At 36.4% G+C, this 144,179-nt stretch overlaps 1 protein-coding gene and 1 long non-coding RNA gene across 2 annotated transcripts; one reads left to right on the top strand and one right to left on the bottom strand.

Annotated features, from left to right (window-relative positions):
• The first annotated feature begins 33,809 nt into the window (after positions 1-33,809).
• LOC308339325 (E3 ubiquitin ligase TRAF3IP2-like) lies at positions 33,810-35,492 on the top strand. The gene has a single exon (XM_080797870.1). It carries the CDS (start codon positions 33,813-33,815, stop codon positions 35,484-35,486), a length of 1,674 nt encoding a protein of 557 aa, XP_080653996.1. The 5' UTR covers positions 33,810-33,812; the 3' UTR covers positions 35,487-35,492.
• Positions 35,493-59,908: 24,416 nt separating this feature from the next.
• On the bottom strand, positions 59,909-136,960 carry LOC308340553. Its single transcript, XR_013966621.1, has 6 exons — positions 135,263-136,960; positions 121,729-121,891; positions 111,591-111,773; positions 111,097-111,139; positions 108,125-108,264; positions 59,909-60,502 (listed from the first exon to the last, which is right to left on the bottom strand). It is a non-coding gene; the product is annotated as an uncharacterized lncRNA (long non-coding RNA).
• Between the last annotated feature and the right edge of the window lie 7,219 nt (positions 136,961-144,179).

The raw sequence follows: 144,179 nt of genomic DNA, 5'->3' as shown, positions 1-144,179 counted from the left end.
AGTATCCCCTAGACTTGTCCCATGTTTCTGTCCTCTTGGGCATGTGGTGTTTCCCCTCTTCCTGGGACATCACTCTGTCCTTCAACCTACTTATAGTTCTCTACCTTAGGTCCATCTTACATGAATGTATTCCAGAGCCTTTTTTTATCTACTCAAATAAATGTGATGTCTCTTTGATCTCTAAACTCCACAGCTGAATCTCTGTTTCATCTCTGAACTCCACACATTTGCTCCTCACCTGTGCAGGTATCATTTAACACCTTGTATTTTATTTGTGAACTTATCTTATCCTTTCTTGTTAAGATAAAGACTCAGGAATTGATCTTATATCTGCAACTTTCAACGTGCCTTTCACAGCAAAGTCTGTCAAAAAATATTTGTAGGATTAAATTTAATACAGAGGAAATTTTGAGGAATACAATTTCCACTTCAGTTCTCAGTCTTGGTCCTGCTTCTCTGCTCAGCTGTTTCTGACCAAAGACTTTCTTCCATGGTTTCAGATTTACCATTGTTCAGGTAAACTGTACATTGAAGAGGCCTTCGTTGAAAAGAAATCTTCAATTAGAAACATTCTGTCATTCATTTTGCTTTTAAATAAGGCCAAAAGAATTTTGCATTTAAACCGAACCTACTACAGGGCACCTGGGTGGTGCAGTCCATTAAGCGGCCAACTCTTGGTTTCGGCTCAGGTCATGATCCCAGGGTCTTGAGATCAAGTCCTCTGTTGGGGTCACACTCAGTGTGGAGTCTGCTTGAGATTCTCTTTCTCTCTGCCCTTCCTGCTCATGTTTGCTTTCTGTCTCTCTAAAATAATAAATCTTAAAAAGCAAACAAACCCAAACCCAACCTACTGTAGCCTTTGGAATGGCTCCTTAATTGACCATTAAGCATGTGCATGTACACGCATGTATAAACTCCTCAGTGAATTGAGAAACATTCCACCAAACAAAGCGTGCTTTCTCCATTCACCAAGGGGATAAGCATCTTTTGAATGAATCAAGACCTTCTTCACCAACTCTTTTCCTCTGAAGGAGATCCTCTTACTTCAAAGAAGATGGGGCATATAAAACTCATGCTCAGAACACACATACACACACAAACCAGGTTTCACTTCCTTTTTCTTTTCAAATTCATAGATACTATGGAAATTGGTAAGATGAATCCAAGGAGAAAAAATCTGATTTTTTGAATTTTGTGTATATGTCATGATAAAGAGGAATGTGGTAGAGAAGTGAACACATTTTGAAACAGTGGACCGTAAATGCTTTTGTTGACATCATTTGGCAGTAGGGTTTGCTGGGAGTATATGAGTATGTATTAAACAGTGTGGGGAGTATCCAGTGAGGGAAACAGGATAAAATGCAAAGTCCCAGCTTTTTAGATTTGTGCCTACTGAGGGTCTCTGTAACAGTGTGGCAAGGCTTCAGGCTTGAAGCACTTAGCCATTGCATTTGGGTTTTAAAAGATCCCACACCATAAATTCTGGTTGCAATTAGAGCTAGTAAAAAGAAAAATACCCTAAGATTTATTAATATGTAAATCTAATAATTTGAAAAATTGAATGATCTCAGGTTAAGGTTTCTGAATTCACGAAATCTAATTTTGGCCAAAATGACATCACACTTTCACAGTTCTGCATAAGTTGACAATAAATTACATAATATTTCTTTAAAATTAATGTAGAGAAAGAGTGTTTAAGGAGAGCATAAAGTAAGAACGCAAATGTGGCTACAGTGCATCTTACCAATGATCCACATAATCTGAACTCTCATCCCCAAAGTAGCCAATATCATGTGTTAGTAGGAAAAACAAATCCAATAACAGAGGAGATCACATCTTTATAAATGGGGCAGAATGGCTCCTTTAAAAATGTTCTCTTTTATCTCTGTCAAACTTGAGTGTTTTATCTCAATACTAGTACAAGCAGAATAACCAGTCATTCTTATCTCTGTCATTGAGAAGGATAGTGTTGATAGGTGGAAATGTTTCTTGGAATTGCTCAATGGCCAAATGGGTAGACACAGCTGGAATCAATTGTGAAATGGGATGCATGGCTAATCAGTTTACAATATGGACACAAGATTTGACTGCTATGACCCTGCTTACAAGCACTTAAAACAATCTCAAATAATCTGAAATAATTGATTTGTTTTGAAACCTAGATATACAGATCTTTTGCCTGACTAAAATAATAAATTGGTATAGTTAGCAGGCTGCATTAATCAGTTTATGTCCTTTTAATACCACAAACACCAAGGGGCACTCCATGTTCTTTTATCATGCTGAAATTTGGTTCAGACCCAGATTCTTCAATTTCAGTTCTCACGTGAAGGGCAGATTTGTAAAGAAGAGCATGGCTCTCTCAAAGTTAAGAATTGTTTCAATATATTTTGTTTTACTTTAATAATCTTTTGTGAATGTGTCATGTACAAATATGTAAATATTTTCATGTAGCTATTTATATTTAGTCCTATTACAGTTCAGCCTTTGTGTAAAGAAGTAAGCAAGCCTCTTGCTTTTCAAAGACCTTGTCAGAGCTCCCAAAGCGTCACCTGGTTTGAATATGCAAAGTTTGGCAAATGCAAGTGAGTTGTCTATGTGGGAAATGAGCATTGGCTTTGGAGTAAGAAAAGTTGGGGTTGATTGTTAGCTCCTCTGATGAGTTGGCTGAATAGAGCTAGTAATTTGAATTCTGAGCCTCATTTTCTTTTGAAACTTGAAATTAGTAGTCTCTACCATACCTTCATTCGTTCATTCTCTCATTTTTCCTATATTTATTAGATGCTTTCTAGGTGTTAGGCACTTTAGTAGATTTTAATGATACAAAGAATGAATAATAACAAGTCACAGCAGTCCAGGGACTTACTTATAAGTTAGAGGTGTGTTGTAAAGTACTTAAGGCACCATTGTGAGGGCTATCATAATTGGTATAGGACTAAAGTGCCAGGAAATTGAAGATGAAGTGAATTTATTTCTCTGCTTTGGGGGAAGGTTTAAAAAGAGATAACATGTAATATAACCCCAAAGCAAAATGAAGATGAACAGGCATGGACATATGAAAAAGATGGCTTATTTAGAGAATTGTGGAATACATTGTGAGATTGTTATAGAATATGGGGGATGGAGTGAGAGGAAACATTCCTTTGGCATGGAAATCTAACTGTAGTATCTATTGGCCCCACATCACTTTCATGGTTATCTATCCTTTCAAAGAAATCTAGTGGATTATTCGAGCATTTTTTTTTCTCTTTGAAAACATGTTCTACCTGTGTGTGTGCATGTGTGTGTGCACGCGCGTGTGTGTTCACTGCAGTGTTCAGTAGTGCTTTTTATTATGAGTTCTTTTTATTATGAGTTTATTCAAATTTCCAGATGTGGGGGGAAATCTCACCAATCTGTTTTCCAGAGTTTTCCTTGGAAAGTAAGTATCTTAGGGTAGGGAGTTGTACCGGCCATCTATCATTCTTTTGTAACATGGTGACCTAGACTGCATAGATATGTTGGTTAATGTTCTGTGATTTCAACACTTCGTTCTCATAAAATTCTTAGGTGGTTACCTTTCAGCCCCATCCTGTGAACATTCTTGTGGCAAAAAATTGTTCATAGCTGTGTAACCCAAGAAAGTTGTGTGAAATGTGAAATTTTATTATCTAGGTCTTAAAGGATAAATAGAAAGTGAGTGGACATTCCAGGCAGAGGAAGCTTCATGAGTAAAGTAAAGAGGCAAACTCAAGGAATAAGAAGGAGGATAGAGGAAATACAAAGTCATTGAATGGGACATGAAGATTGCCTACTTGGATCTGGACTTTATTCAGTAGATACTTTGGACTAACCAAAGATTTTACAGCATAAAAATGTGACTATAGTTGTTCTCTAGGAAAATGAATTGTAAATCAGAGGGTAGAGAAGATTGGGGATACGGAATGCAGCTAGTGACTACTTAGAGAATAAACACTTGGTAAAAAAGGAATTGTGATTATGATATTGAAAACAAAGAGAACAAATTAGAGATAAATTGTGGAAGTAGAATCAATCACCAAAGAACTGATGAGGAAAAGAGGCTAAAATGATACAAAGTTTTGGAACTGAAGTGATGCTAGTTCCATTAATAGGAAGTGAGGGCACAGGGGGAGGGGGAAGAGACTTTCAGGGAGAATGCAATGAATTAATTAGCTACAGATATGTAATTTTTTAAAAAGATTTTATTTATTTATTTGACAGACAGAGATCACAAGTAGGCAGAGAGGCAGAGAGAGAGAGAGAGAGAGAGAGAAGCAGGCTCCCCGCGGAGCAGAGAGCCCAATGTGGGCTCGATCCCAGGACCCCAGGATCATGACTTGAGCTGAAGGCAGAGGCTTTAACCCACTGAGCCACCCAGGTGCCCCCAGATATGTAATATTAATGGAGATAATAGACTACTAAAATTAGATACATTGGGTCAGAGGAAATAAAACCTTTTCAGTTGTTTAACATCTGTTTCTTTCCTGGTTTTTGACTATAATAGACTAAAATGAAGGGTGAATTATGATTACAATTCTATCCTCCCAAGTTACTGGGAATTGAGTACAATCTTGTTCTAATCTAATCATAAAACATCCTCCTCAGTGTAGCTTCTTCATGCTAATATGTGTTCCCTCACCTAGGTCTTTAACTCAGCGGTCTCAATTAGATTGTCAGCAAACAGAGAATCTCTGTCTCTCCCCTTTTCTTCTGTATGACAGCTGGAAAAGGTTATTGGTTCTGAACCCAGATAGCTTCTGTGTAAGTCTTTCTAAACTCCCATAATTAATCTTTTGCAGACTGACAATAATTCTACTGTCTTCATTTTGCAGACACAAACTCATTTGGCTTTGCAATACTTCAGATAACCTATTACTGTGTAAAAAAAAGAATGGAGATACTCCTTCAGGTTTTTCCAGTTCTACTATATGCTGTCAGGTCAATATTCTGAACACAACTAAGCCGAGACAGATGGTGCCCATTTCCTCAGTGACAGAATCATCCAGCAATGTCAAAGGCATTTACATCCTTGAGAGAGGGAGGGATGCTTTATGACTAAAAGTTTCCCACCACGTATATTTCAGAATACAGAAATTAAACTTCAATAAAAATTCATGTCCAATTATGTTAAAGTATAATTACATGAATCATTTAGAAATAAACTCAGTTACTTTGTTTTATTATCAATTCTCCAAGGACCTTTCTGGAAGGACATTAGTGTGCCTGACTAGAAGGTGTCTGTAATAACGATTATGTAAAATTCAAAATTGGACACAGTGTCCTCTAATGAATCCTTATGTATTTTAAACCACTATAGTAAAATTAAAAAAGGAAAACTGAAATATTGTTTGGGAAAATGGTCACAATTTGGATAACGTAAAATGTGTTTTATGTTTCCTTAATCACTTTTCTTATCTTTTATTTTATATATTACTGCAGTGGGTTTATCTGTATCAGTTCTATAAACAGGACCTTAAATTATCTGCTTAAGTAACATAAGTTTGATACTAGAGGCATTTTAAACTTTTTCCTATCCTATTTCCTTCTCTACTGTAAAGGTAACTAGTATTAATTTTATAAACTATAATTTAAAACTCCTGAAGATTATAGTGACCTGAATTTTAGTCCCAATTCTGGCATTAACTATTTACAGAATCTTTGCCAATTGTCTTATTTTCTCTGAATCTTTGATTCCACATATACGAAGGGCAAGGATTATTTAGCTAAGATCTCTTCCATTTTTGAAATTCTTTTTAAAAATTTTTAATTTAATTTTATTTTTTCAGTGTTCCAAGATTCATTGTTTATGCACCAAACCCAGTGCTCCATGCAATATGTGCCCTCCTTAATATTCACCACCAGGCTCACCCAATCCCCCCACCCCTCTCCTCTCCAAAACTCTCAGTTTGTTTCTCAGAGTCCACAGTCTCTCATGCTTCATCTCCCCCTCTGATTTCCCCAATTCACTTTTCCTTTCCTTCTCCTAATGTCCTCCATGTTATTCCTTGTGCTCCACAAGTAAGTGAAACCATATTATAATTGACTTTCTCTGCTTGACTTATTTCTATTGGTGAGTGATTTGCTCAGGTGAAAACAGTAGATGGATAATGATATAAATATAAAGCATAGTTTAATGAGATACAAAAATTTACTTTTCATTAAAGTTACATTTTTTGATCTAAAATTATGAAGTAAAAAAACCTGTAAATTTGGAAATGATAGTATTTTTATCTTGAAAATATCAATCCTAGGAACACATCTTCATATTCTATTATTTCTGCTTCCAGGATTTTCTACCCATGGGGATTATAGCCTTTGAAAACATCTACTTCACTGGTTGAACTATAATTATGTCAAAGGAAATACATATTCATTGCTTTTATTTATTCAGTTACTCTTAGTTGGTTGAGTTCACCCTCATAAGTATGTTTGAAATATTTAGGGGCATATTTAGGAGTAAATACTTAGGGGTAACAAGGAACAAAGTAGGAGCTCTTATGCAACTAATGGATTGTTGAACACTACATCAAAAACTAATGATGTACTATATGCTGGCTAATTGAACATAAACAAACAAACAAACAAACAATGCCCAGATACCTAAGGAGTAAGCTGAAAGTGAGCTTTTGGTTTACAGTATATTTATATTCCACTGTGTTGAAATGGGTCAACACTTTTCTCCATTCACTCCAGATCCTGCCCTGGGTCTGTCTCGTGGTCTGACATTGTGAAAACTCACCTGATTGACAGGGGTTTGGATAGTGGTGACATCATAAAATCTGTCAAAGGCAAAACTCAGAAAGATGAATTTGAGTTACATCATGAATGTCTTTATTATATAAAATCAGAGGTCATTGAAAATAAAATATTTCTGAAAAATTTTTATGTCATAAATGTATAATTGCTTGATTTTCTTTTTACTTATTTATTTATTTTTAAAGATTTTATTTATTTAGTGAGAGAGAAAGAGAGCACAAGCAGGGGGAGCAGCAGAGGCAGAGGGAGAAGCAGGCTCCCTGCCGAGCAGTGAGCCTGATGGGGGGCTTGATCTCAGGATCCTGGGATCATGACCTGAATCGGAGGCAGATGCTTAACTGACTGCACCACCCAGGCATCCCTCTTTTTTTTCATTTTAATGTATAATTTACATACAGTAAAATCCACGATTTTTAGTGTATAATTCTGTGACTTTTCACAAACTTTGCACAGTTGTATAAGCACAACTCAAGTCAAGATAATTCCGTCACCATACTTCCCAGTTTCAACATTCTCCTTTGTAGTCAGTCTACTGCCTCCGACAGTCACAGATCTATTTTCTCTCCCTGTAGTTTTGCCTTTGCCAAACCATATAATATGCAGCCTTTTGTGCCTGGATTCTTTCACTTAGCATAGTGTACCTAGCAACATCCATGTTATTGCATTTATCAGTTGTACCTTCCTTTTTATTGCTGAGTAGTACTCCATCCTGTGAATGTGACCTACTTTGTCTACCCATTTCTTAGTGAAAGGCATTTTGACTGTTTATAGTTTAGGGGGTTATTAGCATAGCCAATATAAACATTAGCATCCACATTTTTATGTGATCATAGGTTTTCATTTTTGTTGTTACATACCAAAGAAAGAGATTTCTGAGTGATGTGGTAGTTTTATAGGATACTATTTTGAATATCTACCACCAGTTCTGGTTATTCTGCATCTTTGTCAGCAATTGGTACTGCCATTTTTTAAAAGGCATTCTATAGGTATGTAGTGGTATATAAATGTGGTTTTAATTTGCATTTCCCAAATGTCTAATTGTGTTGAATATCTTATGTCTTCATTTGCCACTTGTATATCTTCTTAGGTGATATGTCTGTGCAAATATGTTGTATATGGTGTGTGATACAGATTGAAGTTTTATTTACTGAACAGGAATATTTAATTTTTCTAGCACTATATGTTGAAAGGACTATCTTTTCCCTGTCAATGTGTTTTACATCTTTGTCAAAATTAGTTGACCATGTCAGAGGTTTTTTTTTTTTTTTTAATTTTTAAATTAAAAAAATTTTTTTTAATTATTTCTTTTTTTTTTTAAGATTTTATTTATTTATTTGACAGAGAGAGAGATCACAAGGAAGCAGAGAGAGAGGAGGAAGCAGGCTCCTTGCTGAGCAGAGAGCCCAATGCGGGACTTGATCCCAGGACCCTTAGATCATGACCTGAGCCGAAGGCAGAGGCTTAACCCGTGAGCCACCCAGGTACCCCTAATTTTTAAAAATTTTTAAATTTTAAAAAAAAATTCTGGATACTTTATTCAGTTCCATGGATCCATATATCTGTCCTTTCCAGTATACTACACTATAATGATTTATGTATGACAGGTCTGAAAAATCAAGTAGTGTGAGTACATTGTGAGTACAAGATGGTTTTGGGTATTCTAATTCCTTTGCCTTTTTATATAAACTTTAGAATCAACTGGCATATTTCTTTCAAAAAAGAAATACTTGCTGGGATGTTGATGGAATTGCTTTGACTCTAGAGATCAGTTATTTAAAATAGCTTCATTGAGATACATTGCACATACCATACCATTTGCCTATTTAAAGTATATAATTCAGTAATATTCAGAGTTAGACAACTATTACCATAATAAATTTTAGAACTTTTTAGCACTCTATAATCTTAGCAGCCCCCCTAATCTCTCATTTCTCAATTCTAGACAACCACTAATCTACCCTTTAAAGATTTGCCTATTCTGGACATTTCATATAAATGGAACAATATAATACGTGGTCCTTTGTTACTGGCTTCTTTCACTTAGCATGTTTTCATGGTTTATCCATGTCATGGAATGTATTAATGTACTTCATTTTTTATTGTTGAAATACTCAACTTTAAGGCTATACAATATTTTATTAATTAGTTGGTAGACTTTTAGGTTGCTTCCACTTTTTAGTTGTTACAAAAAATGTTGCTGTGAAAATCATATACAAGTTTTACATGGACATATATTTTCATTTCTCCTGGATATGTACCTAGGAGATAAAATGCTGCTACTTGATAACTCTATGTTTAACCATTTGAGAAACCACCAGATTTTTCCCCAAAGCAGCTACTTCATTTTACAATCCCATCAATGTCTGAGAGTTTCCAATTTCTTTACATTCTTACCAACTCTTGTTATCTTCCATTTTTTTTTTTTTAACTATAGCTATCTTAGTGGTTGTGTAGTGGTATCTCATTGTGGTTTTAATTTGCATTTCCCTGATGGCTAATGATGTTAAACATCTTTTCATGTACTTAATTGACCATTTGTGTATTTTCATTGGAGAGATGTCTATTCAGATCCTTTTTCCAGTTTTTAATGGGTTATTTTTCTTTTTATTGTTATAATAATTCTTTATATATTCCAGATACAAGCTTTTTATCAAATATATGATTTGTGAAATCTTTCTGCAAACCTTTGGGGTTTCTTTTGCACTTTACTGATAGTCTTTCGAACACAAAAGTTTTTCATTTTGATGACATGCAATTTCTTTTTACTTTTTTCACTTGTGCTTTTGTTAACATATCTAAGGAAGCATTGCATAATCTAAGGTCATAAACATGCACAGCTATGTTCTCTTGTAAGAATTTTACAGTTTTGGCTCATAAACTTAGTCTTTGATACATTTTGAGTAATTACTTGGTAATACAGTGCAAGGTAGATCAAACTTCATTTTTTGAGGGGTGTTCAGTTGTTCCAGCATCATTTGTTGAAGACATCTTTCCCTATTAAATTGTTTTGGCACTTGTGTTGAAACCAATTGATCATAAATATAAGGGTTTAATTCTGGACTCTCAAATTTTTTCCATTTATCCATAAGTCTATATGCCAATACCACATAGTCTTGGTTAGGTTTATAATAGGTTTTGAAATTGGTGAGTATGCATACTCTAACTTTGATCTATTTCAAAAGTTTTGGCTATTCTAGGTCCCTTTGATTCACATATGGATTTTACAGTTAGCTTGTCAGTTTCTGCAAGGAAATTAGCTGGGATTTTTATAAGGATTGCATTGAAACTGTAGAATGGTTGGGGGAGCACTACTATTTTAACAATATCAGGTCTTCTGATCCATAAAGGTAGACTATATTTGCATATATTTAAGTTTTCTTTAATTTTTTAAAGTTTATTGTAGTTTTAGAATGTTAACTTTATTCTTTTTGTTAAATTGATTTCTAAATATTTTACTCTTTTTATGGGCTTGTAAGCAGAATTGTTTTCTTAACTTCATATTCAAAATGTTCATCGATGGTGTATGGAAATACAATTATTTTTGTATATGTGTCTTCTGCAAACTTGTTGATCTTGTTTATTAGCTGTAATAGGTTCTGTGTATGTGTTTGTATGTGTGTTCCTTAGAATCCTGTATCTATGAGATATTTAATTCCAATCTGGATGGCTTTTTTTTTCTTGTCAAATACAATGTTGAGTAGAAGTTGTGAAATCAGACATCTTTGTCTTTTTTCTGACCTGAGAGGAGAAGCATTTACTCTTTCACTATCAAATATGATATTAGCTGTGAGGCTTTTTAATCAGATTAAATTAAAATTTTTTATAGATTCCCTTTTTGAAGTTGAGGAAGTTTCCTTCTATTTCTATGTTGTTTAGTACTTTTATCATGAAAGGGTATTTAATTTTATCAGGTGTAATTTCTCATCTATTGAAAGAGTCAAGTGGGTTTTTTACCCTTTATTCTAGTCATATAGCATATTAAATTAATTGATTTTTAGATATTGAAGCAGTCCTGCATTCCTTGGATAATTCCACCATATATATTGATTTATTTTATTTGCCTACATTTTGTTGAGGGTTTTTGTCTGAAGTTTTCTTGTGATGTCTTTCTCTAATTTTGTTAACAAGATAATACAGATCTTGAATGAGTTGGCAAGTGTTTTGTCTTGTTTTGGGGAGAGGCTCATGAAGAATTGGTATAAATTTTTTAAAGTTTTAGTAGAATTCACTGGTGAAACCATCTTGACCTACTAGCATTTTCTTTGTACATAATTTTAAAGTTACTGACCCAACATCATTACTAGTATCATTACTAATTCTATAACTATTCAGATTTTCTGTTTTGGCTTGAGTCAGTTTTGTAGTTTCTTTTTTTTTTTTTTAAGATTTTATTTATTTTTATTTGACAGACAGAGATCACAAGTAGGCAGAGAGGAAGGCAGAGAGAGGAGGAAGCAGGCTCCCTGCTGAGCAGAGAGCCCGATGCGGGGCTCCATCCCAGGACCCTGGGATCATGACCTGAGCTGAAGGCAGAGGCTTTAACCCACTGAGCCACCCGGGCGCCCCAGTTTTGTAGTTTCTAACTGTAAAGAATTTTTCCTATTTCATCTAAATTATTTAATTTGTTGCCATACAGTTGCCTTTAGTATTCCCTTATAAAACTTACTTCTGTAAGGTTAGTAATAATGTCCCTTCTTTCATTTTTGATTTTAAAAATTTGAGTCTTCCCTGGTTTCTTTTTTCTTGTCTTCCCCTGATCAGTCTGGCCAAAATTTTCTCAATTTTATTGATATTTTCAAAGAACTAAGTTTGGGATCTTTCTTCTTTTTTGATGTAGGTATTTGCATTATAAATTTTCCTCTGAACACTTCTTTAGTTGTATCCCATAAGTTTTTGTGGGTTATATTTTCATTTGTATTCATTTTGAACTATTTTCTATTTTTCCTTGTGATTTATTCCTTGACCCATTGGTTATTTAATACTATGGTGTTTATTTTGTATGTGTTTATAAATATGTATAAATGACTTTTGAGAGAATTGACATCTTAAAAATATTGAGTTTTTTCATCCATTAAGATGGTATATTTCCCACTTATTTATGTCTCCTCTGATTTCTTCCACCAGTATTTTATAGTTTTCAATGGGCAAATCTTGCACATAATTTGTAAGATTTATATCAAAGTATTTAATATTTTGGAAGCTGTTGTAAATCATGTTTTTTATTTCAATTTTCAGTTGCTCATTGATAGTTATAAACTTATGATTGATTTTTGAACACTTAACCTATATTCTGCAACTCTGCTTTGTCTTTTTAAAAAATATATTCTTTTTTTTCCCATTTCATTCTTTTTTTTTATTTTGGAAGATTTGATTTATTTATTTGACAGAGATCATAAGTAGGCAGAGAGGCAGGCAGAGAGAGAAGGGGAGCAGAGAGCCCGATGTGGGGCTTGATCCCAGGACCCTGACATCATGACCTGAGCTGAAGGCAGAAGCTTAACCCACTGAGCCACCCAGGTGCCCTAAAAATATGTTCTTTAAAATTTTCTATTTAGACATCATGTCATATGTAAAAGAGGTATTTTTATTCATTCCTTTCAATTACCAGTGACTTTTCTTACTTTTCTTTCCTTGCAATTTGGACTAGAGGTTGTAAAAATGGATATCTTTGCGTTGCTATCTTAGGGGAAATATAGTTTTTCTCCTTTAAGTATAATGTTGATTATGCATTTTTCTAGGTATCTTTTATCAGCTTGATAATGTTTTTATCTACTTCTAATTTTCAGACTTTTTTTAAAATCATGAACAGATGGTGAATTTTATCAGGGACTTCTGCATTTATTGAGATGATCATATGGTTTTCCTCTTCAGTCTATAGATATGGTGGATTTATTGTTTGATTTTTAGATGTTGAACCAGTCTTGGATTTTTGAGATAATATTTCATTTGGTCATGATATATTATCCTTTTTATATATTGTTGGATTAGATTTGCTATTATTTTTACAGTTTTTTGTGTCTATATTTATGAAATATATTGACCTATAGTTTACTTTTCTTGTTACATCTTTTCTAGTTTTGATGTCGATAATATTAACTTCATAGAATGAGTATTAATTTTCTGAAAGAATTTGCATAGAATTGGTATAATCTCTTTTTTAGCTTTTTGGTAGAATTTGTCAGTGAATCCATTAAAGCCTAGTTTTCTTTGTGGAGAAATTTTAAACTACAATTTCAATTTCCTTACTATATGTAGGGTTTTTCAATTTAACATTTCTTCTTTAGTGATGTTTGACTATTTGTGTCCTCAAAGGGATTTATTAAACTCACTTAGATTTTCAGATTTATTGACACAAAATTTTCACTATTCACATAATCCCATTAATAGCCTAGAATCTGTAGAGATGTTTCCTTTCTTATTCTTGCTATTGGTAATTTGTGTCTTCTCTATTTTTTTCCTTGTCAGTCTGACTAGAGGTTTATCAGTTTGATAGGTCTTGTCAAAGACTTTTGGGGGCTTTAAAAGCATGCTTGAGGTTTAGGAGGGAGAAGGGATTGGACTTGCTGCAAATCTGCATAATTTCATGCTTAAAATATTAATGATCTGTGAGGGGAATGCCCCGTAAGAGAAGCTTCTGTTCACATTTTATCTATCTTGAGTCAATGACTTTTGCTTTCAAATTTAATATGGAAGAAAAATGCATCACCTGTGATCAAAGGCAAAGAGAGATCTATCTTCTTAAAAAAAAATAGTGTGATACTATGATTTCCTTGAGAAGATAATTTGCTGAAAACAACAATAATGAAACAAACCACCTAAGGCCTTTGTAAATCTAACTGCAAATAATAGCTCCAAGAGAGAAAGGTTGATTGTATTATTTTAGAACTCCTCAAAATCAAATGTGTTTTTAGTACTTAGAGAACCCTAGTCTTGTGATAACTGTCTGTTCTCTAAAAATATTATCGTACAAACCATAATTTTTTTAAAGATTTTATTTATTTATTTGACAGACAGAGATCACAAGTAGGCAGAGAGGCAGGCAGAGAGAGAGGAGGAAGCAGGCTCCCTGCTGAGCCGGGGTTCCATCCCAGGACCCTGGGATGATGACCTGAGCTGACGGCAGAGGCTTTAACCCACGGAGTCACCCAGGTGCCCCAGAAGCCATAATTTAATACAGGAGAGCTTACAATTGGAGTATAATAGAAGAAATACTATAATCAGACTTGTAAAACACACAGAGATTAATTAATTTTTTTATAGATTTTATTTATTCATTTGACAGAAAGAGAGATCACAACCAGGCAGAGAGGAAGACAGAGAGCGGGGAGCAGGCTCCCCACTGAGCAGAGAGTCAGATTCGATGCGAGACTCCATCCCAGGACCTTGAGATCATGACCTGAGCTGAAGGCAGAGAGAGGCTTAACCCACTGAGCCACCCAGGCGCCCATAATTATTTTAAAAGGGAGATAAACAGAGTCCCTTTTCTCTCAGGACAGTATAGAATCTCCAGCATCATCTTTGCTCAATCCCGAATTGAAGGAGATATCTTTTCTGATTCTTGTCCAGAGGGTTGGGGAAGATACCATGTAGATGAAGAGTTGGGGTAGAAAATAGTACTTAGAATCCTCTATACTCTCCAGATGCAATAATGTAGTTACTTTTCCCTCAAAATAAACCCATGTCACATTAAAAGTAAATAGTTCCATTTGCTTTACGGTCCTGAAGGTGCCATACTGGAAGAGGACTACAAGCTAAGTTTGGGGTCAATTCAGACAATTCAGTTTTCTAGTAGGATAATCATAGTTTTAGCATTTGGATCTGCTGACTATGGCTTAGGCTCTAAAGGAGATGCAGATTGTAACTTTGAGGGGAGGGAGGGCCATAAAAGAAACTGTCAAAGAGCCCAATACTTCCAGGAGCAGCTCTCTGTTTATTGGTGTCACTGTCCCTTTCTTATTTTTAGTCTAGTGTTCTTTCCCTTGATTCTGGGTGAGTCTGAGCCTAAAAGGAATGTGATGCTTCCTGACTTCCAAGTCTTGGTCATAAAAAACTAATACAGTTTTCCCTTGGCTTTTTCTCTTGGGATACATGGAGCCCTGTGATTATATGAAGTACATCTACCTTGAAGCAACCATCCCAGAGAGATCTTTTAGAAAGATTATATAGACATAGAGAGAAGTGTCCAAGGAAACCAACTCTTCCTGTCCCCAACTGTTTGAATCCTCTTACCATCAATCATCAGATACATGAATGAATGAGCCTTCAGATAGTGATAGTTCCCAGACTTCTAGTCTTCTGGTAGAGGCCTGGACATATTGAAACAGAGGTAAGTTGTCCCTACTCTGCTTCATCCTAAATCTTAACTCACAAAATCCATAAGTATAATAAGTGGTTTGAACTTGAGATAGATAAAGTAAGTTGTCAGTGGGAAGAGGACTAAAAAGACACACAGAGAGAAATCAGTGGCAGAAGCTATGAAACATCATCTAACAAGCAAGAGTATGTGTACCACTCAGAGCAGAGGATGAGGTGGTTAGTTGGTAGTGACAAAAGACAGAGAAATATTAAATAACTACAGCAGGAGGAAGTAAATGGCTAAAAGTGAGAGTTCTGGAGCTAGACTCCATGTTCAAGTCTTGGCTCTGCAAACTTGGGAAGTTGCTTCAATTTTCTGTGTTTTAATTTCCTTCTCTTATGTACAGATTAAGGTAAAGCAGTTAGAACAACATCAACTCCATAGCTCAATGTCACTATAGATACTGATGCAGCTCTTTTGCTAGGGGTGTAAATAGTTAACCAAGTAGAAAACACTAACCTGGAAAACTGATGTATGTCCAGTTCCTCGGAGTGTTTAGGGACTTTTGAAGCCCAGTTTCTGTGACTCCTGGGTTTCCATGAGGCCCCACAGGATGTCCGAGATTCCTGTCTTCCTTGAAGCACTATTATTTAATAGGGTTGTTCTTTGTAACCAGAGAAGTTTTCACTGATAGCAAGGCTCTCAGTGTATTTGTAGTGAAGTGTATGTGTACGTGTCTGTGGATAGACAGAGCTCCATATTTATATGACTGTCTACCTTTTCTTTTTTTTGTAAAGCTCTGTGAATTTGAGATTACTTTCAATTTTTAAAATATGTTGTTTAATACCACTTTGATCCTTAAACTCTAAGTTCTCTAAGGGCAATGGCTATGTTTTGTTCACTGCTGCCTTGCCAGAAGCTAGCTATAGGAAGAGCTGTCTGGCAGATCTGAAGTCTATCCTGAAGAGTTGGAATTCCTGGGATCTTTGATTCAGGACCTTCTAGAACAGTCCTGGGATGAGGTTATTAAAAAAAAGTTGAAAATAGCAAAAGTGAGCATTTTTAAGGATCATCACCCTAGTAGGGTGGTATTTATGCATTGTCTGGGGCTCTGAAGCTTGTTGCTCTGCTGGGCTATTTTACTATGTCCCTAGTTCTCGAGAGCTGCTCATTCACAGATGATTTCTCATGCTTTCTCTTGTACTTTTTACTCTAGGCATCTTTATTTCAGTCACCATCCACCTTGTAACCACCTTGTGCAGGTTAGGACATAGAAACATACTTAATGCATGCTTGTGAACTGCCCAACTATCAAGAATGATTTTTTAAAATGAAATGACAGAGTGCTGTAGAGATAGCAGCTGAGGTAGGATAAACTCATCATTCATTTCCTTTTTTCTTTGCCCATTTTCATATGGTTGCAAAACTTTCACAAATAGGAGAAAGTATCATCTGGATTTTCTTAAGTGATCTGCTTTCTTCAGGAGAATAATACCCCCATTTACCCAATAGAGAAAAGTACTAAATATCTACAAAGGAAGCACCAGAATTGGCGTGTATCTAAGATTCACTCATGGAAATCAGCTAAAGTGCTCTTTGTTGGCTCCCAGGCTCTTCTGTGGGTGGCAAAGTCATAGCCTGGCTACTTCTACTGCCTAGACATTACTCATGAATGGTAGATGGGAACAGTCATACTCTTTAGCATTTTGTTATCACAATCTGCATATTTCTATTGTGTCAAAGGAGATATTGAAGTGTGAATAAATGTGCACCTGATCTTCATCACAGGAAACCCTCTAAGTAGAATCCTGGCTTCTCTTATCAGGAGAAGGAGCTAAGGAGAATGAAGAACAGCTTGTGCTGTGACCTTGAGCAAGTCCTTTGACTTACCTGTGCCTGTTTCCTCTTCTGTTGCGTAGTTGAGTTTTGTATGGTGCCTTATTTTTAGATATTTTTAATAAAAACTTTCAAGCACAGAGAAAAGTAGAAGAAATGGTGCAATGAACATTCATATGCACAACATGTGGATTGAACAATTGCTAATACTTTGCATAATTTGCTTCATCAATACATGAATATCTATTTATGATTTTGCCAGATCATTTTAAAGTGAATTATAGATGGACATTTATATATAGGACATTTCATCCTTAAATACTTCAGCTCGTTATATTCAAAAATAAAGAATATTCTCCTCTGTAATTATAATGGTTTCAGAGTCCTAAGTCTAGGTGTCTTGGACTTGGTTATAGGCTGAGATATATGAGAGGACAGACAGAGACAGATATACCATGAAGCTCTTACACTATAACTTCCAGTCCTCTCAATTATACAGGCTCTTTTCAAAGTCATTTACTTAAACTTGCCAAGGAAAACTATCTTAGCCATAATTGGTTAAGACCATTATTTCTTTTCAGTGTGGCTTCTCCTCCCTTACAATATCCCCTACCCTTTGCCCCCTAAACACACACACACACACACACCCACACACACACACACGCACACACCAGGTAGGATTGGAATGACAATGAGCATTTTCAAGATTGCACTTAAAACATATGAGATAATTAGTTTTGCTTGCAATGACTGCTGTCTCAAAGTGAAGTTATTGCTAGCTCTCCAAGGATACAAGGGACTTCTAATCCCTTACTGTTACTATCCATGTCCAGATCTTAAAACAACATGAACTACAGTGCCTGGTATAGAAAGTATATGGGGAGTGAGGGAAACAATGGGTCAAAAATCAATGGAGCCACAGCTAATCTGGGAAAAGTCATCCAATCAACAATATGAGCAAACTGGGAAGCTGAGGATTTGATTCTTATGCATGCCTAATCAAAAAGAAAGTTCTTTTCTTTCAGGAATATATTGGCTAGTATAGCATATAGTTAAATATGCAGTATATGTACTATGTGGAAGAACTGTACAGAATAGAATTTATCAGAAACCCTAATGATGTACTACACAGTGTTAATAACTCTGAGTGCAATATTGCATGTTTTATGTACCTAAATATATCACCTCATGTTTTAGAGAATCTCATTCATCTTTACCCAAGGAAATCTGGCAGGTTCAGAGGAAGTATCATGGAAAATTGTTATAGGTACTGTAAAATGACAAATATATAGATATTAAGTAAATATGGCAAAATGTTAATACTTGTCCAGGTAGTGGGTATATGATGATTATTATGCTATTGTTCTATACTGAAAAGTTTTATAATGAAACAGCCATCCTATAAAATCTACTTAGTTTACAGGAGAGGAAATTGATATACATATATCAGTAAGTTGATGTATATGATAGAAAAAGAATTTGATAACACGATTATACTGCTCAAAACTGTGGAGCAGCATTTTAAAAATGCATCTTGGTTTGGCTTGCCATGTATGACTTAATTTCAGTTATATATTTTTTATTTTTCATCACTGTTAATCAGATCAACATTCAAATATAACTGGTATGAAGTATGTTGATAGAAGCCAAAAAAAAAAAAAAAAGTGAAAAGGTAAAGAGACTGGCAGAAACATTGAAATGTCAAATACTCCCTTAGCAAGTCACAATAGAATTTAAAAGCTCAATGTTAAATTCATTAAAATACTTTCTAATCCATAAAAGAGAACTTTTCAATCATGCAAAAGCAAGACTAAATTACCCTTCTGTTCTCTTTATGACACTGTAAAGGTATTATCATGTGGAGAAGCAATCAAGGAGTATATGGCCAAAAAATTTAAGAAATTTTTCAAAAAAAATTTTTGATATTTGTACCACTTACTAGCTTTTGAACTTTGTAATTTTTTCTGACTTTTTTCTCATTTAAAATAATATATACCTTTGTACAAAGTTTTGAATTTATAATTTTGTCATCTTAAAGAGGGCTGCAAAATTTTACCTTGCCCCAGGTCCCAGGATTGGTCTCTTGTCATCACTCAGGTTTTTACACATTGTTCAAATAAAAAAATTATGTTTTTTTTTTTAAATTTTTCCCAACCTGACTTTTTCTAGTAGCAAACTATAATGCTAAAATTAGTGGAATATTCACAATTCAAACATTTAAAATATTAACAAAGAAATTGAAGTTAAAAAAGATGGCAATTTGTCCCAAGTCGGATAAGTATGTAGGGACCAGACAACATAATGGTTAGGATTCAGGGCTCCTGATTCTTGGGTCTGTTCTTCTTCTTCTAGGCAGAGCGACAGGGAGAGGGAGAGAGAGAAGCAGGCTCTCTGCTTAGTAGGGAGCCCAGTGTGGGGCTCGATCCCAGGACTCTGAGATCATGACCTGAGCCAAAGGAAGAGGCTTAACCCACTGAGCCATCCAGGTGCCCCGGGTCTGTTCTTCTCATCATGCTACTGTCATCTCTTTTTGTTAAAGAAACATGGTATAAAACTTGAAGCTCAAAATATGGCACTGATGGGATAATTTTGTAAAGTTCTGTCTGTTGATTTACTCAGCCACTAATGTATACATCAAATATTCAGTGAACACTGGGGATTCACCCAATGTGAGCCCAAAGATGGCCCCTTACCTTAAGCAGCTGAACTTAAGGAAGCTCATAGGAGCAGAATTATATAGACTGGTACAGGGAAATGTTGCATATAGGCAGTAATTGTACACATTGGATATCTGACAGGAAAGAAATATCTTCTGACTCATATTTTTTGTGCCCCCACAGATTCCTTGGAGAGAGAGGAGGGCTGGTCCTGGTTCCATCAGCTACCACAGAAACTCTCTTACCAAGCTTATTCCCCCCCCACCCCAACCCACCTTTCTCACTAAAGGGAGGTAAAGAATGTTAGGAATTTCTTTATTCCTGAATCTTCCTCTGTATTAGGGTTTTCCACCAGAGAAACAGAACCAATAGGGAGATATCTATATATAGATATAGATACAGATACAGATATCTATATCTATATATAGATATCTCCCTCCAATAAGGATATAATTATATATATATAATATATGTATAAAATACTTATATTTATATAAATAATAAAGAATTGGCTAATACAATTATGGAGACTGAGAAGTCCCAAGATCTATAGTACAAAGGCCTGAGAACCAGGAGAGCTAATGGTGTAAATTCCAATCCAAGTCCAAAGGCAGAAGACTGATACCCCAGCTTGAAGACCATCAGGCAGAGAGAGAGTGAATTCACCCCTACTTAACCATTTGTTCTATTCAGACCTTCAACAGTTTGGATGAAGCCCATATACACACTGGAAAGGGCAACCTACTTGACTCAATCTATAGTTTCACGTATTAATCTCATCATAAATATCCTCATAAACACACAAAGAAATAATGTTTAACCAAATAGCTGTGCACCTTGTAACTCAGTAAAGTTGACACATAACATTAACCATAATATTCACCTTCCTCCTCTCTTCCTCCCACCCCCATCTCCTCCTTCATTACTATTTTGTCTGTTCCCCAGAAGCAGATCCTCAGATAAAAATTTGTAGAAAAGTGGTTTACTAAGAAATGCCCCCAAGAAAAAGTAGAAGTGGAACAGGTAGGATTGGGAAGGAGAGGAGGACAAGGGAAGATTCAATTTTAAGCTGAGTTCCAGGGAGATTAACTTTGTTGCAGTCCCATTAGGAAGCTCTGGAGGCCTGCGGACCACCTCTCAGACTGCACCAGCCCAGGTCTTGGGAACTGGTATATTTATACCACACAGGGTCTGTCAGTGGCTACAGGCTGTACCTGGAGGACATAAATCTCCAGGTTCTTTCTGTTCTCTGTCCAGGTAGGAAAAGTGGGCTCTTAGCCTGAAGGTGGTGGTTGATGAGGTGTCACGGGTATGGCTTCTGGAAGTTAAAACACCATATCCTGAAAAATCTAAAGGGAACTAAGGGAGTTTGGCCAAGCACAGACGTGAGCCACAATTTTTACTGACCTCTCAGCAATGATTACAGTAATTTCAATGTCATCAAGGACTCCAGCATGGGATACTGTACTGTGTTTCCCACACAGAGTATTATTCAATCTTCATGTCAAATGTATGGTCAGTATAATGTCCATTCTACAGGTGGGAAGACTGAGGCTCAGAGTGAGTTAGTGGCCTGCAGGAAAAACATAGCCTGGATATAATCCTCCCTTCACCCAGATGCTACCTGTCCTTTGCTTCATGTCCTTGCCTACCACCCCGAACTATCTGGTGAAAATATTACTATTTGGCATGTAAGAAAATGAATAGAATGCCAGCATTTCCATTCGCAGTAGAGAAAATCTGTCTAATTATTTGCAGTTATACTCTCATGTATTTTGTAAACGGCCCAGGATGTAATTCTGCATTAATTCAAAGCAACAATTCCTAGTTCTGATGAAGAATAATGTACATCTAATCTGGAAAACAAAAATATCTGCAATTTCCCTGAAAGTTTATTTTTTAAAGCTACTTAAAAAATGTAATACTCGACTGATGGCAGTTTTTTACACCCGTATTTACATTCTGGGTTTCAGAAATTCGCTGAATATAAAAGAAGTTTTTAGACTACAGAATGTAGTGTTATTTTTCAGTAACAAGACATAGCATTTCCAAATTTAGTCATTCATTCCTAAATGTAAAGAACAAGTGGTAAAAAAAAAAAAAATTACATGTGTAAGCCATACATGCTGGGAACTTTCTGCATTGGTGAGTCATGTAACTATCTCCTGAAGGCTCTCAAAGGGACAGCTGTGTGTTTTTTAAACAAAAATAAATAGGTTTGTATACACCATTACTCCAGAGTTAGCAATTACTTTGAGTTCTTCATTAAAAATGCGTATCAGTGAAGATATAATTAGGCAGATTTAGAAAGCTTTATGTTTTCTGTAGTTACTATTTTGCAAAAGGAATTTTATCAAAACAATTTATCCCTCTCCAATGTTAATTTTGAAAGTGACTTAGCAAGGGCTATAGTTCAGCCAATTTACAACATTGCCTTAGAATTGATCTCGGGTTGTTTTGCTTCATGAGTGATTTCCTCACTCATCATACAATTGATATTTTTCAGTTACTGGAATTTCTCAAAGAACTGAATAATTGAAAATTGTTTTAAGCTACATCTCCCAAATTAGAGTTTTCTAATTATAAATGGAAAGAGAAACTAGAAGATTGATAAATTTGCATAATTGCAAAATATTGAATGTTAAAAAGTTACTCTGAGAATTCTTTCTTATCAATTTTCACCTTGTATTTTAACACGTATCTGGCTTCTTTAATTGTTGTGTCTAGCATTACTTTACATAGAGCATTACACTTCAAGGAATGCTTTCGCATGTGTGGGTATATTTAAAATTACCATATAATGGTGTGGAGATGAATTCTTGTAGTAATTAGGAGAAAGACAGCTTGAAGCACCTAAATTATGTGGTTACAACTAACCCTATTCTAATCACCCTCATTTTGAAAAACAGCTAAAAGAGGTTATCACCTTTGTTTTGTAAATGTGTTTCTTTTTATTAAAAAAGAAAGTAGTGCTTAAAAATCTCAATGCAGACTAGTAGAAGAGCAAGCCATTTCAGTATAAGTCTCTTAACTTTCTGGCATACTCCTGTTTGTTGTTGTTGTTGTTGTTTTTGGACACTTGGTGATGGTTATTATTTTCCCATAGTGGTATCATATGCATGTGACTTCTCTGAGTGCAGGAACCACCCCCCCCCCAAACACACACAAACAGGACCCACACAGTTCTTTCTGTCCAGTGTCTTGTCCAATCCAAGGGAATCTCTCTTTTCTTCACCCCTGGGGATGCTCCCCTTCCAATCACCCAGCAGGATGTCTTCAGGGAGTGAATGAAAGAATCTCTAGACAAGGAATTTAAAAGCCTGTTTACCAGCTAGAAATCTGAGGACAGTAGGAAGGGAATATATGTGGAAAAAATTCAGTAAGTTATTTAGGATATACTGCTATCTTTTGTCTCCACCCACAGTTTTTTACTATGAGCTCTTTACTTTATGGATGTAGCACATCAGTACCAGACCCTCAACCCATTTTCCCTCTTCCTTATTTTTCTGAGAGTCAGTTGGCTGAAGTTCAAGGGGGTAAAGCTCTGGCTAATCCCCAAAACCAAGCAGGAGGCCATGGTACTTTATGTATGCAAATGTGGGGCATGTGGGAGGACCACAGTGAGCAGAAGATCATGGTAATACTGTAGGAACACTTTATATCTTCCTCACCACCTTGCTAAATAAAGAGAAACTAGTTTTAGACAAAGGTATGTAAATTCTTCTTTTTTTTTTCTAATTAATGGATTTTTCCTCACCTTGATACCATGTCATTTTTACTGAGTTTTTTTTTTTAAAGATTTTATTTATTTATTTGACAGAGATCAAAAGTAGGCAGAGAGGCAGGCAGAGAGAGAAGAAGGGAAGCAGGCTCCCCACTGAGCAGAGAGCCCGATGTGGGGCTTGATCCCAGAACCCTGGGATCATGACCCAAGCTGAAGGCAGAGGCGTTAACCCACTGAGCCACCCAGGTGCCCCTTTACTGAGTTTTAAGAACAGTAAACTGATTTCTAAAATCTTACCTTGAAGAAAAGGGATCGAGATTTCAAAACTTTCGCAATTGGAAACATTCAGGTAGAAAAACTATCATAATGAGCAAAAGGGGTAAGAAGGTGAAACATGTGCAAAGCAGATGTTATACTCAATTTCATGCCAGAACAAATTAAAAATCAGAGTCTTGGGGGGGAGGAGTCAAGATGGCGGAGAAGTAGCAGGCTGAGACGACATCGGGTAGCAGGAGATCAGCTAGATAGCTTATCTAACCATTGTGAACACCTACAAATCCAACGGGAAATCGAAGAGAAGAAGAGCAACAAATCTAGAAACAGAAAATCTATCACTTTCTGAAAGGTAGGACCTGCGGAGAAGTGAATCCAAAGCGACGGGAAGATAGACCCTGGGGGGAGGGGCCGGCTCCCGGCAAGCGGCGGAGCAACGGAGCACAAAATCGGGACTTTTAAAAGTCGGCTCCACTGTGAGACATCGCTCCAGAGGCTAAACCGGGGGGAAACCCAGGCGGGGTCAGCATAACCCCAGGTCCCGCGGGGTCACAGAAGGACTGGGGGTGTCTGAGTGCCACAGAGCTCGCAGGTATTAGAGCGGGGAAGCCGGCTACAGCGACAAAGCCAAGGAAGTGAGCTCTCAACCTGGGGTTACCTTGTGCCGGTGGCAGGCTGGGTAGGCTCGGAGCGCAGCCGGAGGCCATGGAGACGGAAGCGACCGGGCACTTTTCTCCAGGTTCCAGCAATTGACTGCTTTCCTCAAGGCGGAACTGCAGGCCAGGGAGGCGGGGCAGTTGGGCACTTTTCTCTAAGGGCGCACTGAGGAGCGGAACCCCAAGCTCTCGGCTCCTCTGCGCAGGAGATTGGGAGGTCGCCATCTTCATTCCCGCCCTCCAGAACTCTACGGAAAGCGCTCAGGGAACAAAAGCTCCCGAAAGCAAACCCGAGTGGATTACTTAGCCCGGCCCCTGGCAAAGGCAGTGCAATTCCGCCTGCGGCAAAGACACTTGAAAATCACTACAACAGGCCCCTCCCCCAGAAGATCAACAAGAAACCCAGCCAAGACCAACTTTGCTCACCAAGAACAGCAGAATTCCACAGCAGGAGAAAGCAAATCTTATCTGGACAAAATGACAAGGCGGAAAAACTCACCTCAAAAAAAAGAACAAGAGGCCGTACCGAAGGCTGGAGACCTAATCAATACCGACATTGGTAACATGACAGATTTAGAGTTCAGAATGACAGTTCTCAAGGTTCTAGCCGGGCTCGAAAAAGGCATAGAAGATATTAGAGAAACCCTCTCCAGAGAGATAAAAGCCCTTTCTGGAGAAATAAAAGAACTAAAATCTAACCAAGTTGAAATCAAAAAAGCTATTAATGAGGTGCAATCAAAAATGGAAGCTCTCACTGCTAGGATAAATGAGGCAGAAGAAAGAATTAGTGACATAGAAGACCAAATGACAGAGAATAAAGAAGCTGAGCAAAAGAGAGACAAATACTGGACCACGAGGAGAGAATTCGAGAGATAAGCGACACCATAAGACGACACAACATTAGAATAATTGGGATTCCAGAAGAAGAAGAAAAAGAGAGGGGAGCAGAAGGTATATTGGAGACAATTATTGGAGAGAATTTCCCTAATATGGCAAAGGGAACAAACATCAAAATCCAGGAGATGCTAAGAACGCCCCTCAAAATCAATAAAAATAGGTCCACACCTCGTCACCTGATAGTAAAATTTACAAGTCTTAGCGACAAAGAGAAAATCCTGAAAGCAGCCCGGGAAAAGAAGTCTGTAACATACAAGGGTAAAAACATTAGATTGGCAGCGGACCTATCCACAGAGACCTGGCAGGCCAGAAAGAACTGGCATGATATATTCAGAGCACTAAACGAGAAAAACATGCAGCCAAGAATACTATATCCGGCTAGGCTATCATTGAAAATAGAAGGAGAGATAAAGAGCTTCCAGGACAAACAAAAGCTGAAAGAATTTGCATACACCAAACCAGCTCTACAGGAAATATTGAAAGGGGTCCTCTAAGCAAAGAGAGACCCTAAAAGTAGTAGATCAGAAAGAAACAGAGACAATATACAGTAACAGTCACCTTACAGGCAATACAATGGCACTAAATTCATATCTCTCAATAGTTACCCTGAATGTTAATGGGCTAAATGCCCCAGTCAAAAGACACAGGGTATCAGAATGGATAAAAAAACAAAACCCATCCATATGCTGCCTACAAGAAACTCATTTTAGACCCGAAGACACCTCCAGATTTAAAGTGAGGGGGTGGAAAACAATGTACCATGCTAATGGACATCAGAAGAAAGCTGGGGTAGCAATCCTTATATCAGATCAATTAGATTTTAAGCCAAAGACTATAATAAGAGATGAGGAAGGGCACTATATCATACTCAAAGGGTCTGTTCAACAAGAAGATCTAACAATCTTAAATATCTATGCCCCTAACATGGGAGCAGCCAACTATATAAACCAATTAATAACAAAATCAAAGAAATACATCAACAGTAATACAGTAATAGCAGGGGACTTTAACACTCCCTTCACTGAAATGGACAGATCGTCTAAGCAAAAGATCAACAAGGAAATAAAGGCCTTAAATGACACACTGGACCAGATGGACATCACAGATCTATTCAGAACATTCCATCCCAAAGCAACAGAATATACATTCTTCTCTAGTGCACATGGAACATTCTCCAGAATAGACCACATCCTGGGTCATAAATCAGGTCTCAATCGGTACCAAAAGATCGAGATCATTCCCTGCATATTTTCAGACCACAATGCTCTGAAGCTAGAACTCAATCACAAGAGGAAATTTGGAAAGAACACAAATACATGGAGACTAAACAGCATCCTTCTAAAAAATGAATGGGTCAACCAGGAAATTAAAGAAGAATTGAAAAAAATCATGGAAACAAATGATAATGAAAACACAACGGTTCAAAATCTATGGGACACAACAAAGGCAGTCCTGAGAGGAAAATATATAGCGGTTCAAGCCTTTCTCAAGAAACAAGAAAGGTCTCAAATACACAACCTAACCCTACACCTAAAGGAGCTGGAGAGAGAACAACAAAGAAAGCCTAAACCCAGCAGGAGAAGAGAAATCATAAAGATCAGAGCAGAAATCAATGAAATAGAAACTAAAAAAAAAATAGAGCAAATCAACAAAACTAGGAGCTGGTTCTTTGAAAGAATTAATAAGATTGACAAACCGCTGGCCAAACTTATCAAAAAGAAAAGAGAAAGGAGGCAAATAAATAAAACCATGAATGAAAGAGGAGAGATCACAACCAACACCAAAGAAATACAAACAATTATAAGAACATACTACGAGCAACTCTACGCCAACAGATTTGACAATCTGGAAGAAATGGATACATTTCTAGAGACATATAAACTACCACAACTGAACCAGGAAGAAATAGATAACCTGAACAGACCCATAACCAGTAAGGAGATTGAAACAGTCATCAAAAATCTCCAAACAAACAAAAGTCCAGGACCAGACGGCTTCCCAGGGGAATTCTACCAAACATTTAAAGAAGAATTAACTCCTATTCTCCTGAAACTGTTCCAAAAAATAGAAATGGAAGGAAAACTTCCAAACTCATTCTATGAGGCCAGCATCACCTTGATCCCAAAACCAGACAAGGATCCCACCAAAAAAGAGAATTACAGACCCATATCCTTGATGAACACAGATGCGAAAATTCTCACCAAAATACTGGCCAGTAGGATCCAACAGTACGTTAAAAGGATTATTCACCACGACGAAGTGGGATTTATTCCAGGGCTGCAAGGTTGGTTCAACATCCGCAAATCCATCAATGTGATACAATACATTAATAAAAGAAAGAGTAAGAACCCTATGATACTCTCAATAGATGCTGAAAAAGCATTTGACAAAGTGTAGCATCCCTTCCTGATTAAAACTCTTCAATGTATAAGGATAGAAGGCACATACCTCAATATTATCAAAGCCATCTATGAAAAACCCACCGCAAATATCATTCTCAATGGAGAAGAACTGAAAGCTTTTCCACTAAGGTCAGGAACACGGCAGGGATGTCCGTTATCACCACTGCTGTTCAATATAGTACTAGAAGTCCTAGCCTCAGCAATCAGACAACAAAAAGAAATTAAAGGCATCCAAATTGGCAAAGAAGAAGTCAAACTATCACTCTTTGCAGATGATATGATACTATATGTGGAAAACCCAAAAGGCTCCACTCCAAAACTGCTAGAACTTAAACAGGAATTCAGTAAAGTGTCAGGATATAAAGTCAATGCACAGAAATCAGTCGCATTTCTTTACACTAACAACAAGACAGAAGAGAGAAATTGAGGAGTCAGTCCCATTTACAATCGCACCCAAAACCATAAGATACCTAGGAATAAATCTAACGAAAGAGGCAAAGAATCTATACTCAGAAAACTATAAAATACTCATGAAAGAAATTGAGGAAGACACAAAGAAATGGAAAAATATTCCATGCTCATGGATTGGAAGAACAAATATTGTGAAAATGTCTATTCTACCTAAAGCAATCTACACATTTAATGCAATCCCTATCAAAATCCCATCCATTTTTTTTAAAGAAATAGAACAAATTATCCTAAAATTTATATGGAACCAGAAAAGACCTCGAATAGCCAAAGGAATATTGAAAAAGAAAGCCAAAGTCGGTGGCATCACAATTCCAGACTTCAAGCTCTATTACAAAGCTGTCATCATCAAGACAGTATGGTACTGGCACAAAAACAGACATATAGATCAATGGAATAGAATAGAGAGCCCAGAAATAGACCCTCAACTCTATGGTCAACTAATCTTCGACAAAGCAGGAAAGAATATCCAATGGAAAAAAGACAGCCTCTTCAACAAATGGTGCTGGGAAAATTGGACAGCCACATGCAGAAAAATGAAATTGGACTATTTCCTTACACCACACATGAAAATAGACTCAAAATGGATGAAGGACCTCAATGTGAGGAAGGAATCTATCAAAATCCTTGAGGAGACTGCAGGCAGCAACCTCTTTGACTTCAACCGCAGCAGCTTCTTCCTAGGAACATCGCCAAAGGCGACAGAAGCAAGGGCAAAAATGAACTATTGGGATTTCATCAAGATCAAAAGCTTTTGCACAGCAAAGGAAACAGTTAACAAAACCAAAAGACAACTGACAGAATGGGAGAAGATATTTGCAAACGACATATCAGATAAAGGGCTAGTATCCAAAATCTATAAAGAGCTTATCAAACTCAATACCCAAAGAACAAATAATCCAGTCAAGAAATGGGCAGAGGACATGAACAGACATTTCTGCAAAGAAGACATCCAGATGGCCAACAGACACATGAAAAAATGCTCCACATCACTCGGCATCAGGGAAATACAGATCAAAACCACAATGAGATACCACCTCACACCAGTCAGAATGGCTAAAATTAACAAGTCAAGAAATGACAGATGCTGGCGAGGATGCGGAGAGAGGGGACCCCTCCTACACTGTTGGTGGGAATGCAAGCTGGTGCAACCACTCTGGAAAACAGTGTGGAGGTTCCTCAAAAAACTGAAAATAGAGCTACCCTATGACCCAGCAATTGCACTACTGGGTATATATCCTAAAGATACAAACGTGGTGCTCCGAAGGTTCACGTGCACCCGAATGTTTATAGCAGCAATGTCCACAATAGCCAAACTGTGGAAAGAGCCTAGATGTCCATCAACAGATGAATGGATAAAGAAGAGGTGGTATATATACACAATGGAATACTATGCAGCCATCAAAAGACATGAAATCTTGCCATTTGCGACGACGTGGATGGAACTAGAGGGTATCATGCTTAGCGAAATAAGTCATATGATCTCTTTGATATGAGCAAGTGGAGATGCAATGAGGGGGGGTTAGGGGGAGGTAGGAAAAGAAAAAATGAAAAGATGGGATTGGGAGGGAGACAAACCATAAAAGACTCAATCTCAAAAAACAGACTGAGGGTTGCTGGGGGGAGGGGGGATGGGAGAGGTTGGTGGGGAAATGGACATTGGGGAGGGTATGGGCTATGATGAGTGCTGTGAAATGTGTAAACCTGGCGATTCACAGACCTGTTCCCCTGGGGATAAAAATATATGTTTATTAAAAAAAAAAATAAAAAAATAATATAAATAAAAAAATAAAAATAAAAATCAGAGTCTTGCTTTGTGATTTAGATGATAGACAATCTATACAGATGTGTGTCAGCTGAAAAAAAATTCTCCATGCAAACTGGACTTTCTTTAAAGGGTGGGAACCAACTTTCCTAATGTAAGTGGGGTTAATTACAGGAATTAAAGCAGGAATTTCTTCCTGTGTCAAGATTGTCTCCAGTGTCCAAACCTTGATATTCAATTAGCATGACATGGGAATGAAAGGACTGTGGATCAAATGGAAAAGTATGATTAGAAAATTTGAAAACATTTTCATAAAGAATAAAATATCCATTACTGTTTGGCAACTTAAGATATATAAAAATACATGCATTGGGCATCAGTGAAGTGCAAAACATGTTGTTAGAACGCCAGATGGGTGGTCCAACAGTTAACAAAAATATAAGACACAATTTGGATGGAGAGAGACAGCCTGAAACCCCAAAACAGTTTCAAAATGACAGTCACTGCCTAGGGTAGATGCTCAAAGGTCTTTAAAAAGTGTGGTGTAAGGGGCGCCTCGGTGGCTCAGCAGGTTAAGCCTCTGCCTTCAGCTCAGGTCATGATCTCAGGATCCTGGGATCGGATTGAGCCCCACATCGGGCTCTCTGCTCGGCAGGGAGCCTGCTTCCTCCTCTCTCTCTCTGCCTGCCTCTCTGCCTACTTGTGATCTCTCTCTGTCAAATAAATAAATAAAAATCTTAAAAAAAAAAAAAAAGTGTGGTGTAAGCATCCCCACCCTAAGGGGATTTTGTTGTAGCAAGATACCTTTAGATTATATCTTAGAGATTTTTATCTATATCTTTAGATTATATCTTTAGATTATATCTTACATTAATACCTTAGAGATTTCAAGTATTTTTTTTAAAGATTTTATTTATTTATTTGACAGACAGAAATCACATGTTGGCAGAGAGGCAGGCAGAGGCGGGGAGGGGAAGCAGGCTCCTTGCTGAGCAGAGAGCCCAATGCTGGGCTGGATCCCAGAACCCTGAGATCATGACCTGAGCTGAAGGCAGAGGCTTAACCCACTGAGCCACCCAGGCACCCCTGCATGTATACTTTTTTGGTATTTGTTTGTTTGTTTTAGAGGAGAGAGTGCATGACTTTTATACATTTTCATGAGGGTTCAAATATTAAGAAACTGTGTTGGAGAAAATAGAACACTAACAGTAAGAGACAAGTGGATTTATCGCATATAAAAAATGAACTATACCACCCACAAAAGCTTTGCAAATAGCCAAAGTGTACAACAAAGTAATTGCCATATTTATGCCTTCAAATAAATGCACTACAGCAACACCAGTAACATATTTTCCATTTGGGTGGATTCTGAGCTATTTGTCATCAGACACCCTCTCTTTACAATTCGAACAATTTAAAGAGCCATGGGAACTAACCATAGGTTGCACCATGTTGTACATTATTGGCGTTACTCAAGAAGGAACTGGGAAGAGGAAGGAAATGAATAAATATGGGCTTCACCTGATGATCAGGGGACACTGACACAGATAAAAAGAAAGGATGAGGCCAAGTACCATGTTATGGGTTGGAAAGTAAATAAAACTTAATTCAGTTTAATTAAAACTTAATTATTAACTAACTATTAAGCTATTACATCAGTTCCTGGTGGGAAAATATGGAAACTTGAAATGTGGCCACCTTACAATTTTTCTTATTTCAGCACAGGAATAACTTGTCAAATAACGAAGAGATTAAGATTTGGGTATTGTTTGTTTCTCGTTGATGAGCGGATGTTAACAAGTAAGAAGCACAGTATGGTAGATTTGCATTATGTCAGTTTAGCTAAGCTAGAAATAGATTTTCCTGAATTCCCTGCTTGCCAACTTCCACATTAATGTGAGATGCAAGAGACATTGTGTGTGAAATTTGGTAGGTGCAAGTGAAGCAAAAGGCATGTTCTCTCATGCTTAGAAGGTCAGTCCAGGGCACCATGCTCTGCTGGCAGCTCTTGGATGTTGCTGTCCAGGTGCTTGCTCACCTTGTTAGCAAGGGCTGGGGTGGGCCTGCAGCTTCTCAGCTCCTTCTCAGCTCCAGACCTTCAGCTGCTCTGACTCCCCAGCCAGGTGCATGCTGAGCTCTGCGATGATAAGTTTTGACTTTCTCCTGCAGGACACCCACACCATCCAAGTTGGAGGCCGTGAGAGATTGACTTTGGTTCTGGTTTCTCCTTGAATATTTTTTCTTCCTTACTGCTTGCCCTGCTGACTTCAGGCCAACACCAGATGCAGAAGCAATGGTCTTCAAAAATTGTTTAACCAGCTCCCACAATTGTGTAAGGTCAACCCCCATTATAAATTCCTGTTCTATGCCATTCATAATGGTTCTGCTGTTGCTAAATGATGTCATATACCCACACATACCCACATAACCTAAGGGATAGACACAGAAAAAGGATTTTCATTAGGGTAAATTGTTCAAGTCAGAAGTAATATTTTTATTCTTTTCAAAACTGATGCAAGCTAAACTATTTCTCATGCAAATTTATTAAAATTTATAAAGCGAAAAATGTTTAAAAATAGTTTTTTGCTTTCTTGGGCTTAGGCAATAACTAGAAACAACAAAAACTCTTCTAAATCAATTTTAGTTTCCATCACTTCTTTGTAATAGATTCTAGTAGTAACTTGAAGAGTCAGAGCTTACTTTCTGCAGAGAAAGTAGAGAAAGAGGAAATCGAGGATCTGCACAGAGTCACTCTCTGAACTTTGTATTTCTCGAAGTTAACTGGGAAGGACACAGATCTTTTTTTTTTTAAAAAAGTCACATCTTATTAAATATAATTGGTCAGAGCCATAACCAGTGGAATTAGATGACTGTTTTATGCCTAGCGAATCCCCTTATTTGCCTTTCCAAATGTTGATAGCAGTTAACTAGATACCACATTAGTCTAGTAAAAGAGAGTTTATGGAGAGAATCACAGAGTAAGTTGAGTGTCATTGGATTTTCGGGAAGGATTTTTTAGAAGGAATAAAAATCAAAACAGACTGAGTTAGAGAGTATTTATTGAGGACGTAGATTTTATAACACAACTTAAGGGTAAAAATATAAAAATATACCCCTTCCTCTTCTCTCCCTCCTTCCTCTCTTGATACTTTAAAATGCTTATGATACCCATTCTAGGTTACTTCCAGCTTGAGTGCCACTGACCAAATGGCTAGTGTCTCTTTACAGAGTTATTCAGAGTATTGATTTTAACAGTTCAGGCAATGGATTGGCTATGGTAGGGGAGAATTTCCATTCTTTTTTTTTTTAAGATTTTATTTGTTTATTTAACAGAGAGAGAGATCACAAGTAGGCAGAGAGGCAGGCAGAGAGAGAGGAGGAAGCAGATTAGCATCAAGCAGAGAGCCTGATGCGGGGCTCGATCCCAGGACCCTGGGATCATGACCTGAGCCAAAGGCAGAGGCTTTAACCCCCTGAGCCACCCAGGCGCCCCGCCCTTCTTGATCCAATCATCTGTGAGCAGGGAACAAAGTATAAAAAATGGCTGCTACAGGTTAGTGGGAGGGCCTTCTTAAATGAGATATGGGCTGGGCAGGCATTCTGAGATAGTTTCCACTCTATAGTATTTTCTTCATTATCCACTAGAAAGCAATTGAACTGAAATGTTGTTGGTAAATAGAGAGTCAAATAACTTGGTGCTTTCCCACTCCAGAAGTGACTATTGCTTAGGTAATATTCTTTGAAAGCACGGAGTCTTTTGGTAATAAAAACTACATAAGTATTAAATATAGGGATGCCTAGGTGGCTTAGTCAGTTAAACTTCTGTCTTTGGCTCAGGTCATGATCCCAGGGTCCTGGAATCGAGTCCCACATGGGGATTCTTACCCATAAAGGAACCCTGTTTTTTCCTCTGCCTGCCATTCTCCCTGTTTACACACTCTTGCCCTCTGTCTTTCCGATAAATAAACAAAATCTTTAAAAAAATTAGAACTGAGGCGGGAGCCAGCCAAGGTGGAGTGTGAGAAGGAGAGAGCCCGACCACCCTACCCTCTGGTCTGTCTTTGGTGTGCTAAGAAACTAGAATGAACCGAAGCATTCATGTGGAGGTTGATGAATCAGAACCATACCCAAGTCAGTTACTGAAACCAATCCCAGACTACTCCCTGGAAGAGGAATCAGAACCACCTGCTCCATATCTGACAAACATGGCGCCCAACAGCTTGTCTGCGCCCCAAACCCCTCACTGTTCCCCAGGAGAAGTTTCTCAGGCTCAGCCACCCTTGAAACTTTACAATCACCTATGGCCTGTGTCTCAGCAGGTCACCTGCCTGCGTGCGAAAATCTTGGAGGAGAGCGAAGACAGCTTCTGGAGGAGACACCCAGATCCAGCCAAAGATTTTCCCTCAGGCTCCCCTGCAGCCAGCAAGCAGGAGCCGGAGTCTGTGGCTGGAGGCCTCCCTCTGGACCATCAGTTTTCATTTATGGAAAAACGGAATCAAGGGCTAGGATCTCAGCTTTCAGCAGCTTCTCCTGACACTGGCCATGACTCAGACAAATCAGACCAAAGTTTACCTAATGCCTCAGCAGACTCCCCCAGCAGGAGCCAAGAGACGGTGCAGCAGCCCCAGCCCCACAGGAACCGGGCAGCTCCAGATCTGCCTACGATAGACACGGGGTATGATTCCCAGCCCCTGGATGTCCTGGGCCTCAGGCAGCTGGAAAGGCCCCTGCCCCTCACCTCCGTGTGTTACCCCCAGTGCCTCCCCAGACCACTCAGCTCCAGAGAGTTCCCTCAGTTTGAACCTCAGAGGTACCCAGCGTGTGCACAGAGGCTGCCTCCCATCCTTCCCCCACACACTCAGTGGAACTGTCATTACCATTGTCCTGGAGCTCCCTATCACCAGGTGCCATGTGGCCACGACCACTCCCGAGCAGCCTACCACCAAGTGGTCCAGCCCATCCCTGGAGCCAGTTTGAGGGGCCCGCGGCCTGTGCAGAAGGTCGTCCTGAACTACCCCAGCCCTTGGGACCAAGACCAGAGGCCCGCACAAAGAGACCACTCCTCCCCGGGGCTCCCGAGGGACCAACTGTATAACCAGCCACCTTATCGAGCCGGAGTTCCTGAGGAGTCCTTGGAGTGTCCTGCAGAACTGAGACCACCGGGTCCCCAGGCTCCATCCCCAGCTGCTGTCCCTAGACCCCTTAGTAACCTTCCAGCCAGAGGGACTCTGAAAACAAGCAGTTTGCCAGAAGAGTTACGGAAAGTCTTTATCACCTATTCTATGGACACAGCCATGGAGGTGGTGAAATTCGTGAACTTCCTCTTGGTAAATGGCTTCCAAACTGCAATTGACATATTTGAGGATAGAATCCGAGGCACTGATATCATTAAGTGGATGCAACGCTACCTTAGAGATAAGACAGTGATGATAATTGTAGCAATCAGCCCCAAATACAAACAGGATGTGGAAGGTGCCAAGTCGCAGCTGGACGAGGACGAGCACGGCTTACATACTAAGTACATTCATCGCACGATGCAGATCGAGTTCATCAAACAAGGAAGCATGAATTTCAGATTCATCCCCGTGCTCTTCCCGAATGCTAAGAAGGAGCACGTGCCCACCTGGCTTCAGAACACTCATGTCTACAGCTGGCCCAAGAATAAGAAAAACATCCTGCTGCGGCTGCTCAGGGAAGAGGAGTACATAGCCCCTCCCCGGGGGCCCCTGCCCACGCTTCAGGTGGTGCCCCTGTGACCCCTCCGTGCCCAGAGCCCTGGGGTTGTGCCGGTGGGGGCGGCAGGGGAGTGGGGGGCAGATCCTGTTTCGACAGCACGTCCCCTCGAGGTCCTTCTCAGAGGACCCCTCCCCACCCCGGAAGACCTGTCCTGCAGACCCCTCTTCCCATGGAGACCTCCACAGACCCTGCCTTTCAGAAAGAGGCTGTGGCTGCTCTGTAGTCCCTACTTCTGACGCACCCCCCACCCACCCCCCTGGCACGCTGCTCCTAACAGCCTGATGCGTCGGTTCTGGGCCTCTCCCTGCTTAGCCCGTAGATCATATAAATGACGTTGCCATCGACAACCCCAAACACCCTCCCCTCGCTTAAAGCTACTTTTATGAGTTAGCCAGATGCTCATGGGTCCTCCGATCAGCCTGGTTCGTGTACAAATAATAAAATGTTTACTCTTGTAAAAAAAAAATTAGAACCATTATATGTCTTTCAATATTTTTTATTGTCTTGAAAGGCCTGTTAAAAAAAATCTTTAGGTAGCTGATTTCCTTCTTGATCAGAAATAAAGGGTTCCGATCACCCATTCTCAAGATATGGTCATAATGAATATGTGTCAGTGACTCTAAGAGTTTTATGATATATCTTATCTCTCTGGGGTTGAGCTTCTTCCTTTTGAATGATAGAAAAATGTTTTGCTTCTTTAGTGTTCGTGCAAGGGAAAAAAAATGTTCCTTTAAACATTGAACCATAAATAAAATAAATAAGACATTTCTGGCAAGCATGAAAATTAGCATAGTGGGACTGAGAAATAATGCACATGAAGAATAATGAAATTGTAGAATGCTACAAGCATGAAGGGCTTTAGGAAACATTTAGATATTAAGTCATCCAATCCAACCCTTTTAATTTCCAGATTAAGGAATTGAAGATTAGTGAAGATTAGGTACCTTTAGTGAAGATTAGGTACCTTTCTAAAAACTAGTTTGTGTGTAAACCAGTCCTGGGCCTTATAATCTTAAAAGTCTTAAAAAAATAAGTAGCAAAATCTTCACTTAAAAAGTACATCAGAAAAATGAAAATTATTTCTCCTTAGTCTTTCTTTCTCTTCTTTAAGCATTATTGTTCATTGATGTGACCATCCCATTTAAGGATATAAAGGAAAAATTGGTTGAACCTTCCCTGCCTGTATGATTAGAAAAAATCATTCAATCTTTTGTTAGCAGTGACTTTCTTTTTACCATAAGCTGGTACATAGTATTTTTTTAAATCAATTTTTTTTGAGAATAGTCCTAAGAATACTTAGTACACTTACTGACATAATTAGCTATAATTTTGACTTTTACAAAATCAGAACTGGGAGATTTCAAGGTTGAAGAGAAGATTAAAAGAATAGTACAAGCCTTAATTTCCAACGCATAGCAGCACTGAATACCAAGGGCAGGAATCATATTTAATTTATTGTACATTTGTAAAATACTGGGGATGCTGGCAAGAACAGAGGAAAAGCAGTGAGAGCTTTAAAGTGTTCAGGCAGAAGGAGTCCTAGTTCACTATTTTGAACTTACATAAGCCCGAAACACTATCACTATACCTTGATCACTGTCAAAGGGTAGCATTTAAAAGTTCTAAAATTCAGAGTAAATGAAACATAAAACTTAATAGTTGTATCGATATGTCAGGGGAAATAGGCAACAGTCATTTTAACATTGAACCATATGCAATTGTTTGTATATTGCCTTTTCTCCCCCTAGAGACATTCTGGCTTCTTTCCCATTGGTCAAGTCTCTTGGCTCATTTGTAAACTTAAATTTTATCCGGGGAAAGCCTTTCATGTCTATTTATATCACATTCTGCTTTCATTTGGTTTATTTAATGATTTATTAAATGCATTAAGCACAGTGAAATTTCCTCTGAGAGTTGGAACATATGAATAAAATTATTTTAAAATTATGTTTATGTTGTGATTTATAGAATTGCAAATTGTCAGAGACATAAGGGATCATGGTAAAGTAGCATACAGTTGCTTGGAGCCCACACATTACTCCAAGACCTCACTTGAAAGCTGGTAATTTCCCTGAAACAGCCCATAGGGGAAGCGTATGCAAGGCAACTCACAGCACATGGTTTGAATAGATGTGCCCATACTGTGAAATGCCAAATCAAGGAAGGTATTAATAGAGAATATGAATACAGGAGCAACTTCTTATCTTGACTCAGAGACTGGCCCCATTCAATCCCTTTTTTATCGTCTATCTTATTAAAGGGAGGATGAAATTTTACTCAAGACCAAACACTTTCTCCTTTAAAGTGTGAGCTAATGCATGTATTATGTAGAGAACAATATAAATGCATACCTCTTTTGTTAGTTGATGGATTTAAAAAGTAGTAAAACAACATTTGGTAGTCATATCCTTGTATAGATAGTGAAAAAGCCACTTAAATTTTCTGCATATCAGTGTCTTTAAACAATTCAATTATTAATTTAACAAGTACTGATTGTCTATTAAGTGTAAAACATTTTGCTAATTCCTGGGGTGGAGAAGTGGAGTGAGTGATGAGAATTAAGCCTGGAGGGGTATGCAGATGTCAGATTTTAAAGGGCATGTAGAATGTAAGACATTCTAAGCAGTTAGGATTTATCCCTTTTAGTCTGTTAGGTGTCATTAAAAGATTTTAATCAAGGGAGGAGCTTGATTAGGCCTGGATCTTAGAATTTAACACTGTGACAGTGGCATACAGGATGGATGGGAAGAGGACAGACCTAGACCCAGGTGGAAGACAATGGTAATTAATTGGACTGGAGATGATGGTAGCCTGAACAATGGCCATGTCAGTGGTGATGGAGGGAAGGAATGGGTTTGAGAAATTGTTAGGGAGTTCAGTCAATAGCATTATGATTGATTAGATGGGGAAGCTAAGAAGCAACATGACTTGATAGTGATTGATAAGATTCTGGAATGACTGATGGTGATTTCTGGCTTGTACAAATTGGGCATATATGGAACTTCCATAACCTTGAATCACTTTTATACCAATAAAGGTAACTGTTACAGAAGATTGCCAGTTTCGTCTATGCAGTTATACATGTAAAGCAATAAAGTACATTTTTAAAGTATGTATGTAGTCAAAGCAAGGTTAAAAACTGCATTCTGTTGTTTCACTTTTGCTAACAAATAGCTTAAAGAAATGGGTATATACTGCCAGTCTTTATACTTCATGTTTAGAGGAATAGCCCTCATGTCCCCATGGAAATGAGGAACAGGCTTTATAGAAATTTAAAACTTTGAGGTCTACCATGACATGATTTGATAGACTAGGGCAACTGAAAATCCAGTTTCTAACTCCAGAGAGCAAATGTTAAAAGATAGAATTGATAAATACTTGACTTAAACTAATTCCTTGAATATCTAGCCATGCATTTCATGTCATCTATCATTGTGGTTTCTCAGCACTTGGAAATATGAGCCCTGAATAAAAATGTAAGGGACCACCTGTCTTCATGGCAGTATTCCAAGAATCCGCAGCCTAATTTATGCTTATCACTAGCAGGAAATGTAGATGGCTGTCTTCTAGTTGCCATTCTCAAATCCATCTTTCAAAGGAGAGCATTGCAAAGAAACTAATCTTATGTTAAGGCAGATATAATAGAGTATACTTCTTGTGCATGGCAAGCTAGAATTAGGTGTTAGGATCTGAGGAGGCACTTAGAAAGGGAGGTAAGGTAGACTCACTATAGGTGTCTTCTAACATCTCTGTTAGCCATTTGACTTGGAGTCTAACATGATATGTTAGTGATGTGGTAACCCAATAGTGAAGCTCACCAGGAGTATTGCATTTAAGTCTGGAAGAGTTCAGTTATATGAGAGTAATTCCTTTTTGTTTAATAGGTAGTTGCTTTTTTTGAAAGTTGATTATTTTTTGCCATTTTTTTCCCTCATAACTATAAACTGAGCTCCTGGATTGTTATGGTATAAAGTAAAAAGATAGAAGTCATGGCCTCTAACCAATAAAGTACTAAGCTCTGTTTGTAAGATAGAATTTCACTGACTGAAAATGGAAAATAAAGACATTTATAAAATTATTTATGATTTCAAATTATACCATCAACATAAATAGAGTTTACCAGTTTCTTTAATATAACCATGTTTTTTTAAACTTACAACATACCACAATGTTTAGTGTATGGGATTAAATAAGGACCTAGGATCAAGCTTCAAAACCTGCATCTGACATTTACACTGTGGATCAGTTATTTTACCCCTTTAAACTCTTACCACTTCATCTATAATATAGAAATGATCAAAATGATCTCATCTGAAAATGAAGCTCAAAGTAAGTGTTCAGTAAATCCTTGTTGGTTAGTACTAGTGCCAATAGTAGTAGAACTGCTAGTAGTGGAAGGAAAGAAGTAGGAAATCCTTCCTTGTCCCACAAAATACTTAAATGAATTATTTTTTAAGAAAACTTTAAAAATGATAACCAGAAGAATCAGGTTGGTTTGGTTTTTGTTTTGTTTTGTTTTGTTTGTTTGTTTGTTTAGTATATAGGAGAAAAAAAAGGGAAGCCAGAGACAATATGTGTGAGGTTATGTTTGTACCTCTATGGGTTTGTATGGAGGGGTATGTCTTTATATATCATTAGGACTAACATAGTTACTTTTTATGCGTTTAATGATAACAATGGATCATGTTCTCAACAATATATTCTTGAAACAAAAGCAGCAATGTGTTGTTTCTTGTTTGATCCTTTCACAAAAGCCCAAGTCTTACTAATAAGGAACTCAATGAAGTTGTCCATGAAGAACAGATTTCATGCAGTTCAACCGTGTAGCCTTTTGCTGGTCCACTTCATTGATTTAAGGAAGTACTTAAAACAAATTAAGAGATAGGTACAGCCAACTATTTAGGACAATATTTTCAGGTGGCATTCTAATGAGAGCAGCAGGTTTGAGCTCATCATCCCCTGAAGAAGGTTAGATTCACACACTTTAGGTACAAAGGAGCAATTGGGAAGCTTGACATCTTTGTGATAATGTAAGAAGGCCAGCCCAAATCCCCAGTGGATTACTCAATATAAAAGACTTAATAATCACAGCAAAGAAAAACTACTTGTGCTGGGGGTTGTTTTCTTTTTAAAAAGTTTTATAATTGCAAAATAGTGCTTTCTAATTTTTTTCTGATTTATAAGTTATTTCATTAAATTGAATATGTACATGGCTTCAGAATTTCAGTGTGAGACAACTGGGGCACTTCATCACAAACACTGAAGGCCGGGAAATCTTAACCACTTTAAGTAGCAGTGCTACATGTTGAGAATTATTAAATTAGTTGTTTTGGAGAAGATCGGGGTAAAGATTGGGGAAATGACAATAAATGTTTCTTTAATTTATTATTTAATTTCTATTTAAATGAAAACAGAACTATGAAAAATAACCAAAGTATGAAAACATGCTATGACTTTTGGTAATTTTTACTAGCATTCTAACTAAAATTGTGTGTGTGTGTGTGTGTGTGTGTGTATTTATTTATATTTGAGAGGACAAAACATAAAATTTACCACAGTGGTACCCACTGAAATAATGTAAAATCTGTTCTTTCATAGATCTTGCTCACTTGAATGATGGTGGTTTTCTTTATTCAATTCTGAATGATCAGTAATCAGGCATGTTGGTCAAGAGCAAGATTGAACGATTAAAGAGACTAGGAGAAGTTTCCTAAATCTACTTGATTATACAACTGGATTCCTTTTTTTTTTTTCTTAAAGATTTTTAATTTATTTATGAGAGAGAGAGGGACAGGCAGACTCTGTGTTGAGTCCGGAGCCCGCTCCAGGGCTCAATCTCAGGACTTGAGATCAAGACCTGAGTGGAAACTGAAAGCAAGACGCTTAACTGACTGAGCCAACCAGGCAACCTTATACCTGGGTACCTATAAAACAAAACAAAACAGATTATGGCATCATTCCAGCCTACTGGATCAGAATGGGGGTTGGGGAGGAAAGTTGTTTCAAATCTGTATTTTTAACAAGCAAGCTTGGTGATTCTTAAAATCAGATAAATCTCAGGACAATGAACTAAACTAATCCTTTCGAAGATGGCCTTTGCTTTAGAAATTCATTCCCCCCAAATCCCTACTCTCTCATCTTTCAGAACCACAGAACAATCCATATAGTCTCATTCAAAATATCATTGCTAGCAATTGGTATACTTTTCCCTCCTTCTCAAAGAATTCATTCAGATTACCATCTGCAGAGGTTTCTGCTACTTTTTGTCATACTTGTATTTTGTGAGTAGATCTTTCACTCACAATTCCTGTGGTCTAGGATTCATGTTGTTGAGATTTAACTTCACTTTAAGGAAATATAGATTAAAATCTGGTTTATTCTGGTTTTATACATTTAACACAGTGAGATATGCTGAGATATGCCCATTATTTTTCCCCCTAACAAATCGATACAAGATACGAGATACTGGAATAACTGCCCAAGTTGTCTTCTTTTTGTATCTTTTCAAGTACTTCCAAGTGCCAAACAGTCCCTCTTGGTTTCTGGTTCAGTTTCCACATTCTGAGTTTCCTTTCTTCCTTCCTCCCTTCCCTCCCTTCCCTTCCCTTCCCCTCTTTCCTCCCTTTCCTTCATTTTCCTTTCCTTTCCTCCCTCCCTCCCTCCCTTTCCTTTCCTTTCCTTTCTTTCCCTTCCTTCTTTCTTCCCTTCCTTCCTTCCTATCTTCCTACCTTCCTTCCTTTTTATAAAAGGTATGATGATATTTTAATTTGACATTTAAATATCAGACCTTTCATTTAGACCAACTACCAGCCCAGTAGGATGTTTCTATGGGCTCAATTACTAAGCAACGTTGTAGGAATGCTATAGTCTCATCACTCCTACACACAAAACACAAACTGAAGTGTTTTCTTCTTCAAAGTGATTTTTCTGTTAAAGATCTACTTTAAGTAATCTTAAATAATCTTAAATTCTCTTGCAAAGAAGAGAATTTAATTGTTACAAAATTCTTAGAAATGCTTCGTAAAATAGTATCAAGAGAACAAGACCAATCTCCTATCTCTACCCTATAATGTCTTCTTTTAATGTAGGTGGGCTAAGTTCTTATTTTTTAACTGCTTATTCATAATGAGGATTACCTCATTCTTTTTTAGCTACTTTTATTTAGCATTAAGCAAGAGTGAACACAGCTAGTAATTCAGTCACTCAGTATCTACTTACCTTGTGATCTGACAATTTTCACTGATGAAAAACAATATTTCATATAATTTTCCAAATTATAATTACTGAATGCATAAATTCTGAGTCAAAATGGCAGTTTTTAGAGACTCACTTAGAAGTGGAGACATGTCTTTTGGTATAAAAGTACAATATATACTTATGAAAGAGTCTGGTTATAAGCCAGATGCTCCATATCTCAGAATACTCAGTGAAAATCATCTTAGCAGTCTATTCCTGGAAGAGAGTGCAGGGATTTATAAAGGAAACATTACTATTTATTGTTTATCACACACTTTTACAGTAAGGGCACTATTTTCAGGAGGGTGACTTGATGTCAAGTAATGGATCCTCCAATCAGCTGTATTTGTGATTTTCAAATCCACATATTTCCATATGTGACTTTAGTGCAATACTATTTTAGTATTTATACACTAATACTATGAATACTATATATTTATAAATATATTTACATATATACTTAAAATATATTAAAGACATTTTAATATATTTTATATATTAAATATGTATTTATTTTAAATACTTTTTAATGAATTTAAAATTTATTTTAAATATGAAATATATATTTAAATATATAATATATACTAAAATATGTAAAAATATATTAAAAATATAAATACTATATATTATACTATAAATACTAAAATACTATAAATACTAAATACTATAAATACTACATATATAGCTTTTAATATTTATTTTCCAGAGATATTAAAGGCCTTAATCAAGAGGAACCTTGAAACATAGCTACCTGACAGTTGGGGGAAAATCCTCCACCCACAGAGGTGAAAACTTTTCAGGGTATTTGATTTCATTTGACTGAATGGGATAATCTCCTTCAGAGCTGATGTGGTTGTATTTCATAATCCAACTGGCACAAAAGATAGCAATACAGAAAAGCAGAAAGTCAAACCTTCAGTTATAAATGTTTCTTGTGTCAGTGACCCTTTGTGAATTTTAAAATTCAATTTAAGACCCCTTTTTGTCATTCTTCATATTTTAAATCTGGGTGAATAATTCTGCCCCTCAAGTCAAGTATTTTGTTATATGACAAAGTATTTTAATTATGTGTTTGTGAGTCTGAATATATCCTAAAACAGGGTGGTAGGAGTGATGGTTTAAGATACTGTTTACTGGAGGAGTTCTTATAAAACAAATGATTTTTCTTAGGATATCTTTGAATATATCAATTTCAGAATATATATATGTTAAAGATACCCAAAATATGTATGTGCATACATATTTTTTTTATAATATGTAGTTTATAAGTTTACTTGAACTTTTCTTCACCAAAGGGAACAGCACAAGCTGTGTTTGTATTTGAAAATATTAACTATCCAAAGAGCAACATTAATCATAAAAACTAAAATTGGATTTTTATTATTTTAAGCAGGCATATTATGGGGAAATACGTATTTTTAGAAACTGAGTATTTTATAGTATTAATTTCTTAATTAATAGACCCAATCAATGAAATCTTATTATTCCCAAGACTTTCTAATAAAAGTGACTTGTCATTCAGTTGAGCCATCATTTGTTAATAGTTGTTCATAGGAAGAAACTATATGGGATACAAATATGAATAAGGAATCATATTTAGGTAAGTAGCACATATAAAAATTATAGTTGATCTTTTTGAAAATAATTTTCTAGGAATTAACAAAATATCATATTTCCATTTCTCTCAAATGAAAGTATCATTGATTTTTCTCCAGAAAATAAAGCAAATACAGGTCCATAATAAATATAATTCAAGCAAATACTGCTGTGTGTAGTAGTAAGGGAAACTCATCCTTCTTGAACCTCCCAATTTTTCAGTCCTCTCCCTGCACCCTATTCAATGTTCCAGTACTCCCATTCCACAAAGGTAATAAAAGTGTGATGCATATGTACACGTGTATATCTGTGTGTTTGCACATGTGTGCATTTGCATGCATAGCAATTGTTATGCAGTTTAGTGCCTGGCACATGATAAGCACTCACTAGATGTAAGCTGAATTATAATTGATATGTCAGGCAATTGCTTATTTGTCTAATTTTTTTGTAACTAAAATCTTTTATTCTGTAATATGGCAGAAATTTCTTTTCATATAAAATCATATAGATCTGTTAAATGTTTCAGTGGATATTAAGCATTCATTTTATTATCATATTTTAATTTGTTAAGCAAATCCCTCTTTTTTAAATTGAGGTATAATTCACTTACAACACTATATTAGTTCCAGCTGTACAGCACAATGATTTAATATTGGTATGTATTGTGAAATGCTTACCACAGTAAGTCTAGTTAGTATCTGTCACTATACATAATTGCTGAATGTTTTTTCTTGTGATGAGAACTTTTAAGATCCACTCTCTTAGCAACTATACAGTATAATTAACTATAGTCACCATGCTGTACATTATTATATTTTCATGACTCATTGATTTTGTAACTAGAAGCTGGTTCCTTTTGACTCCTTTCACCATTTTGCCCCATCCTCACCCCCAACCTCAGGCAAATACCAACCTATTTTTTTCTATCTATGAGCTCGTGCTTGCTTTTTTCAGATTCCACAGATAAGTGAGATCACACAGTATTTGTTCTTCTCTGTCTGACTTATTTCACTTAGTGTAATACCCTCAAGATCCATCCATGTTGTTGCAAATGGCAAAATTTCCTTCTTTTTAAATGACTGAATAATATTCTATGTATATCAATTGACCCTTAACAATGCAGGAGTTAGGGGTGCCAGTCCTCCATGTAGTTGAAAATCCACGTACAACTTTTGACTCCCTTCAAATGTAATTAATAATAACCCACTTGACTGGAAGCTTTCTAGTAACACAAATAGTTGATTAGTACATATTTTGTATAGTATATGTTCTATATACCTTATTCTTACAACAGAGTAATCTAGAGAAAAGAAAATATGAAGAAAATCATAAGGAAGGGGCGCCTGGGTGGCTCAGTGAGTTAAAGCCTCTGCCTTCTTTGGCTCAGGTCATGGTCTCAGGGTCCTGGGATAGAGCCCCGCATCAGGCTCTCTGCTCAGCGGGGAGCCTGCTTCCTCCTCTCCCTGCCTGCCTCTCTGACTACTTGTAATCTCTGTCTATCAAATAAATAAATAAAATCTTAAAAAAAAAAGAAAAAAAATCATAAGAGAAAATATATTTATAGTACTTTACTATATTTGCCAAAAAAATTTGTGTATAAGTACACCTGTGCAGTTCAAACCCTTGTTCAAAGATCGACTGTATATACCACATTTTATGTATTCATTCATCTGTCAGTGGATACTTAGGTTGTTTTCATACCTTTACTATTGTAAATCATGCTGCAGTGCAAATAGGCTGCATATATCTTTTCAAGTTAGTGTATCTGTTTTCTTTGGATAAATACCCAGAAGTGCATTGCTGGATTATATGGTAGTTCTATTTTGAAGTTTTTGAGGAATTTCTATACTGCTTTCCATGGTGAATATGCCCATTCACATTCCCACCAATGGTGTACAGTGGCTCCTTTTTCTCCACATCCTTGCCAGCATTGATTATCTCTTGTCCTTTCTATTATACCCATTCTAACAGATGTGAAGTGGTATCTCATTGTGCTTTGATTTGCATTTTCTTGATAATTTGTGATGCTGAGTGTATTTTCATGTACCTACTAGCTATTTGTATGTTTTCTTGGAAAAATATTTACTCAAGTCCATTGCATGCTTTTTAAAAATTTTTATTGTTTGCTTGCTATTTAGGGGTATGAGTTTTTAATGTATTTTTGGATACTAACCCCTTATCAGATACAGGATTTGCAAATATTTTCTTCCATTTGGTAGGTTGCCTTTTCATTTTGTTGATGGTTTCCTTTGCTGGGCAGATGCTTTTAGTTGATGTACCCCATTTGTTTATTTTTGCTTTTGTTACCTTTGCTTTTGATGCCAAACCCAAAAAATCATCACCAAGACTGATGTCAAGCATCTTACCACCTTCGTTTTCTTCTAAAAGCGTTATGGTTTCAGGTCTTACATTCAAGCCTTTGATCCATTTTGAGTTATTTTTTGTGCATGGTATAAGATAATAGTCTAGTTTCATTCTTTTGCATGTGGCTGTTCAGTTTTTTTCAATACTATTTACTGAAGAGACTTCTTTACTCATTGTATATCCTTGGCTATTTGTTACAAATGACAACTCATACATGGATTGATTTCTGGGCTCTCTATTCTATTCCATGATCTAAGTGTCTTTTTTTATTCCAATACCATACTGTTTTGATTACTGTAGATTTGGCAGGTTTTTGTTGTTTCTCAGTTTACTTTTGTTTCTTCCAAATTTTTATTTAAATTCTAGTTAATTAATATATAGTGTAATATTGGTTTCAGGAGTAGAATTTAGTGATTGATCACTTACATATAATACCCAGTGCTCATCATAATAACTGCCCTCCTTAAACATACCTTTGTAATATAGTTTGAAATCAGGGAGCATGATGCCTTCAGCTTTGTTCTTTCTCAAGATTACTTTGGCTATTTGGGGTCTTTTGTGGTTCCATATAGAATTTGAGAATTATTTGTTCTATTTCTGTGAAAAATGCAGTTGGAATTATATATATATATATATATATATTTTTTTTTTCTTTTCAGCGTAACAGAATTCATTGTGTTTGCACCACACCCAGTGCTCCATGTAATACGTGCCCTCCTTAATACCCACCACCTGGCTCCCCCAATCTCCCACCCCCCACCCCTTCAAAACCCTCAGATTGTTTTTCAGAGTCCATAGTCTCTCATGGTTCACCTCCCCTTCCAATTTCCCTCAACTCCCTTCTCCTCTCCATCTCCCTATGTCCTCCATGTTATTTGTTATGCTCCACAAATAAGTGAAGCCATATGATAATTGACTCTCTCTGCTTGACTTATTTCACTCAGCATAATCTCTTCCAGTCCTGTCCATGTTGATACAAAAGTTGGGTAGTCATCCTTTCTGATGGAGGCATAATACTCCATTGTATATATGGACCATATTTTCTTTATCCATTCATCCGTTGAAGGGCATCTTGGTTCTTTCCACAGTTTGGTGACTGTGGCCATTGCTGCTATAAACATTGGGGTACCGATGGCCCTTCTTTTCACTACATCTGTATCTGCAATTGGAATTTTGATAGGGATTGCATTGACTCTATAGATTGCTTCAGGTGGTATGGACATTTTAACAACAATCCATGAGTACAGAGTATCTTTTCATTTATTTGTGTCTTCTTCAAGCTCTTCATCAGTTTTCAGAGTACTGGTCTTTAATCTCTTTGATTAAATTTGTTCCTAGGCATTTTATTACTTTTCATACTATTGTAAATGGGATTGCTTTCTTTATTTCTCTTTCTTATTGTTACTAGTGAATAGAAATGCAACAGATTTCTGTATATTGATTTTGTACCCTGCAACTTTACTGAATTTATTAGTTCTAACTGTTTTTTCAGTGGAGTCTTAAAGATCTTCTGTATATGATATCTTGTTATATACAAATAGTGACAGCTTTACTTCTTTCTTACCAATTTGAATGCCTTTTATTTCTTTTTCTTGCCTAATTGCCCTGGCTATGACCTCTAGTGCTATGTTGAATAAAAGTGGTGAGAGTCAACATCCTCATCTTGTTCCTGATCTTAGAAAAAAAGCTTTCAGATTTTTACCCTTCAGTATGACGTTAGTTGTGGGATTGCCATATATGGCATTATTATGTTAAGTTACATTCCTTCTATACCTACTTTGTTGAAAATTTTTATATAAATGGATGCTGAATTTTGTCACATGCCTTTCTGCATCTATGGTGATGATCATGTAGTTTTGTCCCCTTCATTTTGTTAATGGAGTATCACATCGACTAATTTGTGGATGTTGAATCATCCTTACATCCCAGGAATAACCAACTTGATCATTGTGTATGATCCTTTTCATGTATTGTTGAATTTGGTTTGCTAATATTTTGTTGAGCATTTTCGAATCGATATTCACCTGTAATTTTCTGTTCTTGTGGTGTCCTTGTTTGGTTTTGGTATTGCTAACTTCATAAAAAGATTTGGAAGTACTTCCTCTTCTATTTTTTGAAAGAGTTTGAGGATTTCTCTTTTTTCTTAAAATATTTGGTAGAATTCATCAGTGAAAACTTTTGATACTGGACTTTTGTTTGTTGAGCTTTTTTAGAATTACTGACTCAATTCCATTACTAGTAGTCTGTTCAGATTTTCTATTTCCTCATCATTCATTCTTGGAAGGTAGTATGTTTCTAGAAATCTATCCATTTCCTCTAGGTTATTCAGTTTTTTGGCATATAATTGTTCATAATATATTTTTTTAAGATTTTATTTATTTATTTGACAGAGAGAAAGAGAGCACAAGTAGGCAGAGAGGCAGGCAGAGAGAGAGAGAGGAAGCAGGCTCCCCGCTGAGCAGAGAGCCCGATGCGGGCCTTGATCCCACGACCCTGAGACCATGACCTGAGCCGAAGGCAGAGGCTTAACCCACTGAGCCACCCAGGTACCCCTGTTCATAATATTTTCTTATGATACTTTGTATTTCTGTGGTATCAGTTGTAATGTTTCCTCTTTCATTTCTAATTTTATCTATTTGAGTCCTCATTTTTTCTTTTCCAGCTAAAATTTTGTCAATTTTATTTACTCATTTTTTTTTTAGTTCAGTAATTATTTATTAAGAATTCACTGAGAGCCAACTTGTTTTTGGTCTTCATATTCCCTCCAATTCTTTTTGTGACAGGATTCAGGAAAAAATTAGCCCCATATAGAGTCATAAACAAAGATAAGTTAGGAAACAACATATTATATTCCATTTAGTGTTCTTCCTCAATTTCATTAGAATCATTATTTGACTTATACCCTATCCAGTGGTTAGTTGCTGGGTGCATTTCAGTGTTCACTCAAATGCTGGTTTATTTCATTTTCACCTCCTGGAATAGTATAGGCAGTCCTTGTTTATGTCCAAAATACATTCCTGGAAACTACACCATATAGAGATCCATGGTAAATCAAATCACTTCCCACTTAAGACTAGCGTCATAACTGAGGGTCATAGCCCTTTTCCAATCTTTTTACACTTAAATCTAATTCATGTCTTTCATCCAAATTATTCTGATGCATTTATCCTTTCAGATAAACCGAACATTCTCATGTTTATATATTTTCTCATTTTGATTAAAATGAATAACTTGTATTAATTTGGAGAGAATATTTTTATCAATTTTAAGTCTTCCTACCCTTTACAGAAACATGGTAGGCTTTTCCATGTATTTAAGTTTGCCTTTATCTCCTCCCAAATAGCTTACAATTCTTTATGTTCTTCTTGTATATTTTTGAAATCATATAATATCTTTGCAGATATCTCTGCCAAAACTCTTGGGAAGAATTGCCTTTGGTTACATTCCCCACCTCTGAATAAATCACCATGGCCTAGGGAAGGTAGCATTTAGGCTTAGTGAAGAACTCCACTGAGGCTGGGGAAAGAGAGGATGTACAGGTTGGTGGTACACCCAATCTAAATGTCATAACTAATCAGGATTGCTGTGGATGGAGTTGGGGTAGAATCCTAAAAAAGGAGATATTAGGTAGACAAAACCAAGTTCTTAAAGAACCAGAGAATAGCCACTATATATTTTTAGACAATTTATTCAGACATTGAGTTAATTACTTGATCTGTCATTGTAGATAGTCTGATTATAGACAATAGATCTAGATAGGATTATAAATATTTTATTATAAATATAATATAAAATATTACAAATATTTTATGATTATAAATTTGTATTTCTTACAACTTTCAGACCATAATGCAACAAAAATGTAAATTCTGTGGAACCAAAAAGTAAGAGAAGAATTTATAGCAATTTTTTCTTCCTTTTGGTAAACTATGATTAATCACAAGTACTGGCTTACCTTGTCTATGCACTTTAATACAAGCCCACTTCTCCTCTCTACCTTGGTAATCATCCCTTGTGCCTATACTATCTCATGAAAAATTACCAAACTGGAATAAAGAAACCTAGGTTGTCACAGCAAATCAATGTCTTTACAAAGTTGTATACCAAACAATATTTTAGATAGTGCATCTTTCTCCATTTTTATATCTCTTTTATTTAATAATAATTTTGGCTTTCTGTCTCTCTCTCTCTTTTTTTAAGATTTTATTTATTTATTTGACAGACAGAGATCACAAGTAGGCAGAGGGGCAGGCAGAGAGAGAGAGGAGGAAGCAGGCTCCCTGCAGAGCAGAGAGCCCGATGCAGGGCTCGATCCCAAGACCCTGGGATCATGACCTGAGCTGAAGGCGGAGGCTTTAACCCACTGAGCCACCCAAGAGGCCCTCTCTCTCTCTCTCTTTACTTAGCTTGGGGAAATACAAGAAGATTTTTAGATTTCTTTTTTATCTTGTTCTCATACAGAATCTCTATTTGTACCTCCATGTCTTATTTTTGTTACATAACACTGTTCTGGAAATTTTCTTGAGGCCACATTTTAATTATGGATTCAAATCCAGTAACATTTGGAGTTGTAAATATGTGTCCAGAAACTTAGGATAAGAAGTAAAAATTAAGTCAATATTTTAATTTCCATCTTGGGTCAGACATAGCAATGAAGAAAACAAATGACCTAATGACTAAGGTTTAAACTAGGTTACTATTAATGGTTAATTGCTTCTCCATGGAAATAAAAATGATGAATGTTAATCTATAAATTCATTTCTACAGAGCTGCAGTGATACACTGATACGTCTGAGTCATTTCTGAGGTGTTGTTGCTTGTGTTTAACAATAAAATAGGAACCGAAGGCAGGTAACAGTTTACAGAAGAAAACCATTAACTAACATAGATTGATTTATAAGGCTCCTGTTTCTATACTGCAGGGGATATGCACTAATAAAAATTTAATCTCTAGTACATTTTATAAGCTATAAAAGAATTTATCACTTAGCTGTGTATGTTTGAAGTTGTGCTACCTCAAAACACAAGAGAAAACTCAGAAATACTTTACCCTAAGAGAGAAGGGGATGTGATGGAATATTTAAAAATCAATGAAGAGACTTCTTAAAAAACCAGTAATTATAGAATGTCCAATATTTGGAAGTGATGCCCTTAATATCACTATATGATTGCAGATTGATTTTTTAACAAAGCTAAGATAGCAAACTATAATAATAGCAAATAATGTTGCATATGAATAACCAGGATTTTTTGTTTTGGTTTTGAAAAAAAATAACACATGCATTTATATTTTAATTAAATAAAAGAAAATATTTGCTTTCTCTTTTTAATTGGTAGATTTTTTTTTAACATTTTATTTGTTTATTTGACAGACAGAGATCACAAGTAGGCAGAGAGGCAGGCACAGAGAGAGAGAGGAGGAGGAAGCAGGCTCCCTACCAAGCAGAGCCTGATGTGGGGCTCGATCCCAGGACCCTGAGATCATGACCTGAGCCGAAGGCAGAGGCTTTAACCCACTGAGCCACCCAGGCGCCCAATAGATTTTATTTTTGAGAGCAATTTTAGCTTCCCAGCCACACTGAGTGGAAAGATGAGTTCCCTATCCCTACTACACATACATACACATACAACTTCCCTATCAACATTCCTAACCACAGTGATACATTTCTTATAACTGATGAACCTACACTAATACATCATTATTACCTAGGGCCCATACTTTACCTTAGGGTTGACTCTTGGCATTGTACATTCTATGGATTTTGACAAGTGTGTAATGATATCTGTCCACCATTGTAATATCATACAGATTAGTTACACTGCCCTAAAAATCATCTGTGCTCTGCCCTATTCATTCCTCCTTTCCCCCCAACCCCTGGCAACTACTAATCTTTTCATTATCTCCAGTTTTGCCATTTCTGGGTTTTGTTCTATAGTTGAATCATATCATATGTAGTCTTTCCCCATTGGCTTCTTTCACTTAGTAATATGCATTTAAGTTTCCTCCGTGTCTTTTCTTGGCTCAATTGCCCATTTCTTTTTAGCACTGGATAATATTCTATTTTCTGGATGTACCACAGTTTATTTATCCACTCACCTACTAAAGGATACCTTGGTTGCTTCCAGGTTTTAACAATTATAAATAAAGTTTTATAAACTTCCATGTGTAGGTTTTTGTGTGGACGTAAATTTTCAGTTCATTTGGGTAAATACTAAGGAACAGGATTGCTGGATTACATGGTAATAGCATGTTCTGTTTTGTAAGAAATGGCCAAATTATCTCCAAAGTAGCTGTATCATTTTTCATTCCCACTAGCAATGAATGAGAGTTCATATTGCTCTATGTGCTTTCCAACATTTAGTGTTGTCAGTGTTTTGGCTTGTATCATTTTAATAGTTATGTAGTGGCATCTTGTTTTAATTTGAAATTCCCAAATGACATATGATGTTGATTTTCTTTTCATTGCTTACTTTTCAACTATATATCTTCTTTGGTCAGGTATCTTTTCAGGTTTATTCCATTTTTAAACTGGGTTCTTCATTTTCTTCTTGTTGTTTTTAAGAGTTCTTCATATATTTTGGATAATAGTTCTTCATCTGTTTTCTCTTACTGTAACTATGTTTTTTAAGTTCTCTTGACATTTTATTTTTAGCACTATCAGAGATTTATTATTTATGTCAGTTTTTACTGTCATTGAAATGGGTTTATGGGAGAGAGGTGAGATAAAAAATAAGGGTATTCAGTTGATTATTTTGAATCAAAAGTCCACTTCCTTTTTAACAATGAGTAAGGAAAAAAATACTCCTTTTAGAAATATTTGTTTCTTTAAACTCATTTTGTTTATGTTGTCATTTATTGAAAGCTTTACCGTGAGCCACATTCAGTGATAACTGCTTTATATACATTTTCTCCTTTAATCCTCATGTAATCCTGAAAGGCAGGCATTACCATCCCCCTTTTGGAGAAAGAAAACTGATGTTCAGGAAAGCTAAATAATTTGCCCCATTTATACCTCTAGTAAATGATGGATTTGAGAGCTAAACCTACAGTTGATTGTGCCAGAAGCCATGCTCTAATAACTTTACATACTGCTTCCCTATTCTCTTTCTAAATTAATCCTTTCATGATCCATTTAGTCTACCTAGTACATTTATCTGCAAACACTTATTATCATTGCCTGTTATGAGCTGGGTACTTTTCAGATATTGCATTTATATAGATGAACATTCATTTGTTCTGCCTCCATTCTTATCCTTGAGGGGTTCCTAGTTCAAAGGAAGGTTGACAAGCAAACTGCTAAATGACAGTGCAGCAGATGCAACACAAGTAGTCCTGTGGTAACCTAGGAACTGAACGTTTATGACAGATTAGCCCATCAGCATTTAAGATTAAGGGAGATAGAAAGGAAATATATTAAAATATTTTTTATTATTTTACACAAAGGACAGAGAAAATATTTCCTTCAATTTGTAATGAACAGTATATAAGAAAATACTGAACCACCAGGCCTGATTAGAAATACTGGGACTTCAGACCTATCACAGTCATCATCGAATTCCTTGAGTCATGCATCATTCCTTTACAAAAAGGAATGAAATGATACTAATGAAAACAAATCAGACCAGTAGGAGTATAGAGCGGATAGGTAATGATGCTTTGCTCTTTTCATTCTGGGTGAAAAAAAAAATCACTTGATCATGAAGAAACAACTGGACTTTTTGGGGGGGATCAAACCAAAGTATTAGTTTACTTACTATTTTCCTGAGTCTGAATATTACTCTCTTAAATGACAGTTCTTGAAATTTTCAACCTAGCTTTATACTTTATTGGAAAACATACCAGGAAAATACTTCAGAAGTATCCAGCCTTACGTGGTTCTTAATTCCACAGTCAACCTAAGACTTTCAGAGTTAGTGCCTGCCTTAAATATTCTGAGAGTGCATGTCATTTTAATTTTTTTTAAGTGCAGAAAAAGTAAAAAATATCTCATGATACCAAAGATCACAGAAGTGTCTTATATCCACACATAGTGAGCACTATGCCCTCATTCTAGCCTTTCTTCAGAAACAATCTGACTTTCTGATAGACATATTTTAAAATTATAACTATTAGTGATATTAATAGCTGAGAAGGAAGATTCAACAGCTTTTCCATGGAGAACTATACAATGTCTAAAAACATAAATGAAGATTAATTCTTTGTGTGTAAAACTGAAGGGGGCGTGGCATTTTTCATAAGGCTGCCAGATTTGAGAAATAACTTAAAAAATTAATTTAGAAGCCTGGCTTTGATGGCAGGGATAGGAATGATTCATCTATTTGATATTATGAGATAACTCAGATTTCTTGAACTATTACAAACATTACCAAAAAAAAATGGACCAATCTCATAATGGTATTTAGCAGCTATTAGAATGTTAATAGTCTTGGAAAATAGTGTAAGAATCGTATATAATAGCATGTATGACCTGGATTATTTTATTTGTGGCATATTTGTTTAGTTTAACATTAACTCAAAAGATATACATAGAATCCTGCTTCTTTGATAAAGTTCAATATAGAGTTTAAAAATTGTAGAATGTCTTTTCTAACTGTTAGGATCAGACAAAGAACAGAGGTAAAGAGCCTATGATTAGTGAGGTCTTGCACTCTTTTAATAAAAGAGAGTTAAAAAAAACACGGAGCTTAGGAAAAAAGCAAAAACTCAAATCAGTTATTTCTTTTCTTGTAGGTTAATACGGAAAAAAACTGGAGCGGAAGTTGAAAAATGGGCAGTTGTGAAACATGTATGATATCCATCATTTACACAAATATTTATCTATGAGAAATTAGAAGATTTTTATAATTCTAATTGAATTGCTTGGTTGTAGGTCTATGTTTTCTAAAACACAAAAAAGTAAGATGTGTGGTGAGGAGGATTTAACCTCGTGCCACATGCTTGTTTGTCTGGCATAAAATGAAACCAACTGGCCCCAACAGCTCAGGGAGTTCTGTGTGGTAACGTAAGGAAACCACACTGTGTAACTGAAGGATGTTGAAGGGGTTAGAAAGCAAAATTAATTTACACCCTCCCAGCTGTACACTATTGCTGTTAAACAATATCGCAATGCTATCATAACATATATTTTCAATATTTCAATGTTTCAATAAGGCGTTGCCTCTTAGTGATCATTTTAATGTTATAGCAAACCATTTTTCTATGCTTTCTCCTCTTACTGTTCTACATTATCTTCTGGAGTGATCTTACACACACCCATGGTTTTGGTGATTGCCTATGTTCTAATATGTCCAAATTTATACTCAATCTTACTCCTTATCATATCAATGACTTACTGCTTACTAGATATTCTCATTTGGACACTCCATGCAACTTCAAACATATCCCAAATTCATTCATCTTTTTAGTTTTCTCCCTCTTTCCAAGCTCCAAATCTGAATCTTATCCTGATCTCAGTAAATAGTACAATTACCCGCTCACACATTCAGACATGAAACCTGATCATTATTTTCATTCCTCCCTCTTTCCTACATCCAGTATATCATCAGGACCTGTCAGTTCTATCACCTGTGTCTCAAAACTGTCCACTTCCCTTTGATCTCAATAACATTACAAAAGTTCAGCCTCATCCAATTTCTCCTGGATTACTGCACCAGTTTTCTAATTATTAAAAATACCATTTATGTGCAATTTATCTGGGATTTCCTTACAATGAAGCAGTTATCATTGTTATTTATTATACTAAAGCAGACTGTATCCTATGCCTTAGATGATGATGATGATGATGATGATGATGATGATTTTAGAGAGGGAGAGAGAAAGTCCCAGGCAGACTCCACACCCAACATGGAGCCTGTCATGGGGCTCAATCTCACAGCCCTGAGATCATGACCCTAGCCAAAATCAAGGGTCTGATGCTTTGCCAACTGAGCCACCCAGGCACCCACTCACCCATGCCTTAGTTTTAAACAAAGTTTAGTCTTAGTCATTAGCTGCAAATAACTAATTTAGGCACTAAATCCTATCCTTGCATATGGCAAACATGTATATGTGCATTGTGTACATGTTACTCGTCAGTGATCCCCTATCTAAACTCTGAAGTCAGTGTTTTGGTGGTTCCAAAATATGCCTTTTGAGAGCTCTGATTTCAATTTGTTTGAATTCAGTATTACACTGCTCTTATAGCTGAAGAACCATTTTCAGCTTATGCAAAAAAAAAAAAAAAAATGCCAGCCCAAGAAAGAAATAGGTAGGATGTTTATCGTGTGTGTGTGTGTGTGTGTGTGTGTGTGTGCATGTGTTTTAATGAATAGTGTGTTACCCAAGTTGAAGGTCATAATTCCCAAGAAGCACTTCTTATTGGGAGAGATAGGGAAAAAACCTACAAATTTTTAGAGAGTAGGTATCCCCACATATGAATCCATTACTTCTCTAAATGCAATTGTTACTTTCCAGTATTGAGAAAAAGATGTGTAGTCCATGTACCTGTATCTCAAATACCATGGTTATAACTTAAACGCATTGGTGTTGTTCAGCACCTTTTAGAGCAAGCTCAACTTGTCCATTTGAGTTACTATACTTTTACTTATACATAATATATGATAAAAGTCTGAGAAGATAGAAAGCTGAATCAGACATGGCTCCCACTCTAGAGGAAACTAAAACTAAAAATTGGTTGAAAGTAAAACTAAAATAGCAGTGTACTCTTTCTATTCCACAAGGAAGATCTCAGACCACTAGGTTAATTGATTTAATTCAACTAAATTGAATTAAACATAGTTCTTCAGTGCTTTTCACTTCTGTAAATTTGACCATAAACTATAGGAAAAACTAAAGCTTTTGAGACATGTATCTTTATATATTGTAAAAATCAGATGCTGTTTGTCAATTAAATATTTGATAAATTTAATGAGTAAAACAGGAATAATCATTTAAACTGATTATTTGGTATGGTTTTGAGTAAAACAACTGTTGACTCAATACCTTGTTTTTTATCATTGAATTGGTCATTAGGTTATAATTACATATTTTAAAATTTATAGTCTAATTTCAAATATAATATTAAAAAACACAAAAAATACCCCCATGATGCTTTCAGTATGTATGTTCAAATATCCACCAGTAGGTCCGTCAGTAGAAATATGACACCCATTCACAGAGGAGAGCAACTGGAGCCACTTGTCAGCTCTGCAGTACTCCTAATTGCAAACGAGAGTGAAGAATTCTGAAGTTTACATGCACAAAACAGGCTGAAAGTTCTAATATAAATTATGAGAGTCCATAAGTCCCTAAGTTTCCTTATAAATCATTCCCTTGCAGTATTTTTAATGCATGAAGGAAATGCATCTTATCATAAAAATAATGTAAAAGGAAAGCATATTTGAAGACCACAAATGTGATTCTTTCAAGTTAAGACCACATCATAATCTTGTTTCTTTATATATAGGATGTTTATTCAGTGACTCTGCTTTGCAGAGCCAGCTTTCTAAACTCAGATTTTTATTCTTTGGAAACAATGTAGTAGAGATGATGTGTTGACAAGGGTCAACAATCATAATCTTAACTAGTTAATTTTGGGATAGAAATATGAGCTATATGAAAACATTCTGTTTATACACACAAACACACACACATGCACACACACACACACACACACACACACAGACTACATACTTCTAAATCTGATTTTGTAATCCATCACACTTCAAAGTAGAACTCTGTATATTAGCATATTAAGTGAAGTAGATAATAATGTATAGTGTATGTGATTTATATATTTACATATTTTATTTAAATATATATTATTCATATATGTACTTACAAGTTTAATTATTACTTCTATTTAAGTAAACAAAATAATATTTTAGTCATTAGAGAACTTGGTTGTCTGATTCCTTGCCTAGTTGAAGTTTAAGATTTTGGCATACATCTGAAATTATTTTTCTGACTGTCTTAATCCTTTATGTGGGAAATGTACTATTTTTATTTGAGAAACTCTATGAAATAGCCTCCTGCAGACCAGCCAGGGTTTTAAGTGCAAATATTAACTTAGTTAGCAATCCTGATAACCCTATACAATGGGAACTGGTATAATCCCCAGTTTACAGATGAGAAAGTGGCTTACCATAGGCCAGACAGCTAAGTGGCAGAATTAGGATTGAAAATTACTTCAGAGTCCATGTGCCAGTTTGCAAAGGACTGGCAGCCATATCTCAGCAGATTTCATTTATTAATTTGAAGTCAGGGGCACAGAAAAGAATAGCCACTCCTTGATATCTTGGCTGCAAGACATCCAGCGACCTGGAGTCTTTGCTTCTGAGTTGTCACTCTGTGTGTTATCCAGTGAGTCATGTCATACCTGCCGTTCTCCTTGGGCCATGTCTGTGGAGCACCTAACCAACAGGCAATAAAGGGAAAGTTGGTATCAAACAGGAGCCCTTTTCTTTACCTGACACAGAGATGACCCCTTTGTTATCTTTGACTGACTCCACAGATGCCGTGGTATTTGGTTAGCCATGGTTACAAACTGGTTTTTGTGGTAAGTATGACTTTTGTGATTCTTTGAAGTCTCTGCCAGAACTAGAGATTTGAGTCTCTATATCAATTGCCTCCATTAATGATGTATCTTTGTGAGTTTATCTAGCTGTAGATCATCACAGAATGATGTTTAAGCTTGCTTCTTCAACAAGAGATTAAGGAGTACTCTTTATTACTACAGGATGTTTTTCACTGTCTTCTAGAATTTAAGTTAAAAAATGTAATTTCTATAATGATGACAAATGTTCTACTCTTTTTCCCAAGTTTGGGGTAAACACATTAGACTTTTTTGGTTTTAGGTGAAGACTTCTTATGATATAAGGGAAAACAGGGTTTCAAAGGATAATAATGATACTTAGTATGTAGCTTACTTTTTTCATTTTACTATTGAATTTTGAATAATAGAACTTACCTGATTGTTTGGATTTAAATTACTCCTACCTCTTGAATTGCTGTTCAAATACCCCGAGATCACTATATGTGTTATGTGAGAAGGTAAAGAGCCCTAAAATTGCCTCAGAAATTCTATTTCTCTGTATTATCATTTAAATTTGGTAATTTCCCTCAAGAATAATAGAAAAAATATTCAATGATAAATAAAGCTTTTGTACTTAGTTGGTTTTCTTTCCCACACTAGGGAAGGGAGCTGATCTTCACTGTGTCCACAACATGCCAGACATTTGACCTCATTTAAACCCCACACAAATGTATGAGATTGATATTTATTCTCTCCATTTTATTGGCGAAGAAATTGAATTTCAGGGATATAAGGTAAATTGCCTAGAGCCACATGGGCCCTAAGTGGGATCCAAACTGGGGTCATCCTGACCTCAAAAATTGTGTTCTGTCCGTCACAATACCATAAATTTGGGGCTTTTAAGAAATCTTGGTTATTTTCATTTTTAAATTAACCACTGATATCAACAGTGTACTTTAAAGAAGGGGAACAGTTTTTGAGAGAGGAGGGAGCCATTTACTCTTTTCATCAGAGGTATGAAAACTATGCTGAATACCTTGGCAAGTGCCAAGTTTTAAACTGAGAAGTACCAGTATGCTTAGGCAAATACCTCTTTTCAAACAATTAAAACATAGATTGAAGTCCAAGTGTGAAATGTGAGCCTTTGTATCCTGACTCCTGTGGAACCAATGCACAAAGCACAGTAGCGTGCGCCTCAGAGTCCTCTTATGGATGACTGGGAGGGATTACACACAGGAATCAGCAGGTGAGAGGCATCAGCGGTTACAGCTCAGTTCCTTACAGCTCGGTTTCCTTGACCTTCAGTCCAAGGCAGAGGCTCAGAGTAACTGTCAACAGAAAAGAAACCATTGTACAAGAGAATTGCTTAAAATACTTCAGTTGTTCTCCCCGCAAAGTGGAGGTACTGTTTGTGGTTTGGAGAGCTATAGTGACAGTTTGAAGCTGTTGTACCAATTTTGAGTGTATTTATATATACATATATATCTGTTATGTGGTGTCCTTTCTTATCTTGAAGAGCAGGTGTTAAAAACAGTTGAGGTATGTTGACAAAATGGGGTGTGTAAGGAAAGCATAAGTCTTGACATTTCCTCGCTTCATAATTTGTGTTCAGTTGGCCCTGTGAGTGTTGATAAAGGACAATGCTAGTGCCTGTTTGTGATGTGAATATACCAGTTAAAAGATGATCAATTAGGGAGTTATTTCCAGTTTTCTCCATCTCTTGACAGCTGTGATCAGTGCTGTTCCAAATTTGCACTAGATTATAGAAAGTTTATTATTTCCCTGGACAAACAAAATATAAATACAATTTCACCCTGCAAAGAGATTATTAAGTTAATGTTGCAAAAGATTTATTAATTTTATTATGGTTAATGGTTCATAGTACTGAACAGGGGAACTCAAGACAACTTGATTTTAGAACCTAACAGTGTCTTGCAAATCACTTATTAAGTGTCCAATAAATATTTGTGAAGTAAATATACATGAATATAGTTCTTGCTGAGAGTTCTCATTTCTCAATTATATTTCCATTTTTATGTGTGAAGTGGAAATATTTATTTCTAACAGTTTTGGTCGTATCTTTCAAAAAATCCTTGAGCCCTTTAGACAAAAATAATAATACTGTTCTACCAATCACACACAGGTACACACACACACCCACATGCCCTAACCATGAACTGCTTCTATATTTGGGAAGGTAAGAATATCTGCTTTGCCTGGGGCTTAGTAATCAACATCTTCTGCCTTTGATGACAAGAGTAGGAAATGTGCTACTTATTATTTACCATGAATGTTTACTATCTATTTTCTTAGGTCTGGTGTACAAAACTGTTTTAGGGTTTTTGGATAGGCTGAGTTACCACAAGCAAGCCACATCTAGGAAGGGTTGTTTTAAACAGCCAGTTCAAAGGGTCCAAGAAGAAGCTGACTTTTCTTCGCCAGTATCAATTATTTTAGTATTTGGAGGACAGGGTTGATTAGACCCAGAAGACATACCTAGTCCCTTATAGACAATTTGGTCCAAATATTTATGTTCATCTGATGCATAGCTTTGTAGACATATCTGAGAGTTTTCACATTACTTATCTTCTTCCCTCTCACTGTTAATTCAATTCTCAATTCTGCCTAAATATCAGACTTCAAAATTTACATGGTCTTAACTTGTGCCTTCATTGTTCCTGATAGGAAGCTTGATAATGAGTTTATTAAGTAAATATTGGGTCTTTAATACTATAACATCACACCGAGGAAGAAGCACTGAGTTCATTACTCCTCACGAGTTAGATGTTCCTAATGAAGTGTCGGGTTTTATTGGAAGAAGATACTTTGTGATTTCACATACGTGGAGAATGAGCTATGGGACTCCTCATAGTCTAAAGATGAAAAAAAAGAGAAGATGAGCAGAGTGGGATGGATGAAGAAGGCAGATACATGAGGAAAAGAAAAGAGCATTTATTATTTTGAAACTTTTCTATAATGTCTTAAGATACATGTTTGAAAGAACCTTGTTCATAGCTGCAAAGAGATTCAGCAATAAATCATAGATGAAAGAGAAATAGAAAAGGTAGTAAATTATGGAAAGGAAGGAAATGGGATGGAGAAAAATGATGGGGAGGATGAGAAAAAAATGTCTAGAAAAACAAAGGTATTCGTAAATTAGCTATGAATTTCTGCCTTTCTTGAATTTTGAGAATCCTCTGGTTTCATATTCTCTGCTTCTTTAGACAGGATGTACATTTATAGACTGTTTACTTTAGTAACTGAAACCTTTGCTCTTTTCCCCTTTGAAAAAAATGAAATGTGAAGTTAGAAGGGAGAAGTTTGTTCACAGCTACTTAAAAATGCAAACCTCATCTGGGGGCCATTGTAGAGATTCAAAATATTCTTTAATGATCTAAAGTGACAAAAATTTAGAACAAATATGCTATTCTTATTGGCTTTTGAGATTTCTTAGATATTTTTATGCAAAATATTTTAGTGATATCAGTGATATTTGAGAATAACTTTTAGTATCAGTAATGGTAGGTTTTGCTTTATAATTATTTTAGAATTCTTCTTATAAATCAGTCAATAAACCACACATAGCCCAATGGATCTAAGGACACTATGGCTATGTTCTCTGAACTGAAGAGACATCTCTGTACTTGAAAACTGTCTCTTTAGAAAACTGTCTCCTTGTTGGGGGCAATGCTGAGCTCTGAAGGCATTCTGTCTGGGCTAGAGTCCCAGGTCTGCCTCTTACTGTCCAGATAATCTCGGGAGAAGTTATTTCTCCTTTTCAAATTAATAAATGCAAAGAACTCAAAAGAATGTCTGACATATAAGAAGCGTTTGATAAATTTAGTTATTACAGCGCATTGCCCAATATAGATAGAAAAGACCATAAATGACTTCAAAACATTAAAACAGAAAACCATAAAGGAAGTAAATAAGGGTGTTTATAGTCAGGCAAGGTGAGGATTATTCTTTAAAATTAAAAATTCTATCAGAGTATTTTCTGCATAATGAGCAGTTCAACAGATCTGTGCTGAAAAGTTGGGTGGCTAAACAAATCTAAAACTAGAACCACTCACCAAAAAGTAGTTACTGAGATATAAACTGAGCTTATAACTGCATCTGGTCCATTTTGGGTAGAGAAAAAGTATCAGACATAACTTGTGTCTTCAAGGTTGTTTTAATTAGTTGAAGAGAGAAGATCATATATATGACAGACAAAAGCAAATAATAGACACTCAATAGGTACTTGGGTACTCATTAAATGAATTACGAAAAAAAATCCAAAACAATTATAAATGGTAATAGAAGTATAAGGAACTATAAGGTAGGCATTAAGAGGATCATAAGCACCAACTAGGTTGATATAGTCCAGAAACCGGGATTCAGAATGGTATTTAAAGATTGTGTAGATTTAAGCTTGTCATTCTCAACCCTGGTAGCACATTAAAATAGTGAACATCCAGGTCCCACCCCAAGAAAATCTTACTTGACTGATCTGAGGTCAAGCCCAGGCATTTATATACTTTAAAAGCTACCAAAGTGAGTTTAATATTGAGTCAAAGTGAGTCTCTTGTCTAAATGGTCAGGACAGAAAAAAAAATTCCAGGCAGGGCTGGGAGATAGGGATGGTGTTGTGGAGGAATCCGTGTGTAGGGCCATGAAAGGGTGTGTAGTGCCTCAGAAGAGAGCTAGACTGAGGCTAGATTTTGAGGTATTAAATCCAAACAGGCGCAGCCTGGATGAGAATACAAGTAGCAGGTATGTGACTTTCTCTTCTGCATAGATAGACCCAGCTTAACCCACCCTGGGCAGGTGCATGATCTCTCTGTGCCTTTTATTTCTCATCTAGTGGATACGGCTCTCACATGAGGACCTCGGGACAGAAAGGACATGGTGAAGGGAAATGCTAAGTTAAATGAGTTAAGATACTACTGGGAAAATGGTAATGTTATGGCAGAGACAGGAAGATGGAAGTGTCCAAAAGGGAACAAAAGCAAGTCACATGCTTCACAAGTTTGTAAGACTGTATTTCTAGAGAACAAATTCATTCAAAAGAACCTCCAAATAAAATACATTGTGGATCAGAAAGCTGCTATTTGATGGAACAAAGTAATTCTCTTCCCCTCAGCTCCTCCCTATAAGTTCTCCCTCAAAACCAATTATTCCAACTCGGAAATGAAACTAGAAATGTATAAGTCAGTTTGGGCAAAATAAGAAATGATCCTCTTGAAAGTTTACTTGGTGTTTCAAATGTTCACATAGAAGCAGAAGTATGTAAGTCCCGTGAGAAAATGCAAAACAAAAATAGGAAGTACTGAAAATGAAAGCCACATACATTTTGTAAGAATCCATCCTTCAAATTCTTTTAGTAGACTTTTCTACATAGTGTAATTGAAATTGTTAGACTTTCTGGCGAATGTTATCTACGTGGTGGCACATATTAGTATTGCTATTTCTAGATTCAAGAAATATGGTTGCTTAGAAACATATTAAATAACCATCTCAGCACCCTTTAGACTTAGTATAAAAAGAACAAAGAGTGCTAAGTGAGGCAGAATGATCTGAAGAGGAGTTGACCTATGTTTAAATTGTCTATCTGAAGCTATTATATAATTTGCTAGGTCAGCTTTTGACATGGCTTGTAGATATCATTAGCCTAAATATTATTTAGGCTATTATCTCCATGCATTATTATGCATGTTCACTCATTTTATTGCCAAAATAACTGAAAGATAGAGAAGATATGTTATCCCATTGTACAGTAAGAGAAGGTGCATAACAGAGGGAGACTGTGCCAAGAAAATGTATCTGGCTAAACAATAGCAACCAGGCTGGAACCCAACTTTCTTGAATTTTAGTGTGATATTGTTTTATTTCAGACTATAATATTCACTCCAGTGCTCCCTGACCTTTTAAAATCACAGTCAGTAAAAATCACCCCTGTACCTTTCTTCAGGTTGATATAACACTAGTGAAACCAAATGTGTTCATTTTGTGGAATTATGTATGACTTGGACTCTGACAAATGTTACTTTCTAAAGGAAATGATATTTCGTATTTTCCATAAGTCTAGGCCTTGGCTTTAGATAGATCCAGCTTAAATATCTTGGACAAGTTGCATAATTGCTGTATACTTCAGACTTCTCATCTATAAAGTAGATAATTTGTACTTTATATATATATATATATTTTTTTTAATTTATTTATTTGACAGAGTGAGAGAAGGAGAGAGAGAGCACAAGCAGGGGGAGCAGCAGAGGGAGAGGGGGAAGCAGGCTCCCTGCTCAGCAGAGAGCCCGATGCGGGACTTGATCCCAGAATCCTGAGATCATGACCCAAGCCGAAGGCAGAGGCTTAACCCACTGAGCCACCCAGGTGCCCCTGTACTTTGTATTTGTGAGGAATTTTATCAAGTAAGAATGCATGTAATGTTCTTAACACACAATAGACTCGATACATGTTATCTACATCATTTTGAAGTCAGAATAACTATTTCATAGTAATATAAGTAGGTTTTATCAATCTATTAAGAAAATTGTACTAAAAATAACATAATCCACGTTGTAACTGAAGATATTCTGAAAAAGAATTCAGGTTAAAAGAGGGCAAAAATTAAAAATACATAAAATATAAAAAATACAATAAAAATATCAACACACATTTTTATGAAGCTAGATAAATTGATATTAAAGGTCGTGTAGAAAAATAAATGTACAAGGAGGGCCAAAAAAAGAAAAATAAACCACTAAAAAGAAAAGCTATATGGACAGCCACATGCAAAAGAATGCAACTGGACCACTATCTTACACCACACACAAAATTAAATTAAATAAAAGGCTTGTACTTAAGACAAGAAACTTTCTGAAACCAGAAACTTTCTGAAACCAGAAAGTTCTTAGAAGAAAACATAGAGGGCAAGCTCCTTCACATTGGTTTTAGGAATGATATTTTGGATTTGAAACCAAAAGCATAGATAGCAAAAGTAAAAATAAATAAGGGGACTATATCAAAATAAAAAGCATCTGCACAGCAAAGAAAACCATTAACAAAATGAAAAAGCAACCTACTGAATGGGAGAAAATATTTGCAAGTCCTATATCTGACAAGGGGTTAATATCCAAAATATATAAAGTACTCCTACAACTCAATAGCAAAAAATACAAACAATCCATGTAAAAAATGGGCAGAGGATCTGGATGTTTCTCCAAAGAAGACACACAGATGGCCAACAGGAAGAGCTGCTCAACATCACTAATCATCAGGGAAATGCAAATCAAAACCACGATGAGCTATCATTTCACATCTGTTAGGACAAGTGATAACAAATGCTGATAAGCATATGGAGAGAAGGTAAGCCTTGTACACCATTGGTGGGAATGTAAGTGGGTACATTCACTATGGAAAACAATATGGAAGTTCCTCAAAAAATTAAAAATAGAATGGACATATGACCAATCAATTCCATATCTGTGTATTTATCTGAGGAAAACAAAAACACTAACTTGGAAAAGATCTATGCACTCCCCCCATCTTCATTGTGGCATTAGCTACAATAATAAAGACACGGAAATAACCTTAGCATCCACAAAAGGATAAATGAATAAAGAAGTTGTGGGGATATATTTATTTTAATATAAAATAATTGTGTACACACACAGTGGAATATTATTGACCAAGAAAAAGGAAATCCTGCCATTTGTGACAACATGAATTGGACCTTGAAGGCATTATGCTAATTGAAATAAGTTAGAGATATATAAATACTGTATTATCTCATTTATATGTAGAATCTAAAGAAAGAAAGAAAGGAAGAAAACCAAAACTGAACTCATGGATACAGAGAACAAATTGGTGGTTGCCAGATGTGAGGAGCAGGAATGGGTGATGGAGGGTCAGAAGATACAAGCTTCCAGTTATGAAATAAATAAATCCAGTGGATGTAATGAACAGCATGCTCTGTAGTATTGTATATTTGAAAGTTTCTAAGAGAGTAGATCATAAAAGTTTTCTTCACAAGAAAAAATTTTGCAACTGTGTGATGATGACATTTAACTAAACTTATTGTGGTAATCATTTCACAATACATACATATATCAAATCAGCATGTTGTACATTAGAAACTAATGCAGTGAACACATCATTATATCTCAATTTTTAAAAAATTGGAAAGCACACTTACAAAAGAAAAGCTATAAATGAGGACTAGCTCTAACAGACATCAAAACCTACTGTCCATCATTTATAAATGAAATGGTGTGGTACTGGCACGTAATAAAGAGATGGACCAGTGAAATTAAATGGAAATTGTAGAACTAAACCCAGGTATGCATAGAACTTCAGTACGTATGTGCATACCCATATATATATTTCCAAATCCCTTGCCAGACCTGAAAATCTGCCTTTTCTCTAAATCTTCTCCTCCACTGCTTGGAGTCACTATCCTGATAGTTTGGACCTTGATTTCATTCCTTCCTTGTGGATTTTGAATTCACTCTATACCAGTACTGTTCAACACAACTTTATGTATTAAAATCTACACTGTCCAATAGAGGAGCTATTGAGCTTTTGAAGTATGTCTAGTACTACTGAGGAACTTACTTTAAAATTGCTTTAAATTTTAAATTTTTTAATTCTTGCTTTTTTTTAAAAAAAAATTTATTTATTTATTTGACAGAGAGCGAGATCACAAGTAGGCGGAGAGGCAGGCAGAGAGAGAGAAAGGGAAGCGGCTCTCCAGAGAGCAGAGAGCCCAACTCAGGGCTCGATCCCAGGACCCTGGGACCATGACCTGAGCCAAAGGCAGAGGCTTTAACCCACTGAGCCACCCAGGTACCCCTAATTCTTACTTTTTAAAAGATTTTATTTCTTAGAGAAAGACTGAGTGAGAGAGAGAGAGAGAGAGAGAGAAGGAACAGGAGGAGGAGCAGAGGGGGAGGAGAAGTGGGCTCCCCACTAAGTAAGGAGCCCGATGCAGGGCTTGACCCTAGGACCCTGGGATCATGACCTGAGCCGAAGGCAGATGCTTAACTGACTGAGCTACTCAGGAGCCCCAAAATTGCTTTATTTTATTTTTTTAAATAATTTTTTTAAAGGTTTTATTTATTTGACAGAGATCACAAGTAGGCAGATCACAACAGGCAGAGAGAGAGAGAGAGAGAGAGAGAGGAGGAAGCAGGCTTCCCGCTAAGGAGAGAGCCCGATGTGGGGCTCGATCCCAGGACCCTGGGATCATGACCTGAGCCGAAGGCAGAGGCTTAACCCACTGAGCCACCCAGGAGCCCCCCAAAATTGCTTTAAATTTTCATTAATTCAGATTTAAATAGCTACATGAAACTTGTGGGAACGCTACTGGATGATCCAGCTTTATACTCCAAGCTCCTGTTTAGTTCACACCAGTGTCTAGTGTGGTACCTGAGGGCTGACTGGTTTTTATTTTTCCAGCCCCTATTACAGATCCGTGGCAGGTGGGCTGGTTACCCGCTGATACTCAGAGAAGAGAGCTGCAGCTGCAGCAGGTGCTTCTTGCAGGGCTTTTCCCTTTGCCAGGCAGAAGCTGGTTTCTTCTTCACCATACGGGCTTGCAAGAATTCATTCTTTCTTATAGGAACCTCACAGTTTTGCTTTTATACAATACTGAATAAATTAAGCATATTTATTCACTTGCTTTACGGAAACTATAGTTTTCTCACAGTAGTATTTTCAGCTCTTTCTATGGAGAAATTTGTCTTTGACGCAACATAGGCATTCAGTGGTTTACATAAATACCGCTCTCGAAAGCAGAACATCAGCTGGAGGGCTCAGGAGCAACAGGGGGAAAACAGGATTTTGAAAAAAAACAAAAACAAAAACAAAAAAAAAACCTTTCTGTTCATCTAACGTTAGTTCAAGTCAGATTGTCAAAGACAGCTTTGGACAAAGTCAAGTAAAATGGTAAGCAGTGTGTTGGCTTGGAGAGAGCTAGTTCTTGGGTCCATTACTTCCAACTCTCCTGTTCCCTTCAGCTGGGAGAGGAAAGCTGCTCAACTTCTTAGCATCAGATCTTTATCTGGCAAAAAGAGAAGAAAGGTGGTATTGTGCAAGTGTGGTTTGAGAGATAGAATGAGCTCATGTAAATAAATGGTCAACAAAGGTGAATTTCCCTCTACCCCCATCTCTTCCCACGCTACCACTACCCAAAACAGATTTTGCAGAATTAAGAATAGGAAGGCTGGAGAAGATTCTGGAAACCACCCAAACATCCTCTCTTTATGAATGAGGAAGTTGATTATGGCACGTACAGAGACAAAAAGAGTGATGCCAGCAGCAGACTCTAGAAAAGGAGATGGTACGTGTCGTCAGCATTAAACCTGCTGCGTGCTCTGTGCCACCACCTTTGACACCAGGACTCACTGCTGAAAACTCAGAAATGCCAACCCTCAAATCCATACCTTGAGTTCTCCTTTCTTACACTGTGATTCATCATGTTTGATTTTTGTTCCTTTATTAAACATATTACCGGGAGCAGTCAAGTTTCTCCAGTGGAGCCAATGATTTCAGTCACTTAAATTAAAAATAACTAGCTCAGCATTATTTTATCTTGTTGATAGACAAGTTCTTCGCTATCAGTATTTAAAGTTATCTACAACTTTCTCCCTTCTAATGTTGTGCTTTGGCCTACACTGAATTTTAATGTGCACAAATAGCTTTGACTTTATTTTTTGTTTTATTTTGTTCTGGTTTTGTTTTGGTTTTTTTTGTTGTTGTTGTTTGTTTGTTTGTTTTTTCAAAACTCTGGGTGAACCTCTTTGACTTCATTGATCATGAGACCCAGCGTGGGGATGTCTGCTTTTGATAGAGCACCCGTGCATTCCCACAGGAGAGACACAGTAGTAGTCATGTTCCTTATGAGAGCTAGTATTTTATAGTACACGGTGAAAATACAGTATCAAGGAACAGATCAAGCATGTGCTTAAAGGAAAACTCCACAAAGTAGTACAGTGCGGGAGTTTGTTTTGTTTGGAGTTTATTATACTTTTGACTTACAGCAGCTATAAAACCCATTTCCCTTTTTCTTCCTGTTTCTTGATTTGGGTATTTGAGTTTACATAGGTAAACACAAAGAAGACCTTTCTTGTGTCAGATTAATTTTCTCATATAGAATTTTGAACCTTAGTTACAACTTAACCTAATGAGAAATTATTTTTGGTGTGGTATTCAGATATAATAGAGCCTAAAGGAAAGACAAATTAAAGACTCATGATTTTTCTTTTTGTTATGAGGCAGTAAAACCCAAATACTGTGCATAGAATGTGACAAAAAAAATGTAAATAATATTTTACCAAATTTTGGAATATAGCCAGAGTATTATATTTTCCCATTTTTACTCCTTGCAGAAATGAATGCAGAATTAGAGAATATGGATACGATTGAAACTAAGACATAAAATATTTTTAAAAAATCGAGTCCAATGTATTTAATTTTTCTTGAGTGAAGTTGTTCCTGATAAATATTTTTTGTCATTTATACCACTTTTACAATTTATTTGGTTGTCTTTTAAGATTACCCCTATTTTATTTCAAGGTTGAGGAGGGAGATTAGGAAACAAGAATATTGCTCAGTGGTGTCACTCTGGAGATGAACAGTGATTACCCTTAGGAGGCATAAGACATGGGTAGTTTTGTTATCATCCATTATTAGGGACTTCAAACTTGTAGACATTAGCAGCAGTGTTCTTTATTTTTCAAGGAGTTATCTGGTATCCCTACTCTTCACTTCAGATATTATTACCCTGACAGTTTCTCTTATTTTCTTTTATTTTCAGGCTCTCTCCCTTTCCCATCAGCTCATACCTATCCCATATTTATATGTTATTTATTTATCCATCCGTCCATCCATCCATCCATCCGTCTTATTCAGGAAGAACTCATAAGATGATAAGGCTAATATTAATCACAAAGGGGAAGAGATCCCCAAAGAAGGATTTCATTCATAGTGCTGAATTTTTACCTCCTTATTTTTCCTTTAAAAATGGTATTTGGGGAAAAGTCCAAGCTGAAATATCCCCTGAACAGTAGCTTCCTAAGTGAAGCTATTTTATAGCTGATTTTATCCCTTTACAGTATTATGCTTTGGTGCAATATTTCTGGACACTTAACCTCTCACTCCTCAACAGGAATCTCTTTCTTTATTGAGAGTAACAAAGCCAGGAGAGGAAGCAGGTGTTCAGATCCTCAGCGGTCACAACTGGGAGTGAAAAAAAAAAAAAAAAAGAAAAGAAAAAAAAAAAAGAAAGAAAATCTTTATCCCCAATCTATCTAGAGTATAATCTTTTAAAAAATTTGTCTTTCTAACCATTATATTGTCAGGTTCATTCACTTTGCTTAACTGTGAGTACATGCTACCACCTTGTCAGAAAATTTCTGGAACATCCTATTTTTTCTTGTTATTGTTAATGAGAGGGAATCCCTAGGCAGCATACTCCTTTGGCACAGCTCATGCCCTGACCCGGGGGTAATGGGCCTAACTAGAATAAGGACAAAGGGGGCTCCCAGGAGATTTATCATTAGTCCTTTATAATCATAGTCTGTAGTAATTCATGGATCGGTAATCAAGAAGTCTAATTTTGAAACAAGTTATTTTAATAATATGAGCCAGTTATAAAACCATAATATATAAATTAAATTGTAATGCCATAGGTCCACTACTTTTTATTTCGTAATTGAATGTAAAGTGATCCAAAATGATGTATAGAAATAATTAAACTTTCTAAAGTGATAAATTAGTGAAATTAACTTGTTAATTATTGCGAGACATTGAAATATTAGAACCCTCCATTCAGATAGAAGAAAATATTGGAGAAATTAAGTGATGGTATCTTTTCTTATTTTTCTCCTATAATATATCTCTTTCTAGAGTTCTGAGTTCCAAGATCTACATTTTAAAACTCTAAAATAAATTATTTGATGATTTCCTTTCATTCAAAGTCAGTTCAATATGCTTTTTTCAGTCAAGCACAGAAATGTTTCTTAAATCGGGTTGCATTTCACATGTCATAAAGCACCAGAAGTTGTAAAAAATAAAAAATAAATAAAAACACCTTAAGTTGCTAACATCCCATGAAAGAGAAAATGGACATTGTCATAGATTGTCATAAGGGCATAAACTAGTAGAGCTTCTGTGAAGAGCAATTTAGCAACATACATTAAAATGTAAAAAGCATGGAAAATTTGACTTAGAAGTTCTACTTCTAGGTACTTATTAATCCTCTACATATACAGGTTAATTTGCAAAATGATGCATGGCCAGTGGTATGCACTGGAGCATTTCTGTAATACTGAAGATTAGAAACAACCCAAATGTCACTAATAGAAAAGTGGTAAGTTAAGTTTGCTATATCCCTACTATAGAATGATATAGAAGTGTTAAAATAATAAACAATGTATGAATTATAATAAACAATTATATGGATATTTTAATAAAATGATGAAATTATTAAAACATTCATATTAACATTTATTGAACAGTTAATTTGTAAATTTCATTTAATCCTCATAATATTTCTATATATTTCTGTATATAGTATTTCTAATCTCATTTTACAGGCTAAAAAGCTGAGGTATGGAGAGGTTTCCTATGGTGACCAAGATAGAATATAGTGAGGCCAGACCAGTCAGTCTTAGTCTCTGTTCTACTATACACTGTAAAGGTTTATAGAATATGCACCCATTTGTAAAAGAAATCTGTATTTAGAAAGTGAGGGAGGGAGTTTACACCCCTAATTTATCTATAGGATACAATTCTTTAAAATTATGCCTGAGTATTTTATTATTTGTTAATGCCTGTAACCTTTCTTCGTATGATCGAAAGTAAGTATTTTTCAATGAAGGTTAGGGTTTTCTAAGTCCTGCAGGCAGAGCACACAATAAGCATTCTTCAGTATGGTAGCCTGTAGGCACATGTAGCTCTTGAGCATATACTGCATAAAACACTTACTGATTTTGAAGATTTAGTACAAAACAAAATATCTTATTAGTAATGTTATTCAAAACATACTGAAATAATATTTTTATTATATTGGGTTAAACAAAATATATCATTAAAATAAATCTTACCTATTTATTTTTACTTTTTACGATGTAGTTATTAAAATATTTAAAATTACATTTGGGGCTCCTGGTTGGCTCAGCTGGTTGAGAGCCAGACTCTTTGTTTTGGCTCAGGTCACAATCACAAGGTCATGGAATCAGGCCCCACATGCGGCTCTTGTGCTCAGCCGGGAGTCTCCTGGAGATTCTCTCACTCTGCTCCTCCCTCTCTGTCTCTCAAATAAATAAACAAACAGATCTTTAAAAAAAATTACTCACATTATATTTCTATTTGACATGAATGATCTTTCTAATGCATTCAGGTTTCCTTTACTTCACTTGCTTCCCCTTCTGCATTATTTTTCCAGCAGGATGGTTATCAATACTTGATGTACGTTAGAATTTTTTTACCAGAGAAACATTTAAAATACATGTGAGCTCCACTAAGAAGTTCTGAATTAGATGTTGTGGGCTGGGGTCTGAGCATCGTGTTTATTTTTTATTTCCTTCCTTCCCTCCTACACAGCCATCCACCCACCCTTCCTTCCTTCCTTCCTTCCTTTCTTTTTTTTAAGACTTTGCTGTCTAATATGTAGCCAGAGTGGAGAATTACTGCTTTAAGCCTATGAGCCTAATGCAATTGTACAAGGAACTTAATTTTTCAAAAGGCATTTCTTCCAATAATATTTTAGAACTTAAGTTTTGCACTTTCTTAACTAAGTAGGGATTTTTATTTTATAGGGCTAATACCAAATAAGTCAGAAGGCAGAGAAAATTTTTAATTAGAAGAATACTGAGAATTTTTTTGACTTTCTGATGGCTGTTGAAACAAAGAAGTCTTTTTTTAAAAAATATTTTACTTATTTATTTGTCAGAGAGAGAGCACACAAGCAGGGGGAGCAGCAGGAAGAGGGAGAAACAGGCTCCCTGCTGAGCAAGGAGCCTCATGTAGGACTTGATCCCAGAACCCTGGGATGATGACCTGAGCCAACGGCAGATGCTTAACAGACTGAGCCACGCAGGCACCCCTAGAATAAAGAATCTTACCCGTATTGCCTTTTATCCTCCAAACGTGGCCACGTAAAACATTTAAAGCAGTTCAAATAGAGCAAATAGAAGTTTCAGATCTGTTTATGACTATCAAACTAAATATGGCCAACAGCACTCTTTCAAAGATGATATCCTTAAAAATCATAAAATAGAATTTCCTGGCCCCAAATAGTCCCAGTGTCATATTAAAGGATTGTGGTAAACATGCTAATAGAACCATTTGTACCCGTTCAGATAAACCCCAGTTTTATAAAATGCCACTAAAAGATGATCCTTAGACATTATTGTATTCCATGGAGCCTATATTCACCCTCTCAATTTTTCCATCATTTTTCATAATTAATTTGTTGCCTTTTCTGCCACAATGTGCTCCACATTTTGACTTCCAATGTTTATTAGATGGTAGTGATAGAATACTGCTGATTTAAAAAAATGAAGGAAAAGAAAATCGTGACTTAAAAAAATTACCTATTACAAAATTTTGAAGGAGGAAGAAATTACTCATAAAATCTGGGGTTTTTTTCCTGGCTTCTTTGGTATTAGCTATGTAATTGTTTTATGTTTATAAGATGCTAGAAACTGCATCCATAGGACCCAAAGTTATATTAGCATTTGAGATATTAAAAAGTTACCTCTGTGTGACTTAATTTTTTTCCAAACTACTGAAACGCTCTTATTAGTTGACTGTAGTGACAAGCTAGAGTATAAATTGATTGAGGGCAAGCACCTATCTTTCCCCTTTCACAACCTCTCCCCAGTGTTGAGTAAAATAACTAACAAATGCATTTTTTAATGAAAGAAAAATAGAAATTTATGACAATACTTTGAAGTACAGTATAACCCCATTATGATAAAATTTCTTCATAATGGAGTGAAGTAGTAATTCAGTCACTCTGAATTTTGCACTTTTACTCTTTCCTTTTTTACTTTGGAAAATATTTTTAAATAAAAACTTCAAATGTTTATAAATATTTTAAGATGAATTTTTAAATGTTTCAAAATAACTTTTAAAATGAAAATACTTTGTTTTCAAATTTGAGGAAACTTTTGAGCTTTAATTTAAACTTGGCCTACCAAATATTCTTTCAGTTTTCAGGGGCAAAATGGCAGCTCTTTACCATTTTGAAAAAGATACAACTACTGTAACTTTCAAACAAATAGTAGTGACATATATTACCCACTTACAGAGATTGAGTTATTGTAATAGAGTGTGACCTAATGTTCTGCGAACGCACCTTGAGTTAAAGTTTGTGAACTGAGCTACAATCACTGTAGCAGCCTTTTATTATAGGGACAGCTTAGTACTAAGCTTCTGTGGTTGATAGTTCAGACTCAAATGCTGTGTAACTAACTGTCTCCTTTGCTCTTGCTTAATTACCTAGGGACTAGAACTGATGGGCTAATATGCAAATACAAATTCTAATACTAATATTCTAATACTAATAACTAATATTCTAATACGAGTAAATAATATTTGTTAACAACAACAAAAAACTTTTAAAAAGCCACTTTTAACTATGAAAGTCTAGGAAATGTCATTATAGTGGCCAAGAATTACTACCTTTCAGGCACGATGCATGGATAATTTCATCTAATCGTCACAATAACTCTGTGATAAAAGTACTAGTATTGTTCCTTTTACGGATTAAAGAACTGCAAGTTAGAGAAGTTATGACACTTGCTTCATGGTCTGCAATTACTGTTAGAGGTGAAATTTAATCACAAAAGATCTGATTTATGTACAGTTTTAAACATTATATAATATGTCTAAATGTGTAATATGTATACCATGGGATTTAAGGTTAATGTATGTAGTAGATAAACTTTTACAAAGTTACTTATTGAAATGTGTGTCTTTGAAAGTTTAACTTTTGGGGCGTCTGGTTGAGTATCTCAGTCTTGGTTTCGGCTCAGGGCATGACCTCAGGGCTCTGAGATCGAGCCCCAAGTTGGGCTCCATGCTCAGTACAGAGTCTGCTTGAGATCCTCTTCCTCTCCTTTTCCCCCTCCCCTGCTCACACACTCTCTAACTTTCTCTCTCTCAAATAAATGAATACATAAAATCTTTAAAAATTTAACTTTTAACCAAAACTATGATTCCAAAATATTTTTGCATGAGGAGTGCCTGGGTGGCTCAGTCAGTTAAGTGTGTGCCTTCAGCTCGGGTCATGATCCCAGGATCCTGGGACCAAGTCCCCTGTGGGGCTCCTCACTCCTCGCTCCTCTCCCTCTGCTCCTCCCCCTGCTCATACTCTCTCTCTCAAATAAATAATAAATGACATCTTAAGAAATATATTTTTGCATGGAATGAGGCTAAAGTTAGCACAGTGGGCAACCTACATAGGCCACATTAATTTTATGGTGGTGCTCAGGCATACCTGTTAAAACCCCTAATAGTTAAGCTTTCATGGTGTAAGTATAATATGGTTTGATCACTAAGATAGATGCTCATCTATTGAATTTCTCTGTTATTATGGCATTCTTTCTGGTGTTACACTTACATCTCATTTTAATATGCAAAATACCAATTATAAATTGCAATTGAGATTATACACACCTTTGTTTTCTTTTCTCTTGAGCCTATCCTGGATCAGTGCTTTAAAAATAAGTCTTTTAAAACATTATGCTAAAGATACTGAGGGAAATGTAGGTGTGATGGTGATTGTGATGAAATCAGTCACATGCATTCAGAATGGTTTGAAGACAAAACTGATGAATTACCTGAAGCTACTCATTATTGTTGTAAAAACACCAGGGGCAAAGAAAAAAAAATATCAAGTTAATTATTTAAAATTTGTATTTCACTGGACTGACCATGACTATAAACTTCTTCCTTTAGGTACAGTGTGTTTGGGGACACTAAAATTTCTGATAAGAGAACGTTCTTTCTCAAACATCAGTTTTGAAATGTACAAAGACTACTGTGGAAGGTATTGAATGTTTTTAGAGCAAGGCAAGATGATATTCAAGTAACTCAGAAAACATCAGCACAGTGTGGTAGGAGATGAAATCCCAAAAGTTGCAGAAACCTTGTTTATAGCGGTTGGTTCAGTTGCCAAGGTTCAGTTGTTCAAGTGATTGGTGAGACACCAATTACTGTTTGGCTGCCAGTCAAGTGATGCTGTCTGGGACAAAGCAAGGGAAAAAAATTCTGATGGGGCAACTCTGTCAAATATAATAATTTATCAAACAATGACAGATATGGCCCAGATGTAGAGCAGCATTTATTATCCTTAGCACAGAAAAGGCCATAATATTCCCTGGAGACTCTTAAGATGAATTCCCCGATATTAGCATCTCAACTGATCTTTTGTCAAATAGATTTGAAAAAAGCAGCCCAAGGACGTATTGTTTGGCCGATCTTTGTTAACTCTTACAACTGGAGAAGAGACTTTAATATTATTGATAACTTCAAGATAAACAGTAACATGCAAGTGATGTATTGGGCTAGACACAGATGGTGCTAAGGAAGTACTATCCAATAAGAACAATTTGTTCCATGTATTCAAGCTGTCATACTGGAAGCAAGATCTACTCACTATTTCATGTGTGAGGAAAGCTTCTACCCTCAGAGATCGTTTTAAAAATTCAAGGAAAAAACCCAATCAAGCTATAAAAATTGTCAACCACATTAAGGACAAACAAATTGACTTCTCTTTCACCTTAGAGAAAATATTCACATCGATTGCAAACAATTACTGTTTTCTGCAGTAACCTCGAGAAAAACGTCATGTCTTTAGTGATAAAATCTACCACAATGAATCAAAGCATATGTGTAATTTGGATAGGCTTTGCAAATCAACATATTAATGATATATTTTCCCTTCTTTGAATAAACTAAACTTATCCTTCAAGACAAGTGAACTTTATTATTCCAGATGAAATTGAATATGAATGTGATAGTTGCAGATCTGAATCTTAGAGACACATACCCTGATCTGAATGAGCTTATTATTATTATTATATTGGTATTGGTATATTATTGGTATCAGTATATTATTATATTGGTGTGAGTAACCTTGTAGAAAGAAGTAACTGAAAATATTCTGAAAGTGATGAATATTCACTTGGTAAATATATCCATAAATACTTGGCCAAGGAGAATGACTAGTGAGTGGGTAAGCTCTACGTTTTTCATTATCCTTGACATATTTCATATTAAAATACATTCTGCAAATGGCTTCTTCCAAACGTTCACTGAGCTAACATTACTTACGGAATTTTTTTTTTCACTGTGATCTATGCAAATATTTCATATTATGTCTATGTTAGGGTATTTGTAGTGATTGTTTTGGGACTATTACCTATTGCCAATTTTTTGCAGATTTTTCAGAGACACTTGAAAAATGATAATTCTCCTCTTTGTATGGTATGGAACTCATGATGTAACTGTTAAATAAAATTTATTAATGATACTATTCATGTCCTCTGTATCCCCATATTCACTTTCATCTGCTTGTCCTTTCAAAGATTGAGAAAGCTGTAGTAGTTTCCCACTATTTTTGCTTGTTCTCTGTCTTTTTTATAGTTTTGCCTCATAAATACTTTGATACTAAGTTATTTAGCATTTTAAGGTTATAATTATACATTCATCATAGACTGCAGCCATCTTTCTAACAAGTTAAAATTCTGTTCTATAGATAATATCCAACGTTTTCCTTTCATTCACTCTGAGTTGTGTTTTATTATGTATGCCTCTTACAGATCTTTTGTATGTAGCATGTATGTTTTCATTTTCTTGACCACTTTTTGGGAATCTTTTTATTTCAATAATGGATTTCCTGTATTCATTTTTACATCATTGTTTCTGGACTGGCCTTCCCTTCCACTCTCTCTCTCTCTTTCTCTTTTTTTCTTTTACTCTTTAATTTTATTTGCTTCTTCCTGTTTTGTTTATTTTTTTAAGATTTTACTTATTTATTTCAGAGAGAGAGAGAGAGAGCAAAAGAGAGCACAAGTCGGGGGGAGGGACAGAGAGAGAGGGTGAAGCTGACTCCCTACTGACTAGGGAGCCCAACACAACACGGAGCTTGGAGCTTGATCCTGGGATCCTGGGATCATGACCTGAGCTGAAGGCAGACACTTAACAGACTGAGCCACCCAGGCGCCCCTTATTCATGGTTCTTTGTTTCATTTTCCTTTTATTGTATTATCTGAGATTTCTTTTATTTATTTTCTTCTCTAGTAATTTTAAGTTGTCAAGTTTATATTTAGACAACCAACCATAAAATTTTTTTGAAAACATCTTTAAAAGTTTATTTTTCTACATTGTTAGCTGCACAAATTGATTAGCTGTGCTTGTGATTCCATGGCATCCCAACTTCTCAGACTAGAGATGCTATTTATTTCCCCCCTTTTAAAAAAATTTTACTTAGCATTCTCCCCTCAAATTTGTCATTCTTAGCTTTTAAGTATGTTCAAATCTCAGCCATAGAAATAACGCTCTTTCCTTGACCACACATCTTTCTTCTTCACCTGTTTCATCTCCTCCTTCCTACCACACTTCTCTAAAGAAGTGCTGATACCAGCTGTATTCATTTCCCACCTCCCTGGGCTTCTACCAAAGCACTCATGGGGGCTGCTTATCAGTGTCTTTGACTCTTTTACAATGTCATACTCCTCCACTAGGCCTCCATTTGCTGTGGTTCCTCAAAGCTTGGTCCTACATCCCTTCATCTCCTCTCTCTGGGATATCCATGCTAAAGTTTCAAATGACACTATGTGCAAATGACTTGCAAATACGTATCTCTAGTCACGGGCTTCCCTTCTGAGACTTAAGATCCATATTGCAACTGCCCTCTTGACATTTCTAGAGATGTCAAAAGATGTTAAAATGTTTTTATAACTGAGTTTTTGATTGTCCTCACTGAAACAACTTACACTCTCATCCCCTGAACACAGAGAGCTGTGATAAAGCCAAGTGAGTGAGGGGAAAAGTGGCAGGAAACAAGACTGGAGTGGTGACCTGGGACCTGATCATGACTAGGCATGGAGGTCATGGCAAGGACTTTAGATTTAACTCTGAAAGGCAAAACCATTAGACTTTTGAATGGGGAAGTAATAAGATATGTATTTTAAAGAATTCCTCATCAGTGGAGAAAATGAACAAGAGGGGAATAGCGAGACCCATTAAAAGTCTATTGCAAAGATTTAAGTGACAGATAAGGAGGCCTATAAGAGTATGATAGCAGTGGAAGAGATTAGATGTGGTCAGATTCTAATTTTTTTTAAGGTGAAATAAATAATATTTGTGGGTGGGTTGCATGGAGAATATAAGATAAAGAGATGAGTCCGGGACAGCTCCTGGATTTTTGGTTTTATATCTCTGAGGAAGGGAACTTTGGGACAATGGTGGATGTGGGAAAGAACTAGAACCAAGAGTTGAGTTTAACAACCAGATGATAGGAGATGCTCATTCGGCATGAGGTGAAAATGCTGACTGGGCAGTGGGATTTACAAGTTGAGTTCAGAGTAGAGGTCAGAACCGGAGACATAAATTTGGATGTCGTCAGTATATTGATGATCTTGAAAACTGCCCTGGGCTTTAGAAATAGGGCCTTGGTTGCCTGGGATTGATTACAAGCACTAAGGAAGTTTTTTTGTTGTTGTTGTTGTTGTTGTTGTTGTTGTTGTTTCCTCAGGTTAAAAAAAAAGGCCACTCATTAAAGAACTATAGAGCTCAGTGGACAGGAAGCAGGTGAATGTACCTGTGCTAAACCGGACATGGGATTTTGTGCCATAGGAATTTCTGGAGCCACAGCAGGTCTGTCAGCAACAAATCTTGCTGCTCTGTTAAAAGACACTCCAAGAGGGAGTCAATTAAGTGTCTGCTTTTGGCTCAGGTCATTATCCCGGGGTCTTGGTATCAAGTCCTGCATCAGGCTCCCTGCTCACTGGGGAGCTCCTTCTCCCTCTCCCTCTGCACCTTTGCTCCTGTGCTCTTTCTCTTTCTCTCTCTCTCTCTCTCTCTCTCTCTCTCTCTCAAATAAATAGAGTCTTTAAAAAAAAAGACACTCCAAGGCTGACTTCAAGCATCCTCTGCTTATGAAGTCATTCCAGTCATTATTGGTCCTGCTTATATCCTGCAGAACTCCCTCTTGTACACTGTAAATGCCCCAATGTAATAATTATTGTATTTTATTCCACTCATGTTTTTACATGTCTTTCTTTTCCACTGTATTTGGAGCTGATAGAGAGCTAGGGTAGTATGTCTAATTACTATCAATGCCCTGACATAGTTCCAGGTACATAAAAGATACTTACTACAATTTTAATAATAAAATCAGTAATATTCAGGGTGATATTTAAAATCTCCAGCAGGCGTCCTGAGCCAGAAATGACCAATCTCAACAGATGTTCAACTGGTCATAAAAACACCATACTAGTATGTATCAGCTGAATATCAAGTCATCAAAGTTTGCTTTATTTCCACTTCATGCCTCCCTTCTTTATTATGTTAATCTTTGTGGATCTGGTAAAATAACATATGACCCAATGATACTACATTTAAATATATAGTTCTTTTCAAAACCCAGTTTCCTGAAACAGCTCTTGTCTGTGCTCCTACCGTGCCAAGTTCCATGGCAAGAGCTTATCAGAGCTTCAAGTGAACATACCTTCCAAATTATTTAAAAGACAATGACTTTTTTACCTTCTGAAGTGGTGGTTTTGATACTCCCCATGTAGTTCTACATCCTGTAAGTACAGATGCACCAGCTGGATTGCTGAAAACGGGGACATTCTAAGCCTTCATTGAGGGATTATTTACACAGCAGCCAGCACTAGGTTAACCCTTGTTAAACATTAAGTAGAAATCCACTGGCTGCCAGTTTATGTCTCACATTATGCAAGGCGAGAATCCAACCTCCAAGACCAAAGCAGCCCTGGGTGCAGGTAACAAAAGAGCCACAGCCTGCTTAAAGAAGGTGTTTGTTTTTGATTTAACGCTCCTCTTCCTCTGCAGACACGTCACTAAACAAGGGTTGAGTTGAAACAAAAGCAAAGACGTGTATGATACTATTTTCTGTGGTCCCCAAAGAAAGGTATAGAGATACATGTTTTAGCCATCATATTATGAGACAGTGCCTTTTAGAATTTCAGCATGTAGGACCACAAATCATCTCAAATGCTACTTAATCTGTGGAAAGTATTTACAACAGCCAGTGCCCCCTAGAATAAAACAGAGCATTTAATGTGGCAGACCATGATGGAGGGGAGGCAATAAAAGAGAAAGCACAGCTTGAACTGCAGTATAACTGGGTGACTTACACCTCCCTGCTGAAGGCAGCAGACTTGCAGTTACGAAACTGCTAATCTGTTCTACTGTTTTTTAATCAGATGTTGGCATTATCTGCCACTAATTGCTTTTTCATTTCCACTTGTAATTATTCCATTGCATGTTTGTAGTGAGAAGCTGAAAATGAGGCAGATCACTGAGAAAGAATTAATTGTTAATGAATAATCATCAGTAGGAAGCCAATTTCATTATCTTCAAAGAGGTAACCAGAGATTAACCACTAGCTGTGGTTCTCCTACTTTCTGTGCATGACTGTAAAGTAATCACAAATAATCACGCCCTCCAACTTCATCAATTATTTTCTATTATGTGGATTGATACCCATTTTTGTCTTTGTTGTTTAATGATAATGGCAGTATTCATGCTGGGGAGTGCTAATTGGAAGGTGTTACATTCGGTGGCTCTAGGCCTAATTATTAGAGCATCTTCTTCATTAGCACATGATCCTACAAGGGTTGCATGGTGGGAGTTAGTAATTTTTCCGAGTTACAAGAATATCATATTAGGAAACTTTTGCATGTCCTTATGCCAAGTAACACAGAGAAAATCCAATATCTGGTCGAAGTTGTGTAGCTGCCAACAGAGATGTTCTGTTTAGATAAAATAGGATGTTTTAACCTGAGATGAGTCTTTGAACACAAAGCCTGTTCTGCCCTGGAAGCTAGGTCTGCCCAGCACTATAAATAAGCTTTTGCTTCTGCTTTGTTTCCCCAGTGTATGAACACTCATTCTTCAGAATGGCTCACACAGCTCCCTGGGACTTTTGAAGCTCTCAGTGGAATTTTGCCAAACATTAATGGAAACATCATGAGATGAATTTGAAAGTCAGGATGGAAGGGTCCTTATGTTTGTTGCCTTGGTGGTCAGGTGATGTCAGTCCATACAGACTTGGGGAGAAAGTAAATAGATAGACCTACTTCCCATTTGCAGAGGACTACATATCTTTTCAAGGCTCCTTCACATGCATTGGCTCACAATGTCCTTTAATAGAGCAGCAAGATCTGTTGCTGGTGGACCTGCTGTGGCCCCAGAAACTCCTATGGCACAAAATGTCACGTTTAGATTTGAGCAGGTGCACTTACCTGTCTCCCTTTCCATTGTGCTCTACAGTTTTTAGTGAGTGTGACTAAATAGGCTGTCCTATAATCTGAAAGACCTTCCTTGGTGCTTGTAATTATTCCAAGGCAACCTAGACCCTGTTTCTAAGTAGACCAACAGCAAAAGAAAAGTATAACACACAGCAAGTTCAAGCACATTGGACTATAGAGTATGTCTTTGATACATCTCTGGGAGAGACCTCGCCAAAGAGATAGAAAAATTGGGTGTAGTTAAGAGTGTGGGTTTTGGTATTGGACTTACTCATTTTGTTAGCCATGTGAACTAGGGTAAATTATTTTACCTCTTGGAACTTCAGTTCCCCTCATTAGGTTGTTATAAAAATGAATGAGATATCATATAAAAATGAATGAGTACTATATGCAGTGTTAAACTTGGGGCCTGACATCTAATTAGTGCTCATCTTAGGAGCAGATCATGAAGAACTTTTTATGTCTGAGTAATAGGTTGTTTTCTGGAAATGAAAGTTTCTGGGAATGTTAGGGAAATAACCCCAAGTTTTCCAACAGGCAAATCCTGAAAGGCATTGACTTATTATGAAACGGTTTATTTCTTGCTCATGAAAAGTCTGCTGTGAGGTGGTCATGTCCTTCCTCTAGTTGGGGATTTGGGTTCCCTCCGTCTGATGATATTGTCATTTGCAGACATGGCTTTTGAGATAATCAAGGAAGAAAAATAGAGAATAGCAGAGGCATATTGATTCTCATGTGTCATCAGCAGAAGTGACACACTGTGTCAATTCATACTTCCTTCCATGTGTCACAATACAGTCACATGGTTCCAATCTAGTGTCTGGGAAATGCGGTCCTTCTGTGTGCCTGGGAAGAAGACATGGTGTGATAAACACAGCACTGTACATAGTGTGTGCTATGGTTTGCAAGAGTGAAATAATCAGGAAACTGGTTTTAGAAAGATTATAATGAGAGTACATTGAGATGGTAGGCAGCAGGGAGAACACTAGAATTCAGGATGCATTTTAGGTGAGTGTTATAATTACAGAATGAAAGAGATAACGGGAACTTGAGAATAGTTCGCAACTGTGTTTAGAAATGTCAGAGAAGAGAAAGGAGTCAAAAAAGATGAAATTTCAAGCTTAAATTGTGGTCCTATGGAGACATATTAACAATGAATGAGGAGACGAGATGTAGAGGATGAGAAGGGAAAGCATATCAGGTGATTTTCAAAATAGACTAGATTATATATCTTGTTGCCACTGTTATGATCAGGGAGGAATAACCACAGTGAAGAGGAAAATATACCTATTAGAGAGCTGGACATTGAAATAACCGGGAGAAGGGCTCAAGTGTGTCTTAACCTTTATTGGTAGAGTCACTGGTGAGAGGTAACAAACATTCAGGTTGGTAAAAAGTGTCTCTGAATTGCTTGGTGAAAATCCTACTCAGAACTTTTCTTTTTAATAAAATAATACAATTATTCTTTTACACGATGACCTTTACCCAGGCACAAAATAACTTTACCTTTCAAGGACAACAATACTAGGTTCTTGGGTTTTCTATTATTAGGAAAGACAGGTGAGAAGTAGTGTGAAGGGGATAGAACGCACACAGATAAACCCACACAGTGTTTGTAATACTAAATGCAAAAAAAAATTTCCATGGGATGAATGTAATAGGTTTTCTAACTTATTAATAGATGACATTATTTGGCATTTGGACAGTGACCCATTCCTAAGTTGCAAGGAGTAAACTCATGCTATGGCATGAAATGCTTTCTTTTGAGTAAGTCATAATTACTAATACCCTTTGTTTATATGCCTTATTTGCCTGACTTGCCACTTGTCTGACTTGTCTTACTTACATAAGGCATTTCATAGGGCATACACTATGCATTTCAAGGTCCTGGTCTTCTTATGATATAAACATTGAAATAGTTGATTGATGCTTCGCTACTCTCAGTCACGTGGCTAATGCCTTTGATGAGAAATGCATTCTACGCCCCCCCCCATCTCCAACCTTACCATTCCATTCAGCCATGGCTACCACCATGCCATTGTTGCAAAGTTAGAAGCCAAAGATGTTATTTATTCTGCTATTTCTTTTGCATGGAACAAAGGGATGTTCAAGATAGAAGTGGTACAATAGAGACAATTACCAACCTTCAGTAGCAACTCCATTGCATTAGAAGCTAGACAAGAGAATATGCTACCTTAAAGGCAAACACAAGCACTTTGAGTAAAAAGTATCTTGTACATAGGGTACAAGGAATGCACCAGCTCTAAAAGACATTCTCTTTAACACCCAGAGTAGAAATCAAATGTAACATGCTTTATCTATTGATATTTAATATTTTTGTGTTATAATAATAATACCACAAATTTTTTGTAAATTAAAATTTATTGTTTTGATGCTAATTTTGTTGAGATATTAAATTGATCCTAATTGTTATTTTTTGTTTTCTAAATTTTATTTTATTTTTTTTCTGTGTTCCAAAATTCATTATGTACCACACCCAGTGTTCCATGCAATACGTGCCCCCCTTAATATCATAAATTTTAACACCTGTGATGTTTTATTCATTAATTTAGGTGTCTGGAATTATGTGAAGGATAGGAAAAAAAGTTTCAACTCATGCCTGTTATCTCTTTAATGGCAGCCTATTTCAGAGTGCTTCAAGGGTGAGCAAGAGAAATCCAAAATAAAGATTTTAGAGGGCTCTGTTTTTAGGAATAAAGGTAGTTTTAAAAACTAAATGGTATGATAAAATACTATGAAATATCCTGAGATTTTAGTCCTGAACTTCAGGGTAAAAATCACTAATCACACTGCTTTTAAAAAGACATCAGTGATAAAAGTAGGTGGGACTAGCTCCAGCGTAAGAAATAAATCTTGGTTCAATGAAGGAAACTACCAACCAAAATGTCTTTAGAAGCTTTCATTTTGTCGATCAACTCAGCTTTCATTTATTCTTACAAATGAGATCTTCCTAGCACTTAATACATTTTCAGTACTTTATGCAAGAGATAAGAGCTAATTATCTAACACCAGGCTCACATCCTCTACATTTCTATGGGAAGAACTAGGTTCTGAATCAAACATAAAGATTAGCAGAGAGTCTCAGGAATGAAGCCATAACAGAGGCTGTTCTCAAGTGAAAACTTTACCCCTACAATGCTATTCTCCCATTTTGTCATCTCATATCAATTTTAATACCTTATGTCTCATCAGAGAGCAGTTATACTCTGACATGTTCTCTCCTGGTGCAAGATGGCAGCTACTAAAATATAAATCACTGCAGAGAATTGCTGGATTTAGAGCCAATTCTTCTAATCGAAAACAACAGCAATGTTAATTTCAGCTTGAGAATGATGGCTTTTGTATGGTGATATAATGGTACAGACTATAATGGTGTCAACTACCGCAATAAAATATGCTTCAAATGGGCTACCTTTTTTACATTTAGACTAGGGTGACTTCTGTCACATTTCTTTTTTTGGCATGGAAACTGACAATCTATTAAATAAATATTAATCCCTAGCAGTCTTCAAAGCAGGCTCAACCATATCAGGATTTTAAATAACTTCATTAATTGCTTAACTACCTTTCCCCTAAATTCCTAAGGGATCCTTTGATGCTAGTCACTCTAATGAATTACCAAGTGATTCATGACTTCAACCTGTTATCATGCAAAATACATTTCCAGTTGGAAATCTTTACAGATGAATTTGCCAGAAAGTAAGTAACCACTCCAGACTTTAAAGAGGGCAAATTCCATTTATGCAATGTACAAAGAAATGTGATTTGACACTTAAAAAAAAAAAAACATTAGTACTCTAAAATGGTATAATGCATCCAGAAATTCAATTTGGGCAATATATGATCAAATGAGGGGTTCTGTTTAAATGGTAAAAGAGGAATTGGATTATTTGTGGGTGGATTATCCATGACAATAACAGTAGCTATGCTGGTCTTACTTTCCTGTAAACTTTAATATCACTTCTCTCCTGCCAAAGTAGTCACTGAAAACACAATGTTTTCTGTGAATCTAGACAAGACATGTTGGAGAGGGTACCTATGTTTCAAAGGACAAGAGGAAATGATTTTTAGAAATCTATTTTTCAAAGGTTTCTGTTTTTTTCTCTACTTGAATGGTAATCAAGAACTGAGTATTCTTGTTTTGTAATGAAATTTATTTTTAGAATCTGTACATGTACATAATTGTTTCAAGTACTGTAGAGCTAATCAGGAGAACCATTCCTGGAGAGGCCTTTCTAAGGGCTTCCATTCTCTGTGGCATTCTAGACCAGCTCCTCCGGCATGGGATAGAGCCACCATCCAAGGATTTCTTTTTGACTCTGCATGTGTCAATCACCCATGCCCAGTGTTCTAAATAGGGAAGAAGAGCTAAAAGAAAGTGTGCCTTTCTTTTCACCTTCTTTTATAGGAGTCTGAGGCCTCACTAGAAATTAAACCTTCTCTTTCCTGGAAAAATAATTGAGGGGTAGTTGCTCAGGTCAAATAATCCTCTATTGTTACTTCCGCCTTCAGTGGCTGGTGCCTTCAATTCTCAAACCTTTCTGGGGTTCTGTGGCATGAATCAGTTCACTTTCCCGGGACCTATAGATTTCAGTTTTCCTTCAGCCCAGCATTTGTTGACATTGGCTTCTCTTTTTCTCTCTTTCGTCTTTGTGAATAATGATGTTGATTTACTATTACTTGAGGAATGTTAAGGAATTGAGAGCAGTGATAGTCATTTGTTCAGTCTGCCTTGTTAACTAGATATTGACAATTGTCAAGCCTTATCTTTTTGCCAGGGATCTGGGGAATCAACAAACAGTAGGTCTAATTTGAACAGAAAGTATTTCCCATATATATGATTGAAATATCTAAATTGCTTCTTAAATGTTTCAGCCATAGTGATTCCACGGGATTACCCTGGAGAGCTACCACATAGGAAAAAAGGGAAAGAGGCTGCTAGTGGATAGGATTAGAGGCTGCCAATCCCACCTCCTCTCCCGAAACCAAAGGAGTTCCATTTTTACTTGCTTCAGATATTTTGTAAAAGATTTTAGTTGAACAAAGACTTTCAAAAGATGCAAAATGTTTGAACCCAATTAAAGTCAAGTTACAGTTCAATGTAGACTCTCCAGATCTCTTGAGAATGAGTGGCTGAGTTTTGAGATCACTCTTCACATGCTGAAATGTTTGCCTTTTCTTTGCTATCACATACATATAGGTTCTAGAGTGGACTTTTTTGTCAGTGCATAATCACATTTGTGGTAAAAGTTCTTTGTACCTTAAGGAGATGTTGAATCGGACACAAAGTAGTGGCAAAGCTCCTCAGATCGCGCAGCTGCCCTAATGTGTGGCTTTCACTGTCTCCTTCTCTTTACTTTTTTCCTTGTCTTCTTCACTTATAACAGTTACCCGGAAATTCATTCTTTTTGCACTAACTCTCTGGTATATTCAGATATGACAGTCAAATAATTCTTTTATCCTGTTTGGTAAACTGTCAGTTAGGTCTCGTTCCCTATAATCATGTTTTTATATTAATTATTAATCAGTGTTTTTATATTTTCAGTGTTCACTTAAATACCAAAGAATTCATTTTTCTGGGTACAGAGCCATTTCAAAACTTCATATATTCAGAAATCTGGATTTTTACTTATCAAAGAATAATTGATGGTATGGGAAAATAATTGATACACATTCTCTATTTCATAGAGAACCAAACCAGATGTAGATAAATACCAGGTTTATTTTGCAAAATAGTAAATTTCCCATGCCCTTCTTACTTTTGTTGAGTGTTGCCATTGAGGAGAAAATAAACAGTTTCTGCTCATTGGCCAGTTCTTTGTCCCTCCCTGGTTGACTTCATAGCCCATCTGCTTCTGTGAAATTTGAAAGGCAAGGAATTTCTTTCTTTTTTTCTTTCTTTCTTTCTTTCTTTTTTTAAGATTTTATTTATTTACTTGACAGAGATCACAAGTAGGCAGAGAGGCAGGCGGGGCCAGGGTTGGGGGTGGGGGGAAGCAGGCTCCCTGCTGAGGAGAGAGCCTGATGTGGGGCTCGATCCCAAGACCCTGAGATCATGACCTGAGCCGAAGGCAGAGGCTTAACCCACTGAGCCACCCAGGCGCCCCAAGGAATTTATTTCTGACTTAATTGTTGGCTAGCTCTCTTGAATCACATGTTTATAATACATAATCGCTCAAATACAGAAAACTTACTGGTGGATACATCTGATTTTATGAAAACCCCAGACTGTAGGCTTTGGAAAAGGACCAAATTTGGAATTATTAGAGATTCAAGGTGTGGATTAAGTTTTGCTCTGGTATTCTCTTCATATATGTATATACAGTACATATACCAAATGACCATGTTCAGAATTGCCATAATATGGTCAGGTGATACTTGTTATTTTCTACTCAAAGGCATACAAACTAGAGATAAAAATGTATGATATTGAAAAAAGATGCTTTCAAACAAGCAGGGTGTTTGACATTTTATAACAAATTTTGCCTGTAGGTTCTTAGTTCCTAGATTACCTTACCCCTCTAAAACAAACATTGATGGATAATAGTTCTAGAATTTATTTTATTTTTTCCCCAAACACTATGACTCCATGAGTAAAGAACTCTGCCTTACTGACAGGTGAGACTTGATCTGATAACAGTAATGTTTTTGCTGATACTATAACCATTCCCTCTACTATAACAGATTCAGTAGTGACTCAAGGTAAACACAGATTTTCAGTTTCCTTCCTTTTTTTTTATATCTTTCATTTGGTATAGGGGATATGGACATTTTTCAGATAGCGTATATATTAATAGACTAATATATAATAGACTAATATATATTAATAGACTAAATCCTTTACTGAAACCCAAATCACAAAGCACTGTTTACTTAATCAGATAGCATGAATTAAAAAGATAAGAAAAGAAAAACACCAAGAATCTTTCAGTTATCAGGAAGGGTGCAAGTGCAATAAGCCTAAAACGAATCAGTTTGAACCATACCACAAGTCACCTTTACTGCCAATTCCAAAACACAATTCAAGTTCTGATTACAACATTCTTATACAGTTCTGGTAACATTTGTGGCTTCACCTGAGTACATTAACTGTTGCAACCAATCTGTGACAGTTGAGGGAAGCCATCCATTTTGGTTTTTACTGTTTATGTGTTTGGTGGTACTTTTGCAACTGTTGTGGTTTTACCACTCAGAAAAGGCACTCATTCATTCACACCCTAGACAACTATAGCTTAAGTGTTCTAAAGTCTGGCGACTAAACATTTTGAAGGATAAAGGATCTTTTCTCATACATTTTTATAAGGACTAAGGTTAAATAGATATTTTAAAAGTAAAGGAAATAATGTCAAACAGACTAAAGATTAATTTTTTATGGAAGAATTTTCTTTATGTAACTCTTTTTTATTACTTTTTTTTTCTTTTTTTAAGATTTTATTTAATTGACAGAGATCACAAGTAGGCAGAGAGGCAGGCAGAGAGAGAGAGGAAGGGAAGCAGGCTCCCTGCCAAGCAGAGAGCCCGATGCGGGGCTCGATCCCAGGACCCTGAGATCATGACCTGAGCCGAAGGCAGAGGCTTAACCCACTGAGCCACCCAGGCGCCCCGCTTTTTTATTACTTTTTAAACATGCTGTACACTACATACCCATTACTTATTTATTTTATAACTGGAAGTTTGTACATTTTTACCTCCTTCACCAATTTCACACCTCCTCACCACCGACCCCTACATTATTTAGAGTAAGACTTCATCATCTGTTTTAATATTATTGATGAAGGATTTGAGAAAAGATATTAAAAAATAGAATGACTTTTGAAACCAAATTATCAGATGAGCAAGTTCAGGATACAGATTCTTTAGTCATTTGGCAATTGCTGACTAAAGGCATACTTCATAGGATTTTCCAAGGTACATGGGTACTTCCAAATAACTGAACAGAGTCTCTGACTTCAAGGTAGAAGGAGATGTGGTACTAGTAATAATATGAATATAAACAGATAATTATAATCACAAAGCTATGTAGAAAGGAAATAAAGTCATATTGAAATTGGATAAGGAAAAAGGAGGGCAACTTCACAAAAAGATAAAACTTGATTCTTCCTAAAACTCAGATATGTGCCTGATTTCTTTCATGAGTACAAAAAGGAGAAGGAAGAAAATATAACTCTCTAACCACCATCTTTGCAAATAGCAACTTTTGCTTCCAATGTCCTTTATATCCGTTTCTGGTCGTAAAAATGTGCCAATAGATTTTAGAAAGAAAATAATTTGTAAAGTAAGAATCTTAAAGGTTTTTTAACATTATAAGAATTATAGTTCTGAAGATCAGAAACATTGACATTTAAGAAAAGGACTGGATAGAGCATATCACTAACATTCTTATGACATGACTAAATAATAATAATGGTAATAATAAAATGTATCCATCATCTTCCCTTCCAACATGCTCCCTCTCCAATATTTCTTAGCCTTAATAATTGGAATTATCATCCATCAAGTTGCCTAAGTCAGAAATATGGGCATAATTCTCACCTATTACCACTCTATTCATGTCTAATCAATCCCTGGATTTTATATGCTTACAAGAGTTTGTGGAATTCTTCACTTTTCTCCATCCCACTGCAATATCACTCTTGGTCCCTTCTGTTAATTTAGCCACTACTTTCTGTAGTCCTCCATATTGAAGCCAATGAAGTTTTCCTGAAACATGAATTAGAGTGGATCATTCCTAGTTTAAAATCTTTTAATGACTCCCATCATTCTAAGGATAAGGCTTAAAATCCCTAGGATGCTTTACAAAGCCCTACTTAACCTGGATCCTATTTGCCTCTACAGCTTCACCCTTTGCAATTCTATGTGTTCAAGCCATCCTCAACAGTAATGATGCAGAGAATGCTTTGTGGCACCATTTATGTCTGGGTTTTTAAACAAACTGCCCTTTGCATAGTGTTCCTCCCTCCTATATTCCCACAACCCGCTATCACCTGCCCTTTTCAGTGTACTCATAATTACCCACCAGGTCCTCAGTTTCCTTAAAATTTGTATAATATAAACTTTTTTGGCTCCTATCCTAAAATCTCTAGCCTTTCACCAGCCTCTCCCTATTCCCCACCCCCTACCTCACCCCGCCACCCAGGTCCTGACACCCTGGCCACCACTTTTCTACCCTATGCTTTTATGGTTTTGTTTTTTTTTTTTTTCCAGTTTTTAACGTGTGTGTGGTTTGTTTGTTTGTTTGTTTGTTTAAGATTCCACATATAAGTGAAACCATGCAGTGTTTGTCTTTCTCTTTCTGGCTTATTTTGCTCAGCATAATGTCCTCTAGGTCCATCCGTGTTGTCGCAAATGGTGGAATTTTTTTTCAGGCTGATTAATTCTGTATTTTATACATGTACCAGATTTGCCTTATCCATTTATCTGCTGATGAACACTGGAATTGTTTCCACACCTTAGCTATTGTATATAATGCTTGCATTGAACATGAGAGTTCATATCTCTTTGAGATAATGATTTCCTTTGGATATTTACCCAGAAGTGGGATGGATGGATCATACAGTAGTTCTATTTTTAATTTTCTGGGGAGCCTCCATACTGTTTCCATTGTGGTTGTATCAGTTTATATTCCTACCAACAGTGTACAAGGGTTCTTTTTCCTCCACATCCTTGAGAGCATTTGTTATCTCTTATCATTTTATAATGGCTATCCTAATAGGTATAAAATGATATCTCATTGTGGTTTAGATTTGCATTTCCCTCATGATTAATAATGTTGGACACCTTTTCATGTACGTTTTGGTTATTTTTTTTTTAAAGATTCCATTTATGTATTTGACAGACAGAGATCACAAGTAGGCAGAGATGCAGGCAGAGAGAGAGAGGAGGAAGCAGGCTCCCTGCCAAGCAGAGAGCCCGATGCATGCAGGCCTCGATCCCAGAACCCTGGGATCATGACCCAAGCCAAAGGCAGAGGCTCCAACCCACTGAGCCACCCAGGTTACCCCCCTTTTGGTTATTTGTATGTCTTCTTTGGAAAAATGTCTCTTCGGGTCCTTTGACCATTTTTTATTGAGTTATTTGTGGGTTTTTTGCTATTGAATTATGTAAGTATATTGTATATTCTGGACATTGACCCCTTTTGGATATGTGGTTTCCAAATATTTTCTTCCACTCCATAAGTTACCTTTTTATTTTGTTGATGGTTTCCTTTCATGAGCAGAAGCTTTTTAGTTTGATTTAGTCCCACTTGTTTGTTTTTGCTTTTGTTGCCTTTGCTTTTGGTGTTATATCCAAAAAATAATTGCCAAGACCAATGTTGATGAGCTTACCTATATGTGGAACTAGTGTTCCACATATATGGAAGCTTCATTGGCTATCAGAATCAGGTGATCTGGGGACCTGTCTCTTGGATAGTAGCTGCAAAATCTAGGGTGAAAACTTGTATATACAAGTTTTATTCCTGGATAGTGATGACTTGGAGCAGGCTATAGGTAGATAGAGATGGATGTGTCCACTAGCTTCCCTGGTGTCATGGGGGGATCATAACCAGTTCCTAGATGTACACTAAATTAGAAGCAGGAAGCAGCTTTCAAATTATGCATGTGGGCCCCTTTCAGGGAAAGCCTGGGAGATGGGTGATTGCCACTGTTTCCTCTGTGCTGGGCCCTGGAAGAATAGCCATAGTGAGGGCTTACATGCCCATTAACAACTGCTCCTTTGTTTGCTGTGGTTTTGTGGGTCTTTGTGGATGAAAGCCTTGTTGGTTTTCAGAGCTAAGGTTTTGGGACCTCATCCTTCTGACGGAAGTCTTAAAAGTTGGAGTCACTAAGAGTTAAATCCAAACCCTTTGCTCCAGGAGAGAAGGAGGCCATTGGGAGTTTTCTCCCAATTGTATGGTCCTGTATCGGGGTTGGGGGTTTAGGGCAAGAGTGTGTCAGTCTTTCCCTCCCATTTCACTGTTGGTATTTTCTCATTCACGGACATATAGGAGTTGCTCAGCTAGTTTCTGAATTTCTGTCATGGGTAACTGCTCTGTGTTGCAGCCGTACATCTGGTATGTCCGTGGAGAGGAAGGGAGTTCAGGAGTCTCCTATGGCACCATGTTACCCAACTGTCCAGCTACTCCTTCACTCCTTCCCATTTCCTCTCTCATCCTGGTTGAAGCTGCCATTGTTTCTTTCTTTCTTTTATTTTTTTAAGGCCAGATTTATTAAGATTAATTTATATACAATAAAATTCTCATGTTCAGTTTGATAAGTTTTGGCAAATATAAACAGTTATGGGACTACAACCACAACTGAACTACGTAACATTTCCCATCGTCCTATAAAGTTCTCTCAAGGTCCTTTGTAGTAAGTTTCCTCCCCTATCCCCATCAGTAGCAACATCTGATCTCTTCTCTATCCTGAGATCATCATACAAGTAAAATCTTAAAGAATGTAGCCATTTGTAACTAGCTTGTCACTGAACATAATCATTGCGACATTCATCTGTGTTGGTGCATGTAGAGGTAGTTTGTTCTTCCTAGTGCTGGGTAGTATTACATTTTACAAATATGCTACAATTTATCTCTTTACCAATTAATATACATCTGGGTTATTTGGGGGCTATTATGAAAAAAAAGTTATGAACATTCTTATACAGGTCTTTGGACAGATGTTTTCTTTTATTTTTAATAAACATGTAGACATGGAATTGCTTGATTATATGGTGGGTATATATTGACCTCTATAAGGAACTGGTAAACTGTTTTCTTAAGTTGCCGTATCATTTTGTATTCCCACCACAATGTGTAAGTGTTTGGTCAATCTGCATCCTTGCCAACACTTGTCATTTCAAGTTTATTAATTTTAGCTAATATAGTAGATGTTAGGTAATTTCTCATTGTGCTTTTAGCTAGCAGCATCTCAATGATGTTGACAAATTGTAACGTGTTTCTTTTGCGACCTGTATTTTTTTTGTGAAGTGTCTGTTAAAATCTTTTGTCAATTTTTAAAAAAATTTTGATGTTTCTCTTTATTGAGTTGTAAGAATTCTTTATATATTTTGAATAAATTCTTTTAAGAGGTAGATGTTTGGCTAACAGACTTTGGCTTCTTTTCCTGACAGTGTCCTTTTAAGAGTAGTTTTAAATTTTCATTAAGTCCAACTTGTTACCCTATCTAAGAAATCTTTGATTAACCAAAGGTCACAAAGAGTGTATCTGTGTTTTCTCCTAGAAGTTTTTAAATTTTAGTTGTTTTAAACATGGTATGAGGTAGGGACGCCTGGGTGGCTCAGTGGGTTAAAGCCTCTGCCTTCGGCTCAGGTCATGATCCCAGGGTCCTGGGATCGAGCCCCGCATCCGGCTCTCTGCTCAGCGGGGAACCTGCCTCCTCCTCTCTCTCTGCCTGCCTCTCTGCCTACTTGTGTTCTCGGTCTGTCAAATAAATAAATAAAATCTTAAAAAAAAAAAAGCTTTAAAACATGGTATGAGGTAATCTTAGAGCTTAATTTTTGCACAAGAGGTTTTTTTGTTTTTGTTTTTAGGTTTTTTGTAGGTCATAGCTATTCCCACTACATCAGAATCTTCTCCGTTTTGTAGGAGATAAGTTCTTAATATCTACACTTACCTATATTATCTCAAGCTCAAGATTATTTGTTTCTATGGTAGGCACAGGCCAGAACTGCCATGTTGACTTTCTCCTAGGCATTATAAGTAATTTTGAGTATCACAGACTAGTCATCATTACCTAGATGCAATGTGGCTGTGCATGGGCTTGCCAAATCATTGTTCTATGACCAACAGGCATTGAAACAAGATGGTGCTGGTGGCATAGTAACATAGATCCAGATGATGTGGCCTAGTCCTAGTAAATGATATTGGAAATGCTTTCACAACTTTGCCTGTAGAAGGTTATATTTATAGTCCTATATTATAATATTATATGAAGAAGTTACTCTTTCCATTTTGTTTTTAAAGATTTTATTTATTTTGACAGAGAGACACAGTGAGAGAGGGAACACAAGCAGGGAGAGTGGGAGAAGCAGGCTTCTTGCTGAGTAGGGAGCGCAATGCAGGGCTTGATGTGGGGCTCGAACCCAGGATCCTGGGATCATGACCTGAGCTGAAGGCAGACACATAACGACTGAGCCATGCAGGCGCTCACTCTTTCCATTTTGTAGCATCCACCTTTATTGGAACTATAAGATACTACGTAATAAAAGATGAATAATGACTTATTTTGCTATATTTGCTGTCTTATTTTTTAAGATGCCAGTGTAGATTTCACAATGGCATATATAGAATTTAGTCTGATTTTTAGAGTTTTCAGAAAACTGGAAGTGAATTTTCCTTTTGGGTAGAAGTCTGTGTGGATTCCTGGTTCCCCTCCCCAAAACTTCCTTTTTATTCTGCTTTACTCCACATGGATTCTACAGAGTTGACTTAAACTGTTCTGATTCATACAGACATATCCACCCTAGAGAATTTTGACTCTTTTAACATTCTATTCATCACTAACATTCCTGTTTCATTTGGGCTTTTAATTTGGTTGAATTTCAAATTACTATTTATTCTGATAGAAACACTACTAATTACACAAAGCATCTTAATAAAGAGTGGAAACATAATTCAGAGCATCCTTCTTGTGGTATTGTGATACCTAGTAGCTTTAAAATAGGATTAAGACACTTTTTCTTCCCCACAGCTTTTATCCCATGCTATCAAAACTCTTGTAACTTGATGTTCTTCTAACATTGAGCAAACTTAGATTCAAGGGTTTGTGGGGAATTCTCGATCCTTCAGATAGATCTTAAATTTGACCAGTTAGTAAGGTTTAAGCAAGCACATTGACTTGCTGAAGTTTAAAAATAAGTCCCTAGAATTGTGCTAAAAATAGGGTACAAAGTAAAGTAATAAATTTGATTTTCTTAATCCTGATACTCCTCAGAGTTTCTTACTGGATCCTAAGCTTCTGCTTCCTTGTATAAATTTCTATAATATTGAGTTAATTGCCTCGAATCTTCTTCCCTTCCTTGTATCTCCACCCTTTCCTATGTGGTTTTACAGTTTTCTATCAAGAAGTGAAATATTTTCCTTGTCTCTTGATTCTGAGTTCAAGCATGTGACTGGCTTTGGCCAAATGAGATACCAGTAAATGCAATGCAAACAGACACTTGAAGAAGCACTTTAGAGATTGGATTTACTCTCCTATGCTTCAGCCACTGCCATAAAATAGGAGATCCAGACTAGCCTCCTGTTGGTCCCACAATAAGGACAAGAGACACAGGAAGCAGGGTTAAATTGACCCAGCCAAGACCAGCCTGAATTAGTCCGCCCCTAATTACATTCAAACACATGAGTGAATCCAGTGTAGATAAACTGAATTTCACAGGTACATAACAGATGTTTATTATTGTATAATCATTATATCTCATTATTTGCTTCACAGGTATGTAGGTTTCTTTGTTTCGTACTTTTGTTTTTTGGGGGGGGGGTTGCTTGTTTTGGTAAAAGAATGAATTTTTTTTTTAATTTTTTATTTAAAAATTTTTTAAAGATTTTATTTATTCATTTGACAGAGAGCACAAGTTGGCAGAGTGGCAGGCAAAGGGAGAGGGAGTAGCAGGCTCCCTGCTGAGCAGAGAGCCCAATATGGGCCTCTACCCAGAACCCTGGCACATTCTTAACCAACTGAGTCACACAGGCACCTCTTAGAAAATATTTTAAACTATTTTTTTTCAAGAATACTTAACATACAGTGTTGTTAGCTTCAGTTGTACAATATAATGATTCAGTAATTCTATACATTTCTCAGTGCTCATCTAGTTAAGTGTATTCTTAGAACCCATTTTAAAAGCACTAAATTTTACTCTAAGCCACATACCTTTTATATGCATGATGTCATACTTTACAACCTTTTATTTTATGAGTCCTTTGACTGATTTTTATAGATGTAATTGATTTTACTGCTTTTTGCTTTAACCTCTATACTGGTTTTATAAGTGGTTAATCTACCACGTTTATGATGTTTATATTTGTCTGTGAAATTTTTTCCTTTCTAATTTTCTTACTCCTGATTATGGTCTTTTTTTCCAGTCAGAGAATTCCCTTTTACATTTCTTGTAAGTCTGATTTAGTGGTGATGAACTCCTTTAACTTTTGTTTATGTAGGAAACCCTTTACCTCTCCTTCTATTCTAAATGATAGAATAGATACTCTATACTATACTAGATAGAGTATCCTTGGTTACAGGTTTTTTGTTTTTTGTTTTTGTTTTTGTTTTGTTTTTTTTTTTGTATATTATGCTACTGTCTTCTGACCCACAAAGTTTCTGCTGAAAAATCAGCTGATAGCCTTAAGGGGTTTCCTTTATATGTAATTGTTTTCTATTCTCCTGCTGCTTTTAAAATTCTCTATCACTACTTGTTACCATTTTAATTATTATATGTATTGATGTGGATCTCCTCAGGTTGATTTTGTTGGGGGCTCTCTATATCTCCTGGATCTGGATGTCTCCCTTTCCAGATTTACGGAGTTTTTAGCTGTTATTTATTTTTCAGCTGTTATTTCTTCAAATAAATTTTCTGCCCTCTTTGCTCACTTTTATTCTGGGATCCCTGTAATGCAAATGTTATTACACATGATGATGTCTCTAGGTTCCCTTAACCTAGTCTCATTTTTTAAAAAGATTTTATTTATTTATTTGAGAGAGTGTGAATGAGAGAGAGAGCATGAGCAGGAAGGTGGCGTAGAGGGAGGGGGAGAAGCAGATTCCCCGCTGAGCAGGGAGCCTGATGTGGGACTGGATCCCAGGACCCTAGAAGGCAGATGCTTAACCAACTGAGCCACCCAGGCATCCTTTTTTTTTTTTTTTTGATAGAAAGAGAGAGAGAGAGAGAGAAAGAGTGAGTGAGCACCTGTGAGTGTGAATTGGTATGGGAGGATCAGAGGGAGAGAGAGAATCTTAAGCAGGCTCCATGCCCAGCATGGAACCCAATGTAGGGCTCTGTATCTCACAACCCTGAGATCATGACCTGACCCAAAATAAAGAGTTGGATACCTAGCAATGAGCTACCCAGGTGCCCAACCTATTCTCACTTTTTATTATTCTTTCTTCTTTTTACTGTTCAGCTTGGTTGCTGATAGAATCGCCAAATTAAAAACATTTTGAAGACAGAAACTTTGTTTTATTCATTTTGTCTAACACTCAGTCAGGGTTTACTTATTATATATTAGATGGAGGGCTTTATGAATAAAAATCAATTAAATAATTCATCTGTTTTTTTGTTGTTGTTGTTACTCTGAGAGATCATGCTAAATAGAAACAATTGAATACCTCAAAATCTAATAGTAGAGGACCACTTAGTGAATTAACATGTAATTAACCATCCCGTTTCTCTCTTGAATTCTTTCCCAAGAACTTCAGCAGCAGTTTCATGAGCCTCACCCTTGACATCATTAGTGTATAATTCTTAACAGTAAGAACTTGTGCTGAAAAGAATAAGTAGCCATCAATGAACAATTTGCAGACCATAGATGACCATGGAATGGAAAATTTTTTTACACCCCAGCTCAACACGGACAGTAGTATTTGATTTCAAGCCACTTCTAGAGCAAATTGAAGAGTAAGCCATTTTAAATTTCATGTCTTCCTCTTTCTTTCCCAAAATAAATATCCTTTTTCTTTTTCCTATTAAACCCTATTCTTTCTTTCTTTCTTCCATCCTTCCTTTCTTCCTTTCGTTCTTTTTTTTTTTGCAAAGACACCAACACCTTTATTCATGACAACAGGGCAGCATCAAGGCCATCTGTGGAAATAATGGAAACCCTTATGGAGAAGCTTTAAGACTAAGCAAGTCTCCTTTCCAAGTCACCACCTGCAGGCATGTAGGAGGGTCTCCTTGGCCTCCATGCAGGTGCAGAGCTACCCCAGGGTTCAGACATATTTTTGTTGCCTGTGAACATGGCTTGCCTGTCCACTTTGATGAGTCCTTTTTCTGTCCATAACCAGAGGCCACAGCTGACTCTGCTCTCCTTTCCTTGCATTTCCCTCTACACCCCAGAGTTGTGGTGGTAACATTCACGGTCGGGGCCCAGAATATGAGCTTCCTGGATCTTTTGCTTTCCATTTTACAACATTATTAAAACCTATTCTTAAAAATGGATCTAAATGGCAGCTAACTGAGGAAAGGCAGGTAATATTGCCTTTCTTGAAGAGATTTGCATATTGACATTCATTTTTTTTTTTTTAAACTCTTGTAGTAATGCTGAATGGCCACTTTGCCCATCACCTTGAGAAATATTGGGCATATAGTGGTGACCAAAGCAAACATGGTTTCTTCCTTCATGGAGCTCATGATTTGGAGGTGGGCAAGTGGGAAGCGAAAGATATGAACATGAATAGTACATGCTTGACAAGGAGGGGTAAAGGATATGATGGAGTATATGGCAAGGATTGATAACCTAGTCTACAGAGGCAGGAATTCCCCTGGGGAAATGATCGAAGTTGAAGTTGTTCCATAAAGTACAGGAAAATCTTTTCTGGAAAGGGAACTGTTTATACAAGGGTTTTGAGGAGAGATAAATCTGTGCCAGAACTGAAAGTAGTCCAGAATGGCTGGAATCAAAAGAAAGATGGCAAGGTCCTTGATGATGATATTTTGAATAGTGTTCAAAGTTTTGTCAAAATAGTGTCTAAAAATAGTGTTTGGATTATAGGAGATGCTTGTTAAAACAGATTCCTACATTGGAGAAAGTATGTGCTATGGTCTGTGCTATGAAATGTGTAAGCCTGATGATTTACAGACCTGTACCCCTGGGGAAAATAATATATTGTATGTTAATAAAAATGATTTTTAAAAAATGAGAAGGAAAAAAAGAGATTCCTGAGCTTCCCCCTGTTATTACAGGGTCAGAATCTTCAATCAGAGCCTCTGTTCAGCATTTTAAAGGTTCATTCTACAATTCTTATGCCCCTCAAATTTTGAGAACCACTGGCATAAATTAATATAGATCCTAAGGTAGAAAACTTACAGGTATTAATAGTAGCCAAGGAATGTGTTTGTGTGGAAGGCAAAGTATCCTGGAGCTTTTAAAGTAATACCACACAGGCCAGGCTGCTTCGCTTTATATGAGTAAGAGAATTGGGTCATGCCAAGCACTAGTCCTGAGATGTTCTGTTTTAAAAACTTGCATTCAACATAGAAATATCAAATGATTTAAAATAAATTTAATCCTCATTTATATACCATAACAACTCTTGAGAAGTACCTGTAATATAACAATTACATGGATATTCTCTCAGTATACCCTCTACTTAACCAATTTGCTGGACTTACTAACTGTCTGTCCCTTTGCCCTGTGGTACCCAGATACTACTGAAAATAGACTCTAAAAGAATACTTATTACTAAAGTATAGTATAACATAATATATAATGTTCTATTTGTTTCAGGTGTATAACATATTGATTCAGCAATTCTATACATTACTCAGTGCTCACCACTAGTCATGTTCTGTCATCATACAAATTTATTATAACATTATTGACTATATTCCATATGCTGTTTATTTCTCAACTTTGTGACTTACTTATTTTAAAACGAGAGTTTGTCCTTCTTAATGCCTTTCACCTATTTTGCCCATCCCTCACCCACCTCCCTTCTGGAAACCATCAGTTTGTTCTCCACATTTTTTAGTCTATTTCTTTCTGTTTTGTATTTTAGATCCCACATATAAGTGAAATCATGTGGTATTTGTCTTTGTCACTCTGAATTATGTCACTTTGCATACTATCCACTAGTTTCATTCATGCTGTCACAAATGACAAGACTTCACCATTTTTGTGGCTGATTAATATTCCTGTGTGTGTGTGTGTGTCCCACATCTTCTTTATCCATTTACTATAGCTGGATATTTGGGTTGCTTCCATATCCTGACTACTGTAGATAATGCTGTAATAAATACAGGGGTGCATGTATATTTTTTTGAATTAGTGCTTTTGTTTTCTTTAGGTAAGTACCCATTAGTAGAATTATTGGATCATATGATCCAAAATAGACTCATCTTAAGAATAAGCACAGGGGTGCCTGGGCGGCTCAGTGGGTTAAAGCCTCTACCTTCGGCTTAGGTCATGATCTCAGGGTCCTGGGATCGAGCCCTGCATCGGGCTCTCTGCTCAGCAGGGAGCCTGCTTTCCCCTCTCTCTCTCTCTCTGCCTGCCTCTCTGCCTATGATCTCTGCCTGTCAAATAAATAAATAAAATCTTTAAAAAAAAAAAGAATAAGCACATACCACTTTATTCTTAACATGAATCACTTGTGTTTATTCTTAAACCTGTTTATGCCACTTGTTTTTCATTTTCTAACTATAACATTTAATTAAATAGCAAATAAACAATGTAATTGTAAAGAGTTTTTATTTCTGTGAACATTAAATTTAATGCTTTGGAAAGTTTTGAAAATTTCTTTAGCACTGCTATCAGATTAATTACAGGTGAGAAAACAGAAGAGATTGGGGAAAAGTCAAAAAAACTTAGATTTTGCTTTAAATTGTTCATCTATGTCTTTAAGTTCTTTTTTTTTTTTAAGATTATTTATTTATTTATTTATTTGACAGAGAGGGAGAGATTTATTTATTTATTTGACAGAGAGAGGGAGAGGCAGAGAGGCAGGCAGAGATAGAGGAGGAAGCAGGCTCCTGGCTGAGCAGAGAGCCTGATGCGGGGCTCGATCCCAGGACCCCGAGATCATGATGCAAGCTGAAGGCAGAGGCTTAACCCACTGAGCCACCCAGGTGCCCCTGTCTTTAAGTTCTTATTTCACAAATAAACAAAACAAAATATATGAAAAACAAACAAAGTAAAATAGTACTTGTTGAAGATGTTTCTGAATTTGTTTGTGCAAACAATCAACGCTGGGCTCCAGATAGTAGCCCTATACCAAAGAAATAATCTTGGCCCTACATTTGAACTTCAGCAAATGAGTGGGTATATTTCTTAAATTAATATGTTAAGATATATGTGTATGTTTTTTATGACTTTCAAGTAGGTTTTAACCTACTTTCTTTGTTTAAATAAGTAATTATTTAACTTATTTATTTTTTTAGTCTCATGAGTTCCAATATCATCAGTTCAGAAGCCTTTACTCCTACAAAGAAGATGGGGATTCATGCTCTAACAACTTGAAAGGTGGCTACGCTTGTAGGGTGGGTACATGACCAATTCCAGCCCTCTCAGAAAAGAACTGGCACAATATACAGTAGTTTAAATCTTTATAGTCTGAAAAGCAGACTGTACATAGGTTGTATATTATTGTAATTTTTGGTGACAATAGAAAGAGTTTAGTAAAACAGGAGTATTTTTATTTTAATGGAAAATGAATTATTTGCTCCTTTGGTTTTTTTTTCTTACAATGCAAAGCCAGGAGCACATTTACTTCTGTCTGGAGATTCCCTGGATAGCAGATACTTTTGAGAAAGGGTTTCTTGCTCCTTCTTTTTTTGTTTTGTTTTGTTTTGTTTTGTTTTTTCATTTTCTGATTGTAATGGCAGGTTTAGTAAGAACAGGGAAGTTTCAAAACCTGTTCCTTCTACACTTATCTCAGAGAACTTCATTCAGACAAGAAGAGTTTCTTTTCTAAGTCACAACCACACTATAACCCAGGAAAGGACTATCAGCTAGAGATGCTTGGAATTCAAAAATGCCAGTGAGAGTGATATATCCAGGTTCAACTTTTTAGTAAATGCAACTAAAGAATCTTAATGAGTGTGTTGCATAAAGACGAAAGTAGCCTCCACTTTCAAGAGGTGAGAGAGAGGGACTCATAAAGTCTGGGTTTTAATCTCTAGGATTCAGTTACTTCCAGTGGGTTACATTTACTAACTCCTCCTTTTCTCATTTATTTGAAAATAATTTATACGATAAAGGTTACCTCAGGAATCCTTAGAAATGGAACACATGAAGGAATTGTCAAGGACAGCTTATGTTATTCTATCTTTTTGTGGCTTGTCTGGTGGTTATCTTTATGTGCCTCTGTGATCATTTATATGATCTACTCTTAGTTCTCTCATTATGAGAGTCTCTATTAACTGCTACTATTTAAGCAATATATTTATTGGCAATTTTAGATGACAGATGGACATGTGCTCAGATGATGGGTGTGCACATCTGATTTTGGTAAATATCCACAGTAAACAAATAAATGAATGTTCAGAGAATATCTGAAATGCTATATTTAAGTTTCCTCTGCACATTTTGTTTAGCATTACAAATTGACTGTCTAAAAGAATTAGGTAGAAAAAATATATATCAGATCCATGATGCTTTGTGAATAATTGACTAGCCACACAGGTGCGTAAGATTTCAGTTGAGATTTCCTTGTTTTATGAGGAATATGTATTATTAAAAGATGGAGGGGGGTTCCAGGGATTCCTTGTCATTTTTGCAATAACAAAATTTTATGCATAATTTATCATGAGGCTGAAGTTTTCTAAATGCCTTGCCATTGTTGTGATATCATCTATACCACCATTGCCCCAAGAACGGAGAATTTTATAATTTATTCTTGTAGTTAGTGTTATGCTTCAAGCACAATTAGCTCTCTTTTCTTCTGTTCTGGGGATAGGTGCTTCCACAGTGCAACACTCTAGCCATCCTTCAGAGCACTCTGCATTTTCACCTTGAAGCATTTATCACAACTGTAATGATGTGATAACTCATAATGATGCATTTCATGTTTGTCACCCCTACTAAATTATAAACTAAAAGCAGTCAAAGTTCATGGCAGAAGTTTAACTCCTACTGCATCCCCAGCACAAAGTAGGTAATCAACATATTTTTTTAAATTAAACAATGCATAGACAGAAACCTACGCTTTCCTCCACTCATTCTTCTCTTAGATTTTCTAGGGCTCTTGTGCATAGTCGGGTCCCCTGAGGAGGCAGAGGGGACACAGGTAGTAAGCTCCTCTCCCCCCTCCAAACCTCCACTCAGCCCATACTCAAGCCCTCTTCCTTTGGCTCTAGGTATCAGATATCCTACTGCTGTGGACATAAACAGATTGGGACATAATTTATTGAGACTAGTAAAGGCTTTAGTGCACTGCCAAGAAATCACTGCCTTCACACATGGCCAAGGCCATCCTTATACCACTATTCATGTAGAACACATCCAGACCCTTTCATAGAGAAAATATGTGTGGAAAACTATACTATTTCAAGTACATCCTTAACTTCCTGAAGTTGACCTCAGAAAAAAAAATCAGCATTTCATACAATTCTCTTTAGTCCCACTGTCTGAGAAAGAACATAAGATAGTTGGAATACAATTCTAGCAGAGTTTTACATTTTAGGTTTGTCTGTTTTAATAATATTAATGTAATAACTCACCACATACACTACAGTTATAAAATAAATCATTAGAAATATAGAAATACATAACATAGTAAGTCAGTGGGGCGGGGAAGATAGCTAATGCAGAGACTTCAGCGAACAAGATAAAATAGATTTAAAAAAAAAGTGTTGACCACTATTTAAGGAAATGCATGTAAAAATCAGGTTGTAATTATAAAAATAATGTGAAACATTGTGAAGATTAATCAATTCTGATGATGAAATGTGGGACTGAAAGTATCTGAAGATTCAAAAACTAAAGCAGGAAAACTAATAGGAGGTAAATGCTTAATGTTAAATAGTGAGGAAAACCTCACGTTATATTATGGTTTGGTGGTTCAAGTAATATAAAAATAATTTATAAGAGTTGGTAGAGGAGCTATAAAGTAGATGTGGCCAGTTATAATTTTAAAGCCAATCAATAAATATCCATGTCTTTACCTAGACTACCCTACCTTGACTATCGCAATAAGCCTTCAAATGACCCTCCTACTTTCTAAGCTCTCTCACTTGGTTATCAGGCTTCTTTCCTAAATCTGCCATTATATCACTTTCTCCTTCATTTCATAAGGTCCCACTGAATGCTGCCTGTTTACCATGAGGCCTTCTCTGATAACTAGCTGTAAGTGAATATCTCCCTCCTCTAAAATGTCATAAAACTTTACCAGCACCTTTCTTATTTATGACTCTTAGAACTTTCTACTTTGTATTTTAGTGACTAATGCATATTTTTACAACTTCCTCACTAGTCCATAAATTTCTGAGGGTGAAATTTTACTTTTACTGTACGCTCTGCCAAGCGTATTATAATAGCCAGCTCATAGCAGGTGCTCAGTTGATCTGTGTAGACAGTACATGGTTTTCAAGTTTCTGTACATGAGATTCTGGAGAGCATTCACCTTTCCCTTTCCTCCCCTTGTCTGCTTTTCTAAACTTGGCTGGGAGGCCCACTCAAGACAGTTCCTTGTGAAGCTTTCCATCACCCCCAAGTTCAAAGTGGTCTCTTCATTGGCATAATCCCATATATTCAACATCTAACGTGTTTGAGTCACTGCACCAGGCAATTTGATACTCATCATGTGCTACTCATATGGTAGGTTACCATTTTCATGTGTATCAACCTCCCTCGCTCAAGATTATGAACGTTTCAAGAATAGGGATCACATTTTATAAATTTTAGTACTTACTCTCCTTTAGTCTTTATTCTATATTTAGTAGCTACTGTCAGCCCACAGTGGTGTTTCATATCTGCCGCTTCTTTTTTTGTTACTGAAGTATCCTCAGCATTTAGAACACCGCTGGCACATAGTAGGTTCTATGGAAATATTTGTTGCATGTAGTTGAATGAATGAGAAGTAGGAGCTGATTTCTAGTGAGTCTGAGTGAAAGCTTGGCTCTTTTTTTTTTTTTAATACTTTTATTTAATTTATTTGACAGACAGAGATCACAAGTAGGCAGAAAGTCAGGCCGAGAGAGAGGAAGGGAAGCAGGGTCCCTGCCAAGCAGAGAGCCCGATGTGGGGCTGGATCCGAGGACCCTGAGATCATGACCTGAGCCAAAGGCAGAAGCTTTAACCCACTGAGCCACCCAGGTGCCCCAAGTTGACTCTTTTAACAACTGCTTTCAGGAGCTGATTTCTTGACTGTGGGAAATAGAAAGCAGTGTGCACACCTGTGGGCAACAGGCTCACGTGTGTAGACATATCCTTCATGATCCTCATTTCACTTTCTCTTCGGCATACTCCCTTTAGGAGCCACACGTCAGATCGGAGTGGTCTCTACTTGGAAATATTTGATCATTAATTGTGTAGATCAGTTATGCCATTTCCCCCTCAGCCAAATGATTTTTTTTATGGCTCTCCTGAGTCAGTATACCCAGCATGTCCTTCCTCAGCATTTCTTTACTCATGTGATCGCCAAGTTATATTTTAGTCAGTTTGAATCATGACAGATAACTTTGTCTCCTTTCACTCATTATTAATAAGCATATGATAATTCACCAAAGCATGGAGGTGTTGGTTAAGCTAGAGTGCTTTGAGCTCATGTAGCTAAATGCAGTGATACTTACTCATATGAAGGCTTAGTTTAGAACACTGGTCTTCATTTCTCTTTTTGCTGTTGGAGCCATTACCCTATAGGAGCCTTCCTTCCTTTCTTCTGCTACTTGCTGAAGATACAACGGGGAATAAGTCAGAAATGCTTCCAGTCCTAGTGGAATTAAATTTTTAGAGGAGATTACACTTTTGGAGAAGACTGATGTTTACTATTTTTATTACAATTGCTATACATGCATCAAAGAAGTACAGAGAAATATGAGAGCTTACAGAAGTCTATCCTGGTTGTATGGAAAGGGGGCAATGGTGTTAAGGTTGAGTCATGAAGAGCTAGTCAGAATTAAGTGAGGAAAGTAAGAGGAGGAGAGAGAAGGGAAATATTCCAGGAAGAAGGAAGCAAGGGGTTAGTTCCCATGAGTGGTCTCTTCTCCCTGTATACTTCAGCTAACAAGAATGAATATCTTGTTCATTAAATTGTTAAGTTGACTTAAAGAGGTATTTGACTTATGACATAATAAATACCATAACATGTTAATATAAAATTGTATGCATGTATTTGAAAGCCTGCATTTTCTTCCATAAATTAAAAATAAAGCAAAACATGTCAAATCCTGGCCATATGATACGTAGGAAATCTCTTTTTCTTTACCCTAATTTATAGTAATTTGGAGGGGGGCAGGCATCAGCTTAAGTCCTTTTTTTATACATAAGATTATTTCAAAGTCAAGCTAAAGGGAAGACTATTCATTTGCTCTATTAAATTTTCAAGTATTTATTAGCTTCTATCCTCAAGAGAACAGACATTATTAGTCATTTTCATATTGGTGATTTTTTTAACCAACTTTTTTTTTTTAAGATTTTGTTTATTTATTTGACAGACAGAGATCACAAGTAGGCAGAGAGGCAGGCAGAGAGGAGGAAGCAGGTTCCCTGCCGAGCAGAGAGCCCGATGCAGGGCTCCATCCCAGGACCCTGGGATCATGACCTGAGCCGAAGGCAGAGGCTTTAACCCACTGAGCCACCCAGGCGCCCCTTTAATCAACTTTTAAATGGATTTTTTTGAAAAGATTTTCGCAATTTCTAGTTTCTAGATTAATTAATGTTTCATAAATGAATCATAGTACCCTAAATATAATCCTGAAAGCCAGATTAAAGGGCTTTAAAATATAAAAACTGGTAGGGGAAGAAAACTTCACTGTAAGTTAATGAAAAGGATATAATTTAGTTGAAAAAAAACAAATAATGTCAAATTGAGAATTACCATTCTGTTCTACAGTTCATATGGAATGTGACTTTCTAAAGGCTAGAGTTACTGGATTTTTATTCATATTAAGACTTGGGTCCTTTCTAGAGGAGTGAAAATTTTATGTAACTCTTAAAACCATGGAATATATTTTGGAAAAATATATGTCTAATTTTTATTACTACAGCTATTTCTAGTGAAAAATATCCTTTGGTCCGGGAATGAGAAAAAATCATAACTATTATATGTGCACTCTTTTTGCTCATAAAATTAAACAAGTCTAATAGACTAAAATTTATCTAAGTCACAACTATCTCATTAGTGGCATTTTTCTTGCAATAAGATCACAAAGGATATTTTCATCTCTTTCAATTCAGCAGTCAGGTCAAAGTCCCCTAATAGAAGGCTGCATTACTCTGCAGTCTTGCCACTTTTAGTAGCATTTATTTTTAACTTCATTCTGTGTTAAGTGAAACAGAGCAGGTATCGCCCTTTATAGGTGCAGAGGGGAAAATGAGAAACCTTGGTTCTTTTTTCACTCCAGAGAGAACCATCAGACCTAACCCCATCACTTTTCCTTTATGTAGATAAGAGAATGACCATCTTTCAGGAAACATCATGACTTCTTTGCTTAAAAATGTTTCAGAATTTCTTATTACCTATATCAAATGTTCTTAAACTTAAACTTGAGCATCAGATTCACCTGCAGGGCTTATGGAATCATGGATTGCTGGACCTGCCCCAGAGTTTCTGATTCAGTAGGTCTGGGATGGGGCACATACGTGGAGAATCCTGGCCTACAGAATAAAGACTAAAATTCTAATTATGCTCGGCCCATCATAATCTGAAGGTAGCAGAGGTCACTTGGGCTCTGGGATTAAAAACCCTAGGTTCAAAGTTCTGCCACTTACTCACTATGTGACAATGACCAAATTACTTCATCTGTAAAACAGTGCTACTAATTATATTTCTCTCTTAGGGTTGTTATGAATATTATATGAAATGGTACATTGCAATATGCTAAAAAAACAGTGTGCCCTACTATAGTAGGTTCCAGATGAATATGAGCTATTATTATCATCATCATCTTTAATTTTTTCTTGGTTAGATATCTTATTTACAAACATATCAGATTTATTCTAAAGATTTTATTTATTTATTTGACAGAGAGAGATCACAAGTAGACAGAGGCAGGCGGGGGGGGGGGAGCAGGCTCCCTGCTGAGCAGAGAGCCCGATGCGGGACTCGATCCCAGGACCCTGAGATCATGACCTGAGCCGAAGACAGCGGCTTAACCCACTGAGCCACCCAGTGCCCCTATCAGATTTATTCTAAACAATAGTTACAATCATAGCAAATTTCATGTCTTTGAAATATCTTCAGATGTCCAGTTTTCTCAGTATGGTCCCTATCCTTCTTTTATTTTTTTTGTTACTGTTGCTGTTGCTCCACACTGAGGAGAGATTTGAGTGGCAAATGAGAGCTACAACCTTTGGTGAAGTTCTGCATATCAGAGGACTATATCAAGTCATATTGTATAAAAATAGGGACTTCAATTTCTTTTATATTTAGACATGCCATTCTACGATTATTTCAATATCTAAACATGGTAAGGCTAAGAAGAACTTGGAAGCATATGCCAACATAGCGTTTTTACCAGTGTTTTGAGGAGTATGGCTATTTTGTATAACCAACATAGCACAGTAGTTAAAAGCATGGGTACAGAAATACGATATGACTTACTTTCTGATAACTTCAGATCCTTTCCTGAGGCCAGATTCTTTCTCTGTAAAATGAGCATAATAGTGTTACCAAATAGAGTTATTATAATTGAGATAAGGTATGCAAAGCACTTAGTACTCATTTTTAAGGACAGGAGATAGATTTTTAGCTATTCTTTGCTTTATGAAATGGCAATTATGGTTTCCTTCTCGTGTAGATTCGATTGAAAGCTAATAGTGTATATAATTCTGCACTGACTTGATTTTATGAAAGGAGAAAGAATTTCAGCATTTAATTGGGTGGCTGGAGTGGGAATGATGACCAAATAGAGTACAAACCAAGTCAGGAATGTAATGTGTAGGGAATCTCCATTAAATTCCCATTCAGAATTATTCAGGGAATCTCTAAACCATAAAGCATACAGGATCACTCCAGGGTTTAATCAGTGGAGAATTTGGGCTGACTTGTCTTTAACGAACTAGTGTAACATTCTCTAATATTGGTCCCACATTTACCTATGATGCAGGGTGCTGGGCTACTGCTCCAGTCTTGGCACATTTTTCTAGTTAAAGGGCAAAAGCTCTTCACAGGGTTTTCTTCTTGAGAGTGCAGCCTCAAAGGACAGCATGAGTCACAGCTCTTCCATGTACTCAGCAGATACTCACTACATAACTACTGGGCATGTGGTCTGCGCCTGCCTGGAAAGTTACATAGAAGTTGAAATCTCAGTAATGAATAGGAGTTAAGTAGATGAAGATGGGAAAGTCACTTTCTGGGCACTTTCTGGGCTTCTCTGACCCACTTCTCTCCAGGATGTATTAACAGCCTTTCCACACACCATCATCATTGAACTTACCAAATGATACCAAATGATTGCCCATGTCAGTTGTCATCTGCTTCCCCCCACTCCCCACCATTTTAGCTAATAGAACCAAACTGAAGAAATTAAAAAACATTTAAGAATCAGAATGTGTGGATCAGCGTTCACTGACAAACTCATGAACACAGAGTCTTCACAGTATATCATAGCCTAAGTTAATAGAAGTTCTTGATGCTACTCGATGACTTAAGAAGTCAGTGGTATTGACCAGCTGGAATTCTAAATAACCGCATCTCTAAAATACCATTTACTGGAAGTCATGCTTTTTCCTTAATAATAGTCATCTAATAGTCTCAGCAGAGAAGCCTTAACAAATTCTTTAAATTCCAGGAATTAGACCTCTTTTCAGAAGGAAACCTGAAATTGCATGAAAGGGGTCCAGCCACCAACATAATTTCTTAAGATGCTTTTTACATTCTCTTCACTGAAACTTGGCACTAAGTGATATCCCTAGTAGCACAAGTGTATGATTTGAAGAAGAGTCATATGTTCAGCTTCTTGCTTTTCAAGCCCAGGAGAAAACAAGTTGTTTTATCTATTTTGGGTTAGTAAGAGGAACCAAACCAGAAAGGGATTTTAGTCTTCTCTGTCTGTATGTTGTAGTTATGGGGAGTTCCCTCCTTTAGATCACAAAGAGGGCCATTAGAGACAGACCTATTTTGGCCTTTGAGTTAATGTGACTTCTCTTAAAATAAATTAAAATTCTGTTTCAATATGCCTCTTCAAGTCTTCTCCTCCTCCAAGTACATTCTATATACAAACTCAAATGGATTAATATTTTATATCTAATTAAAAATAACTACAAAAATGTGTCATATCATGTCACAGTGGACATATATCAACAATGTCTTTCAGCTTAAACTCTAGGGAAGAAAGATCTCAAATCCTATGCATGAATATTCAGTAAGTCTGTGGGTCATTCAGGTACAAGTTAAGATTCAGAAAGGAGTACACACAAAAATAAGAGAATAAACAAATAAAATGAAATTCTGTGTTACTGACAAAGCCATAGAATGCCTATTCCTTCTAACTATGTATCTATACAGCCTAAACATGTAATTGAAAAAGTGAAAATACAATTCAGTTATTTTACCCACATAATACTGAGCAATATTTAAAATTTTCTCTCCATCAAAGAGACTAAGGTTTCTAGTTATTTAAGTATACGCAATATTGTATTAAGGTTGTATGAGAGAATTATTTCTGTTCTTATAATTAAGATGATTTATTCTCCAAAATTATTTATGAAGGAAATGACCAACGATGCCCAGTGATAATGCAAAAATAACTTATCATTTGTTTGGGGAAAAATATAAATTTCCTAATTGTAGCTTGAAATATATATATAACTTACAAATTTAGAATAGTATTTATTTATTTTTTTTCAGTGTTCCAAAATTCATTGTTTATGCACCACACCCAGTGCTTCATGCAATACGTGCCCTCCACAATAACTACCACTAGGCTCACCCCACCCCTATCCCCCCTCCAAACCCTCAGTTTGTCTCTCAAAGATTTTATTTATTTATTTGTCAGAGAGAGAAAGAGAGCGCACAAACAAGAGGAGTTGCAGGCAGAGGTAGAAGCAGGCTCCCTGCTGAGCAAGCAGCCCGATGCAGGACTTGATCCCAGGACCCTGGGATCATGACCTGAGCTGAAGGCACATGCTTAACAAATGACCCCCCAGGAATCCTGGAATAGCATATGTTTTATGCCTAGAAATGCCATCAAGGAAAGGATATGAGAAGAGTAGATTTCAGATAAATAGAACAAAATTTGTAGAAAATTAACATTCTAAACATTGCAGTCTCAAGGATAACATTGATTAACAAAGCACTACTGAACCTACTTCTTTGTGGTAGACTCATGGAAATAAAGGAAAGGGAGATTTAGTTTTCATGGGCTCTCATCCTGATCTGGACGATAAAGCTGCTTGGCAAAACCTCCTGAAAAAACCAATAGGGCCCCTTTTGGAGGATCTGGAAAGGCCTCCAGAAGAACTTAAAAGAAAAACCCTACTGTCTCCTCCAACTCTGATAACTCTGATGTATATGACATTCTGTATAAATTGACATCCCAACTCAGCTAAAAAGCTATGGTTTTAATAAAAAAAAAAAAGCTTGAATTCTGATTTATTTCACAGGGTAGCAATCCTATCCATGTTTCTAGAATTTGTATAATGAAATGCAGAAATGAATTCAGCCTAAAATTCTGGAATTTGTATAATGAAATACAGAAATAAATGCAGTCTACAAAGCCTAAATTCAAGCCTAACTGAATGCATTTCTATAAAATGAAGATTATATTAAGAGAAGACCAGTGATCTTCATAGAATTTCAAAAAAGTTGACATTCAGTCAACAAAATTATGTCTTTGTTTACTCTTATTCTCATCAGTATGAAATTTTCCAAAGACTGGAATGTCTACAACTGCTTCCCAGACTACAGTTCATTGAAGAACATAAATTGTGGATCATATTCTCTCTTAGAATGCTTCTGCTTTAGTTCAATGGGAATTAATTTAATTCAATTAATTCAAAGATCCTGCATCTGTACAAATTCACTTATGCTCTCAGTATGTGGTTATTGGTTCACTAAAAATGTTAGTTATGAGATAGTTTGTCTGTTAGATGTTTTGTTGTCTTGTACTTGTAAGCATAATGATATAGAATTTCAAAAAGGATGTCAAGTAAAACTATCCTGAGGGATTTAAACAAAGGAACATGTCTAGGGTAGCATCAGAGCTTTGACAACAGCAGTTATATTTGATTTGATTGTAAAAAAAAAGTACATGTTTTAAGTGTTTGAGTAATATCTGTGCCAGAATTGAGTAGGAAATGGCAGAAGCTTAAATTCTTTAATCTACATGAGCTAATGGGTTCTTATTCACACACCAGTTATAAATTAGAAGAAATATTGCCTCTTCAAAATGGACTACTATGTTTATCAGTTTACACAAAAGGAAACTGGAATAGTTTATAGGAGTTTAGAAAAGCAGCTATATACGGAACAAAAAAAAAACAGAAAGAAAATGGTCTATCATCTAACTTAAGAATTATTGTCTAGTTGGTATCAATTTGCATAGTCGCAATATATCAAACAAAGGCCTTCCCCCATAGATTAACATTCAGTGGTCAAGAACTGACAAGATAGAATGTAAACCACAGACAACTGGTCTGCTTTGGGAAATAAGGAGAAGGAGAGATGAGCAAAGGGAGGATACTATTATTAAAAAAAAAATTCTTCTGAAGTGACTGTTTCATTATTAGGCATTATGCCCCTATGCAGGGATTATTATTATTATTTTTATTCTTGTATTTTAATATTTTGAAAGGTATTTGGTTGGCAACATTAATTCCTGAAAACTGTTTACCAAATCTTTTGTTTTGAAAATCATTTTGGTCAAATCATTGTTTAAGTACACTGGCGTTTTCCATCCAACTTTTGGATAGTGGGGGTTCCATGTGGACTGGAGAGGACTGGGGGTGTAACTAGGGCTTCTGGGCAACAGCAGACAATTTCCACAGAGTGAAACAAGTAGCATGGGGGACCGAAAGATTTCAGTGTACCGAAGAAAGGAATTATGCTACTGTTTATGTCAGAATAGGTAGAAAGACAGCCCTGCTATATGCCTTTAATCATTTTAACTGGCAGCAGTCAAAATTTCAATAAAACAAATCTTAAGAATACTGTTCATACAACAGATTCAAGTGACCTTGAATGTTTTTTAAACTCCCAATTTGTCATGGACAAACCTATACTGGGTACATATTCAATGCATTAATCATCAACTGTATAAAATAAGCTACATAATAAAATTAAATTAAATCTCACTTTACCAAAACATTAACATGCTAACAACTTTGTTAAGTCACAGTGTAAAAACGAAATTCATAAAACACTAGAATCACTATACCAAACAATGTAATTGAAGTTAAAACGCTATTTTCAGTGGTTCTTTTAGAGAAAATAACAAGTTGTTTACTTTAATGCAGTGACATTTTATTTTGTGATTAATTTTAAAATAACATTGTAAAAACTACAAACTCATTTTAATTTGACAAGCATTTGGTAATTAATTTTCAAACAATGCTGTGGGAACCCAGAAAGCACTCTTCCTTTGACATGTATTTTATAATTTATTTTAAAACAATGCTGCACAAATCTGTAAAGGCATAATTCATTTGGGAGTTCATTAATTATGCAAATGAGTTGCAATTAACAAATCTGTTCCAAGGATGGCATTTGCATAATAATGAACTTCATGTTTGTGACATTATTTAATAAGATACCTTTGTGCATTTTTAAACAAAACACTCCTGTGAATACTATATGATGAGTTGGGGTTGAAAATGGACATCTACTCAATGAGATTCAAAGCTGTATCCAGAAAAATGTTGTTAAAATAAACAGAATTATATATAATTCAAGTAATAAATATGGATATTCCATTTAAAGCACAGGGGTTTTGATTAATCTCAGCTTCCCTAAATAGCATAACACTTTAATTTACATTTATAAAAACCAATATACGAATAAAGCTAAAGCAAGCTGAATCAAGCAAAACTATAAACTCCTATTTAATATTTCAAGTGAAGGTAGTTCATATACTATACACATGAATCTTAAAATACGTATTTTTCAATAGGAAGGGAAATGTAACATCGAATCAAAGACCCCTCCTTTCTCAGGGCTTATGGCAGGATGGCTACGAAAGTCAGATGATATTCATTTATTCGGTCAGTATCATTTATTAAGCATCCACAGTGGTCAGACTGTCTTCAAGTTAGGGCAGATCAAAAGAAGAATAAGACAGGGCACCTGTGTGGTTCAGTTGGTTAAGCATCTGCTTTTGGCTCAGGTCATGATCCCTGGGTCCTGGGATCGAGTCCCGCATCAGGCTCCCTACTCACTGGGAAGCCTGCTTCTCCCTCTCCCACTCCCCCTGCTTGTGCTCTCTCTCTCTCTCTGTCAAATAAATAAAATCTTGAAGAGGAAGAAGAAGGAGGAGGAGAAGGAGGAGAAGAAGATGAAGAAGAAGAGGAGGAGGAGGAAGAAGATGATGATAATGACATGTCTACCTTCAAGTGTCATGAAACCTAATGAGGGACACAAATATATAAACACCAAAACTCAATGAAAGTTATCTTAGAGAAATGTTAAGTGTTATAGGAGTTCAGATGATAAGAATAAGAAACTCAATTTGGTGGAATTCAGGAAGTTCTTAAAGATAAAAAAGGGACAAAATATTTTGAAGGATGGGAAGAAGTTGACCAGTAGGTAAGAATATCAGAGTATTTGAGAAAAAATAAATGACATACACAGAGTCATGAAATAGTGAATGATGGAGATGTGTTTAAGAAAATGGTAAGAAGGTCACTGTGACTTGTAGCAGAGGATAGGGCTGGGGAATAAGTGCTTTTGGAGCAGGACTGTCAGGAGTCTCAGAGATCTAGTTTAAAATTTTAGAAAGATAATGAGAACACTGTTACAGTAGATGGGCTTGGGAGGGATAGAACAGTGGGCAGTTTTCTCTGCAGCTAATCAGCAGATAGTATCTTGAATGATCTGTGATGCATATTTTGAGTATAGGGTGAGATCAGATGAGTTTGTAAGCCAAGTACTTGCCATTTCAAATCAATGTAACTGTGTCATGACCATAGGATTTTATGATTCTATCATATGTTTTTCCTAAGTACTTGTTCTTTACTTGTGCTTTAAGCCTCTCCAGTCACGTTTCTGTTTGATGCCAAAAATCTCTTAGAAATTACTCCATGGCCCAACTGCACCATCTTTCTGTAGCTAGAGAGTCTTCCAAACCCAGCCTTATCCCCCCTTCACTTACCTAAAGTTTATCCAGACTTCAAAACTATATCCTCATAGCTTGGAAATTTAAGTAAATAAGTAACAATGAGTGACACTGGAGTCCGACCAGTCAGGCAAACTGGTAGTACCTTTAGAATTACTTGGTATTCTTTGCTGAGTTTTATTTCAGAATCTCATGGCAGAAAGAATAGTTGAAAGAAAGAAAAAGGGTGGGAATGCAAGTTGGTGCAGCCACTTTGGGAAACAATGTGGAGATTCCTTAAGAAATTAAAAATAGAGCTTCTCTATGACCCTGCAATTGCACTACTGGGTATTTACCACAAAGATACAGATGTAGTGAAAAGAAGGGCCATATGTACCCCAATGTTCATAGCAGCAATGGCCACAGTCTCCAAACTGTGGAAAGAATGAAGATGCCCTTCAACGGATGAATGGATAAGGAAGATGTGGTCCATATATATTATGGAGTATTATGCCTCCATCAGACAGGATGAATACCCAACTTTTGTATCAACATGGATGGGATTGGAAGAGATTATGCTGAGTGAAATAAGTCTAGCAGAGAGAGTCAATTATCATATGGTTTCACTTATTTTTGGAGCATAAGAAATAACACAGAGGTCATGGGGAGATGGAGAGGAGAAGGGAGTTGGGGGACATTGGAGGGGGAGAACGCTGAAAAACAATCTGAGGGTTTTGGAGGGGCGGAGGGTGGGAGGTTGGGTGAGCCTGGTGGTGGGTATTATGGAGGGCACATATTGCATGGAGCACTGGGTGTGGTGCATAAACAATGACTTCTGGAACACTGAAAAGAAATTTAAAAAATAAATTAAAAATAAAAAGAAAGAAATGTCCTGATACTAAGATTTAACAGCACTACTTTTAACTCAGAGGCAGGTTTTGTTTTTATTTAGTGTAGTTTCTTTTGTTTGTATTTTGTATAAAGATAACCATTTTCTTCAGCTTCAGTTTTTTTAATAAGCTTTTTTTTTCCCCCCCAGCTAAAAAGGAGGTGGACATTTACTGCCTCTTGGTCATTTAGCACCCCTTCTCCACTCTTCTCATTCTTTTCTTTGGAGAATTATCTTTTCCCCATTGTATGCAGTTCTACTGGGGTGCTAAAGCTAGGTACTTTCCCCTTCTGTTTCTTCCACTAGATTACATTAGGCCTTGAGGTTTAAGGCAAATGCTACTTGGAACAAATAAAGTTTAAACAAAGGAGAAGAGTCCAGATGAAGGCTCTATACTGTCAACGGTCATTTCTAATAATGGCCTTGATCTCTGGTAACTAGAAGTAGAGGTTGGAAGCTCCCCCATTTATTTATTTTAGAGAGGGAGAACTGGGAGGAGGGGAAGAGGGAGAGAAAGAATCTTCAGCAGACTCCTCACCCACCAAGGAGCCCATGCAGGGTTCAATCTCACAACCCTGGGATCACACCCTGAGCCAAAACTAAGAGTCACATGCTTAACCGACTGAGCCATCCAGGCACCCCAGAGGTTATAAACCTTTTAGAAGATTACAGAGACACAGAGAAGTCAACTCTCCACCTTGATACCATCTCCCTAACCTAGTTTTGCCCCTACCTTCAGAAGGACTAAACAAACAAGCCTGTGTTGTGGCATCTCAAATCAGGAATTGGTGACTCAGCCAGATAGTAGTGATCCTAATGTCAAAAACAGATATACCTGGGGCGCCTGGGTGGCTCAGTGGTTTAAAGCCTCTGCCTTCAGCTCAGGTCATGATCCCAGGGTCCTGGGATCGAGCCCCGCATCAGGCTCTCTGCTCAGCAGCGAGCCTGCTTCCCTTCCTCTCTCTCTGCCTGCCTCTCTGCCTATTTGTGATTTCTGTCAAATAAATAATAAATAAAATCTTAAAAAAAAAACAAAACAGATATACCTGGTATCAGCCATAAGACCTTGAACATCAGGGCCATTGTATCTGCCCCGGATAACTAGCTAGTTAAAAATGACTTCCAGGGGCGCCTGGTGGCTCAGTGGGTTAAAGCCTCTGCCTTAGACTCGGGTCATGATCCCAGGGTCCTGGGATCGAGCCCCACATCGGGCTCTCCGCTCAGCAGGGAGCCTGCTTCCTCCTCTCTCTCTGCCTGCCTCTCTGCCTACTTGTGATCTCTGTCTGTCAAATAAATAAATAAAATCTATTAAAAAAAAAATGACTTCCAGCTGTCACTGAAATGCACCAGATTTAAAAGTGTAAAAAGGAAAAAAAAAAATTTTTAAATTATGGCAGTGTAGTAACTGCATTGTCAATGACCATTAAAATAACAATTATGTTTATTTATCATGGCAGGAATTATATAACTTTAGATACAAGAGATTTCAGGGTGAAAACTTCCATCAGGCCCCTGGATATGTTGAAATATTTGGATACTAGGCATTTTGAGAAAATATTTTATCATCATATAGAGAATTGTTGAGGGAGAAAAAAGAAAACATTGTTGAGTGAAGAAAGAATAGTATCAGGGCAAATACTATCCTCATACAGTTTTTATTAAATAGTATATGTAGGAGGTAGAAGGAAACACCTTATGACCCATGTATTTGTCTAATAATGCCATACAAACTGATCAGGCTTTGAAATTCTTTTTTCTTTATTTATGTTTCCCAAATCCCCATAAAGCATTCCCCAAATACTCGGGACGTCACAGATGCTGTTCTCTCACAAGTTCACAAACAGTGAGGTAGTGACTGTCCTCTTCGCTGGCAAGGATATCAGCGGTAATCTACTCTGAAGGACTTTCTTCTCATGTCCCTTCTCCCTTTTGAAATCCAGCTGCCAGAAATGGTTAGTCTCTTGGAGTTAACCCAGGCTGCTGTCAGCAGGCATTTTTAAGTTGATATCTGAGAGCTTCATGGAGCATAAGCATTTTCTCTGGTTTGACTTTTTGTGCATTTGAGTCCAAAGGAGGTTTCTACTTGACTGTTACTAGATACAGCTGATAAAAAAATGTTGACTAACATGCAGTGCCTGATTATTTATATCAGCAATTCTTGTCCCTAGCTGGGGGCTCTGAGATTTGTGGGTATTTTTTCCCTTCCCTTCCCTTCTTTTCTTTTCTTTTTTTTTTTTTCCTGTATGTAGCCTACAATATCCTGATACAAAAGATGTATCCAGTTTCAGTGGTCTATTATTCTATGTATATTTTGGTAATATTCCATGCCAATAAGTAGCAGTGGCAATAACAAAAAGCAAAACAATGCAAGAGAAGCTATTGTTTTCCACAGTATTGTTAATTCTTTTATCTTAAAATAGTGAAATTATGTCCTTGTACACTTCACAAGTGGAAGACGTAGTAGCTCCGAAGAGATTTTATAATTTAGGGATCTTTGTTCAGCCTTCCAGTATTAGCATGTGTTATTACTGCCTTACTCAAGTAGACCCTGAACAGGATTCTGGGAGACAAATGCTTAGTTGTTGATTGACTTTCTGCAATGATACGACACTTTGTCACTAAGCACTGCCCACTTGGCCTATATTTCCCTGCCCCACCCCACTCTACACTCCAATTAAGGCTGGCAGTGTTAAGTCTGAGAAGCCATTTTGCTCAGCTGGTAGTCTCCTAGGGCTCTGTGATTAAATATGTTAAGATAGGAATCAATACATACACATTCTAGTCTGAGGAGTTTCCACTTTATATCAAAGGCGGGGGGGATCAGTAGTAAAAGAGAAACAGGTGACCATATACTATATATAGTGTGAAACCGAAGGTCATGTGAACCTTCCCAATAAGAGCAGAAATGACATAATGCTCCTCCTCTTACCACCTTGAGTTGGATGCATATAATAGGAAACCATAACAATAGTGACTTTTAAAACTCTCATATAGAGAAATCTGGAGTTAGGTAGTCCAGGCTGATGTGACAGCCCCACAGTCATCAAGAATCCACAATCTTTTTATTTTTTGGCTCCCATTCCACCCTAAAGTTTACCTCATAATTCCAGATGGCAGCCAGAGTTCCATTTCCACATCTGCAGTCCAAACATTAGGAAGAGAGAACAAAACATTAAATATCTCTGCTGAATCCGTTCCCTTTGAGCGGCCTACCCAGAATTCTGTTTCCTCTCACGGGCTAGAACCTCATTGGGTCACACCTACATGTAAGAGAGGAAGAAAATTGTAAGTAAGTTGCTTGCTTCCTACCCCCAAACAAATATTTGTTCCTGAGGAAGAGGAAGAGGGTGAATATCAGATGGCAACTTGCATTCTCTACTCCTTCCTCATTTTTGGTGAGAAAAGTGAAAAGTTTTATCTGAGCACAGATGCATAGCCTTGAACTACTGAAAAGCTGATCCTAGGCTCAAACCTGGGGCCCAGGCTTCCTCTACATGGCTACCACTTGGGCTGAACTCGATCCAGAAATAAACGCGTTATAGAGGAATGTCCATAATATAAAGCAGAGACCAGAAGATTATATACTTTATAAATCAATGATCCCTTTGTACTCTCTAGCCATTTCATTATGGGTTTTCTCTCCATATTGCTCAGGGCATTTGGCCTTGTTGACCTGCAGCAAGTTGTGAATTAGCCCATTCATCTTAAAGAGAAAAATGGATACCTACTATATAGTACATGCTACGTATTTTTTATTTGAAATGTAATAATTTTTCAAAAGAATGTGTTTACTCAAACAATTATGTCATCAGCTTCTTGAAAGTATCCATAGACTTAAGAATACATGTTAAACTGATATAGTTGCAAAATACCATTTATAATTTTCCCCTAACTATACATAAACGCTGAAAATTGAGCTTAATTTTTCTTAGCTAGATAAACATAGCCAAAATGTTGTTTCATTTAGATTCAAACATATAATCTGAAAACAGAGACTTCAATTCTAGTGTTTTCTTAAAGAATGGGAGCAGGAAAAGTGGTAATTTTTTTTTCATTTTTTTTTTAAAGATTCTGTTTATTTGAGAGAGAGAGAGAGAAAGAGAGAGAACAAGCACAGGAGAGGGAAAATGGGCAGGAGAGGGAAAAACATACTTCTTGCTCAGCAGGGAGCCCAACACGGGGCTCAATCCCAGGACACCGGGATCATGATCTGAGCCAAAGGCAGACGCTTAACTGACTGAGCCACCCAGGCACCCCTTTTTTCCATTTAATTACAAAGAAGGACGGTTCACATTTTATTATTTTTATTTGGCCTATCTAAATATCTATAAACTATCTTTGGAGGAAGAGTTGATTCAATTTTTTAAACTTGTTATTTCTGATGGTGTTGATTAATAACTATTCAAGGATTCTAAATTTATAAATGAGCTATGTTGTAACAGTGGTGTGTAAGATGAAGAACAATATACATATTCTTAGCTACTTCTGGTTATAATAATTTTGGAAAGCTTTGCATTCATTTCACAGCAATACAATTAGACTAAAACTGAAAAATCTGAATAAAATGAAAAATTAAAACAGCCTATTAAGCTATTTCTACAAAGAACTTGGAAGAATCATTTTGACTACTTTTATCTAAAGATCTAAAAGATGGGGAAGGGAAAATCATCACCATACAATGGAAATCAGGCAAACATGTACAAAAGAGCAATTGACATTGAAGAAACCCCCACAAAGGAAGAAGGGCTGGTGTGTTCTGAAGTCAAAGGCCTTCACTGAAGACAGGGTCTCTTTGCTTCTGGGGCTCCACCACCTTGTGATTCCCCAACAAAGGCCTATTCTTTGACTAAATTACCACTCTTACTTCTGTGACCCTATTTCCTTTCCTTGAAACTTAGTCTGACCTCCCTTTCAAAAGAGAAACAATTAACTTCCCAGAATCTCTCTCAACCTAGGTCTACAGGCTAGAGATTCTCTTGGAAATTTCTTTTGACTTTAGAGTTCACATATTCTGGAAAATCCCATGTATACCAAGAGAACCATTTCAAGTCAAAATTTAATGAGGAGTGATATTGTCAGATGCTGGGAGACAGGTAGAATATTTTCTGGGTTCTGGGATGCCTAAATTCCTACCTTTTATAAACTTTGTGTAATCAATAGAAAGTCAACAAGAAGACAAAAAAGTGCAGCTTACTAATTTGAATAGTACTAACTCAGGACCCTTCAGAGGTTGACTGAGCCAAAATGTAACTTTTTCTAATAAAGGAAGCCATGTAACAAAGGCTGTTTTCAAAAGCGGAAGGACCAGCTCTACTAAACAGACCATCTAGGACAGCTGTGCAAGTTCAACAGTGAAATAATTAGACATTCCAGACTGCTGCCATTTGATATGAGGTGCCCAGACAAGGTCTCTGAAGCAGTAAAACAAGGGTCAGTAACACAATGAGAAAAAAAAAAAAAAAAGTGTGAATGGAATGAGTAATACTGAATGGAATTAAGATTCTGCACTTGCTTCACCGAAGATTTATAATCAAGACAATCTCAAACCTAAATAAAGTAAGGCCTGGAATGTTGGAAAGCTTCAGAGATGGGAACATGTGTGAGGCTGCCAAATGGGTCATTGTTTCTAAAAATGATGTGTCCCAAGATGACAGCAGACTTGTTTTTCAGACAACTGGCATTCATTTATTGTGATTGCTCCAATACTTTCTTCTTTCTCGATTTGTCCAGAATATGTTCTGTTCTGACAAGGCTAGAGAGGAATCCACATGTGTTGCCAAATTGAAGACTGTGACCGTTAGGGGGTTTAGATTTTATGAATATCATTTTCATTTGGTAAATGTTACTATAATATTTAGGGAAAGAAGAAGAAATGGGTCAGATTGAGCATATCATTCAGTAGTCAGTTCAGAAAGCTCAGAACTCAGAAGCTATAAACAGCTTCCTGTTAATCAGCTCTTTCTACGTAAGTTCAAAGGACCAGTTATTATTTGTATATTTTAGTTGTTTTTCCTCCTGATTATTCCTTAAAAGTCTTTCCAATGGCATTTGCCTTTGATTAGCATCTGTTAGATTTTATTGTGTTCTTGTTTGATTTGTTGGCTTTATCGGTGGTAGTTGGAAATGGTTCTGTGTATGGCTACTCATTATTTTCCAAAGACTGATTTCCAGACAATTTACATATTGTCTTCCCTTATATCCTTGCAGTTTCCTTACTCCTACATCAACCTTAGCCAGCTGCTTTCTGTGCCCTTGTCTTAATTAAAGGTGTTGCTATTTACACAAAACTAGGAGTCATCCTCTATCATAGCTCTTTTACCCCCACATGCAATCAATCACCCAATCTTGACAGTTGACTGCAGAAATGTCTTCAAAATCTGTTGCTTCTCCTTTCTTATCATCTCTCTATGAGGCTATTGAAATGACTTTCTCACTGGCCTCCCTATCATGATTCTTCAGTCCTTTTCTCCTCCCCCCTCACACCCCTCCCCACTAATACTAGCCATCATAGGCAAGACCTATGGAGTTGATTCTCTGGTTAAAGGCTCCCTTCCATTCATCTCCCATTGCCTGCAGGATACAATGCAGTCACTAGGATGGCACCAAGGCCATTTTTATCCTACCTCACTTCCTTTCCAGCCTCATCTCCTGCCATATCCTCCCATGCCCTCTGCTTCTCGCCACTGACCATCTCACTATTCTTTAAAATTCTGTGCCCTTTTATGACTCTGTATCTTGACACATGCAGACCTTGAGCCTCAAAAACCTTTCCTCACTCTCTCTTCCAATGTTTTGTTTTGTTTTGTTTTGTTTTAAATGAGATGCGGTCCAAATGTCTCTTTACCATGGTGTCTTTCCCTGCAGTACTAGGTAGAATTTGCTGCTCCTTAAAGTCTGTTGAAACCTGTATTATAGAAACCTGTTACAGCATATACCATATTCTGTTTGGAATCACCTTTCTAATGGCTGCTTCTGAACATTCTTTGAACTAACTCTATAATAGCAAAAACTGTTTTATTCATTTTCTTATACCCATGTCCAAGCACAGGTCCTGGCACAAAGCAAGAGCTCAGAAAGAGTTTGGGTACCAAATGGTTTTGTAAGGCAGACATTTCAGATTGCTTATAAGGTTTTTTAAGAGCAGGTCTTCCGTCAGCATTCTGAGAAAACCCTACACACAGGAAATGTTTTTTAGCAGCAAGAAATTTCTGCATAAAATCAACAAATGAAGCTACAAAATGGTCATAAATGGAAAAATGCCCAGGGAACATCCATCCATCCATCTACCCATTGATTCAACAAATATTTTTGAGCTTCCACTCAGTGTCAGGTACTATGCCAGATACATCAACGATAACAGCTCTGGGGAAAGACGGAGAAGCCTTTCCAGGCATATCTGGAAACTCAACTAATTCTACCAGCAATATTCTCTGGGTAAATGAGCAGTAGATTATGTATGTGTCTGTAAACACACATACAGAGTGATATTATGTTTTAACCATCAGTCAGGTGGATACATTTATTTTACCCTGAAGCCCTTATCCACAGGAAAGGTGTGCTGGAATAATGTGGGAAGAGGTAGGAAAAGACATAGTAAGATGATCTACCAGCAAGCCTAGGACTTAGGGTGTAGCTTTGAAGAGAGATTTTAAGCCTCCCCATCTTTCTTTCCAACCTCACAGGAGGAAAAAAGTCAGTAATGAATTAGAGATTGAAGCATCTGATTTTTTTTACTGTTTGAGTATCTACACACCAATGCCAACTGTTTTCTAGAGACCATCAATCTTTGTGCTGAAAAACACTGCATTACTTAAAAAAAAAAGTGGCTTTTTGTGAAAAGGGAGACCTAATGGTCAACCAAGAAAGATGATAAACCCAACTCTTACCGGCAGAGCTGATAATGATCAGTCAGTTGCATGCTATTTCACAGCTGATACCTCTTCCAACAACAACAAAAAAAGGGAAAAAATGATATTAATTGCAAAAGTTTCACAGATGTCTGCAGCAGTTGACCAGAGCTCCTGGGTTATTGCTTGTCAGACTATTAATGGGTTTGGCTAACCATGACAGTCATTACTTTTCCCCCTCCTGTGAGCTACTTTCTGTGTAATTTATGCATAGGTTTTGCCAAGATTTGACAACTTTCAGGATATTAACATAAAATTAGACTGCAGAGCTGAACAATGGGTGGCTTTAAAATTAGCTGTGGTGAAAACCAATCAAACAGAATTAGCTTTTCCTTTGCATTGCTCCAAAGTTTATTATCGATGTCTTCCTTTCCACATATAAGAGATCATGTCAGCAATTCTGCACAGATTAGAGGAAGGAGGAAGTTCTGAGAGAGACATGTTGTCCAGTGACCTTGGAGAAGAGTCTCTTGTAAACCAGGCAAGCTCCCCCTAGATAGAATGCCTGACAATAGCTGAAATGAACTTGTGCAGCAACCATTCCTTAAATTTATCAAAAGACACCCACATTTTGAAGCTCATCTGAGAGAAGAACTTTTCCTTTGCCATCTCTCGGTTCCACACAGCTTGCTGCTGAATGCCATTACAGAATGCGATGTGCGTGTTAATAAGCCAGGACATCTGGTAACCAGCTTTTTTCTGATTCATTAACTGACTCTGCTTCTGTGGCCAGGGGGGATGAGAAGAGAAACTGGAAGGTTTTGCTTTTAGCAAATGGGCACATGATATATGCCTTGCATCTTTGGTCTTGCCTCAACTTTTAAACTTTACTCCAAGGTTAGCATTTAAGTGCAGGCAACCTTTGGTGAGCAGTGTCTTGTCCCACATAGAAAACAAAGAGTATTTAAATCATTCTGTATAGTCTAAGAATGCAGGAAAGAGGAAACGAATCTTAGAAATCCTGTAGCCTAAATCCTATTTTAAGGCAGATCCGGAAGTAAAGAATTTGCTTGGGATCACATAGGTATATCTGTGACATAGCAGGGGACAGACTTAAAATCTCTTTCTAGTTCAGGATGTTGTTTTCACTAATTTTTGTGTGTGGTTGTTTTTTTTTTTTTTTTCATTTGCCTTATTGTCCTTTTTTAAGTTACCAAACAGTGTCTCCCTGATTTTTTTCTTTTCTGCACCCCCAGTCATATGTCTTTAGAACACCAAAGCAGACTGCAAGTGCCAAATCCATCCTCCTGCCTCCTCTAATAAGTGATTAGGGACCCATTCAAGCATTTATAAAAGGTACTTATGGATAGTTAATTTAAACTTTTGAGGAATGGACAACATCAATCCAGGTTGTGAGTAGCCCTGGGGAATAGAATTAACTCACTTTAGAAATACAACGAGAAAACTCAAATAGAAAACAGGCAAGGTTCTAAAAAACCTCCTAATAATCAAGATGTTTAAAATTAAACAACAACAACAAAATACTATTATCCCCATCAGAAATTTTTAAAAGGGTGAAAAACCTTCTTATTGAAATAAACCAGGTCTGAATGCTCCAGAGAGTGATTTGAGTAAAAGAAGTCTGACTTGATGGTACATGTTGGGCGATGAAATGGACAATGAAGTTTCCATATGTTGTTTTTATGCAGTAATTAGAAACTGTCACACACCGTTTCATTTTTTCATTTCCTTGGGCTCATTTGCATGTTGGAACTTCCTTTGGAGCAGAATGGAGAGCACCAAACTGGCACCCAGTTGAAATGAGGAGCAGTGGCTCGTGGGCGTCCTCCCCACCTCAGAGGCAGGAAGGAAGCCAGGGGTAGGTAGTGTGTGGGCGCAGAGGCCCGCGAGGCTGCCAGCCGTGCAGCTGCCCTGGACGCTGTTCACGTGGCGCCTCACCCTGCCTGGGTCTAATCGCTAACCAAGCCCTCCAATTGGTTATTATGGAGCACTTTGGCTCCCCTAAGCTGATCTCCCCCTTAAAGCACTTTCATTCCATCCCAATTATCTTCCCTTTTCTATTTGCCTGGGCAGACTTGAAGGCAGGTACCCCATCTTGCCCAGTGCCAGGCACAATATGGTTCCCATGGGACCTTAGCAAATCTAAATAAATAACCTTTTCATGTCTGGATTCTTATTTTCTATCTTTTTCTATCTTTTTAAAATATCATCAGCAGGGGCACCTGGGTGGCTCAGTCAGCTAAGCGTCTGCGTTCTGCTCAGATCATGTTCCCCGGGTCCTGGGATCCAGCCCCACAACGGTGTCCCTACTCAGTGGGGAGTCTGCTTCTCTCTCTCTCCCTTGGCCCCTCCCCCTGGCTCATGCTCTCTTGTTCTGTCTCTCTCAAATGAGTAAATAAAAATCTTTTAAAAAATGAAATAAAAAATCATCAGCATCATAAAAACAAAAATTTTGTCCAAGCTGTTTCCCTTTAGGAAAGATTGTAGTTGGAAGTTGTAAACTCCAGAAGTCTTTTGAATGTCAATTGCGTTCTAAAAATCTGCTGCTTTCTACTAATAAGCTGTTACTAGCGAAATGAGAAATCCCAGGAAGCTGGAAGTAGAAAGAAACTTCATTTGTCCAAGATAAATTATCTATCTACCTGGACAGCTATTCAACAGAATATTAAATGACCTGGAACTGTAAGAAGAATTGAATTAGGTGGGCATAATTTGACTCAGGGTACAGTAAAAAAAAAATTTCCAAATATCACATATTTGTCAGAAAGAAATTCCTTGAGAAGTTTAAAACACCATCTTAATTAAAACATTTCAATAGATAATTTATTTTAAAACAAGCATCAACAAAAACAAACCTCTGATTAATTCCACCTCCAGAAGCAAGCATTATCACTATTTTGATATTTGACTTTTCCATGTGTGAATTTATAGATATGTTTATATGTAAATTATTCACCAAAAAAGTTGACTAATAATAAACTAGTTCTTTGTAATGCATTTTTGGCATAAAAGACATCAAGAACATTTTTTTCATGACCAATATTTCTATTACATTATTTTAATAGCTCTATAGGGTTCTAGAATATAAGTATTCCATATTTTATTTAGGTAATCTGCTTTTTTTAAAAGCACCTAGATGTTTTAGAAATTTTCCTATTATAATTGAGGTGATAACCACTGTTGAAAATTCATGTTAAGCATATCTTTATTTCTTTGTGGTCTATTTTCAGAAGTAGAAGTGCCTGATAAAAGGCTATGCCCATTTTTAAGGCTTCTGATACATATTGCCATTTGCCTTCCAGAAAAGTTGTATTAATTTAGAATCCCACCAGCAGAGCATGGCACACTTGTCTCCTCGCTCCCCTGCCAACACTCAGCGTTATGGTTCTTTTTAATCTTTGCTAATCTGTGGAGTGAAAAATGGTGTGTCTTTGTTGTTTTAATTAATTCATTCCCGAAACCAGTATTTCTGAGGCTAGAATGGCACCTACTTGCTCCTATGCATAATTGCATGCCAGTCGTTATACCTAGAATTCATTATTACTTGTATTTTATAGGGGTTTACAGCAGGTAAAACTAATCTGTTTAGGCCACACGGCTATTTGGTCTCATAGGAAAATCCAGATTTATGTAAATAAAGCAGGGACAGGGGCAATCTTCTTCCTTGTGTCTGGGAGAAAACAAAATAAAATAGCTTTTAAAAGCCATACATGGCTTGGTGCTGAGGGAGAAAGGCATGAGCTGGTCGGAGGGTAACAGGGCTATTGGTCAGCCCAGTGGAAGGCATCCATTGGCTACAGCACCACTGTTAGAGGTGACTGTGTTGGTATCTGTAACATGTTGATGTGTGAAGTGAAAAAATGAATCCTATTCCTCAGGAGAATCCTGCATATGTCAAGTATATTGTCTCATTAAGCCAATCCATTTATCAACCCACTGAATGCCAATTAAATTGCACAGGATGGTGCAGGTATATGGTGGGATGTTGGTGCCAAACTTTATTACAGCTGAGCTTTTCTGGCGCAGTGTGTTCTACCCAGCAAAATGGCAGGCATATCAAAGCCAAATTAAATGTTCTTGAAATAATGCCTTTAAAGAGGATGAAATGCCACAACCTGGCAGAAGAGAATGTGAAATGTAATGTCAGTTCTTAGTGTACTTTTAGTTCCAATGAAGATGTCAAGGCTCACATCCAGCCAGTGCCAAATGTCTTCACAGCGTGCAAATTAGATCAGTGTAATTTCATCAGGAGAATGATCAGACTGTGCTGTAGCTATGGTTGAATTCACTGCTTCTGCCGAGGGCTGGGCTGAGGACTGGGGGCCAGCTGAGCTCACACTGCCATCCTCAGAAAGAGAGGGAATCTGATTTAATGTATTGTTCTCTTGATGCCGCTGTTGAAAGTTGGCCCCACCTCTCAGAAATATTGCTAAATGAGCATCTAACATAGATTACATTGATTTTGCTTGGAATTAAAAAAAAAAATCTGTTCAGTGAAAATTAAACCCCAAGTAAGTAAAATACTAAGCCAGCTGCCAGGAGGCTATTAGAAGCGCAAGAGTTTTATGTTTGTGATTAAATGTAAGATTTGTATGAAAACATAGATATTGGTATTAAGTACTTACAGTATTCAAATTCCAGGTATGTTTGGAAATATATATAATCTAATACCTTGATATAATGATACATATTCTTTAGACACTAGAGGTAACTAAATTTGTAATAGGAAATAAACAATACTGAAAATCTCTAAAAAAAAAAAAGCCCATTAAGAATATTACAATTAATATTCAGTGTTAAGTGTGGGGGAAATGGATCAGGGTATGTATCTTGGGAAGGACACTGTAAGTGATTTAACGTTTGGAATAAATTGAGGTGCTCACTTCGGCAGCACATATACTAAAATTGGAATAAATTGAGATAAACCAAATTTATAACAAAAGGACACTTACCATCCTGAAATTGTTTCCTTTTTTGAAATTGTTTCTTAATGCAGCACTGTTCAGTGTATTTCGGAAATGTTATTTTGCTTTAAAAATGGATTTTTCTTTTCTTTTTCACGTATAGTTTTCTAACAGAATAGTAGTATCCTCAGGAAAGACAAAGCAGAAATCCCAACACTTAGGTGGAATTGTTAACTGTATTTGTTAACTGTGTCCTCAGGATTTGTTAACTATATCCTCAGGAAAGACAAAGCAGAAATCCCAACACTTGGGCGGAAGCTAAAACGGCTAGAGAATTTTCAGTGTTTCAGGTCTAAAGAAGTTGTGGTTGATTCACTGCCTTTTCAACCTATACACATTTTGCTAATGCAATAATAAAACATATTTTAATTTTTTTGCATAATATTTTTAAATGTTTATTATATGATCTTTATAAGATACGTAAACAATGTTAACTAATGAAGAAGAAAATAAAAAAGTACCTACGGCCCACTATCCAAACATAACAATCCTAATACTTTTATATATTTTTTGTAGTCTTCAGTCAGTTTATACCTGATTTTTTTCCAATTGGGGCTCTATTATTCATATAGTTTTATTTCCTGCTCTTAACATATCATGAGCATTTTCTATGCCAATAAACAGTCCTTAAAATTATTTTAATGGTACAAAATACTCTATTGTGTGTAACCACCCCTATTATTGGATGCTTGTATTGATATTTAGCTATTTACCTTCACAATGAACGTACAAATAAATTTTTGTCTATATCTAATTAATTTCTTAGGACAAATTCCTAAGAGTTGAGGAATTACTAAGTTAAAGGTATGAATTTTCAAAGTTCTCATTATTACCATGCTATTTCTCAGAATCTACCTATAAATCTATGATTTTTAACCCCCCCCAAAAAATGCCTTAATAAAATGAGATCCATAAAACAATTCATTTTTGTGTACCAACAGCCATATTCTGACTTCTACATTTCAAACCTTAAATTAAATAGAAATGGGACACTACATCAAAAACTAATGATGTACTGTATGATGACTAATGTAAGATAAAAAAAAAATGGGATGAAAAATAGTTCAAAAACTCTAAAACTACCTAAAGTCTGAGACTAAGATTATGGCCATCTTCCTTCTGTTATTGCTATTCACTAATGAAAAATGTGCATTCTCAGTTTCCGGAAACTAATTTAAGTGATTGATTCAATTATTGTAGAACACAGTGAAAGTCAATGAAAATGATTTTCCCAGCCTTGAAACTATTTTGACATTCTCCCCATGTATTATGTGGTATAGACAAACCAATAATTTACTAAAAGCTAGTGTTACTTTGAATTACTTTTCACTCCTGTATATTTCTTCAAAATCATTTAGACTCTCTATTGTGGAACTTTCTTTCATTTTCTATTTTAGCAATAGGCACAAGACCCAAGGCTATCTCTGGGGCTTGCCAAGGCCCAGATGCCAAGGCTTGGAACATTCTAGTAGCAACATCTGGCCTTTTGGTAAGCTCCACAGGCAGTTGTGCACTCAGCTCAGAATTGCCTCTGGGGATGTCACATCGTCAAATAATCTACTGATATTTGGGCTGGGTGTTCTCTGAGGAAACATTTGTCTTTCTGCTCACTTTGAATATGTAGCAGATACCATTAGGGCTATTAATTATGTGGAAAAATAATGTTTTCTATACAAAACAATTTGTTTTAAAAATCTTGCTTTGTTACTTTAATTGGTAATGTTGCATTCCCGCCTAGTTTCCAGCTGTTTGTGACATTTTTCACGAGTCAGGAGAGACACTGACTATTTCCTTTCTGGATAAATTTTGAACTGCACAAATGTATAAAAAGTGGCTGTATTTGCATTTAGAAATGGCTTAAGTTATTAATGGTAATTAAAAAAAGGATACCTCCAAGATATTTCCTCAAAAATAACTTTCCTAGTTGATTGCATTAAGAATATTTCCTAAGTATCTGCAATGCTGTGATCCACTTGGATAATTGGTTTCCTGTCATTAGGTGGCTAAAGATCTGTTTTAATGTCTTTTCAATCAAGAGATTAAAATCCATGTTCAAACAACACCAGTAATTAATTTAAAGTTATTATCAATTTAGCATAAAGAGTAATCCCAACTGTTTCCTTTTTTGAGTATGCAAGATTAATCAGACACAAGAAAAAATACAATTAATGTATTGCCTCCAACAATTTTCTGTTTTTCGTGGGGAAAGACAAAAAATGCATTTATGAGTATTTGCCTAGGATGCAAAAGACCTAATATCATGTCAAAAACACAACACAAAAACTTCTGATAAATCTTTATCCTATCATTTTTAGAAGTTGCTAGATTTTAGCTTCTTAATAAACTCTGCTTATTGTAACATTACTGTGTAGTTCATTTTCATTGATAATGAACTGTTCAATTTTTTTATACTTCCTTAGAATTGTATTTCCCAAGAAAGTTTAAAAGGAGAAATTCGTTTCCATCTATTTGGAGAGTTTGATATTTTTTAGTATTTTTTCAAAGAAAACTTTATTTATGTAATCTTGAGTTGCAGTACTGACTGAGAGATTAGCATTTTCTAGCACAGATTCAAAATGTGCACATATAAATGTTTAATTTCTGTGATAAAATCAGAATCTATGTTAAATATCAATTGAATATTTACCCAACTTTCAAAAGAAGTAGGAAAAATCCCTTTATAATGACCATTTAAATGTAGTTTTCCTACGGTGTCTAAATGATTAAGATTGAGGATCTATATGATAGAATTGTGGATTGATGGCTTTTAAGCAAAACCGGTGCAATGGGAATTATTGATTGGGTAGTAAAACTGCAGCAAATGGTCAGTTGAAGACATTCAGGTTTTGGCATTTCTGCTTTCTTATAAAGGGGATAATTTCTTTTTTAACTAAAGACTTAGAAACAACAAAATTAGCCCACATAGCATGAGTTAATAGAGCCTGTTTCGTAAAACTACCAACTTGAACAAAACTAGAACTAATGACTGTATAAACCAGACAACTAAGAAGTCTTTCTTATGCACTTGGCACCAACCTCAAATTCAGCGACCCAGACACTACTAAACTCCATTTAACTTTGCTCTTTTCCATTCAAACCTATCCTTTCTTTCAATTCTTAAATATGCACTTTCTCATTGGCTTCTTATTCCTGTGGATAGGGTCTAAAATCTTCCATAATGCTATCACTGGTCACAGATTTGTCTTGTCACTGGCTTCACTCATTAGTGGGGCATCAGGATTAGATTAGCCTTGCTCTACTTGTCTGTTCTGACTTTGAATCAGATGGTCACTCTCACTGTCTGAACAAAATGGAGTTGGGGGCGGAAACTTTTGTTTTGTCCCTATAGGAAGAAAAATGTCTTTGGGCTAGAAATCAATAACCCAAATGTGGCTGGGACAGTAACCTGTCTCTTCTTTGGCACTGTCATAGACAATCCCTTAGGCCCATATTTTCCTCCACTTGAGAGATGACAGCACCAGCACGTAGTCTCTAGCTAGTGCCTTACACTAAAGCAGTAACCTGCAGCCTGGGTGTGGATGACAGGTAGGAGCAGGGAGGTGGAGACAGAGGCTTACCAACTGGAAAGGTAGCTACACTCAGAAAACAGTAGAGTTGCATGCTTAACATAGGGTAAGAATATTCAGGCCTTGATATCCTCCTAGTAGGGCTGGGATTAAGAAGCAATTATAACTTTAGGAACAGAGAAGTGACATTCGTGCCACTACCAGCTCCTTGGAATTTTCCAGTTTTATCTTCCTTGTATTTTTCTCTTCCCATACCCTTCATTATCCCTTACCTCTTTTTGCTCTTCTCTTCAAAAGCTCTCTCCTCGGGTGACATCAGCAAGGTAGCAAAGCAAGAACTTCTGAAAATTTTCTCCTCCATAAAGCAATGAGAAAATTGGGGAAAGAAATGATCAGAGTCAACTTTTGCATAACTTTGCAAATTAACTAAAGGATTTCAGCACTTCGCGAAGAGTTCATTCAAGAAAAAGGTTGGAATCACGGTAATAGCAGCAAGTTTTGGGGCATTTTACTTGTGCTATTCTTATCTTCACTCCCCAGCTCAGTGGTAGCCTTGAAAATTCACGGCCCATAATCACAGTGAAAACCAGCAGTCTGGCAGCCACTGGAAGGAGCAGAACACAGTTGAAGCTCCTTCAAAGTCCCATTCCCAAAGAACTATCATTGACTGACCTATTTAGTGGTTCTCTTGAAGACCCCCCTTGCAAGGTTGTCTTTATCTCACCAGACTCAAGAGATTTACCACTGTGAAAAGAAAGGTCTTTTCTCTGGGGCATTTGTAAAAAACAATACAGGAAATTGTTAACATTGTGGTTGCCTGGGTCATGGAGAACAGTTGGAGCAAACATTAGACTAACCTCTAAGCTTAAGAGGAAAAAATTGGGAAATACGTTCATAGGGGCTTTGGCAAGCTGTAATATATCCCTGGTGATCTAGAAAGTTGTGCATACGCCCAGGGCTGTGTACAGTTTTTAGGAACAACTCAAAAAGGCACTAAGTCCTCACTCTTGGCTGCCCCTGAGGTTCTGCACAAGCTGGAAGTAATGGCTGTAGCAGTTTCCCACTGCCTGGCTCCGTGACAAAGGCATACCCAACATGCACATCAAGCCCTTTGTCAAAAATTAGGAGATTCATTAGTTCTGGGCGGTAGAGGAAATCTCTGCCTAATTATTAGCTGACTGTTAACCTAAATGATCAGAGGCATCAGTGGCAAAAATGACAAAGAAGACAGACTTTATGGAATTAGGTCAGAAAGATCACCAAACAGCAGCAAACAGCAATAAAAACAAGCCCTGGGGAGGTAGAGATTCTAATTTCCGTGGTTCCTACATTATATTATTTAGATTGCCAAATTTTCAACAAAAATTTATGACACACAGAGAAGAAAGAAATTTGACCCTGATATGAAAAAAAGCCATCAATAACAAATGTACCTTAGAAAACTCAGATAATGGACTGATGAGACAAAGACTTGAAGTCACCTATCTAAATATGTTCAAAGAACTAAAAGAAACTATGTCTAAAGACCTAGAAGAATGTATGGGAATGAGGTCTCATGAGGAAGGACAGTTTTACTGTTTATAGGATTTTTAGCTGTCATTCTTTTTCTTCCAGCATTTTGAATATTCATTCCTCAGCTTTCTGGCCTTCATGGTTTCTAATGAGAAGTCAGCTGTTAATCATGTTGAGGATTCCTTGTCTGAGATGTTTCCTATTAGAAAGTAGGCTGTCTTCACTTCATTTCCCTTAGAGCAATTTTATAGGTTTCTTTTCTTAAAAAAACAAATTAATGGCTCAGTGGTTTCTATACATAACTCAACTAATGAATTGTAGAACTGTTTCCTGTGATAAACACAATCTTTATAGACTCTGACAGACATATAATATCATCATTCTAAATAGTAATGGTGTTAGGAAAACTCATTCAAAACTTAGGAATTAGACAAAGCAGGATTATATGTTCTTTCAATGTTATATTGATGTAACATCTGCAGGACCACTCAAAGATTAATTATCTAGGGGATTGGAGCTTTATTTATTCAAATATTACCTACTGATTGCTCTATGGAGTTTCATATTAATTTATATAAACAAATATATATATATATATATATTTTTTTTTGGTAGAGGTACAAATGAATTCTTCCTTGTAAAAATATATTGTGTTGACTAGATTATTATGTTCTTTTGTGTTTGACGTAGCAATCTTATTTTGGCTTTCCTTCCCCTTTCCCTATAAATATTCAGGTCCTCAAATACTCTTTGAATCAATTTTATTATCCTGCTGCCTCAGGCATTAGTGAGTTTAACAAATATTAGACATATGCTTTTTATTGTTTCTTTTACCTTTCACAGTAACTAAGTAAACTAAGTAAACTAAGTTGTCCAGTTTACAGAAATCTTTTCAGGACTCTTGCCATGATTATTTTTTTCAACCCCAAAACATTTTTCAGGTAAGTCCATATTTAAGGAAAGTGTGAGACTGGTCTATTTCAAAACAAACCTACTTTCTCCCAGTCCAAAGCACTAAGTATGCCGTAGAGAGCCTCACAACCATATGTGCCTTTCTGCATCTATTTCTTCAAAGGAATGTGAATTCTATGTCCTGTTTTCACCCACAGGCAGGTCCTTGAAGAGCTATTTATGAAGTGGGGAAATAAAGGACTCCAATTCAAATGATGTAATAGCAAATCTGATTAATGGAATCCATGTGAAATTCTTGACATTCATTTTGCCTTAATTAAATGCCTGATCATGATGCCCAGATGTTAGATGTTAGACTTAAAAAAAAAAAATGTGAGCATATACTATGTAAACTTTCTGTCTGTCTTCTTCTTTTGGAGATTTAAATTATATTACCCATTTTGGGATACCCTTAAATTATACTATATCCTCAAATCGTTTCTTACCCAACAAGTGTTAATAAAAAGGGTTTTGAGTGACATTTATTCACTAATGCTAAAATGCTGAAGTAATAGAATAACCAAAAAAATGCAACTTGAATTGTTGGTATATCCATCTGTAGTTATTGTCCAGAAAAATATTAAAAAACAAACCAGTATATAGTCAAAAAAGAAAAACATGCTTCAAAAATTGTGTATGCAAACTAGAAGATGACAAGCACCACATATGCAGGTTTTAAGAAAAGGAAGAGAAGGAAAAGCAAGGATGTCATCAGTTTCATTAAAGCCACGAGGCTTGCGGGGTGACCATAGATCCAGGTTGACTTAAATTCTTGACATTCTAGTCCTTGACTTACTATCTTTGGTGTAGTAAATATAGACTTATTTCTGATACCATATTTATTTTTAAAATTCTTCTGCTTTTTGAATTACCTGGATTTTCAGCTTTTTGTTTTAGATCATGTATCTCTAAATATCATATCAACATATCATATCAACAATATCATACTTTCTAAGTTTATCTTTGAGTTTTTCAGGTTTTCTTGTTTGTTTTTATATTCAAAGATGAAAGTCTGAATTAAGTAAAAACACTTCAAATGGAAGTCTAATGTTCTTCTTCGAAAATAATGGCTGTTTTTAATGCTACAATGTAAATAATAAGCCAAAGAACAATTCTATTTTAAGTGAATTTGCATGTTTTGATAACTTTTTCAGAAATGGGTCTTTGGTTTCTGCTTTAGTTCAGACAAGATGTAAAGGATTTTCTGTATGAAATATTTTTCAATATGCTTAATTGCTACAGTTGAAGTTTCTTTTATTTCCCTAATGAATTACTTCCCTATTATGAAGAAATGACTCTCTAAAGGACAGTCATTTATTACACCTGAGCCTTCCTGGTCCCAGTTGTACCACATGCTGCTTAATAATTTGCAATGATTTAGGAAGATTGCCATAACCACTCAATTAAACAATGGCTTTGGATGCAACCTATAGCATGAGGCACATCCTTAGTACATATTTAGAACTGTCTTGTTAATTAGAATCCAGCAACCACTGTGTTCTGAATATCCCATAGACAGCAGACATCCTATCCTGGAGGACTGAAAGTAGTCACTTGTTTTCCTTGATCCAACTAGGCAGATGTAGGTTTGCCATAGAGTGGAAACAGAGCCATGGGGAGACAAAGTAGACTATGAATTAGGAAATGGAATTTCTATTTCTGGCTCTATTACTTTTTGGTTTTTGATCCTGGGATAATGATATTCTCTGAACTTCAGTTTCCTCCTTTCTATAGAATGTGAACTCTAGCTGATTTCTTAGGCATTTTACTAATCAATGTAACACCTCTACATAACTTAAAAATATTTTGCAAAATGTTACCAAGTTATTTGTGAAAAGTCTCAGTGGCTTATTTCCATGTAGCATCCTAAAGCAACATGGGGAAATCAAGCCCTATAAGACAGGATAACTGATTTAAAACTGTAATTGTCCAAAATTTTAATTATTTCTTGGCGTATGATATAGAACTGATGGACAGTGTACTTTAACTAACAGTAATTTTATGGCAAAAATCAACCTTCCTTTGGGAAAAATAGACACATGTCCATATGTCTAGGTAATGAAATCAGAAGGATAAAGGAAATATGAATGAATGCTGAAAATAAATTTTAATGAATTCACAATTATGCCTTGGACCAGCCCTATATTATTAAGATTTGAAATAAGCCCCTTATGTTTACTATTTTGGACTGTAGAAATTAGGTAGAATATATTCAACAAACAACATAGATGTAGTCTTCTAATAGATAAATTCACTTCATACATAATTAAAACAGATTTAAAGTGAACACTAACCTTAACTTCTTTTTTATTATATCAACTCTATAATAATCTATTTGTAAAATCCAGTGTATAATATTCATTATCATTTTTTGCCTTCATAGGTCTGTTTAAATGAGGTAAATGAGTATTAATTTACATAGACCATAATGTCTATGACAATGTTACTGTATAATTCTCTTTGCATAATACCTAGTATGGCACAACAGAAATTTGAAACACTTTGTGGTGCCTTCCCATAGAGTGCAAAGATTGTAAGTTTTGGAGTTAGCATATCTAGTTTGTTTTCTAATAATTTCTGACTGATAATGAACGAGCCAGTTTGAGTTTCTGAGACATTTTCCTCATTTGTAAAAATAGGCATAATAATATTACTCAGAGTCTTTTTGATGTGTAATGATATAATGACATTATATTATGTATGCACATTCTTCAAATACATTATTATTCCCATCTCCCTAGACATTCCTTAAGAACATGAAGGGAATGTGCTTGTTTGAGAAGGAATAGGTAGGGAGATGGAGGAAGAGTGCAAGGACCAGGCAGCATTTTGCAGTTTTTCAAAATATGACATGTGAAGCTCATCTCTTTAAAAAGAAAAGCACTATTTAAAGCAAAGACTGTAAGAAGAGACAAAGAAGGGCATCACATAATGATAAAGGAATTAACTGAGAATATAACAATTATAAATATTTATGCACCCAACATAGGAGCACCTAAATACATAAAGCAAGTATTAACAGTCATAAAGGGAGAGATTGATAGTAATACACTAATAGTAGGAGACTTTAATACCCCAGTTATATCAGTGATAGATCATCCATACAGAAAATCAATAAGGAAACAGTGGCTTTGAGTGACACATTAGAGCAGATGGATGTAACAGATATATACAGAACATTCCATCCCAAAATAGTAGAATGCACATTCTTTTTCAAGTGCACATGGAACATTCTCCAGGGTGGGTCACATGTTAGACCACAAAACAAATCTCCATAAATTTAAGAAGATTTAAACCATAATAAAAGATCTTTTCCAAGTGCAGTGATATGAAACTAAAAATCAATTTTAAAAACTCCACAATCATGTGGAGGCTAAACAGCGTGTTACTAAACAATGAATGGGTCAGTGAATAAATCAAAGAAGAAATAAAAAATACTTAGAGACAAATGAAAATGATAACACAGTGGTCCAAAATCTTTGGGACTCAGTGAAAGCAGTTCTAAGAAGGAAGTTTATCATGATACAGGCCTACCTCCAAAAACAAGAAAAATCTCAAATAATCACTTACCTCTAGAAGAAGAAACTAGAAAAAGAAGAATAAACAAAGCCCAAATTTAATGGAAGCACAGAAATAATAAAGATCACAGAGGAAATAAATGAAATAGAGACTGAAAAAACAGTAGAAAGATCAATGAAACCAAGAGCTGGTTCTTCGAAAAGATAAACAAAATTGAGAAAGTTTTAGCCAGACCCATCAAGAAAAAAGAGATAACTCAAATAAATTAGATCAGAAATGAAAGAGAAGTAATAATACCACCACAGGAGTACAAAGTGTTATAAGAGAGTGCTATGAAAAAATATATGCCAACAAACTGGACAATGTAGAAGAAATGAATAATTTCCTAGAAACATAAAATCTTCCAAACTGAATCAGGAAGAAATAGAAAATCTTAACACACTGATTACTGGTAACAGAATTGAATTGGTAATCAAACACTGCCAAAAATCAAAAGTCCAGGATCAGAAAGAGTTGCAGGTAAATATTACCAAACATTTAAAGAAAAGTTAATACCTATTCTCCTCAAAATTTTCCAAACAATAGAGGAGGAGAAAAGTTTCCAAATTCATTCTACAAGGCCAACATTACCTTGATACCAAAACCAGAAAAAGACACTACAGAAAACAAACAAAACTAGAGCCCAGTATCCCTAATGAACATAGACGCAAAAATCCTTAGCAAAATATTAGCAAACTGAATTCAACAGTACATGAAAAGGATCATTCATCACATCAAGTGGAGTTTATTTCAGAGATGCAGCAGTGGCTCAATATCTACAAATCATTCTCTGTGATTTATCAAATTGACAAAATGAAAGATAAAACTATCTGATCATCTCAAAAGATGCAGGAAAATTAACCAAAATTCAACACCCATTCATGATAAAAATCCTCAACAAAGTGATTTAGTGGAAACATATCTCAACACAATAAAGGCCATGTATGAAAAAATCCACAGCTAAAATGATACTTAATGGTAAAAAACTAAGTGTTTTCTCTAAGATCAGGAATAAGTCAGGAATGATCACTTTTGTCATTTTATTCAACATGGAACCAGAAGTCTTAGCCACAGGAAGCAGACAAGAAAAAAGAAATAAAATTTATCCATATTGGTAAAGAAAAAGTAAAACTTTTACCATGTGCAGGTGACATGATACTATATATGGAAAACACTAATGATTCCACCAAAAAACTGTTAGAACTAATAAATGAATTGAGTAAAGTTACAGGATACAGAACTGATATACAGAAACCAGTTGCATTTCTATATACTAATAACAAAGTAGCAGAAAGAGAAATTAAGAAAGCAATCCCATTAACAATTGCACCAAAAAGAATAAAATACCTAGAAATAAATTTAACCATGAGGTGAAAGACCTGTACTCTGAAAACTATAACATGTTGGTGACAGAAATTAAAGGTGACACAAATAGAAAGATATACCATGCTCATAGATTGAAAGAATTAATATTGTTAAGTGACCATACCACCCAAAGCAATCTACAGATTCACTGCAGTCCCTATCAAAACACCAACAGTATTTTTCATAGAATTAGAACAAATAATACTAAATTTTTATGGAACCACAAAAGACTCTGAATAGCCAAAGTAATCTTGAAAAAGAAGAACAAAGCTGGATGTATCACAATCCCAGATTTCAAGATATACTGCAAAGATATCATAATCAAAACAATATGATACTGCTGCCAAAATAGACACATAGATCAATGGAACAGGATAGAGAACTCAGACATAAACCCATGCCTATCTGGTCAATTAATCTACGACAAAGGAAGCAAGAATACACATTGGGGAAAAGAGAGTCTGTTCAATAAGTGAGGTTGGAAAAACTGGATGTCTATATACAAAATAATAAAACTGGACCATTTTCTTCTATCATACACAAAAATAACTCGACATGGATTAAAGCTAAAAGTGAGACCCCAAATCATGATATTATGTACCCCTAAAAATAATATAACACTGTATAACAACTGCAATTCAATTTAAAGAAAATAAATAAAAAGAAAGAAAATAAATGAAAATAAAAGTGCTAATGCCTACCTCACAGCATCTGTGAATATTAAATGAGATAATGTCATAAGTGCTTTGTGTTTTTACTTAAAATTTTCAAAAGAGAGATAGCTTGTTTTACTTGATTACAAAATATATGTACCATTATAATCTTGTGCATATTTTCAAGACTTTTCTATACCTAGATTAAGAGAAAAATTTTTCCAAAAGAATGAGATTCTATAAGTAAAACATTTTGAAATCTAATTTTTCACCTAAATAATATAAATTGAAGAATTCCTGTGTCAAATAGAGATTTACTACATATTTTGAATGGTTGAAGAATATTCCATTATATGGATACCTTATAATTTATTTAAGTAGTTCCCAATTGTTTGATATTGTCTTTGTAAGAGTGAAATATTGGAAGCTGTAGTCAACTTCCCTAAACATACATCCTTGTGCACTTGTCCAAGTGATTCTTCAAAATAAATTAGTCAACAGATATGCCCTGGTTTTTGACATATGGTGCTAAAAGCCCATGTATTCATTACCTGTTATTGCATTAAAAAAAAAAAACCACTCTAAAACTTTGTGGCTTGAACTAACAATAATTACTTATTATCTCTTACGATTTCTGTGGATGAAATTCACACATCAGGGATGGCCTGCCTGTACCCTAGGATGTCTATATCTCAGCTGGAAAACCAGAAGTCAAGGGCCTGCGTCATCTGAAGTCTTGGTCATTTACTACATTTCTAGTTGTCTGGTGCTTGATGCTAGGCACAGGCTAAGGGCCTAGCTTCTTCACATGATGGTGGCTGGGTTTCAAGAGAAAGAGAGAAAGAGAGCTAGGGAAACCATATTGCATTTTATGACCTAGCATTAGAAATCAAACAACATCATTTCTCCCACATTCCATTAGTTGGAGCAGTTACGAAGGTCACCCAGGTTCAAGGGGAGGAGACATAGACCCCACAGACTCCCATCTCCTTGATGGGAGAGTGTTGATGTCACATTTATAAGAAAAACATGTGGCATGAGTTATTTATTGGTGCTGCTCTCTTTGGAAAACTACCTGTCCTAGCCAGTATTAGGACCTTTGATCTATGTCACCAACGTGAACTACATTAGTAATATATGTTTTGAGTAG

This window comes from Martes martes (assembly GCF_963455335.1).
Source record: "Martes martes genome assembly, chromosome: 3".
NCBI lineage: Eukaryota > Metazoa > Chordata > Mammalia > Carnivora > Mustelidae > Martes > Martes martes.
This window is presented reverse-complemented; position numbering and strand designations above follow the sequence as displayed.

What these genes read in the sequence shown, in the direction of transcription:
- LOC308339325 (XM_080797870.1), top strand. Translation starts at nt 33,813, where the DNA reads ATGAACCGAAGCATTCATGTGGAGGTTGATGAATCAGAACCATACCCA.